At 38.2% G+C, this 144,179-nt stretch overlaps 2 protein-coding genes across 16 annotated transcripts in view; both read left to right on the top strand.

Moving 5' to 3' along the window:
- LOC130085077 (arginyl-tRNA--protein transferase 1) overlaps window positions 1–10,496 on the top strand; it is an 81,513-nt gene extending 71,017 nt beyond the window's left edge. For all 7 annotated transcript variants that reach the window (XM_056250651.1, XM_056250647.1, XM_056250650.1 and 4 more), the window contains one exon: window positions 10,022–10,496. In XM_056250651.1, coding sequence (XP_056106626.1) covers window positions 10,022–10,200 — 179 coding nt within the window. In that variant the 3' untranslated portion in view covers window positions 10,201–10,496. The remainder of the gene's footprint in view (window positions 1–10,021) is intronic.
- Window positions 10,497–60,428: 49,932 nt separating this feature from the next.
- On the top strand, window positions 60,429–110,483 carry fgfr2 (fibroblast growth factor receptor 2). 9 transcript variants are annotated; one of them, XM_056250637.1, is made up of 19 exons: window positions 60,429–61,007; window positions 63,979–64,238; window positions 73,249–73,515; window positions 74,289–74,363; window positions 77,490–77,659; window positions 79,238–79,361; window positions 84,736–84,926; window positions 85,208–85,346; window positions 88,690–88,893; window positions 90,031–90,169; window positions 93,699–93,820; window positions 94,277–94,357; window positions 98,503–98,613; window positions 99,340–99,530; window positions 100,005–100,127; window positions 102,253–102,323; window positions 105,999–106,136; window positions 108,338–108,443; window positions 110,063–110,483. In XM_056250637.1, exons 2-19 carry the CDS (start codon window positions 64,055–64,057, stop codon window positions 110,225–110,227), a joined length of 2,601 nt encoding a protein of 866 aa, XP_056106612.1. In that variant the 5' UTR covers window positions 60,429–61,007; window positions 63,979–64,054; the 3' UTR covers window positions 110,228–110,483. The 9 variants fall into 9 exon arrangements, with proteins under 9 accessions (XP_056106612.1, XP_056106613.1, XP_056106611.1 ...); XM_056250638.1 differs by lacking the exon at window positions 85,208–85,346 and adding an exon at window positions 86,015–86,159 and having other exon boundaries at window positions 60,431–61,007; window positions 88,690–88,886; window positions 90,030–90,169; XM_056250636.1 differs by lacking the exon at window positions 85,208–85,346 and adding an exon at window positions 86,015–86,159 and having other exon boundaries at window positions 60,431–61,007.
- The last annotated feature ends 33,696 nt before the right edge of the window (window positions 110,484–144,179 follow it).

Here is a 144,179-nt window from a genome sequence, read left to right as displayed (position 1 = left end):
CATAAGTGTAGTTCTTGCAGCACAACTCATTCCGCAGAATTTCTTTTCCACTACCAGGAAATGTGGGGCGAAAATTCAATCTAATCCTGTTTTTGACAAACAGTGTTATTACATTTAAAAGTGTGTCCCACTTGTAGCTGAGAACACATTGCTGATGTGCTTCTATGCAGTACTTATGTAATTTGAGAGGCGCATAGAGTCTCCGTTGTTTATATTGCCCAGTTAAATCAGGATGTGCCACTCGAGCCCACAGCAGAGGTGTGCTGACCGTCACGCGCAAAGATAGTTCACTATTTAAAGAACATGGTTTATAGAGGCGTATCTGTTATTCTGTCAACATTGTGAATTCATATTTAATGCTGGGTGATATGGCAGATAAAAGAAGGATTGCTTTAGGATGCCAGAGACACGTCCACCCCGGACAGACAACAATGCATTTATTTTTCCTTCTCGTCGTGATCTTTATCCGACCATACCCTCATGTGTGTTTAATGCCAGACGTCCCTCTTCACCCAAAAATGATAATGCTGTCATTATTTACTTACCCTCATATCATTCCAAACCTGTATGCTGTTATTTCTACAAAACAAAACAAAAAATAATAAAAAAATTAACGTATACACTACCGTTCAAGTTTGGGGTCAGTAAGATTTTTTTTAATGTGAAAGAAATCTCTTATTTTTAGCCGCCAGGGCTGCATTTATTTGATCAAAAATACAGTAAAAACAGTAATATTGTGAAATATTATTACAATTTAAAGTTTTATAAAAAAAAAAAAAAAAATGTATACCTGTGGTGGCAAAGCTGAATTTTCAGCATCATTACTACAGTCTTCAAAGTTTCAAATTTGCTGCTCATGCAACTTTTCTTATTATTATTAATGTGGAAACGGTTGAGCTGCTTAAAATTTTTTTTACAAGTTGTGATGCAATTTTTTTAGGATTATTTGAAAGCAAGGGGAAAAAAACTGCTTTTATTTGAAATATACTTTTTTTTCTTTTCTTTTTTACAATTTAAAATGTCTGGAATTTTGGATCAATTTAATACTAAATATTCACCAAGGATGCAACAAATAAGTATTAATTTCTTTAAAAACAAAAACAAAAAAAAAACATTTGAACTCCAAACTTTTGAATTACTTTTGAATTTACTTATTGGAGCTCCGCTGTCACTAGTCATTATGAACTATATTATATGTCAAATGTGAAGATTCATAAAAAAAAAAAAAATTGGGGGTTTGGAACAACATGAGCAACATAATTTTTCATTTATGGGTGAATTTTTCCCTAAAAGGAACAATAGCAGTACTTTCAGAAATTGATCTCACCCATCTGATCATGGCAGTTAACACACTTTCCTTCATCAGGTTAATTTGTCTTCACATTCGACCCTGTCGGCCCTGTAAACACACTGGGGCAAGTGTAAGTGGGCCTGTACTTCTCTTGTGTGTAAATATTTAAGTTATAGCTGAGCGTTTGGATGTTTAAATGGAGTGAGGGTTGAGGTAAAGGTCAAGGAGAGATTACGTTCACGGTCAGCAGATCCTCAGCAATGTGTGGCGTTTGAACTCGCCTCTGAAGCCGCTGATGAAGAGGGTGTAAAAACTCTATGATCCTTATGGGATTGTCATGTAAGTGAGTGATACCGTTTCCGTATGGACATGATATTTAGTACGAAGTAGAGCTGCACGATTCTTGATAAATTTAATTTTTTAATTTTTTTTCATCATGATCATGATTCTGAATGGACAACTAAACAAAATAACATGTAATTTACCAGAGGTTCTGAAAAAATGTTAGTTGCTACAGTCTTTTAAAAAATATTTATCAATTAGATTTTTTTTAAGTCAGTTTGAATGAATGATTCAATGACTCTCCTATAAAGACTTCACCTGTTTCATGACTGGATGAATCAGCGTTTTTGAATGAATCTCTTGAGTGAATGATTGAAATTAAGTCACTTGTTTCCACCTACTGGTGTAATGTAATTGATATAATCTTTGTTTGAAGTGTCCAGTTACTTTCAAAACGTGATTACCGGTAGTCTATTTTGACCATTTGCCTGGTTAGGACACATGTTAGGATGACCGTTTTCTAAATCAAAAATGCAAAAATGATATTGTCAAGTCTATAAATTATATACAGTAGTTAAGAAAAATTATTTGAATATGTTTTTTTTTTTTTTTTTTTGAGTGAATGATGCCAATAAGAATGACCTCATTGCAGTCCTTATAGCTTCCCACACATTTGGTACTGGTTTTGATTGCAGAGCTTGGGAGGCCCTTGGTCTTGTTTGACCTACCTCCGTGCTGACTGGCAACCAGACACGGGCCTTCCTTTCCCCCAGTGTTTTTAAATCGTTCTTGTGGTGCCTCCAGTCCTACATGACCTGTTGTTCTTGGCCTGACAGACCAACTATTTCAGGCCTGTTTCTCAGCAGAGCTCAAGGCCAGCGGTCTGACGGTTGGTTACAAGGTCGATGTTTAGATTCTATGAAAGCCACATTAGGAAACTAATCTAGAAATGTCTGCGTTTATAAACTACATGCCCTCTTTCAAAAACTGAGAGAAATATGATGCTTTTAATAATAGTTTATTTGGAACTATGAAATTGTCCTAAGCTAAGGTTAAGCTCACCCTCTTAGAGAGAGAATTCGTCCATCATTTACTCACCCTCATGTTGTTCCAAACATATATATACATTCTTCTGTAGAAATGAAAAGAAGATATTTTAGTAAATGTCTTTTTTTTTTGGACATACAATGGAAGTCATTTGGTTCCAGTGTTGCTTGGTTCCTAACATCTTCACAAAATCTTTTTATGTTCCACAAAAAAAAGTCATCTTTCACAGTCAAGTCTATCTGTTGTGGAAACAGGTTTAGATGATGATGTGAGATTAAATAATATTTTATTTTTATTTAAATGTCATTTGTGCATGAGCATTTTCAAACTTTGCCACATCAAGATTTTGATGTCATTAGCACTAAACATTGTTTCTTGTGTCTCATAACAATTACAATGATTTTAAATTACTTTATTTAAAAAAGTCTTTAAAACTGATTTGTTTTAAATTCTTTCCCCTTTTTTTCCCCGAAAGATTTTAAATCAATTTACATTTTCCGGTCAACTGTTACTTGAATTTTTCATTGTCATCTACAAAGCAGTATGAGTCTGACCCAAAAAAACACATGGTTTGCGGTTCAGACTAGTTCTTCTCGTAGTTATATTTGATTCTAGTACTGGTGACCTATCTGACATAATGTATATTTGTACTGAACTAACAGACCTTGATTGATTGATTAAATTAGGTGTGTGAGTTCAAAGTTGAAGCAAAAACATTCTGCCAGACACTACAGAGTCATGGCAATGAGTGATCAATCCAGAGGAGGAAGCTCATTTTAATGAGGTGCTTGTGGAGCACGTTTACTCTCATACTGTTGAACTCTTCAATCCTGATGAGGTAAATCTGGCTGTGAGTCTGTACTGTGTTTGTCTGGCAACATCCAGTGACAGAGTACCAAGCTGTCATGAGCTTCTCCTGTAATTTTAGAATAATTATATTTACAGTACGAGTTGAGCGCCACAAAATTGTTGTGAAAATGTTTGGCTTTTTGGCTTGTTTACACTGCTACATTCAACAGATTTGTTTTTCAAATTCGATCTTTAGGACTGATAGTCTAGGCTAAATCTACGGCGCGTTTGCAAAATAAACTAAATCATGTGATCTGTGAGTTTGAGGTCTGAAGTAAATGTGATGAGAAAAAAAACAACTCTTTTTTTATTGTGTTGTATTCGCTGCCAACACACAAAGCTATCAGTTTGAATTAGTCCAATGAATTATTTGCTGAATCTGTCAGAGCGGTTACTGAATTAATGTTACTCACTGATTGAGTGGATATTTATATCATAATGTATAGTTAAAGATACCGTACATGCACACAGAAAAGTTTAAACATAAATAGTTTAAGTAGCCTATTTTCCAAAAACTTAGTTCTGTAGGAAACTTCTGCAGTTGCTCTTTCTCTTCGAGGAGCGTGCCGGGGTGTCAGCCCGACTCTCATTCCAGAGAAAGTCCGATCTATCACCTTTGACCTCTGACCCCGGGATAGATCTGGCCCTAAAGCAGCGTGTCAGTGAACCTCTGGTGCGGCTGATTGAGAAAGTCTGATGCCGCTTGACAGGAGTGTTAATCGAGTCAAAGGATGGATGAATGGAGTAAGAATGGGTCGGGGGAAGGAGTGTTTATATACACAGCGGATGTTTGGATTGTCTGACTGAATAGAGCCCAACTGTCGTGACGGCTCTGTACAGTGTTATTGATGTGCTTAATTAAGCAGCTAAAAGCGTTCATTCTGAACTGTTTATTGCTGTTTGATATCTCGACACCGTTTTCATTTTCTTTTACTTTCCTTTAAATGAGACTTTTGTCTTTGCTAAATGTCAAAAAATGTGCACCAGTGTACAGAACCACATTGTTTACATATAAATTCATTTAAAAAAAAGTTTATTGGTTATACTGTTTCAAATTGATAACGTTTCGTTAGTGATTCATTAAAACAATCGCACAGAGAGTCATTTGGGTAACACTTTACTTGAAGGGGTGTGCAAAAGACTGACATGACACCTTCATAACCATGACATGACATATGTCATGAATATGAAGTTGGGTTTATGCATGTTTATGACAACTGTCATTAAGTGTCTTTCGCTCAATTATGACATTTTGAATGCAAATATGACATTGTTTAAGATGTCTTTCAAATAAATGAAATAATATATAATATTTTGTTGTCTGATGCAATGAAATTCAGACCTTTTTAAATGTCAAAAATACATGTTGAGGTCTCTGTAGCTGAATAGGACTTACAAATCTATGAATATCTATGTGTTCTGTATCTTTGTCCAGATCCTGGTCTGTAATGGAGAAAGATGCTAGCTACTCCAGACTGTAAGACGATAGATGTGTGCAGACAGATAAAGCAGGATAAATCGAGTGCAAGGAAGACAGACAGCAAAAGAGTGAGCAAGAGAAAAAAAAATGGACATCTTTATGACATCTTGACATAAACCATAACATCATAACCTGTCAGTGTATTTGTCATGACAACTTGACATTAAATTAAATTAAACTGTCATGTGGTTGGTTTTGACATTGGCTGTCATGAGGCCATTATAACTGAGTCATGAATATTTTTCGTGACCTCAACTACAGTGGTACAAATTGAATTTGTCATTAAAAAGTTATAATGGCTTCATGACAGCCAATGTCAAAACCAACCACCTGACAGTTTAATGTAATGTTAACCAATAAAACTAAGTGGTTTCTTAAGTTTGATAATTAATCTGCTAGGTCATGTTTATGACAGGTTGTGTTGTCTTAGTAATGTCCAGTTGTCATGACAAAGACACTGACAGGTTATGATGTATTTGTTTATGTCAAGGTGTCATAACAAAGACATTTCAAACAATGTCATATTTGCATTAAAAATGTCATAACTGAGCGAATGACACTTAATGACAGTTGTCATAAACATGCATACAACTTCCCTCATATTCATAACATGTGTCATGTCATGATTATGAAGGTGTCATGTTAGTCTTATGCACACCCCTTCAAGTAAAGTGTTACCGTCATTTGTTCATGAATCAGACTACTCTTGTCGTGCTGTACAGTATGTTTGTTTTTGTATGCAGCCAGTGAAGACAACAATATAGAAATTTGTGTTCTCTGGATTATATTACATTACCTAATAGATTCATAGCTAGTGTAACGGAGCCCAGCTAGTGAGAGCTATGCAGGTAAACCTCACTCCCCTGATCTCAAGAGGCGCACTAGCGACTGCCATCTTTATTAGCGCGCCCGCCTCCTGTGCCAGCGACCCGGGGTCGAGTAGGACCTGAGGGGTTACACTAGGCCCCATTTAGTATAGATGACCTCACCCACTGGGTACCTCTGCATTTTTTTTCCTGTGTAAAATATGCCCACTTGAGTTGCATAATACCATGCTGAGCATACACTCTACCGCATTTTAGACACATTCACTTGGGTTGTCTCTTTAAAATGCTAATGTATTACGCAACCTGTTTACCCCGGAGGACCACAGCCCTTAGTTCTGTGTTCAAGGTATCACATTTGTGCTGATTTCGAATTTTGACTTGCACTTGAATTTTAAACTTAAATGCTTATTTTATTTTATTCAAGCAACTACAGTTTGCAAGCAAAAAAAGAAAAGTGCCAGTGTATGAATAAAAAAAGATATGCAGTATTAAAGTATAAAGTAAGCTTTCATTTTCCTCTAACAGGGTAGTTGCAGTACCTTACTGGGACAGAAACCGAGTATTGAGCGCCTGAAGGGGTTTTCCAGGGAATGTTTTTTCTTCTTTTTGAGTGGAAATAATAAAGCTCTCAGTGTTTGGTTTGGGGGTGTAGGCAGGGACTTCATACGGTTATGAGAGAACGTCCAGAACTTGCTGTTCACGGGTCTCGTCTACTCTTCATTTATCATAATTTATTGGATGTAGTATGATAGACTGCCAGCTAACTCTCTTTTTCCTCTCTCCATTTTTTTTTCTCTTGCTCACTCTTTTGCTGTCTGTCTTCCTTGCACTCGATTTATCCTGCTTTATCTGTCTGCACACATCTATCGTCTTACAGTCTGGAGTAGCTAGCATCTTTCTCCATTACAGACCAGGATCTGGACAAAGATACAGAACACATAGATATTCATAGATTTGTAAGTCCTATTCAGCTACAGAGACCTCAACATGTATTTTTGACATTTAAAAAGGTCTGAATTTCATTGCATCAGACAACAAAATATTATATATTATTTCATTTATTTGAAAGAAAGATGCACAACGGTTTTTCAATGAAACAATAGATGTACTGTTCAAATATTCTGACTCTTTGTGATTGAGACATGTTTTGTTTGCAGATTACATATATATAAAGGAATTTCGATTTTTTTTTTAGGTGTTTTTTAAGTGTTCAAATACTTTCTGGGACCATTGTACACCAAAAGTACAGAGTGCTTCTAATCCATCTCGTTTTATTTGATTTCTTTCTCCAACTTCACTGCTTAAAAAAAGATCTTTGCCAAGGGTGGAATTGACTATTTTCAGGCTGGTTTGTGTTGGTTAGTGGTGCTCTGGTGCTGGACAAATGATCTGGAAGAACACCAGCATCAATAACACAACATATGCAGGTCTTTCATCAGCGTTCTCTCTCTCTTTTTTTATCAGCATGAGAGAACAGTGTGGGCACTGTAGTTTTATATTTCATTTCTCTTTCACTTCTCTTTTCTCATACCCCTCAATCTCCCACAAAACTCGAGCCAAGTTTGAACAGTGCCTGTGTGGCGGATGGGTTCTACTGGATATATTACAGGGAAACGGTGTAAATTAAACCCCCTATGTGTGTGAAATGATGAGGACTAATTTACATTACCCAGCATCCCCCATGAAATCTCTGTCAGCTGGCTTCCAGATGAGGCGCTTCAGCGAGAGCCATGAGCTGGTGTCAGATCTGTTAATAACAATCATAACTTTCACTAAAAGAATCGCTGGAGCAATATATTGTTACTCATCTGTCACTGTTGGCCTGGAGTTTTGCATATCCCTGTGTTTATTTTCTCTTCTGTTTCTCCAGCTCTGTTTAAGGCTAGTGGCCTATAGTTTGTATATTTATGTCACTTTTTGTTATGGCAAAGCACATTTGCAATATTCTGTTATTTTCTCAGCACTTTCTGCCTTTATATAAATATATGGCACTACCAGAGATATACACATGGGGGAAACACAAAATTCTCCAAAGCTGTTCACCAAACCTATTATTAAATTTCATATTGAATTCACCAATGAAGTCTGACAATAACTGTGTCATGAATTTTGTTTCTTATGCTCACGTGGCATTAAAAAAAGCGTATTTTTCAGGCTAGACCAGCTAATGCGCACCAGCGGAGCTTCTAACACCAGCTGTGCAGTGACGCGATGACTTTATCAATCGCCGATTGGCTCTTTAATTTAGAAGGCGGGGCTTACTCCACCATATTGTGCGTTGCACTTTCTCTCATTCATAATTAAAGGAGCTGTATGTAAGAAATTTATTTCAATTAATCATAAAATGGCCCTGATATGTCACTAGACATTAAGAAATCATGTTCATTTCAAATACTTATATCACTGACAACAGTAGTCCGGCCAGGATATTGTCATTTAAAACTGATGTTGATGTTGTCATGTTGTGTTTTGGTCTGATGCTCCACCCTCCACCTATCTACCAATCACGAAGTCAGTAGTGTTGCGAGATCCGGGTTGCCAGCTCTGCTCTAGTTACCACTTCTTGGAGCAGACTACGTTCCTGCTGGATCCTGCAGCCTATCTGGCAACCTTGAGTCAGGGAGGAGGGGGAGGGGATACACCGCTCTACAGTAATTTGAAAGTGATTGCAGTACCAGTTTTGGCCACAATCTTACATACAGCTCCTTTAATATGAGTATTGTATATATTTGTATATCTAAATTCTTTGTATCTATGATTGCCACATTCAAAACTTTGCTTTTTCAGTTAAAAATGACGTTGAGTTGACGTTGTAATTCTTCAATTGGGTTAGCCAGCCTGGCCTAGAAAGTTTATTCTCCCCTTTTTAACCTCCCGCTGCCTTGGAGGGCCATTTTCAGGCTTCTACAAATGACTGCATTCTTTTTTTGCAGCAATTCTTGTTTTAACAGCTCATGGGGGAAGGTGTTGGCTTCTTGACTGAATACGCAATGTGTGTCTGAATTTTGGCTTGCCGGAGTGGATTGAAGTCCTATAAACAAATGAGAACCGACCAAGCTGTTCCTTCACTGAAGGAGTCATTGTTAGACGTCTCTGGCTGCTCTTCTGTGCTGAGCCGCTGGTTCTGGAACGATTCTGCTTCTATGTTTGTGACGATTGAGGTCAAGCTGTAGTAACCCTGGCTGACCTGGTGTTGTTGCCTAAGGGTGGAGAGATCCTTTTTCATCATCATACCTGGGTAATTGTTAGTTGGAATCTGCACCTGACCCTCATTTGAACCTTTGAGGGTGAGTTAAGACCTTGTGCACTGATGTGCATCCTCCACCCAGTGACTTAACTTCACGTTGTTTCAGTCATGAATGTAAAATTGAAGTAGCTTTGTGTCTTGGTGAGCTGCTTACCTAGCCAATATTTTTAGGCAAAAGTGAAAATGTGCATGGTGTTTGCCTGTTCAAAAGTTGAAGGGGTGGTTGAATATGATTTCACTTTTCTAACTTTAGTTAGTGTGTAATGTTGCTGTTTGAGCATAAACTACATCTGCAAAGTTACGACGCTCAAAGTTCAAAGCAAAGGGAGATATTTGCTTTTAAAGAAATCGCTTTTTAAGGACTACAACAAACTGCTGGTAGGGACTACACGAGCTTCTTCCTGGGTTAGTGACATCACCAACCCTAAAATTTACATAAACCCCGCCCCCGGAACACGATTTATGGATTATCAAGACAGAATATGCTAATCAATGACTAGAAGATAACTACACAAAAGCTACATAAATTCACCAACTAACCATTCAGAAATGTTGTCTACATGTTGTCACTTCTTCTTGAGTCTCTCCATCTTTCTGACTTCGGTTTGAACATTTTTCAGTGCGTGTGTGTGTGAGGTAAAAGGACACGAGCTCTTGAAGCTCCGGCCCCTGTGCCGGGAGCAGCAGCTCATTTGCATTTAAAGGGGCAGACAAAAACGGTCCGTTTTTTTGCTCACCCTCAAAAAGTGACAACTTTAACATGCTATATAAAAATATCTGTGGGGTATTTTGAGCTAAAACTTCACACACACAAAGACTTATTTTACATCTTGTGAAAAGTGCATTTTACCACCCCTTTAAGGTGATGCGGTTGCTTACCTGTGTGATGCTACATGGTTGTAAGGGTGTTTCGGGTAGTTGCCAATTTGTAATGATCCTGCAGCACTTTAATTTCTCAGGATTTGGCTAACTTCTCCTCTTTCTGTGTCCTTCTTTAGGTGATGCTCTTGCGCTGAAGGATCTGGGCCGGGCGTTAGTGCTCCACAGGAGGACAGTGATGCCCTATGCGGCCTACGCCCGTAAGCGGAAGGGTTCGAACGACGAGAAAGAAGTGGAGCAATACGCTAGTCTGGTGGGCCAGTCGTGTGCAGAGAGAATTCTGCTTTACAGAGCTTAGAGCCCCTTTATACCTTACAAACATCTGTCTGTCTTTCAAAACATGTAAGTGTTTGTAGGCTTGTCTGTTTATTGTCTCCTTGATTGTATATTTGTCTGCTTTTCTTTGTTTTTGTCATTTTCCTCCTCCAGAAGTATTTTCCCCATCTGTGTGTACTGTTTGCTTTCTTTTTTTGTACTGCAGTGGATTGCTTCACTCACCCTGTCTTTCGTAATCGCTTTGAACTCTACTTTTATATTATCTCGCCAGCAGCGCTTTGCAATAATCCCACTTGCACCACGCAACGACCAGGCACACATGTTGTCTCACGGTGTATCCCAGAGTATTACTCATTTACAACTCACCAATCACATCTTAACTAGCTATATATTACAAGAAATGATGTGCGACCCTAGTTCTGAATATATGTCATGTCTGGATGGTATTTCTAGACTGCGGATGCCCTGAAACGTTTGGCCTTTTGTGACATAATCACTGCTTTCCCAAAGTGTTTAATGTTCCAGATATTTATATTCTTCTAAAGAAACTAATACCATTCAAAGCAGGTGCTATGACACACTGTAAGTTATACAGCACACGACTTGTTATTGGCTTTGCTGGATAGTTGAATCCATTCATTTTCCTGTGGAACAGATCTTTCTTTTCTCACTTTGTCTTTCAGTTGAAGTAATAACTTTTAATATTATTGTTTTGTTTCAAGTAAAATAAAAAAAATGATATAACAACTGGTTTGGTCTCGATTTGTTGAAATTTGTGGGACTCAAAACACCATTTTTTTGTATTTAAGGCGCTAAAACGTCGTCTCTGCAGCTGTAGGTGACATTCTCTGGGCCAAACTCCAGTCCTCGTTCCTGTGCTTCAGTCAGATCTAAAGACTAACGTGTGAATGCTGATGCAGAGCTGACTCACGCGCGTCTGGCCGGGGACGGTGTGTTTTGTCGGCAGAACTGGCCTTGGTGTTGAACCAGAAGCGAGAGCCAGCTGTAGATCGAGGAAACATGCTAAATGAACCACGAGACTTCAGCAGGAGTCACCTGACATCTAATGCAATTCATTCTGTCTTTGGATAGACACGTGAATAACTCTTAGTCGATAGTCAAACGTTTTTTGTCCAAGAACGGCCCACTTACTCAGGAATAGATCGTTTGACTGACATGTAAAGTGACCAATCACACGTTGTTATTTATTTTACATGCGTTTTTTAAAGCCGGGTTTATCAGTTTACGCTGCCATAATAGGTTGGTGTGCGAAAAAATAACTAAATGCCCAGCGGTGTATTTACATGAGTGTTGTGAATTTCTGTTAATCCAAAAAAAAAAGAAAATGTGAAAGTATTGTTAATTTTTACCGATTGTTATGGTCTCTTGCTCGCCAAGGCTCCATTTATTTAATCAAAAAAGTAAACCGTTAAAAATTGTAAAAATAATTTTCTATTTAAAAATATTTTACAATGTCATTTATTCCTGTGATCAAAGCTGAATGTTCAGCATTATTACTCCAGTCTTCAGTGTCACATGATCCTTCAGAAATCACTCTAATATAATGATTTGCTGCTCAAGAAACATTTCTGATTATTATCAATGTTGAAAACAGTATTCTTTGATGAATGGACAGTTCAAAAGAAAAGGATTTATTTGAAATGGAAATCTTTTGTAACATTTTAAAATGACTTTACTGCCAATGAAATGAAATGATTTAAATGACTTTTTGATCAATTTAATGTGTCCCTGCTGAATAAAAGTATTAATTTCCTCACCCCATACGTTTGAACAGTAGTTTAGTTCTACAGGTCAATATTTAGTTCATTTTCACCAACAAAGTGTCATTAAAAGATTTGTTGCCATTAACCTGGAGAACGTTGTGGAATCTAGTGCTAAGTCTTCAGCCGTAAACATGAGGTAGACTATCCTGTACACCCGTGTACGTGGGATGTTTTGGGACCGTGCCGTCTGTGGGTGTGTGTCGTCTACATGCCTTTGTAACTGTGTTTTATCTTTCTCTTCTAGTCTCCCGGTTCTCTGTTGGCGCTGCCACACTGTGTTAGTGTCTCTGTGCTGTGTATGTGGACTCTGGAGCCAGGACTGGAAAAAACACCAGGCATCACTTTACCATTATAGAAGATTTGGCTATGATACAGTATGTTTAAGAGGGCTGTGAGCCACAAGCTATTTGAGATGACAGACAAAACTATTTAGTTAGTCCTAAATCATCGAGTCCTGCTTTAGCATCCTCATTAAATCCGATCAGCCTCACATTATCTCATTTACTGGTTACCATTTAATGTTTCAATTTCAATTCGTTAAGATTTTTACTACCAGCTAAAATGGACTTATTGCATTTGCTCCTTTAGAAGCCTTTGTTTCTGCAGGATTGTGGGATATTGAAGATGGTGAAGGATATATCTATGCTGCCATCTAACCACATGAAGTCATACGAGTAGAAAGGATCTTATGCAGACATTGGATTCAGACGTGCCTTCATTCCTCTGTATACTACTTGCAAAGGTATCATTTTTCAGGTTTTGGGACACATCCGAGATCGTTTCCATCCACTGTAATCCACTCTGATGCTGCATTCCGCTTAATCTAGCTTATTTCAGTGGAAGTAAACTCTGATATTGTTTAAAGCATGTTCAAACACACGAACTTTGGTAAATCCCCTCTACTGAGCTCATAGCGCACAGTTTAATTTGAAGAAATGCACTTGAGTTTAGTACCATCGAGTGGCGACCACAGGACAGAAACACTGGTTGCTTTGTGGCGCTGGTGAAGATTTTTCTCTGCTCTTAGACTCTCTTCAAGTTTCATGGAATTAACCGCCGGGTTTCCGCACGGATAGGCCACATGAACCAAAGGGAAGCGGAGAAAAGGAAAACGGTAAACATGGAATGAGATGAGAGGATGTAATGTAACCTCTGGTAATGATTCTGCCGTCATCCCACTCAATCCACTGCCATTGGGTTCAGCGAATCAGATTATTTAGATGAGTTGAGCATGGTGAGGTTAGCTTTCTGTTATTTGAACGGTCTTGATTAAAGTTTTATACCGTATTAAACATAAAAACTATATTATGATGCTAATACCATGATATTCTTTGCATTTCTATTAAAATACTAGTCTAGGGGACATAAATGTAGCACTCAAACAGCACTAGTGAACTACTGTTTAAAAGGTCTTATTATTTATTTATTTTATTAATTGTATGTAACGAAGGTGCATTAAATTGATAAAAAGTGACTGTAAATACATTTATAATGTTACAAACGATTTATTTTTCAAAGATATGCTGTTCTTTTAATCAAAGAATCCCAGAATCTTTTTTAATCAAAATTGACACAAAAATATAAAGCAGCAAAACTGTTAATCAGAAATGTTTCTTGAGCAGCAAATCAGCATATTATAATGATTTCTGAAGGCTCATGTGACACTGAAGACTGGAGTAATGATGCTGAAAATACGGCTTTGATCACAGGAATAAATGACATTTTACAATATATTCACTTAGAAAAAAAGATATTTTGAATTGTAATAATATTCCACAATTTTTACTGTATTTTTGATCGAATAAATGCAGACTTGGCGAGTACCATAGTATTACCTTCTGTCACTGTGGTACCATTTATTTTGTTCTTCCCATCTAATCAAATCTCAGATCTGGGTTGAATCATGGATTTGAAATATTTGGGCTTTTGGTGCATCAGAATAAACGTGGCACACAGGCACGTCCCCTGTACACATTATCTCTCCTCTGGGCTCCTTTATCTGTCCATTCAGAGAAGCTTGTTTTCCTCTCGCCACGGGGGCTCCATCTAAACACTCACAATGCCCACCAGTGTGTGTGTTTGTGATACGTACGTGCGCTTTATACATGTTTGTGCTGGCACGGACACAAGAAAGAGTATGAGTGTTTCTTCTCTGGACTCGTATGAGGGCTGTATCCTGGCAGGAGGGGTCCACTTTCTAATTTTGTGGTTTTATTTTTGATTTTTGTGCTTTTGACTTGTTCTTTTGGAAGCATCTAGTTTAGTTTGGCAGCCGGATATTCTCAGATATTCTTTATATCGCTCAATCAACAGTGATGATCGCATGGAAGCTTTACGTGAATCACTGCTCAAGTTTGATTCGTTGAAACCATCCATATGTCGCAGTTTCCTAACCTCTCTTTCTCTTTGTGTTTTTCATGGCACCCGGACGGGCCCTGAGCGGAAGCGCAGTGGCCAGAGGAAGATCTGGAGTGTATTGTGAACAGGGGCCCGGGATTAAGTGTACCAGGGCCTAAATGCAGGGCTTTTCTCTGAGGGATTAGGCCTGGGGCCTGTGGGACGCCGCCTTCCCTTTGGCTCTGTCAGGAAAATTCATCTGCTTTCAACCGTGATGCTTTTGCACGTCCGCTGGCAGCCGTATTATATAATAGTGCCCAACTGCCCATATTATGATCATTTACAAGTTTATAGTTTTATTTTAGGATCTGCTAATATAGGGTTTTTCAATCTTTTAGATGCCACAGACCCCCCATCCCAAAATTTAAAAGGCCCCTGTCTTTAATAAACACCAGATTTATACACTGAAAAAAAATATTATAAATCTAAAATTAGTTTCTGTTTGTCTAAAGTTACATTATTTGCTTTTCTACTCAGTAATGTGTTGTTACATTTATTATTTATTTATTTATATTAATAAATATATAAACCATTTTATATTTTAATCACATTTTTTATTATCATCCTAATTATTTAATTTTCTTGACTTTTCCACGGACTCCCTGTCACTCCTTTTTTACCTTCCGCCTGAAACCGCTGTTTTAGTTCCCGTCTCTTTAACCCTCAGACGGTCTTCGGTCATTTATGACCGGAAAATTTTCTGTTTTGAATTTCTAAAAATCACAGCTTCATCGGAATGTTATGAAACTTGGTGACTTTTATGGCATTAGGTATGTGATTAAAAAAAAAATTGAGGTCATGATCCGAGCATGCTAAGTGGTCGTAAAAAAAAAAAGTCACACTTGTGGTCTTCGGTCAAAAATGACCGACCCATAGGAAATGAATGGGAAATTTACAAAAACACAAAAATTCTCTGAATTTTTGTCTGTACAATCTACAAATCGGCCACGATTCAAAAAAAAAGTACACTGCAGTAAAGGGGTGATACTCTATAACATCAAGAGTGCAAAAATTCACACCCACCCACACACACACACACATACAAACACACTTTTATACACATACACACCAATAAATTCAGATTACAAAAAATCTGTTTGAATTTTTAAAAATCACAGCTTCATCGGAATGTTACGAAACTTGGAGACTTTTCTGGCATTAGATATGTGAACACACAAAAAAATGTAGTTCATGATCCGAGCATGCTAAGTGGTCGTAAAAAAAATAGTGACGATTTTGGTCTTCGGTCAAAAATGACCCCCATAGGAAATGAATGGGAAATTGACAAAAACACAAAAATTATCAACAAATCGGCCACAATGAAGAAAAAAGTGCTCAGCAATGAAGGGGTGAAACTCTAAAACATCAAGAGTGAAAAACATAACATAATTAATAATCATAATTAATATATATATATAATTAATATAATAATTATTAAAATTATTAAAATAATAATTAATAAAATGTTATAAACCTTGGCAAAAAGTATTATTTGAGAATTTCTAAAAAAAATACATTCAATCCACATCTTAAAAGTAAGTAATTTGGTCCAAAAACAACTAGAATTCACAAGCATCTCCATTTAGAGCTATACAGGCATCTAGTGGTAAACCCATGCAATAACATGATTTATTTAATTTTATGTTTAATATATATATATATATATATATATATATATTTTTTTTTTCTGAAAGCCTAGTCTCTATTTTAACCGAAAATACTGCATAGAAGAAAAATAAATGAAAAATAAAATAAAAAATTCATTATTTTCAATGGCAAAAAATGTACCATAAATATTGCATACATATTAATAAGTTCAATCAAATTGTCTCAAAATACTAAATTAAAAGGAAAAAATATTATAGAACAAAAATAAATTGCATTGGTTTTACTGGGATGGAGGAAGTTTCATTTTTAGGTGTCCGGTCACTTCTGACCGGGAAGGCCCAGGATGTGACTCCGAAACGAAGACCGTCTGAGGGTTAAAGCCCGCCTTTCCAAAAAGCCCAGTCTGCTCTGATTGGTCAGCTGGCCCAGTCTTTTGTGATTGGTCAACCGCTTAGAGCATGTATCAGAAATGTAACAGCTGTAAACAGTATTGTATCTATGATAACTATGGTGTCGGTATTGGAAGTCCATTGTTTTTTAGACTCGCAGCAAATAAAAAGTGTCTCCTCAACATCTACAATTTAATTCATTAACACGTTATTTGTCCCCAAGTGGCAATTTACGAGGTCATGTAGAGTAACATAAACAAGATACTGTACATATGGAGCCCCACACATGATATTCAGGAGAAAATATTTATATTGTGGCCTCGAATTAACAAATCGTTAATACGTCAACACATTTTACTCATTCATTCTCTTGTTTTAAAGGGATAGTTCACCCAAAAATGACAATTCTGTCATCATTTACTCACCCTTACATATACCTTTACATTTTTGGGTTAACTATCCCTTTAAGTAAATTGTGAGCATGATATAATAATTCGATACCTTGTTTAAAGGAGAACTCAATTTTAACATTGAGCTCATTTTTTTGTACATTTGGAGTGCTGTCAGTACAGACAAAAACGACAAAAATCGTTGTTGCCTACACCGTGTTATCCTCTTTTTAAAATTCGCACCCTGTCAATGGGGCAAGTTCTAAACCTGCTTTTAGCCTCTTAACATCCTTGATTTGTCATTACACGTGCACAGCCATGTGAGTGGTGTTATTAAGAGTGACCACGGTCAATCTTACTGCAGTAGATGTGAAAGATATGAATAAAAATTATGTTTATTCAGCCAGCTCACATACCTGTATTTACTTCCTGTTTTCGTTCGAAGTCCACAGTAGTCGATTGTCGAGTTCGCGCGCGCGATCATTGGTAACTAATATCAGAGAATGTCTAATATGGGGAGAACTCATAGACAGTAAAAGAGGGAGAACTCCCACTCACATTAAACTTCCGGGTTCTGAACTGGTTGCAGTTCCACTCTAGGTCCATATGAGGGCGCTCAAGGCGGAGTGCAGAATGAATGGAGGTCTATGGAGCAATACCCCTAAAAATCCACTTTTCTCAGGATATAATTTTTTGTCTAATAATTTGAATGTTGTATTCGAAAGAAGATGCAACAAAATTACACATTACTGGGTGTTAGATTTTTTAGAGTCACTTATTTGCTTTAAAAAGTCTTTTAAAATGTCAATGACGTCATACACATCGTACGACCAGAAACCTGCTTTACGGCAATCCTTCATTCACTGGTGCTTTCGCGCATAGACAGACGAGAGAAGCCGCGAAATTTAAAAATACTACTGTTATTGTGTCACGAAATGTAGTTTTAATAGTTTTTCAGTCGACAATGTAGTTGTTTAAAGCTCAAATCTGTGGTTTATTTATAAAGATAGCGCCTATTTAAAAGTTTGATCTGACGTTTTCGGAGTTGTGAGGACCAGTCTTTCACCAGGTCTCAGCGCTCTGCACCCCGCCTGGAACAGCCTTTCCTCGGCTAGTGCTTGTGACGTTCACCGCCGGCTCTGATGTCTCTCGTAGTGGTTAAACATGAGATATAATTCGTCTTGTGTATATCTAATGGGCGATCTTTGGTATCATTAATCGTATAATTTGTTCCCTGGCAAATCGTTTTGGCTGAGGGCAAAGTGAAGTTTCATAACTTTATATTTTGGCTAACGTTGTATCCTGCTGTGTCTGAAGGGTTTACTTTATTTATTGTCTTGTATAACTTATTATACCTTTTAGGCTACTTATACTGTTATAATGTCTCTTACTGATCAATAAAACTGAAATTTAACAAAAATAGACAGGGTTGTGTCATTTTATTTTATATAGCCTATATTTTTATATAGCCTTTTCATTACTATTTTATTTGCTGTATACTGTTTGTTTATTTTAGTGACTAAACTATTTACTATTACTCACTGTATCTTATATTTACTATAACTGCATTGTAGTTGTACCATATCGTATATGCCACGATGCCATCAAGCGGTATCTCTGGTCGTAATCAGTCCTTCACTGACCAATCAGCGTCCATTAGCAAAATGCTAGCGTGTTATGGGCAACAACAACTCAACCTGTAAGAAATCGAAAGGACATAAGCACTCGTTCATTCAACTTTCGACCTATAACCCATGTTGGACTTGCAAAACCTACATTCAAATCTGAGATTTCTCAACGACAATCGGGTAAAAGAGACAAATTTAGCCGTCTAGCCCCATTGACTCCCATTCATTTTGCACTCGGACGATCGCCCCCAGTGGAACTCTGGTGGAACTACAACCAAAATTCGGTACAATAGGACTTAATAGGGAGTGGCCAGGCTTTCCGTAGACGGGCTTTGCTAATATACGGTAACTAATGATCGCGCGCGCGAACTCGACAATCGACTACTGTGGACTTCGAACGAAAACAGGAAGTAAATACAGGTATGTGAGCTGGCTAAATTAACATCGTTTTTATTCATATCTTTCATATTTACTGCAGTCAGATTGACCGTTGTCACAAAACTCTTAATAACACCACTCACATGGCTGTGCACTTGTAATGACACATTAAGGATGTTAAGAGGCTAAAAGCAGGTTTAGAACTTGCCCCATTGAAGTCAACAGGGTGCGAATTTTAAAAAGAGGATAACACGGTGTAGGCAACAACGATTTTTGTCGTTTTTGTCTGTACTGACAGCACTCCAAATGTACAAAAAAATGAGCTCAATGTTAAAATTGACCGGAGTTCTCCTTTAAATTAAATCAAAACAAGGGAATTAATTATTACAACGTGCCCACGATTTACTAAATTGAGGGACTCAAGTAGGCTCCGTACAAATCACTTGCGCAACTGTTCTTACTGAAAGGAGCTAGCAGATGGACATTATGCACATGATAACATGGTGACGTAGATAAGTCACGGAACTAGTGGCAGGACTACATTCGAGGACACATTTCACTGTCAGGAGTGTGTCAGGGATGTGTAGGTAGCGGCTCACTACGTTTTAAAACAGAACGGTGTAAAATAAACGTTCTCTCTCGCTGTCCTCAGAACCTCAGGTGATGTTAATGGGGTTTATATTTGAAGCACTCTTGCACCTTTATGAATGTGGTTGTTGTTCTCCCAGTCTTGGCATTGGCAGTGAAACCCTGCTGTGTCTCAGGGAGAGTTGGCCTGACAGCAGAAAAAATGCTTGAAGATTTATGATTATAAAATCTCAGATGTTTATGGTTGTACGTTGTTTTTCTTCTGGATTTATTCAGACTAGGTTGAGTCGATATACGTTTGTCTTTGCTTTGGTAGTGTCGTAACAGAGACTCGTTCCAGTGTGGTTCTCCTCACCTGGCGTCTGTCATGGATAAATGCGTCCATGCAATTAAAAGCAACAAGCGTGCTACTGTTCGCACTCATAAAGCTAAAGATGTGACTCCTTCCCTCTCCTCGTCTGATTCTCAGCTCTTCACACCTCATTTGATGCTGTAAATGCCTTTGGCTCGGCTCTTCGTCTAGTAAATAGTACTTCTGCTCATTAATACTCTATAATCGCCCATTATTCCAAGAACTGCTATTGTTTTGTGGGTTCATTTTCCAACTCTGTCTTTATTTTATTTTATTTATTTATTTTATTCCCAGTAGATGTTGTTATGAGACTCATATTGGTTCATTTGGTTCCAGTTGCATTTTTTATTCTGAGAAACTAAAGTATAATGATTCATGGTAAGGTACTGTAATGAGGTTGATGTAAATGTGATAGACTGCCAGAAAAGCGTCCAGCTTTGGGTTCGGGAAATATTGATCCAGTGTTGTAAAGAGTTTGAACACAATATTTTGTTTTCATTAATGGTTCAATAAAAAAGAAGTCGTCATTTACTCACCCTCGTGTTGTTTCAAACAGGCATTATTTTCTTTCTTTCTTTCTTTCTTTCTTTCTCTTTTCTTTCTTTCTTTCTTTCTTCTCTTCCTTCCTTCCTTCCTTCCTTCCTTCCTTCCTTCTTTCTTTCTTTCTTTCTTTCTTTCTTTCTTTCTTTCTTTCTTCTTTCTTCTTTCTTTCTTCTTCTTTCTTTCTTTCTTTCTTTCTTTCTTCTTCTCTTCCTTCCTTCCTTCCTTCCTTCCTTCCTTCCTTCCTTCTTCCTTCTTTCTTTCTTTCTTTCTTTCTTTCTTTCTTTCTTTCTTTCTTTTTCTTTCTTTCTTTCTTTCTTTCTTTCTTTCTTTCTTTCTTTCTTTCTTTCTTTCTTTCTTCATTCCTTCCTTTCTTTTTTCTTCCTTCCTTCCTTCCTTCTTTCTTTCTTTCTTTCTTTCTTTCTTTCTTTCTTCTCTTTTCTTTCTTTCTTCATTCCTTCCTTTCTTTTTTCTTCCTTCCTTCCTTCCTTTCTTTCTTTCTTTCTTCTTCTTTCTTTCTTTCTTTCTTTCTTTCTTTCTTTCTTTCTTTCTTTCTTCTTTCTTTCTTCCTTCCTTCCTTCCTTCCTTCCTTCCTTCCTTCCTTCCTTCCTTCCTTCCTTCCTTCTGTGGAACACAAAAGAAGAATGTCTTTTTTTGTCCATACTGTGAGATCACATGTTGTTTTGGACCCCATTGACTTAAATTATATGGACAAAAACAATCTTATTTTGTGTTCCACAGAAGAAATAAAGTCACACAAGTTTGGAACATGTTTTTGAACATGAGAGTGAATAATAAATAATCAAATAATAAATCTTTTTTTTTTTTGAACTGTCCCTTTAAGAGTCATCTGTCAATCAACAACAGCAGAGCATGTTTGCAGTTTAATATGAACACGATGGCAGGACGTGAACGGTGACATAACGTCTCACTGCTGGTTAGTAGATGTGCTCTACATCTACAGTGTCTTTGTTCCTGAACGTTTGTGGTCGAGCCTAAAGCATGTTTGCTGCGTCCTCGTTGTGTGTAAATCACAGATACGGAGACATTTACTGCCCTTCCTGATTTAACACACATTTCAGCAATGTCAGAAATGTTTCAAGCATTACATCCTCCTAAATCCCGCATTTATTTTACTTCTAAAAACAAACAGATGTGCTGCTCTACTGAACACTACATACTGAGCTGTCATGATGAAACGCTGATTGGTTGTGATGAGGCACATGCCAAAATATGAGTTTCAGGTCTGTTTTGAAGTGGATCTGTTCTAGACTGTGTAACCCTGTTGGTTTGCACCTTCCAGAAGATGGGTGGAGTAACTATTTGCCTTTTTCCATGTAGTTCTCCAAAACTCTGTAACCGGACTGCTTGACCACAGACTCATCAGTGCCCTTGGATGGATGAACTGCTGATTTGGAGAAACATTCAGAAGTATAACTGGTTTTTCCTCCAAAACAATCAAATCATACTGACGTAAGCAATCTATGGTTTGACACTGTTAAGATTGGATTCATATATACGTCCATGACCACCACCTGTACATATTCTGCAGTCAGCGTTATGGGCTGATCTGATTAGTGCTGTAAAGTGCGTACACACACACAGACACACTTTCATTTATTAGACAGCATTGCACATATTTAACTGTGCAAATACATATATACATATATATATACCGTAAAACTTCAAATAGTAGCCCGGGCTTTTATTTACCCAAATCGTCGAACTGCACCGGCTTGTATTTGAGACAGGCGTCTATATGAGACAGCCCAGCAAACATTGGTCCGACGGCAACGTCGTGTCCCTGGCCAAAAATAGTTGCGGCCAGGACGTCATAAATCGGTAAAAAATGTAACACAGAACATTTCCTAAAAATGCATTCAGATACATTTGTACATGTCTACAGTTGCATGTATAATTGTTATTTTAACTTTTAGCTCGTGTAGTTATGTTTAGTTTATCGGGTGAGAGGACGTCACCTGGCGACGTCTTTTACACGTGCATTTATAGTCCATCATGACCCTCTATGAAATCCTTGTTAAATATGCAAAAGCTGCGCTTAATCCTCGCATGGTTAATACTGCAATAATTAATGTAGTTGCCCATGAAGTTTTTAAGAGCTTGTGAAGAAGACGTCCACTGGCGTCCTTTACACGTCTAGTCAGGCTGTGAATACTATACGTCCACTGGCGTCTTTTGCACGTCTAGTCTAGCAAGACAGAAAAAAATGATCAGGATTTATAATTCTTTATAAAATACACGATTTATATACAAATGAATATATATTTACTTTATCTTGTTTTTATAAATTATAATCACAAAATGCACAGTAAAGTGATTGCAAAGCCACTGCATTTTAGTCATTATTTTAACCTGTTGTACCTGATGTATTCGTTGTTATTTTTTTATGGAATGTATATACATGTAAAACAGAAATATACCCGGTCACCATTTATGTCTGAGTTGGATGTAATTACCCAAACCCTCTGCCCAAACCATAAACTGTGCTGCCAAGATGTAACAAAAGATCTCGCGATATTACAAAATCCTGCGATGGGATTATCTCGCGAGATGTTAACGCGTTCTCCCCATAGATTCTGGAACTTGAACAAACACGAGGAGAGGAGGGAGTTGTGTCGATATTCTTAAAAATCTACTGTTGGGTAAGTACATTTTGTATTAGATTAACGTGCTTGAGTTTTACTTGTGTGACATGAATGAACCGAAAGAAATTATGCCCACATTGTCAACTGAAATTGACTGAGTTTGGCTAAAATTAGCCAGTAGGCAAAAAGTAACTTTGAACGTATACAACAACGGTAACGTTATACCAAGTATATTGTTTAATGATACAGTCATTACTGTAACTTATTAATGTAGCCTTTTGAGAGTTTCTTTCAGAAAGTAAATTATCTGAAATGGAATGAAATGTTTAGCTGGATTTTAACATGTATGTTTTCAGTAACTGCTTTAAAAATAAAAGCAGAACATATTTTATACAATAAAATAAAATGTAATGCATGTTGATTACCTTTTTCTAATGTGTCATTCATGATTCATTCATCTTGTTCCATGTTTTTTATTTTATTTAGCTGTAGACCATAAAAATATTTAGAAAATAAGTGCATATCATTTACCTCAAATTTTAATTTAATAATTTTATTTATTTAAATATATATATATATATATTCTCTTCCCTTAGATGCTGTGAAGAGGTGGAGCCCAAATGCTACAGACTCTGAAATTGATGCAGCAATGGCAGAACACCTGAAACATGCTCCAGGAACAGCTGGTGGATACAAAAACTGAGCCAAACAATGTGTTTTTAAACGGATAGTTTCCCCAAAAATGAAAATTGTCATCATTTACTCAACCTCATGTTTCAAACCTGTATACCTTTCTTCATTGAATTTTCATTTTTGGGTGAACTATCCCTTTATATAATAATTCAGTATTTTGTAATTGGTATTTTAGTTTGGTTAACAAATGTTAAACATTGAAAAAATATTAAGATACATTTTGGCTTTTCAAGATCAATAAAATGTGCTAAATCAGAACATGCTTCTTTTCTTATGTCCACAAATAATGTGTTCTTGTTTGTGATGTACACGTGATTAAAACGTTTTATTGACGGTCAGGTCTGACTAGACCAATTTTGGACCTTTTTAGAACCTTTGTCAAGATGTGTAAACTTCAAGACTTGATTGCCTTTCACGATGTTACACAATATGTGTGTGATTATTTTAAATGCAGGCTTATATACTCTTAAATTATGCAGCAACACATTTAAACACACAAATGACGACGCATTTAGACGTCCAGGGACGCGCTGAAGAGACGTGGAATTCACGGCCAGAAGAGACGTGGAATTCACGGCCAGATGACGTCAAAGACGTCGGTTCAACTTTCATTTTGGAACTATTTTTCAACCATGACGGGACGTGTCGGACGGACGTCTTTTCAACGGTCATTACACGTCCAAATGTTTGCTGGGAGGCCTTTATAATTTAGTGTTGAGATGTCGTTCATTGAGTGTATAGGCCTGTCTCTAATCTCTAAAAAATCTCCAAATGCTCCACGTGAAACTGCGGTCTTCCGACCTTTTACTATCGCGTCAATTGATTTTGATTAATATGCGCGAGGGAGAGAGAGCAAGACAGCGCTCGTGTTGTTTGAAGACGGGAGAGTGCGCGCGCGCGGTCGGGTCTCTCTCTCTCTCTCTCTCTCTCTCTCTCTCTCTCTCTCTCTCTCTCTCTCTCTCTCTCTCTCTCTCTCTCTCTCTCTCTCTCTCTCTCTCTCTCTCTCTCTCTCTGCTCGTAACGCGCCCTGTCAAGCGCAGCAGTCATTCTATTCTACATCACTCATCGATCAAAAAAAGGCTTTGGAGGGACAAAAATGTGCTTTGGCGGCCGCCAAAAAGCGGGCGATCTGGCGGTTTTAGAGGATTAAATACAACCCGAAACTAAAAAAAAGACCCGGCCTCTATTTGAGACCGGCCTTTATTTACCCAAACCTGCAGCCACACCAGGCGTGTAAAAGAGACAGGCGTCTATTTGGGACTCGGCTATTATTTGAAGTTTTACGGTATATATATAATATGTATGTATGTATAACTGATATAACATTATATATTACATTAAGAATGAAAAATAAATTCTTACCACTATGTATGTAGGCTTTAAGAAATTTTCAGTATATTTTCTTTGCCACAGTCCAGATAATGTTTGTAGTAATAATAGAAAATTTTAAAAATAACAATCATAAAATCTGTAAACTGGCTCAGGTCTAATGTTTTGATTTTAATTATCTTCAAAAAAAAAAAGTTTTGTGTGCAAACTATGTTTTCTTTATAATATCATGCTTACTATTTTTTACAATATATATATATATATATATATTTACTGTAGATATACTTAGACTACTTTAGATTATCCTGCGTTTAAATGACTCTCAGGTTGATTTACATGTCAGTCTAATGCTCTCTTCCTGTTAAAGTGGGCAGTTTTTGGTGACAGCTCAAAAGTCTGTATAATCTGGCTCGGGTCGAATGTTTTCAGACACTGGTTTCTCACTTACTATCTTGGCGGTGGTTTAACTGAGTGGGAATAGAGATTATAGTGGTTTTAATTAATGGTCATTAGAGAGCAGAGAGGAGACATGCTTCATTAAAGCCCAGCAGGATCGTACCATTCCACAAAACTACCCCAGCTGCTCGAGCCTGAGGGAGACTAGCGGATCGTACCATTCCACAAAACTACCTCAGCAGCTCGAGCCTGAGGGAGACCAGCGGATCGTACCATTCCACAAAACTACCTCAGCAGCTCGAGCCTGAGGGAGACTAGCGGATCGTACCATTCCACAAAACTACCTCAGCAGCTCGAGCCTGAGGGAGACTAGCGGATCGTACCATTCCACAAAACTACCTCAACAGCTCGAGCCTGAGGGACACTAGCGGATCGTACCATTCCACAAAACTACCTCAGCAGCTCGAGCCTGAGGGAGACCAGCGGATCGTACCATTCCACAAAACTACCTCAGCAGCTCGAGCCTGAGGGAGACTAGCGGATCGTACCATTCCACAAAACTACCCCAGCAGCTCGAGCCTGAGGGAGACTAGCGAATCGTACCATTCCACAAAACTACCGCAGCAGCTCGAGCCTGAGGGAGACTAGCGGATCGTACCATTCCACAAAACTACCTCAGCAGCTCGAGCCTGAGGGAAACTAGCGGATCGTACCATTCCACAAAACTACCCCAGCAGCTCGAGCCTGAGGGAGACTAGCGGATCGTACCATTCCACAAAACTACCTCAGCAGCTCGAGCCTGAGGGAGACTAGCGGATCGTACCATTCCACAAAACTACCCCAGCAGCTCGAGCCTGAGGGACACTAGCGGATCGTACCATTCCACAAAACTACCGCAGCAGCTCGAGCCTGAGGGAGACTAGCGGATCGTACCATTCCACAAAACTACCTCAGCAGCTCGAGCCTGAGGGAGACTAGCGGATCGTACCATTCCACAAAACTACCCCAGCAGCTCGAGCCTGAGGGAGACTAGCGAATCGTACCATTCCACAAAACTACCCCAGCAGCTCGAGCCTGAGGGAGACTAGCGGATCGTACCATTCCACAAAACTACCTCAGCAGCTCGAGCCTGAGGGAGACTAGCGGATCGTACCATTCCACAAAACTACCGCAGCAGCTCGAGCCTGAGGGAGACTAGCGGATCGTACCATTCCACAAAACTACCTCAGCAGCTCGAGCCTGAGGGAAACTAGCGGATCGTACCATTCCACAAAACTACCTCAGCAGCTCGAGCCTGAGGGAGACTAGCGGATCGTACCATTCCACAAAACTACCCCAGCAGCTCGAGCCTGAGGGAGACTAGCGGATCGTACCATTCCACAAAACTACCTCAGCAGCTCGAGCCTGAGGGAGACTAGCGGATCGTACCATTCCACAAAACTACCGCAGCAGCTCGAGCCTGAGGGAGACTAGCGGATCGTACCATTCCACAAAACTACCTCAGCAGCTCGAGCCTGAGGGAGACTAGCGGATCGTACCATTCCACAAAACTACCGCAGCAGCTCGAGCCTGAGGGAGACTAGCGGATCGTACCATTCCACAAAACTACCGCAGCAGCTCGAGCCTGAGGGAGACTAGCGGATCGTACCATTCCACAAAACCACATTAGCAGCTCGAGCCTGAGGGAGACTAGCGGATCGTACCATTCCACAAAACTACCCCAGCAGCTCGAGCCTGAGGGAGACTAGCGAATCGTACCATTCCACAAAACTACCCCAGCTGCTCGAGCCTGAGGGAGACTAGCGGATCGTACCATTCCACAAAACTACCCCAGCAGCTCGAGCCTGAGGGAGACTAGCGGATCGTACCATTCCACAAAACTACCCCAGCTGCTCGAGCCTAAGGGAGACTAGCGGATCGTACCATTCCACAAAACTACCCCAGCCACTCGAGCCTGAGGGAGACTAGCGGATCGTACCATTCCACAAAACTACCTCAGCAGCTCGAGCCTGAGGGAGACTAGCGGATCGTACCATTCCACAAAACTACCCCAGCAGCTCGAGCCTGAGGGAGACTAGCGGATCGTACCATTCCACAAAACTACCCCAGCCACTCGAGCCTGAGGGAGACTAGCGGATCGTACCATTCCACAAAACTACCTCAGCAGCTCGAGCCTGAGGGAGACTAGCGGATCGTACCATTCCACAAAACTACCCCAGCCACTCGAGCCTGAGGGAGACTAGCGGATCGTACCATTCCACAAAACTACCCCAGCAGCTCGAGCCTGAGGGAGACTAGCGGATCGTACCATTCCACAAAACTACCCCAGCAGCTCGAGCCTGAGGGAGACTAGCGGATCGTACCATTCCACAAAACTACCCCAGCTGCTCGAGCCTAAGGGAGACTAGCGGATCGTACCATTCCACAAAACTACCCCAGCCACTCGAGCCTGAGGGAGACTAGCGGATCGTACCATTCCACAAAACTACCCCAGCAGCTCGAGCCTGAGGGAGACTAGCGGATCGTATCATTCCACAAAACTACCCCAGCTGCTCGAGCCTGAGGGAGACTAGCGGATCGTACCATTCCACAAAACTACCGCAGCCACTCGAGCCTGAGGGAGACTAGCGGATCGTATCATTCCACAAAACTACCTCAGCAGCTCGAGCCTGAGGGAGACTAGCGGATCGTACCATTCCACAAAACTACCGCAGCCACTCGAGCCTGAGGGAGACTAGCGGATCGTACCATTCCACAAAACTACCGCAGCAGCTCGAGCCTGAGGGAGACTAGCGGATCGTACCATTCCACAAAACTACCCCAGCTGCTCGAGCCTGAGGGAGACTAGCGGATCGTACCATTCCACAAAACTACCTCAGCTGCTCGAGCCTGAGGGAAACTAGCGGATCGTACCATTCCACAAAACTACCTCAGCAGCTCGAGCCTGAGGGAGACTAGCGGATCGTACCATTCCACAAAACTACCTCAGCAGCTCGAGCCTGAGGGAGACTAGCGGATCGTACCATTCCACAAAACTACCTCAGCAGCTCGAGCCTGAGGGAAACTAGCGGATCGTACCATTCCACAAAACTACCTCAGCAGCTCGAGCCTGAGGGAAACTAGCGGATCGTACCATTCCACAAAACTACCGCAGCAGCTCGAGCCTGAGGGAGACTAGCGGATCGTACCATTCCACAAAACTACCTCAGCAGCTCGAGCCTGAGGGAAACTAGCGGATCGTACCATTCCACAAAACTACCTCAGCAGCTCGAGCCTGAGGGAAACTAGCGGATCGTACCATTCCACAAAACTACCGCAGCAGCTCGAGCCTGAGGGAGACTAGCGGATCGTACCATTCCACAAAACTACCGCAGCAGCTCGAGCCTGAGGGAGAGTAGTGGATCGTACCATTCCACAAAACTACCTCAGCAGCTCGAGCCTGAGGGAGACTAGCGGATCGTACCATTCCACAAAACTACCTCAGCAGCTCGAGCCTGAGGGAGAGTAGCGGATCGTACCATTCCACAAAACTACCCCAGCAGCTCGAGCCTGAGGGAGACTAGCGGATCGTACCATTCCACAAAACTACCTCAGCAGCTCGAGCCTGAGGGAGACTAGCGGATCGTACCATTCCACAAAACTACCTCAGCAGCTCGAGCCTGAGGGAGAGTAGCGGATCGTACCATTCCACAAAACTACCTCAGCAGCTCGAGCCTGAGGGAAACTAGCGGATCGTACCATTCCACAAAACTACCCCAGCAGCTCGAGCCTGAGGGAGACTAGCGGATCGTACCATTCCACAAAACTACCCCAGCAGCTCGAGCCTGAGGGAGACCAGCGGATCGTACCATTCCACAAAACTACCCCAGCAGCTCGAGCCTGAGGGAGACTAGCGGATCGTACCATTCCACAAAACTACCCCAGCCACTCGAGCCTGAGGGAGACTAGCGGATCGTACCATTCCACAAAACTACATCAGCAGCTTGACATATAACCAGTACCGTATCTACTGTACAGTAGTCAACATTTGAAGTGGATCAAAAGCTTTCATCAAAGTTATACATGATTTTGAAAAAATGCCCGTTATTGTCTTAGGATAGGATAACTACTGTATATCATTTCTACAGGTGTGTCAGCATTAAGATAAGGTTGTCTTTTTAGTCTTTTTAGTAAGTGTCGACTTGTAAGTGAAGCGTTCAGGACATTTTAATTTCTTATCATATGCCAAAGAACACTTGCCAGGCACAAACTATAGTTCTCATCCAGTTTTCTGAAGAATTGTTCTCATTATTTTATGCTTGTTAAACACAACATTGTTGTGCAACAGAACATTATTATTCTGAGGTGCGTTGGATGATGGACTCTGACTGGACAGAACAGCAGGTATGTTGTAGTCATTTCTTCATGTTTATAAAAATATTAAGAGGTGAAATAACATTTAATAATAAAAATAATAATAATACATTTTGTTAGCCGAACATTGACCGATTACATGCAAATACTGACATTTGAAAGCTTTTCATCTTTCAAAGCAGAATGTCCAAACTGCTTATTTCAATGCATTTTAAAAATTAATTTTAAGGTTATTATTTGCCCTTTTTTGCAGCTTGACAGTGTTAATATTCATCCACTTTCATTGTATGGACAATAAGAGAAAATTATTTCTTTTTGAGAAAGAAAGTCATGTTTGGAACAACACAAGGGTGAGTAAATGATGACTGAATTTTTCCCTTTAATGCTGATTTTTGCAACTTCAGGTTATTGTTTTCTAACTTTGTTCAAATCAATGCTCTGTTCTTCCATGTAAAGGTAAAGGAAAACAGTGCTGAGTGATGGAGTCTCAGCGTGCCGGACCTCTCCAAGCTTCTGTGATGCAGAACCCAATCCATAAACCATAAATCCAACCATTTATGGAGTCCTTCACCAGGATGAGTTTCTTCAGATAATGCAGCGTATGGTCTTCAGGGCACACGTACTCTTAACCCGTGGCTTTGAGAGGCAGATTACACAGAGAGGTTTCTCTCTCCCGTCTGGCCACAGAGCCTCTGTGTGCGTGAGTGAACCGTCTTAAGGAGTCTTGCAGCAGCTCAGTTGCTCTTACACACACACACACACACACGCACGCACTGTGTGTTCCAGAGCAAAGCCTCACACCTGCCTTGCCAAACGCAACAGAGCCACGTCTGGACACTCGCCCTCCCTCCATTGTGTCTGTCTCTCAATGTTATACATCAACTTTGGCTGCTGTCCATTTGTTCTGTTGCAATATTCAGGTCCAATTTAATCCAGAAATATATATTTATATAAGGCTATTAAGGTTTGTTTTCTTTTTCTGACAACATTTTCAAGACAATTAAGCACCAATATTCTCTCAAATACTCTAAAATTATTGTAATGCATCTACATGGATGTTTTACTGTTAAATTTGTTTCTGATGCTCAATGTTGATTCTTAATAGATTATCTAATCTCCAATACAATTAATTTAATCATCTTAAATTAAAGCCAATTTCACAACCATCTACCACAAATGTTTGATTACTTTTCAGTAATGAGAATTGAGGGGGAATCTGTGTTTATTAATGGGTTTCATGCCCAGGTTTCATATCTAACGTCCATGTCTTAAATCCTCCCAAAATTTAAATAAATAATAATTTTGTATATATTAAATGAGGCCTCTTTAGGACCATACATTTTTTTTGCATTACAACTTTTTTCGTTACAGTTAAGTTTTCTCAATGCTTCTCATTACTTTGGCCATTTATTTGTAATTGGATTATTTTCATAGTGATTGTCATTAGATTTTCATTACTGACATTTTTAACAGCGTACATATGAAAATATGCTTAATTATCAATAAATCTCAATGCCTTGTCTTCCATCGGTCCAAATTATTATTATTATTTTTTTCATTTTCATGACAAATTTTGTGAGATGAACTCTTGTTTTTGTCCTACACTACAACCTTCATCTTTAAAAATCTTGAATATTGAACATAAAAAAAATATAAACGCAGCACTTTTGTTTTTGCCCCCATTTTTCATGAGCTGAACTCAAAGATCTAAGACTTTTTCTATGTACACAAAAGGCCTATTTCTCTCAAATATTGTTCACAAATCTGTCTAAATCGGTGTCAGTGAGCACTTCTCCTTTGCTCAGATAATCCATCCACCTCACAGGTGCGGCATATCAAGATGCTGATTAGACAGCATGATTATTGCACAGGTGTGCCTTAGGCTGGCCACAATAAAAGGCCATTTTAAAATGTGCCATATATATGCTGATCAGTTGTATACATCTTCCAAAGACTCAGCTGTGTGAGCAATCAAAAAAGCAGTGTGTAAAATCAGTCATGTTCCTCCTCTGATAGTGTTTTTCGAGTTTAGTGATCTGTATCGACTGTATGTCAAAAAAACACACAACAGAGGTTTTATTTTTCCAAAGCCTTCTTATTGTCTGTACACTAAAAACTATTTACGAAGGTCAGCGTTTAAGACCACAGCACAGAAACTTTGTTGGCCGATGCATTTTCTCAGAAAATATTCCCCACTCCGACTGGAGGACGACCAGCCACAAATCCCAGTCTTGGCCCGAGTGTTTGCTGAATGTGCAAAAAAGTAAAAAAAAAGAGGGAACGGTGGGCTGCCATGCAAATTAAGTGCAGATTCTTTCTATATATGATTTTTTTGGAGGACTGTATGTGTGTAATAAGACAAAAAAGAGAAGGGTGAAAAATGGAGAGAAATAAATAGAGAGAAGCTGGCAGAAGTGATTGTTTGACTTGGCTGAGAGCGGCGCTGTACGGTTTCAGCCCAGTCATTATCCTGGAATCCTGAGCAGAGGAGGATAAAAACCTTGACGCCTCTCTCTCTCTCTCTCTTTCTCCTTTCCCTCCTTCATATCTAGGGCTAGAAGTAATTTAAAGAGAATCTGAATTCACTTACAAAACCCCAAAGAATTGTGACATGCGGCCAAGAGGAACCATTTCAGGGGTTTGTGGCACTAGCGGTGTTCAGACCCCAAAAATACAGGAGCAAATTTTGGGTAAAAAAAAAAAGGAAGATTTATTAATGTCAATAATTTGACGCTCTGGGCAGGAGGAGAGGAAGTGTTTAGTTGTGGTTGTGTAACTATGAAGATTGTGTTTGTACAGTGTATATTCCAGGCTGGTTAATGGGAATGCTGGGAGCTGAAGGGTGACGAAGGCCTGACTTTCTCTCTGTGGTTCTCACTGGTAAACAAGATCAGTTGAGCTGCTGAAGAGGAAAAACCAGTAATGAAATCAAAATGGATGGCATGGTACGTATGAATGTCTTCAGGACTGCAGTGCCAGAGAGGTTAGAGGCTAGAAAATAAAGCAGCTTTCTTAGCATTCATACTACTTTTTTGTTAATGTCAATGCAGATGGAGTTCTTGGTCATGCCTCATTTAAGTTAACTTCCTCTCAGGTGCTTGTCTGAAACTTCAGTAGGACAATAAATGATTCAATAGTTTACATTTGATACTTTTGGAGAAAAAGTTATATTTTAAAAGTTTTGCGTGCCCTCCAGAAACGTTGTGTTCTCTCACAAAAGCACTGAAATGTCGTTTTTCCTCCCACATCATATTATTTTCATTTTCCTGGGTGAACACAAAACTTTTGCGAGCAAACGCAAAGTTTCTAGAGGAAAAAAAAGTTTTGCAAGCTAATGCAAAGTTTCTTGGCTGAACGCAAAACTTTTGTGAGTGAGATATGTGTGATTATTGGGTGCCTTTTTTTCCAGGAGGAGAAGCAGAGATTTGTGAACTGCTGACATGTGGTCATGACAGTTCACTTGTTAGAGGGACTTTCAGTGATATTTAGGAATCTATTTTACATATTCAGTATTTTCTTTCCTATGGAAACTTGGTTCCGCCATGGAATAAAACAATTTAAAAGATCATTTCAATTTTTTATCTCACAATTCTGACTTTTTTCTGCCATTGCGTGTTTATATCCTACAATTCAAACTTTTTTCTCACAGTTCTGACTTTATTTCTTGCAATTGTGAGTTTATATCCTGAAATTCTGAATTTCAGAATTGTGCGAAATAAAGTCAGAAGTGCGAGATACAAAATTGCAATTTTGACTTTTTCTTGCAATTGCAAGTTATAAAGTCCAATTCTGAGGAAATTTTTTCTCAGAATTGCAAGTTTATATCTCGCAATTCTGACTTTATATCAGGCAATTGAGAGAAAAAAAAGTCAGAATTGTGAGATAAAAAGTCTAAATGACCTTCTTTTCTTTTTTTTAGCGGCGGAAACAAACTTCCATACTTTCCCAAGCACCTCAAGCAAATAACTTCTGAAATACTGTCGCACTTTGGAGAATAATAATCAATGGACATGTATCTCATCTGTTGATGTCATTCTTTTCAGAATGAAAGCTTGAAGTTTTGTTAGTATTAGTTCAGAACTGATGGTTTATTTGTAGTAAATGGATCCAGAAGGAGACGTTCGCTCTCGTCTGACGCCCTCCGTGGAAACTCATGCTCAGTCATAAGCTCTGAACTTGTCTTCAAACCGATATCCAGAATGACACTGCGAGGAGTAAAGCTAACCCCTCTTGTAAGTTAGACGAGATTAGCTCATCTTCTCTTAGGCTCTCGTAAGCCAGGCGATCACTTAGCGGGATCTTAATGGATGTGCAGTGTGACAGTGCAATTTCATTTGGAAAGAACGTGAGTCCTGGACTCTTCCCAGACGAGACTGTGAAGAGCATCTGGACAACACCCACGTCTCCCTCCTTTGTCTGACCACATTAAATCTTCAGCTCATGATGCTCTCACCTAAAAAATAGAACTTGCATAGTCTACAGTCACTGAATCGTTTTCAAAGAGTAGAGGTCTAATGTGCGATTCACCTCATCGACTCTGCCGGCGGGACCGGATGTTGTAATCCATTGGTACTTTGTTTTTAAATTGACCTTGAAGAGCTTGGTTCAATTTCAAATTATGAAATTTGAGTTATTTCTAACTTGACTCTTAAAATGCACTGCCCAACCAATGAGACTGAAAAAGCAGTGAAACATACTAAATAGATCAATATTTAAAAATTAAATTAAAGATGCAATTGGAATGAAAGAATGTGTTTTGATTGAACAGCCCCTTAAACTTTTTTAGTTTATACTTTTTTAGCCCCTTCATTTTAGAGGCAAAGCATTTTTTAAATCTTATTTAAATTATCTTTTTGTTTCTATCTGTATGTGTAAATGCAGTTAAACAGCAGGGTAGTGCTCCATTCAGAATTAAAATCAGAATGCCTTTTAAATTTCTGATTTTGAATTTGAATTTAGATGAAATACAGGATGCAGAATTGCAATTTAAAAGTAAGGAAGTTAAATTAAAATTAATTGCACTTCAAAGAAATTCATATTATTAACTAAGAATTCATAGAAAGACAGAAAGAGACAGACAGACATGGATGGATGGATGGGTGGATAGATAGATAGATAGATAGATAGATAGATAGATGGATGTATATACAGAACAATGGATAGATAGATAGATAGATAGATAGATAGATAGATAGATAGATAGATAGATAGATAGATAGATAGATAGATAGATAGATAGATAGATGGATAGATGTATATACAGAACAATGGATAGATAGATAGATAGATAGATAGATAGATAGATAGATAGATAGATAGATAGATAGATAGATAGATAGATAGATAGATAGATAGATAGATAGATACAGAAACTAGTTTTTTTTTTAGTTTCAATTATGGGTGGTTGCCAGAACTTTCCTATAGATAGATAGATGGATGGATGCATATACAGAACAATGGACGGACGGACAGATACAGATAGGCTGCTTTTGTGAAGTCAAAAATTAAGCAAACATAAATCAACTAAATTGACATTTCACGGAGAGAAAAGAACTTGGAATAAGTAACTGCATAAGTGTGCACACCCTTTTATACTTGTGTATGTGACTATGTTCAGAAATAACCAATCATATAGCCTATATGTCCTGAAGCTCACAGGTGATTGGTCCGTTCTGCTCTTTCTGAGGTGACATGAAGCTTCGACTGTCCGCTTGCAGTGCAGACACCGTATTAATCATAGCAGGATAGATTGTGCTCTGAGTTTTGTTTGAGATTAAAGTTCAGTTGTTGGTTGGCACTCATGCCAACTCTTCCCCCATCCAATGCCTTTCTGCATCAGAATGAGAGGACAGGAACTGTTGTTCACCCACCCAGGATGAATCTCTTTATAACACTGGACTGCAGCATGTGCCAAGAGTCTGTAGCACCAGCTCGACTCCATTCATCTGCCCGTCTGCTGGAGAAAGCTCATTCTCATGCCACATTCTTCCCTTTCAGTGGCTCTTTCAGACGGACAGTGTGATGGGCCTCTGGTTTTGTTGGGCGTCTGACACACAGGAGGTTATAGAGCAGAAAACTGGCTTTGTGTCCGCTGACTGTGATGAGTTACAGTAGAGCAGGAGTTTAAATGAGTATGTCTATTTAACACTGAACTTTCACATCTGTTGCTTTAGAACACAAATGCTTTCGTCATTCTTAATTGACTGTTGAGTTGCATGAGGTGGACGTGGGGTTATATACAGAAACTAGATTTTTTTTTTTAGTTTCAATTATGGGTGGTTGCCAGAACTTTCCTATGCCGTTGCAAATCTCTTCTGAGGACATATGGGGTCACTAGGGTGTGCTGTGTTTTGTTGCAATGTGGTTGCAAGACATATTGGGCCCTATCATACACCGGTGCAATGCAGCGCCAGGCGATAGTTTCAGCCCGACGCAGTTATTATTTTCATGTCCTGCGCCATGTTGTTTAAATAGCAAATGCATTTGTTTGCCCATGGGCTGCTGGTCTAAAAACAGTGTGTTCAGGCGCATTGTTGGACTGTTGCTATTTTGAGGCAACTAAAATAGACTACGCCATTGATCAACTGAAACCTGGTCTAAATGACGCAGTATTTTTTTGTTATTTAAAGAGCGGGTTAGTAATGTGCGCCTATAGCGGGTCCACAATGCGTGTACACTCGCTTCTTACAGACACAGGGACGTGCAGCAGCACACAAACTAGCCAAATATTAAAAATAGGGCTGTCAAACGATTAATCACGATTAATCGCATCCAAAATAAAAGTTTGTGTTTACATAATATATGTGTGTGTACTGTGTTATTTTGTATATAAATGCACACATGTATATATTTAAGAAAAATATGTTATTTATATATAAAATGTTTATATTTATATAAAATATACATTATATATAGGCTACATTCAGTCTATATACAGTATATACATGCAAATATTTCTTAAATACACATGCATGTGTGGGTATTTATGTATTAAAAATAATTATACACAGTACACACACATATATTATGTAAACACAAACTTTTATTTTGGATACGATTAATCGCGATTAATCGTTTGACAGCCCTAATTTAAAATAAAAGGATTACAATTAAAAGATTAATATTGTGTACATAAAGATATGGTGAAATCCGACTTGTCCCGTAGATGGTCTGCTTGCTCTTTAACCTCGCGCACGAGCAGATGCGTTTCTTCTCTGGAGACACGTTCATTTTTTCCGCTTGCAAATTCCACCAGCGAATCCGCCGCGGCGCGAGCGCAACTGGGTTTTAAAGGGAATGTGAGATGAGACTCTGATTGGTTTATTGCATGTTACACCCAAAACACACCCATTTCTCATTAAGAGAATAGAGACAACCCTTTTAGGCTATGTGCCGGGAGCACCGACCATTTTTCCCGTCGTTAAACTAGCAAAAGTGGATTCGGACACAGCCTAAGTGCACTTGCTAAAATAAGGCCCATTATTTGAGAATTAATTCACGTGTGTAGCACAAAATTGCAGGACAAGAACTAACACGGTGTCTACACCAGACGCGAGCGGTGCGACAAAACCGGATATAGCCCATTATAATCAGTGATGCTGTCTACACCGGATGGGCGCAGCTGTCGGGAATTTTTCGTGTTGCGTCGCGCTGCGCTTCAACCACTCGCGTCTAGTGTAGACATTATGTTACTGTGAGCAATAGTGACAGTGATGCTTGACTTAGCAAGAGTTCAGCTAGTTTTTTTTCTTTTTATATCTTTATAAATATTATGAATACATATGCATATGAGCCCGGATGCCATAGTTTCGGTTGATTATTTGTTAGCCTTCAGACCCATTAGTGCTTGAGCTTTAGTGGTGTATGACTGACAGACAGCTCATCATCTCATGACGGGACTGTGGCGGATTATAATAGGGCTGTCACTCAGCGTGACTGGCGGACACACATTCTGTGGGAACCAGAGGGCAGGGGGCCGTTTGGTTGGACAGTGCTGGGATGGGATGGGGCACATGGGGAAACGGGGTGGATTTATATGTTTGTCACTCTGCTGACCCTGTGGCGTCCCAGACAGGAAGCACATTGACGGATGAATGGAGAGATCATGCCAATAAAAAGCTAAGAGGAGAAAGAGGAGGGGTTGGTTGGTTAGTGTGATGGGATCTAATCATCTATGTTACTCCTTCTCCGTCTTCATGACAGATGTGTCTATGTTTCATCTATAGGACAGAAAAATCACAAACAGATCTTTTTAATATCTCAATTCAATTGTTTCTCCTGTCTTATGCTTTTCTGACCTCAGTAATCACGTCTTACTCTAAAGATCTCAACTGTTTCTCACATTGTTGTGCTCTATCATTGTGCTTTCTATAAATTAACTGTGAATATATCTCTAACCTGGATGCAGCTGGTTGACCAAGGAAGTCATGAAGCTCCCAGAAACCATCTATAACTGAGGTTTGTGGGAGAGAAGCAGGCATTGATGGAGAAGGGAACCTCAGATCTGGCCAAGTGTTTGATGAGTCGTCATTCTTTCTCTCGCCTGGTTTCAAGACGTGATGGAAATTAGAACCTGCTTTATGAAGAAATAAGAAATCACCAAATGGCTTTAGAGCGATTAGAAGTGGCAGTGATCTATTAAAGGCGTTGTGTTTGTATTGGCAGTAGTTTTTGCAGTCATTTGCAGCATTATTTGAAGTTCTGTGGGGAAATTCCTCCATGGAAACCCTTTGTCTTGCTATAATGCAAGACAAAGGGTTTCCATGGAGGAATTTCCCCACAGAACTTGGGGCATGGATGGATGCTTGAATAGCATCCATCCATCCATTCATTCTTCCATTCATTCTTTCATTCTTCCATCCATCCATCCATCCATTCATTCTTCCATCCATCCATCCATCCATCCATCCATCCATTCATTCATTCTTCCATCCATCCATCCATCCATCCATCCATCCATCCATCCATCCATCCATCCATCCATCCATCCATCCATTCTTCCATTCTTCCATCCATCCATTCTTCCATTCTTCCATCCATTCTTCCAATCTTCCATCCATACATCCATACATACATACAAGGAATTCAAACCAGTACATATGACCCTTTATTAATCTATTGAAATTCAGATTTTGGTAAATTAACTGTTCATTTCTAACTAATAGTTAACTGGTTCAACATGTAAGGTCCTGTCAATAATCATTAGAATGGGTATTTTCTGTTAACTCATGAATTGCACTTTTGAGTGAGTTTAAGGACAAATTCCTAAAGTTAGACTACTTTAAAGTGCACTTCAAACTCCCAGACTCTCAAATCAAGCTCATTTTAATCAGTCTGAGAAGGTTTTCATCCTCTATGTGTATTAATATTATTCAGCGAGAAGCGTTATGTCAGCGGGGGCTGTCACTGGCCTCCTCCTCCCCTGTTCACTTTTCATTGGTTAAATTCCGCGGAAAATTGGACGGCGCTGCCAAACTGGATGTTTTCCCCCCGGCCGTGGAGAGGAGTGCGGATCAGGCACATTCCAGGGGAAAGCTGTGTAAATCCCTGCCATTGATTTGGTGGAGGACCTCCTGACCTCAGGAATACATTAGCAGATTAGGCGTTCAGACAGCACACACACAGAGAGCCGCTGTCATTCACAACACAGTTAGCACTGGACCCCCGCCTCACCTCCGCGGTGTCATCTGGCCCGTCTCTACACGACATTCCCTGGCCTCCGGGTCAAATATGTGTGGAAGGGTTGGAAAGGGGAGCAGTGTGTAGTTGGCGGCCAGCTGGAAATTTGGCATGTTTGAATTGAGGCGTGGTGTGTGCGTTTGTGCTGTTTTTGTGCATGTGTGTATGTTGTAATTTAAGTGCACTTATTAAAACTGTTAAATGTGTGTTTTTAAAAAAAAGTATTTATTTTTTTAAAGTTTATTTTTTATTTATTCTAGCACAGATTAAAAATGAGAAATGGTGTTCACGGGAGTGTTTTTTTATCATTGATGTACACAAAGTTTTGTTAATATTTTGAATTTAATTTAATTTTTATTATATTTTTTTGTTTTAGTTTGTTTTTTTATATTTTTTTTAACATGTCTGTATAATTTTTGTTTTTAGTTTATTCTGTTATTTTAGTACTTCAAATATCGTTTATTTTATTTCAAGTAATTCATTTTTTTTTTATAATGATTTTAGTTTTAGTTTTAGGGTATGGTTACATGACAATGATGTACTCAAAAGTATTTCCTTCGCGTTTTTCACACGACAACACGGATAGTCACACGGATCCGCTAAAACGACTAAAACTGCTGTATTATTCATGTCAGGCCAGTAGTTAGCGATGTCACTTTATAAAGAAACTAGTACCTATAGACTGAACAAGTAATATGCATGAGCATGACATCACTGTTTTCACAAATTTGCATTGTACTTTACACGGGGACAATAATGGTATCGTTTTCAAAAACTGGCACTTCAGGCCCCCAAAACGCTGTAGGTCATGTAAATGAATGGCCAAAAAAAAAAAACATTTAAAAAAAAAAAATCTATACCATTTACTTATGAAACTCTTTTGAGAACATTTTATAATTTGTATTGTATATTTTGAATGTACTTCTCTTTTATGAATGCTTTTCTTTTATATTGTTGTATTTCTCTTTTATTTTTTCTTATTTTTGTGAAGTGCTTTGAGATTTAACTTTTAAAGGCACTATAGAAAATAAAGTTTATTATTATTATTATTATAACCCTGGTTCACAATTCATTTTACTTATGTAATGTGACATGTTAATAAAAAACTGTCAAGTGTCAATCACAAAAAAAAATATGGCAGAACTTGATTTTATCCATTGGGAATTGTTTGGACTATGAAAAGTGACATTAATTTAGAGAGGAAGGGTTGAAAAGATATAATTTGAATAGAAGGTCATTTTAAAGGAGAAGCAAATTAGTTTGATGAAAGCTTATACAGATATATATTGTATTGTAATATTTGTTAAACTGTTCACAATAAGACCAGGTATATGTGTTTTAAAAGTAAAAAGATTCTATTTTGATTTGCATAGCCCATCCTAGGACTTGACTTGATTTTTTTTTTTTAAATATTCTAGATTTCCAGCCTCCCCTCCCTCTGTCTGATTATGAGGCCTAGTCTTTGAAGCTTTGAATCAGAAAGCTGGTTAGTGTCTTTACTCACTGACTCCCGGATCTTTGCCTCATTGTTGCCCCCTCCACCTCTAATCCGCCCCGGATTATCCACCCTCGAACGGCAGCCGTAGAGAGCCGGATTTAATTTCCCCCACGCCTGATGCGACGACAGTTTAGGATGAGAAGAAGAGAATACTTTCTTATTGAGATCCACCTTATGATCTTTTGAAGCAGGATGTGAGATGCTACATGTGTCCTGGTTTGAGTTTGTTATATATGTAACGGAGGCCAGCTAGTGAGAGCTGTGCGTGTAAACCTCACTCCCCTGATCTCAAGAGGCGCTCTAGAGACTGCGGTCTTTAGCCTCCCACACCGGAGACCCAGATTCGAGACCCGCACAGAGCGGGGCGAATAGGACCTGAGGGGTTACATTGGTGCCGTGACCCGAATTTGGCACAATGCTCACAAAACTCCCATGGTAAAAAAAAAAAAAAAAAAACACCTCAAAGAAGACCTCTAGCATCTCAATTGTTTCCGACATGAGATTAAATGTAGAGCAGAAGGGGATTTTTAGTAAAGTTTCTTGCTTGTCAAATGTTTCTTCTGAGATAAAGACTCTATTAATCTCACATGTGTCGTGTCTAGTATATTTCAACAATGGCTAATTTTATCTATCAGTGTGTGTGTGTGTGTGATGCACGCTGATGAGCCAAAACATTATGACCAGTCACCGGTGGAGTGAATCTCCTAACAAGGCCACATATAAGGTATGGGTAGATTAAATGTAAAGCAAACAGTTACTTCTTGAATCAACGTGTTGGATGCAGGAGAAATGGGCAGGAATATAAATATCTGAGCGACTTTGACAAGAGCCAAATTGTTATGGCAAGGTGACTGGGTCAGAGATTATCTGAAACAGCAAGGCTTGTGGGTTTCTCCTGGTCAGCAGTGGTGAGAATTTAGCAAGTGTGTCCGAGGAGGGACAAAACACAAACCGGCAACAGGGTGTTGGACGCCCAAGGCTTATCAATGCACGAGGGCAACGAGGGCTATCCTGTCTGGTCCGAGCCAACAGAAGGTCTACTGCGGCACAGGTCACACAACATTTTAATGATGTGATTTAATGTTATGGGAGGAATGTGTCACAACACACAGTGAATCGCACTCTGCTGCATTATGATGACCCCTGTCCAATGTCGAAAGTGCCTACAATGGACATGAGAACGTAGGAGCAGAGGATGAAGGTCGCCTGGTCCGGTGAGTCCCATTTTCTTGTACATCACGTGGGCGGGCGTGTACATGTGTACTGTTTACTCTTATGTACAGTAAATGTAATATATAAATGTAAATATTCCAGGATGACAATGTCAAGATTCATCAGGCTCAGATTGTGAAACAATGGTTGTGAGGAGCATGAAGATTGATGCACCTCTGAGTCCAGACCTTAAATTCATTGCAAGTGTTTGGGATGTGCTGGAGGAGACTTTACAGAGTGCTGGACTCTTGCATTGACAATACAAGATCTTGACCAAACATATATGCACCTCTTGGTAGAAATAGCATCACAACACTTGCTTTTATGAATCTTGACGTTGTCATCCTGGAATATGGCCGTGATGTGTCTTCCTACATGGTTGTTTAAGGAATGAAAAGCTACACACTCCATCAATGAGGGTTAGAAGAACTGATGCCAAACATATAACATGATAGAAACATAATAATCACTGCAATAACGATCCAATCACTGACTCTTAAGCATTTGCCTATTTAAATCCAAACTGACTTTTTGGTCAGGCGGTGTATATATATGATGTATCTCTTCTTTAAATAGTCTGTATTGTTCTGTGTATGAATGTCCACCAGATAGACTGTGACAGTCCTGATGTTCACGGATTGATGGTCTCACCAAGACCCCAGCCTCCTCTTTTGAGACCGAGCCACATGGTCCAACACTCCCAGCAGACACCGGCGCTGCGGGACACATCTCCCACTGACCAGGCAAGCTGGCACACAGATGGACACCCAAATACACACGGTAAACACAACCGCACATTATCTTGATGGGGTCATGCCCAGTGCTATTGAGAAATCGACTTGTGCGAAAGCAGAAACAACAAAGATAAGATCACAAAGTCATTTATAAAAATGCTAGGAAAGTGCAATTCCCTGAAGTATGAGCGCATTGTTCCATTACACGTTCATGGAATAATTCTTCGTATCAAAAAGTACTTGAACAACTGCATTATCTGTCCCTGTCAACATAAAGCATTTTTCAGTTTTTTTTTTTTTTTTTTTCATAGAGACACACTTGCTAAGACATTCCCACAACTCTTTGGGTATCCAGGTGCAGAGTTGGGAAATTCTGCTGAACTTTTGGGGGTCAAATGTTTTAGAAACTCTCAAAGGGACACAGAGCTCATAAGTCTTGTGTTTTAGCAACAGAAACAAGTTAAAGGCAAAGAGAGATTGACTGCAGACTGATGGAGTTCATCGTAATCTTTTATATCAATTACAATGATGGTTAAGTTGATTGTGAGGATATTGTAATTAGTATTTTTATTTCTTTAGAAAGGAATTCCAGATCTGATTGGATGGTGGAAGTATGTTTAGGAAAGACAGAGTTAGGGGAGACATTTTTTAGAGCCAATGGTGTTAAAAAAAAAAGTTTAAAAAAAAAAAGTACATGGAGTGTAGTTGTGAGGGAAAAACGTATTGATTTCTAGTTATTTATTTTTTTATACAGATTTATACATTTAAAATGGTCAAATTAGGTGATTCTCCTGGAAACATATTCAGGTCATAGTTCAATAGTTCACTCAAAAAAAGAATGTATGCATTATTTCTTTTTTAAATTAAAGTAAATTCTCATTGCTATGATACCCAAATGTTTTACTCATGTGCTTTTAACTAATTCTCGTTTTTATTGATTATTCATGTGTTTCTAAAAATGTTGTAGTGATTTTATTTTATTTGAGAATAAATACTGTTTAAATACTTTTTATATATACTATTTAAATACACTCCAAAATATTTTGAATTGAAAATTGGGTAACACTTTGGGTCCAATTCTCACTATTTGCTAACTATTAACTATGCAATTTGCCTCAATACACTCCTAATTACTGCTTATTAATAGTTTGTAAGGTTGTTAAGTTTAGGTATTGGGTAGGATTAGGAAATATCTGCAGAATAAGGCATTAATATGTGCTTTATAAGTACTAATAAACAGCCAATATCCTAGTAATATGCATGTTAATAAGCAAAGTTAATAGTGAGAATTGGACCCTAAAGTAAAGTGTTACCGAAATTGAAATTTATATATATTACTTGAAATTAGGTTTCATGATATTCACCCAACTGGAATGTAGTTGTCAGAATAATTTGAGTTTTTTCATGTGAGGCAGTGGGGGTGATGGAGAGAATAACAGGTCACGTTTCCCAAGCATCCATGTGTGAAGTTTCAACCCTCCTCCGGCTCACAAGGGGAGAAAACCTCGACACTTTAATGGCTTTAAATCTGAAGACTAATGTAAAACAAACACCTGATCACTCGCTTCTGCTAAATCAGATGCTCCAGTTTGTCATCTCCATTTGTGGAAGGAGAGGCTTCACGGTGTTTGATTTATAACTCTTTACAGTCACATGTCCATTTCATTCTCTAGATCCTATACAAATGTACTGTAGTGATAACATGGAACAGTGATATCAGAACCATGCTACCTTTATATAGACCCTAAACTGAATGATTACCGTATTCATGAACTCTCCTCCAATCTTCTCTTCATGGGAACTACTAGCTTGTGTTGTTGGTTGTTTATAGGCACAAACATTAAGTCAAATATGGTATTAACTGCTGCTCCACGTCTCTCTCACCAACTTTGCCAGAGAATTTATGAGACTTCTCTCAACCAAGCGGGACAGTACGAGCAGAAATAGTAAAGCTGAAGGAATATCAAAAAGGATTTACATTTATAAACACAGGTCATTTTTGTAACAGTGGCAGAATAAAAATATTTTATACATTACCTATATTCTGGAGGAAATTGTGGATCACTGAAACTGTGTGTTTTAATATATCATGGTGTTTATCAAAGTCCCTTCTGATGGCAGAAAATAATTTAAAGTAAAACATTAAACAAGAATAAAAAATCTCTCTCTCTCTCTCTCTCTCTCTCTCTCTCTCTCTCTCTCTCTCTCTCTCTCTCTCTCTCTCTCTCTCTCTCTCTCTCTCTCTCTCTTTCTCTCTTTCTCTCTTTCTTTCTGTGTCGGTGTGTTTTCACACTCTCACCGTCTCTGAATTTGTGCTCATGGTGGCCCACTGGTGTGTGTTGTCACAGTAAATTACTCTGACACACTGGAGGAGTGATGGCTCTCGCTGGGTGGGATGAATGAGGAGGGTGTGTGTGTGTGTGTGGCTAAGGTAAACCCTACATTATACGGACAAAATGTCTCCACAAAGATGGCAATATTGAAAATCCTTTTCCTTGTGAGGAAGTGTTTTGGTCCCCGTGAGGAAAACAGCTTATAATTCATACTATATAATGTTTTTTGAAAATGTAAAAATGCAGAAAGTTTTCTGTGATTGGTAGGTTTAGGGATGGGTTGGGGGAGAATATACAGTTTGTACAGTATAAATATCAGTATTACAGTATTATGTCTAAAGGTCCCAAGAAAACATGGAAACCAATGTGCGCGCGCGCGCGCGTGTGTGTGTGTGTGTGTGTGTGTGTGTGTGTGTGTGTGTGTGTGTGTGTGTGTGTCTCTCTCTCTCAGGACAACAATTTCGACCAATCCATCTGGACTCCGCAGGAGTTTGTATAAAGCACAGTTTTATCTTGAATTGCCCATCATAAATTGACACTGATGATTCCCAAAAAAATGAAGCTAGTCTGAATTGAGTAAGAATCATTTACAATGATTTTTTTAAACTCTGGTGGTCAAAAGTTTTTTAATGTTTTTGAAAGAAGCCTCTTCTGCTCCCCATGGCTGCATTTATTTGATCAAAAATACAGTAAAATCAGTAATATTGTGAAATATTTTTGCAATTTAATAAAACTGTTTTCTATTTAAATATATTTTAAACTGTAATTTATTCATTTGATTAAAGCTGAATTTTCATTACTCCAGTCTTCAGTGTCACATGATCCTTCCGAAATCATTCTAATATGATGATTTGATGCTCAAGAAACATTGACAGGCAATCAGAGTTCATGTGATTTTAAAAAGCTTGAGCATTTAGAACAGCATTTATCTGAAATAGAAATAGGCTATTTTGTAACACTATAAATGTCTTTACTGTTTTTTTAAAATCCATTTAATGCGTCCTAGCTAAACAAATTATTAGTTTATGCTGAATGTATTCCTCAAACGTTTGAATGGTAGCCTAATGTAGATATTTCTTTTTTAAAAGGTCTGGAATCCATATTTTACAGTGTAAAGGCCCGTTCACACCAAGGACGAGAATAATAACATTAAAGATAAAGAAAATCGTTCTCAATTTAAATAATAGCAGAGTCCACAACTAACAATGGCGGTTCAATATCATTGGAAACACTTTCAAAACGAATGATAACACTGACAGGCAATCAGAATCCATGTGACTTTAAAAAGCTCGATCATTTAAAGTGGCAGATGACAAAACTGCAGCGTTCTTATAAATGATAATAAACAGAACGATATTGTGCGCTGGTGTGGATGATGCTAATGGGGTTATTGTCATAGTTGTCGTTCTCGGTGTAAACGGGCCTTAATCGTGCCTCCATTCTCATCAGACACAGACAGACTTTAATGAATGTAATGTTCGTGTTAATACTTGCTGGAGTCTGAGTTTGGAAGCTGATGCTGTTTAGGTTGGCTTGGTTTTGTGCAGTGTTTGTGTTTGCAACGTTCCTCCTCATCTGCTCTTTCATGTCTATTTATAGCCTCACGCCAGTTGAGGAACTTCAAGTAGGCCAATTTAACATGCAAATCCTCCATTCGTTCTTTCTACTTGCTGATAAAGTCATTAAATCTAACTTTGCCCGCAGTGTTTTCAAACAAGTTGCAGTTTGGCATTAATTCAGTGAAAACCTGAGGGCAACGTCGCAGGAACATTGTGTGGCAACAACACACACTGCAGAAGTTCGAACACGCTTCAACTCGCCGTAGGGGAAGCCGGCGGGAGATTCGACGCTGCCGTGTTGTGTAATACACTCATTAGGCGGGCAGAAAGTGGAGCAGAGGGAAAGACCACAATGTAAATCTGTCATTTGTTCACCTGCAGACTTACATGCCGTGGCGTGACCTGACGCCCGGCTCAAACTCAACCCGCTCACAGACGCTCTTTATTAAAGGCGGATAGAGACGAGCTTTCACTGAACTTCCTCGGCCTTAAACTGTAGCCTATATATGTGAGGGTGTATGAAATGGGCCGGGACTGATGCGTACGAGCATGTGTGTGAAAACAACCCCGTGAGCGTCTCTCCACACCTCCCTCCTCTGAGCCTGGAGAGCATGATGAGCAAACACTGCCAATAAATCTTTCTGTTTTTCCACCTCCTCCGACGAGAACGAAAAATCTCGTTTTAATCCAGATTAAGTGATCGCCGCTTCTGAAGTTTGTCTGAGCGCCGCCGCCGGATTAGTTGACATGGGGGTGTTTTGTTTGACTCAAATTTAAGCACAAATGGAAGTGGAAAGTTTGAGGAACGTCTGTATAAAAGTGCACCCTGTTAACTGTTCCTGATAGAAAACCCGTCTCGTGTAAACAAGATTGGTTATATGATGCTTTCAGAGTACATAAACGTTTGGACACATGTTCTCTTTTTTATTATGACTATTTTACTTTCCACATTTTACATCAAATCATCAAAACTATTGAATAACACATTTAAGTATGGAAATTTGTAGTCACCACCAAAGATGTGAGATTAATGAAAACTCTTGTTTTGTCTATATTCCAGCTCTGGTCACTCTGGATGTTCATCAACCAACTTCATGGTTTCTATGCGGTTCATGTCTGCTGCAAACTTGATAATGCTCTTCCTTTAAAAAAAAAAAAAAAAAAAATCAAGCATTTAAGCACAATATTAGTAGGCCTAAATGTTGAAATTAACATTAAAATAATAAATGCTGTAGAAGAATTGTTCATTCTTAGTGCATGTTAACTAAAGTGACTGTTAACTAATGAAACCTTATTGTAAAATATAAAGATAAAAAAAGATTAATATATGTTATTTGTTTACCGGCATGTTATAGTATACATTTTTACCGTTCCTAAAACACGTCTTAAAACAAGAGGTGATCGTGCTTTCTGTGTGGTGGCTCCAAGGCTCTGGAACTCTCTTCCATTAGCCTTGAGAGCCCTGGACTCTGTAGAAAATTTTAGTAAGCACCTTAAGACACATCTTTTTAGACAAGCGTTTAACTAGCCATATGGTTTTGTTGTTATGTGTGTTGTGGTTATGGTTATTATATGTTTTATTATTTTTGTTTTTACAGTGAAGCACTTTGTGACCCTTCTTGTCTGTGAAAAGTGCTATATAAATAAAGTTGTTTTTTTACTTTATAGTACGTGACCATTAACCGACATCAGAGACCTGTGAAGTGTGAACATGTGAAAGTGTTGTTAATTTACTGAAATATTAACTTAAAATCTCGGGAGGTAATTCAAGTAAATATTTTAGGTCAAAGCGGGGTTTAGCTGTGAATTAAGTTTGAGAAATTGAAAACAGCAGCTTGGACATTCTACTAAACAACTGGATAAATTCATTGCTCAAGTGTTTGGGATGTGCTGGAGGAGACTTTACAGAGTGCTGGACTCATTGGCAAGATCTTGACCAAAAATGAATGCAGCTCTTAAATTTCAGAAATGTTCAGAGGTGGACATCCATTTTTTGTCAAGATCTTGTCAAACATTTGACATGCTAGAAACATAATAATCACTCTAATCATGATCCAATCATAGATTTTTAAGCATTTTAAATCCAAACAGCGACTTTCTTTTGGGCCAGAAAGTGCATGAAGCAGAGAGAATCTGCTGTCTGCTTAATGAAGAAACAGCAGCAGTGTCTTCAGTCTAGCCTTTTCTCCCTCCTCCAGGTGCTGTCACAATACAATCCACGTCTGTGTCAACACACAGCATAAACCCGTTTCTCTAGTCTTCCCCTCCTTCTCTTCTTTTCAACTATACTTCACATTCTCTAGTGTCTCGCCGAGACGTCTCAAAGCCTTTATGTATCTCGAGATGAAAGACAACTGAAGTGGAGCCGCATTTACACAGAAGAGAGATGAGTGTGAACATCTTAACAGACTAGCGGAATAATGCATGGGAATAATGTGCTGTTCAGATTTTCTGAGTTGTGTTTTCCCATGCTAAACTCACTGTCATGTGGTGGTCGGTTTCCAGGGTGTTGCTATGCAGTTCCTAAGGTGTTCTGAGTTGGTTTTAGTGCGTTGTAGTGCTAAGGTGTTAAGTTGGAGTGTTATGAGTTTGTTCATAGCTGTTAAGATTAAACCACACCACTTATAAAAACAAATAAAAAGTATACTTTAAAATGTTTTGGATCAGTACCATTTTTTAAAAGGAAGGTTCTTTTATTCAGCAAGGACTTGATCAAAAGTAAAGACATTTTACAGTGTTACAAACAAATTTCAATTTATGAAAGAATACTGAAAAAACCACAGCATCAGAGTTTCCACAAAAATATGAAGCAGCACAACAGTTTTCAACATTGATAATAATCAGAAATGTTTCTTGAGCATCAAATCAGCATATTAGAATGATTTCTGAAGGATCATGTGATCAGTAATGATGCTGAAAATACAGCTTTGATCACAGGAATATATTACAGTTTAAAATATACTGAAATAGAAAATGGTTATTTTGAATTGTAATATTTTTTCACAATATTTCTGTTTTTTTTATTTTTTTATTTATTAAATAAATGCAACCTTGGGCAGAAGAGGCTTCTTTCCCATGTCCAAAACTTTTAAATATGAGTCTTATATTTGCCAAAGTTTTCATCTAGCTTAACTAAACCTTTTGACATAGTCAGGATTGATTTGTCAGGCAAAGTTTGGTCATTTTTGTCACTGAGGAACAGTAAATGTTGTGTTTGTGTTGGATCGCCACAAGGCAGATAGATGAATGCTAAACAGTTTGCAGTGACCGGCGTCTCCGTTGACTAATTATCCTGCTAATGACACACGGGAGTGTTTGGGGTTTGTGTCGGGCCTGTTTGTGACAGTTTTAGTGCTAAAGTTTAACCACGTTTCCTGCTTGTCCAGACAGAATGAGTTCATGGATTCGCTCAGTCAGCACAAATACGTAACCTGCAGTCCTCACACATTACAGACATTATCAGGAGAGCTGCGTGTTTGGACCTTAACAAGATTTCTAGATAGTTGCGGCCAGAGTAATCAGAAACTGATTAGTCATTCATATTAATAGCTTCATTTTGAAGCTCAGGTTTGTTTGTTCATCAAGAAACAATCCATGTACCATCAATCTGAGATGAATGAAAGCAGATGCACTTTCTTCAGTGTTGAGAAGTATTAAACTCGTCTTGGCTTCTGCTTCTCCCTCATGTGAAGATTACAGCGTGACTAGATTGTTAAACACACTCCAACACCTTGATAGCTCAACTTTAGTCTTTGAGTTTAATTGTCATCTTTTCGGCACTTTCTAGGCCCCAGACTTCCTAAACGTCCGGAGGGATTTTCTTCGTTTTTTTTTTTTTTGCAATGTATTTTTGTCATGTTATAATTAAAAGATCAGAGGTAGATGACTCATATCCTGAGTGCAATATGAAACAAATGTGGAAAGATATGTGTGTGTGCATGCACAATCGCCCCGGGCCTTAATATGAACCATATAAGTTGACTGTGGAAACATGTTGGTTTGTATGAAGAGAAGATGCAGTGATAGACTGAAGGAACTGATTCATTCTCAATCTGAATCTTTTAGAGGAATCAGGGTTCATTAGAGATGCACAGAAGCTTTCATAAGTTCATTATAGGTTCTTTAGATCAGCATAATGGTTTTTGTGTTCATATCACAGTGATGCCATAGAAGAACCACTTTTGGTTCCCAAAGGACCTTTCAGTGAACAGTTCTTAAAAGTACTATTGCCTAAAAGCACTATAAAGAGCCTTGGGTTGAATGGACAAATTTCATGGATGTTAAAGTTTCTACATGCATTGTGCTTTAATGCATTTGAACCTTTATTTTTAAAAGTGTAAGTTTTCTGTGTGCGTTTTTCAGCAAGGATGCATTAAATTGATAAAAGTTTCAATAAAGACACTTATATTGTTACAAGATATTTCTATTTCAAATAAATGCTGTTCTATTGGACTTTGAACTATTCATCAAAGACATTTTCACCAAAAATATGAAGCAGCACAACTTTCACATTGATAATAATCATAAATGTTTCTTGAGCAGCAAATCTTCATATTTGAATGATTTCTGAAGGATCATGTGACACTGAAGACTGGAGTAATGATGCTGAAAAAGCAGTTCTTTTAAATTATAATAATATTTCAGAATATTAGTGTTTCTTCTGTCTTTTTGATCCAATAAATTCAGCCTTGGCAAGCATAAGAGACTTCTTTCCTACCAAGCCCAAATGCAGATGCAAATTACATTTCAGAGCATTGGTGGGCTGATTTTAAAAGAGTTTCGACCCAAATCCCAATCTGTTTCTCACACAAAGCTAATAAGACTTGAAATATATTTGTATGGACTATTTTTATGAGGTGTTTTGTTCTTTTTTTGGAGCTTGACAAATGTGGTCACTATGAACTGTCTCATGGAAAATAACTGTGTAAATGTTCTTCAGAATTTTCCTTTTGTGGTCCAAAAATAAAAACAACAGCATATGTGTTTGAAATGACATAACAGAGAGTAAACAATGATGTCATTTACATGTTTAACTATCCATGTTGCGGGTCAATTTGACCCGTTTCGATTTTCAAGTTGTTGGAAATACTGGTTAACCTTTGTTTTTTTTCTTGATATTTTGTGACTTTTTCTCATTTATCATGATGAACATGCATGCAAAGTTTCAACATGCTGATGTGTTTTGACATATACAAACAAAATTACTGTTACGTTCGTGATGTTCGCGGGTCAATTTGACCCTCATAGACAGCCATTCAAAAGCATATACAGACACAAAATAAAAACATTTATTTTCTGTATGTCAGGGCACTTCAACTCCAGTTCTAACGTGCAAGTGCATCTAAAAGTGCTCTAACCCTAACCAAACACACTTGAAAAAGCTAAAATTACAGTGTTCAGAATTATTTGCAAATTACAGATGAAAATCTTTGTCCGACACAGATAGTAAAATAAGCTCTCATTTCAATATTCAAAAAATCTAAAATACCTAGCTTTTAACCAAAACTTTTATGTAGGATTTTCAAAGGCAGCTTCACAGAGCCAAAAAATAAATAAAAAACATTTATTTGATGTATGTTTTTGTTATGTTTGGTTTCTCACTTCCCAGTGAGTGAATAATGAAACTAGGGAAATAGGTCTTAGGAAACTAGGGAAAGTTAACTTAGGAAAATGAAAAATTTTCATTATGCAGCAATTTTTTTTTTTCAGTTACGATGTTCAAAGCATAAAATGTAAAAAAAAAAAAAAAAAAAAAGGAAAAAAAAATATATGCAAAAAAAATCAGTATACTGTTTATTTTCCAATTTTGTCAAAACAAAACTGTTTTAAAAAATGTTTTAAAAACATTTTCATAAATCATATTTTCAGATATAATGTTTTTGTAATGTTTGACAAATGCTGATATTAAAAGTTTACAGTTTGTATCTAAATCTTTGTTGTTTTTCATAGTGTGGTTTTTGAGGAATTGTATTGAATCCAATTAGGGTCAATTTGACCCGCTCCATAAGGGGAGTACACAGAATTCGAACAGAACACAAGGGTTAAGAACTAGAGCACAAAAAAAGTATGTTTTGGTTCTAACGTAAACCTTTGTTTTTAACAGTGTATGTAATGTATAATACTTCACCCTTGGATGTATATTTTATGAAACATGGTTAAGGTTTTCCACACCCAGATTAAATAAATCTTTTTCAGGTAACTTTCATAAAACCATGGTACAGTGCACATCAAATATGCGGTGTCTTCAGAGACATGTTGAGTGTAGCATGATAATGAGTCTCCTTAATTAAGTCTTTGTCTTAAATGGCTCATAAACGTCAGTCTTTGGTGATTTGTAGAGATGACGGTTCTTGACCTCTGCCCTTTCCTGTCACCTTCTGCATTAACTGTCCCTCATCCTTACGCCCAGTGCCGTCTCTTTCCAGCCCTAGAACTGTGTTTGTGTGTGAGAGAGAGATAGAGAGAATGTGTGTGTGAGTGTGTGTGTGTGTGTGTGTGTGTGTGTGTGTGAGAGAGAGAGAGAGAGAGAGAGAGAGAGAGAGAATGTGTGTGTGTGTTTGAGAGAGAGAGAGAGAGAGAGAGAGAGAGAGAGAGAGAGAGAGAGAGAGAGAGAGAGAGAGAGTGTGCGCGCACGCGTGTGTGTGTGTGTGTGTGTGTGTGAGAGAGAATAAGTGTGTGTGTGTGAGAGTGTGCGTGTGCGTGTGTGTGTGTGTGCGTGTGTGTGTGTGTGAGAGAGAGAGAGAGAGAGAGAGAGAATAATTGTGTGTGTGTGAGAGTGTGCGTGTGCGTGTGTGTGTGCGTGTGTGTGTGTGTGAGAGAGAGAGAATAAGTGTGCGCGTGTGTGTGTGTGTGTGTGTGTTGGGGAAGTGTCCAGATTCTTCAGATGTCTGGGCTGCTGCTCTCTGGAGTGCTTGAAATAACTTGCATGCCTGTCACTAGACCTATACAGTCGTGGAGAGCAGCGCGAGCGAGTGTTTGATTTCTCACTTGGGTCTGATGACTAAAATCTGCATATATTATTAGGAACTATATTGGTGTACTTTAAGCACTTTTTTATAGACAAGCTTATGCAAACGCAAGAATTGGTTACACTTTATTTGGTACTTTCCTGTTATCCGGACCCCACGATGGCCTACCCCTAACCCCGCCCCTAAACCTACCCGTCACTGGGGTAGACCAATCAGGGACGATGGCCTACCCCTAACCCCGCCCCTAGCAGATATTAATCAGACAGTCTACTAATACTCTAATGACTGCTAGTTGACATGTAGTTGCAAAGTTACTTGTATGTCTAAAGTGGACCATTGAAAAGTGTTACTGAAGAATTTTATATATTGTGCATTGAGATCAAATTCACATTTTCTTCAGAAAATCTACAAGTCTAATATAGTACCTTTTTAAATTGTTTCATATTGTTACAGGAATACCACTATGTATCCATATTCCAAATATATCATTATGTACAAAACAAACTGATAATTCTAGAAGCTTGTTTCTGCCACTGAGTAAAATAAAGTAATTGTGACTTTATATCTCATAAATTTTTTCCTCACAATTATGAGTTTAAATCGTGCAATTGGGACTTTTTTTTTCTTGCAATATCTTGCAATTCTGAGACAAAAGTCAAAATTTTGAGATAAAAGTTTATTTTTATTCAGTGGCAGAAACAAGCTTCCATACACTCTTAAAAATAAAGGTTCCAAAAGTTGTTTTTTTTTTAGAGTGATTCCACCATTTTGGAACCATTTTTTGTTCCTCAGAAAATCTTTCAGTGACCAGTTCTTAAAAGAACCATGTTTTTCTTAGTGTGTGAAGAACATTTTAATCTAAAGAACTTTTTTCCAATATAGAGAACCTTTTGTGAAATGGAAAGATTCAATGGATGTTAAAGGCTCTTAACAGAACCACCAGTGTCAATACAGAACATTTATTTTTAAGAGTGTAGATAATTGATACTTGAGTGACAAAAATAAATTGAAAAGCACAGGTCATGTGAGTCCAATTCAGTTCTTATATTTATAGACAAATCAATCACAGATCTTTCCTGGAATGAACAGGGTTAGTTTCTAAACTCGGTATCAGTCTCGACTAGACAACATCTATTCAGATCAGTGGTTTTGGTTCGAAAACTCATGATGAGATCTCTACTTTCTTTAAATGTCGTCTAAACGGAAAATAAATGTTCTGGGAATGTTTGAAGCTATACTGTATATATACTGTATATATAAAATCGTTTTTTATTTAAATTTCCATCTTTGTGCTCAAGTTTATTGCACTTCTTAAATGACTGCATGTGTTATCTGTCCTAACCGATGGTAACCCCCTAAAAGAGGTTTTGTTCTGCCTAATGTAGCCATGAGGAAGCACCATATAACGCTTGATGGACTGCAGTTTGAGACCATCACCACAACCACTAATGGCATCACTAAAGCTGCACCACAGGGCCATTAACTGGTAACGCTTGCTGTCCAAAAGTGCCAATCTCACAGTCAGGAACACCACAAGTTCCTTAACTGGGATTGTCATTCATATGCATATAAAAGAATGCTATTAGAGAGACCAAAAATCACATTCACACAGTTCTCCACCTCTTAAATTAAGTGTGGCTGGTGAACCAAGACCATTTTAAATGCATAGTTTTTCCTTAGGTTTGATCCCAAGTCATTTGGCTAATGGTGCTATCAAGACCTTGAAGGCATTAAGGCTTGGATGAAGGACCAGTAACCGCATAGCATTATGGCAGTGAGTTGTGCATTGGTAAGAATCACTCACATTTCCTTAGTTTGAAAAGCCTTTCTGAACTTATTCAATTTATTATCCACTTTTAAAAATAAGAGGGGGTTTTCACAGTGATGCCATAGAACAGGGGTGTCCAGTCCTGCTCCTGGAGGGCCAATGTCCGTAAGAGTTTAGCTTCAGTCCTAATCAAACACACTGAACCAGCTCATCAAGGTCTTCAGGATCACTGGAACTGCCTGGAAGTTGAAGCTCTACTTTGACGGACGTTGCAGGATTGGACCATGAGCCAAAGAAGAACAAGTTTTGATTCCCCAAAAAACCTTTCAGTGAACAGTTCTGAAAATAACCACTTTATTCTTAGTGTGAAGAACTTTTTAAATTCTAAAGAATCTTTTGTGGAATGGAAAGATTCCATTGATGTTGAAGATTCTTCATGGAACCATCGATGCCAATAAAACTCTTAATTTTTAAGAGTTTATTTATTTTTAAGATCCTTTTAAGCAAGGATCAGGACTAACTCTACTTGTGCTTGGTTGACTTTCGTATGTGCCATTACAAGCGGATTATTGCACAAAACATGGCAAAGAACACCTACACAGACATTATCCTACAATTGCTTCGTTCTCTATAATTTAAGTGTTCAAGTATTTGGCACACCTAAAGTCAAATTGCACTAAACACTGCTTAAAGTGTTTTCTTATAATGAGTGTTTATTCTCGGGAACGTTGCCAGGGAGATGATACATGACATAATGTTTTTCTAAGAATTCTTGCCCTCATAGTGACGTGGGGAGTGAATGTTTATTCTCCGTGTGAATAGTTTTTCTTTTCGTCTCCTCTCAGAGTAAAACAAACTCTGCATTTTGGTAGGATTGTTTTGAAATCAAAAGCTGACCAAACAAATGTCTAGCATAAATCATAACTTGCTGTCAATAGACAGAAGGGCAGCCCACAGCAGGCTGGTCACGTGACTCTCTCTGGAGGTAGAATAACACCGTCGTGTCGATGGCCTCGCTGAAATAACTCAACATTAGCATAACAGGCGGACTGAGCTGTAATGAGCGCTTGGCATCCATTAGGTGGCTGTTCTCATGCTCAAGTTCTGATTACTGACCTAAGGAAATGGCTAATCTTTCTCAAGACGTGTTTGTGATTGTGTGTTTTTCTTAATTGTACTGCTATGTCATGAGGAGCTTTCCAAATCGCATACTTCACTGCCAATGGGAAAGTACATACCTTTAAAAATGTTGGACAGTACTGTGCATGATTCATCATTAATGAAAAGAAAATATCTGTGTAAAATTGGTCATTAAACCATTCTTATGTAAATAGTCACAATCAATGAGATAATTTACATTGTTACGTCTGGAGACGAGCTGTCAGTGATTTATAGTGTATTCCACTGTCGGTTATATCCAACGCTATCTCATGACCAATTCGTACGAGTGATTAAAATGTGGCTAATTCGCACGAATTCGTACGACCTCACTCGTACGAATTCGTATGATTTGTCTAAACCCACGTGATGGGTAGGTTTAGGGGCGGGGTCAGGGGTAGGTCATTCGTACGAATTCATACGAATTTGGTAACTCGTAAAATATGTACGAATTAGCAAAAATCGTACAAATTTGTACGATTGAGGTTGTATGAATTCGTACGAATTAGCCACCTCGTAAAATTCAAAAACAGTACGAATTGCCGTAAGATCGGGTTATTATATCTTAACATCTTCAGTCTTCAGCGAGTTTCAACCATGTTCAAGCCTGACTAGTGAAGGGTTATGGACATTAGGCTATTAGCTAAAAGAAGCCTGCACAGTACACAAAAAAAGTAGTATGCTACAGAGCACCCCAATACTGTTTCTCACAATGTCAACTTTAAAATATTCTGACTCGTTAATTAAATTACAAAGGACCTATTATGCTTTTTTCCACCTTTTCATCTTCTTTTAGTGTGTAATGTTGCTGTTTGAGCATGAAAAAGCTCTGCAAAGTTACAAAGTCCCTCCAGCGGGAGTTCTTCTCTATATCAGTGTCTGTGTTTCTGAACTCCCTGAAACGACTTCATTATAGTCTTGAGTTTTCTTCCGGGAACAAACAAGTCACAATATTCCTCATTTAAATATTTCCCACCCAAGGCATACGCAGAATAAAGGGGCGGGGCCTGGTTGAGTTAGTTAGCAGTGTATTGAAACTCTTTGTTATGGTAAGGAGTTGACCAATCACAACACACTGGTTTAGCTGACCAATCAGAGCACATTGTGCTTTTCAGAAGGAGGGGCTTCATAGAGACAGAAACTAAACAGGACTGCGTTTCCCAAAAGCATCTTAAGCCTAAGTTGATCGTAGAGACCATTGGTGGCAATTGTTCTAGGATCAACTTAAGCTTATACGATGCTTTTGGGAAACCCAACCCAGAGCGTTACTGACAGACTGGGAAGAGAGGAGCCGCAACAATGTAAAATATGTGAAAAATAATGTGTTTTTAACATTCAAGAATGAAGCCCTTGTCTAGTAGAGCCCAAAAACTAAATCAGGACTTTGTAAAAGGGCATAATATGTTCCAAATTAAGTAAACAATGCAAAATAATCAAATTTATTTCCATTTGATAGGATGCCACAAGCATGCAACATGAGGTGGTGATTTCTGACAACGACGTGTTGCATTAATGTGCAGTAAACTTCCATTCTGAACAAGGTAAAGTGTTCATGGCATGCAAACACGGTATGCATGTTTTCTCTGTTGATTCAATCCTAACATCCTCAGCTGGATGTGTGTTTCTTGGAGGAAAATGAAGAACAGCAAGACGTGACCAACCTTTTTCAATTCTGTCTCTTTCTCTGACTCTCACTAGCTGTCCTATTGTGTTTGCTGAATGTGGCAGGCCTGTAAGACAGCCATAAAAACAATGTAAATCTGGCTCGGACAGGCGATGGGGAAGCGTGTGAAAGACTGTATAGTCCATCTTTTATTTCACACCCCTAAACCTGCGGCCTGTCCCCTCCTTTCCCCGCTTCCCTCTCATTGCGATCCAAACTGTCACCTTTTATGGGAGTGTGTGATGGCTTCACTGTGTATGAGTGAGAAAGAGAGAGAGAGAGAATCGGGGCTAAAAGGGAAAGAAAAGCCGTGATCGAAGGCCCCATTCACAGAGGAACCTCTCTCTTTCTTTTAACAGCCTTATTAGCTGGCTCGTTCGCAGTGAATGGGAACGCTTCTTTTATGAGGAAGGGGGAAAAACAGGAGGCTCGGGCAGCCTGGTGTAGAGCGGAGAAGGAAAGGCATATTGGCCACAGTTCCCTCCTCCTCCTCTCCTAATCCCGCTCTCCTCCACAACTCTTTAGTTTTCTCCTTCGGATCAGTGAAAAGAGCCTGTCCAATGGAGAAGACAGTTTGGAAGGGGAGTGTGGAGTGCGGCAGGGGCCCCTCAGTCTGTGACATTTAGGGGTCATTGATTAGGGAGCCTCCCCGTGTGAGCGCTGGGAGACTGAGGGCTCCATGGGGGAGCTGCACGAGGGAGTCTATCAGGCAGAGCTATAATGCTGGGAAAGTAACAGGCTCCGTATGCAACAGTATGAATGATGTGTAGTGCATCTTACAGAGATTAAAGGACATTTTTTACTCAATCCTTTTTACAAATCATTACACTAGGAGCCCCTGAAGGGACACGGTGAAGGAAAAAAAATATGAGATGGAGGAAAAATGGTTTGTCAATGCTTTTGCGTCCTCTCGCAAATGTTTTCCGAGATACTTTGCATTCGCTCGCAATGAGCTCAAAAAGCATTGACTTTTTATTTTTTCCACCCATCTCCTTTTTTCCCCACCACCATGTCCCTTTAGGGGCTCTGTATTACACCGAAATCAAATACTACTACTAATAAAATGATAAAAAAGCTGATTGATTGGTAGTTTTGTGTGAGATTAGTACATGGCTTTTATTGACAGTTTTCTGATAGTCTGAAGCTCTGAAATCTGCAATTTACGAAAAACACAAAGGCGAGTAAATAATGAAAGAATTTGCCATTTTAATTGCATCTCACTGTCTTTTTTTAATAGTTTTTATAGCAGAAACCATCAGAAGCATATACAGTTTCTGTAGATTAATACCATGATGTTGCTTAAAACAAAAAGAAGAAAATTACTGCCTAGTTATTATAATTATTATTTAAAGTTCAAGCTGAGGTGTTTTAGATCATTTATGTTTAGGCTTTTAGACTTTCTTCAGAAAATGCAAGAATGTTTACTATAGTGGCCAAAAGTTTGGAATAATTTAGTTTTTTTAAATGTTTTTTTAAACATCACCAAGAATGCATTTTTTTTATCAGAATACAGTAAAAACAGTACTATCGTAAAATATTATTACAATTTCAAATAACGGTTTTCTATCTGAATATATTTTAAAATGTAATTTATTCCTGTGATGCAAAGCTGAATTTTCAGCATCATTACTCCAGTCTTCAGTGTCACATGATCCTTCAGAAATCATTCTAATATGCTGTATATAATATATTTCAAATAATCCTAATATTTGAATATTTTGATCATGTAAATACAGCCTTGGTGAGCATAAAATACTCCTTTAATAAACATTACATTTAGTTATTCCAAACCTTTTGAGCAGTAGTGTAGTTTTTAGTTTGGATCACATAGTTTGCCATACACTCAAATCCCATTATCTCTGTTTTATTCGATTTTTCACAAGTGGAAAATCTTCAAATATCAACTCAACACATTACCTTGTTGTTTTTAAAAGGCAAAGCATATATTGTAAATTGAATCTTGATATGTCACAATGCAATTTATAAACATTTACTGACATTCTTTGTATGATAGAATGTTTTAAAATCTTAAATTCATGAAATGGAAAGTGTCATGGCACAAGTACTGCATATGTATGCAATTTAAATTGCCCTGGGGTCTCCGACACCCCAAAAGGGTTAATAATCCGACAGATCAGCCACTAGGTGGCGCAGTTGCAGTGAATGAATGGCATTCTGCAGCACTGGAGTGAGGGAGGGAGACTGGGAGACCCCCAGTTCCGGACAAACTTTAGAGGATTGCGCAGAACTGGTCGAGCTGCTCGAAGGGAGCACGAGCTCTGAGGTCTGAGCTCTGTCTGTGATTGGAGGAGAAAGACCGAGTCCAAAAACTATCAGCCAGGAAACGAGGAAACGTCTCGAGTTTCAGGGGGGAGTGACATTTCTTCAGGGGGTTGGAAAGAGAGAGAGAGAGAGAGAGAAAAAAATCTCTGTAAACCTGACAAAGCGTCTGAGAACAGCCAGTATCCTCAGAGACTGCGCTCATGTCACTGGATGTGTATTTTGGGATGGATGTTTTATTCTGTGTTTGTTGCGGTGTTGCATCTCTTGTAGCTGAAGCACGAGCCCTTTGGTGAAGCAACAACAACTTGGTTTACGGACGAAAAAAAGTTCTGCTGGGACGCGTAATTTTTTTCTCTCCTCTGGAAGGATTTACACAAACACGCACGGATACTATCGCTGGCTCGCTGTTGGCATGCGATCCTGTTTTTGGTGCGCTGCTGGATTTTGGGAATAGGGAATAGTTTTGGTCGCATTCCTGTCTGGATTCGGCCCATGAGCTCCCTGTTTATATGCGGATCCTGAATTTCACTATCTGCTCCTTCTCTGTAAGTTACTTTTGTATTTTAAGCGGAGGTTCCGTTGCGTTTCATTTTATTGCGGCTTTACCCTTGTTTAGTTATTGTGGCATTCCCCATTAAAATACGCAAATATGAACTATTAAATATCCTAATTATATATTCAATTAAATGTGCACATATGTGCATGTTATATGGGATATGTTGACTCCACTGAAAACGTCATAACTTTCATGTCAACTATTTTTTTTTTATGATCAGCAGTGGCCTTGTCAGACTCTTTTGTCAGAAGGTTTTCAAAATGTTTCACTTAGTGCAACAAAGTGCACTATTTTTTTTTTAGCTTTTTAAAGATAAAAGAAACTTGCAATATGTAAAATTATGAATCTGTGCTTATTATTAGCCTATTATGAAACATCAGATATTACCTTTGATGTAGGCTATGAGAAAATTGCCATTTAAAAATGTAGGTGTAAATTAAAGATGCAAGCCAACGCTATGTGATATGAAATCCTAAAAAGTAAATGTTCATACCAATCGGTTGTCTATTGTTTTGGATGTTATGAACGTTTTTGTATATTGCATAAATTTAAAAATCCACCCAAAAATCACCACTTAGATTTGCAGTTCCTCCTCCTAATTAAGTGTCATGATCAAAAGGAGGATTTTAATGCATTCATAACATACTGCAATCATTTGTAATTAGGACGTGCACATACATTTTGAATACTTCAATCCATTAGAATTCAAATAGATTCGAATTCGATTTTTTAGGAAAACACAAGTCTGTCTTGCTTTCTTTCAACGTGCAGTTTAATCACTGCAATGGCAATTAAACTATCATCAGGTGTCATGCCTTGAATATGTGGATATAATCTTGTAAACAAACAACAAAAAAGCAACATATTTACATACTATTTTGCCATGATAACTGGGTTTTGGATTTCCTTACAATAGCCTATTGATAAAACTAAACAAATAATCTCTGTGTTGAAATAAACTAGAATGTTATTTAATCTAGCAATAATGAACTCTAATCATAATGTGAATACTAATTATGTGTTGATCTATTGATACAATCTGTCCATTCACAAAGTGAACTAGTTAGTCTTCCGTGATAAAATCATGATAAACTCATTAGGGTTGAGCTTTGTAATGGGCCTCAATAAAGAACGAATAGGTTCAAGTAACAATTTACATGTAATCAAACGACAGTACAGCTAGTTCCAGTGGAACATCAGTGTTTGTCTTATCATTGGCAGCAAGTGCTTTCTGTGTCTATACTGATTTGAATGTGAATAGGATTCTGATGGACTCCTTCAGATTGCGTGAGCACTCGTTATATGCGCACAGCAATGCATTTGCGAGAAAAGTTCTCTGAAGGTGACGTCATGTATTGCATTGGGAAATTATTTTCCAAAATCATGCCCATGCAGCAAACCCGGGAAGCGCTGACGGTGATATGCTCATATCCAGCATAAGCAAAAATGCGCCTCAGGCTCTCTTTCATTTTCAAACCTATTATATTGATTACATCGCGTATGATTAGAAATGAGGAACAACTCAGTGCTTTAAATCCGACCTCTTGTCACAGCATCAAACCCTGCATTGCTCACCTCTCACGGTAAAAACTCGAGCATAATACTGCAGAGGAAGACCATATCCGTCAATCATCTCACAAGCATTAAAGCTTTCTAGAAATGCGCGCGCACGGTCACAGAGCAGATCAATAGCGCATTTACGCGCCAGATCTGCAGAGAGTGACGTGTGCGTGTTCACTGCGATTCCCGCGGGTTTAATTCACTTGTCTTGTTTTGAATGTTTGAAATCTGATTTTTGTTTGTGCAAATCAGTAGTTCTAAACTGCCAATAAATTAGTTTCCTTCCGAATAAGACTGAAATGCAAGTCTTGTGCAGATATAGATAGATAGATAGATAGATAGATAGATAGATAGATAGATAGATAGATGCGTTGGATAAAAGTGTCTACCAAATGCTTAAATGGTTACAAATTAAATGATCAAAATATATGCATAGTTTGTTTGCTGGAATATACTCCTGATAAAATAAATAACTGTTTACCTTATTATGCTGTCTATTCTTTATCAGAATCAGAAAGAGCTTTAATGCCAAGTATGCTTACACATACAAGGAATTTGTCTTTGCTTCCAGTGCACAGACAGAGTGACAGCGACAAGACAGATAATACAAATAAAATAAGTGATTAAAAATAAATATAGGCTATAAAAATGCACAATATACAAATTAGACAAAAGGCAATGTATGTTACAGGTATGTGCAATGCAAGAGATAGATGTAATGTAACAGATATGGTATGCTAAATAAATCTGAGTATAAATAGCACATGTTTATTGCCCATTGGGGGCATTTAATTGTCCATGAGGTAGATGGCCTGAGGAAAGAAACCAATTGTGTCTGGCTGTATAGTGCTCAGTGCTCTGTAGTTTCGACCAGACGGCAACAGTTCACAGAGGAAGTGTCTCGGATGTGAGGGGTCCGAAATGATTTGCCAGCCCTTTTACTTACTCTTGGTGGGTACAGTTCTTTCAGAGTGTGAAGGTTATAAAGTCGACAAAAGTTGCAGGTAGCTCTTGAGGCAGTGGCTGATGAAAGTGTTAGTCGGGTGTGTAGTGTGTAGGTGTCAGACTAACGCATCAGAGCTTTGCTATGTCTCTGGCAAGGCTCGTTTAACAGCATTTGGACACACGGGCCTTTAGTTTCTATACCTGTCTTCTCCATAAACATAGACCTACGCGCTGTCTGTAAGTTATAGTAGTGCTTCAGAATCAACTGATCTGAAATACTCAGATAAGATATTTAGGGTCTATGCTGTGGATTTAGGGGAGGGTTGACCTGCTGGAGGTTTTATTGGATGTGGGATATCAAACAATGTTTTTCTAACAGTTTCCCCCCCCCGTCTTCTCTTTTTCTCTTTGGGAACCACCTAAACCATTACTGTCGTCTCTACTGCCCTCCTCAGCTCAGGTGATTGGTGAGAATTCCAGTGACTGACCGACCGGACAGCCTGCAGTTCATGATTGGGTGGAGCACCTCAGATGGGATCTGTGTCCAGGGGGAGGCCGAGGAGGGGGGGATGGGGAGACACACTCTCTGTTGACGGGATGTCCTCCCGGGGGTGGCTTCTGGGTGCGCTCCTACTTTTGACCCTGGCAACGGCGTCTGTGGCAAGGCCATCGTTGAGAAATGCTGAAGAGGTTGAGACAACGATTGAACCTGAAGGTAAGGAGGAATATGAGTGACGGAAGACGTGTACCATACAATGATCATTCCGAGCAGGGGAAATCTCAATACTTGATTGTTGACAAGAAAACAGATGCTGCTTAATCGCTATAAAAACAATCACCTTCTCCTACACAGCTGCACCTATGTGTGAAAATATTTTGTTTTTATTGGGGAAGTCTTGGGAAAATTAGGCATTTGGGTGAAACAAAACATTACAGAGAGGAATTTCTTGTGGTAATAGGTAGGATTCCTTATTGCTTTATAGATCATTAGTTAGTGCAGATTTATGAGATTTAGCTTTTCATAAGCCGTTGTGTTCAGCCCTTAAAGACAGCCAGGAAAGTTCTGAGGAGGTGCTGGTTTGCAGTGAAGTGTGGTTTGGAGGTTTTATGAGTTGCTGTATGCAAACCCTAGGAAGTACTTCTTTTGCATGGAGCACATCTTTGAAACGCTGATAATTATGTGGAGAAAGTGGTTTAAGCATATATCTGGCATCTTTGAACTGCGAACCCTGAGGTTTTATAATGCATGGAATTATTTTTCGTATGGTATATATATTCACAACAGCTCGTTCCAAAGAGTCGCTTTTAGGATTTTTGTGGTTCCAATCGCAACATCTTTTTTCCTTTTTCCCCCCATATTTTCTCTTTCTCCATCTGTCTGAGTTTAATGTTGTTCAGAGTTGAGGACCACACACATACCTGCTAGCTAGCTTGGCATGCAGACGCAAACCAACCCGTATTAGTTTGTTTGGGAAGAAAATAAACCGTACTTGTTTTCAGATTTGAACTAAAATGAAACAAGAGATTCACTCTTTTTGGAGGTTTCCTGACTTCCTTTTAACGGGATGTGGTTTGTAATCATCTTCATTCCTAAATCAGAGTACAAACAGTGATTTTATTTGGGTATTTGGCACTTTCTGACACAGTGGCGTATCTTGGACCAATTTTGCCACATTGCCATTAGTAGTTGTGATTATTGATGTGATTGTCCTGTTTTTGCTGCTATGGCCCAAGTGGCCTGTTAAGTTTAAGGCAGCAGGTAATGGGAACTGTTGTGTTGGATAAGTCTGCTTTTGTTCTTCTAGCTTTAATCACTATGTTAATTAAAAAGTTGTCAAACACAATCACTCGAAGCAACCACCCCACCCCCCAACTAACACTGTCCAGATACCCTTTGACCTCAGGCTTAAAAGAGGTTCATACATGCCCACAATAGGATTAAAGGGAAAGTTCATCCTAAAATAAGATCCTGTCTTTATTTACTCACCCTCATCTCATTCCAAACACGTATGCCTTTCTGTCTGCTTGGAATACAAAGCAAGATATTTTTTTTTTTTAATCTCAGCTTTTTCCCACTCAATGGAAGCATATTGTTATCAATGGCTTTTGAGACCATTATTGGACCTAAAAGAGCAAAAACGCTCCAAAAGTAGTCCACACAACTATATTTTAAGTCTTTTTATGTGGATTTGTGTGAGAAACTAGAAACAGTGTTTAAATTGTTATTCAATGGGATATTGTAAAGGAGTTGTATGGACTACTTTTATGTCCTTGAAACCCTTTTTATTCTTCCGTTGTGTGGAAAAGAGCAGCTTGGAAATGCTTGAAAATATCTTGCTTTCAAGTCAAGTCAAATTTTTGGATGGACTGTTCCTTTAAGAGTTCCTCGCTTAACGTCTTAAATGCAAAATAATTCTGTTGCACAATATTGCATTGCATTGTTCTGTCAGTTATCTTTTGTCCAAAGTCAGATGCTTAACATTTCATCTAGCACTAAGTGCTCTATGTTGTGGAACTTTGTAAGACGATTTGCACTTTTCTCTCCTATCATATGATGGAAGATTATGGGAGGTCATGTGACGGAGGATTAAGTGGCTCAAGTGGAGTCATGTGATGAGGATAGGCTCGGAGGTTTTGGTGAAAGGTGGAGAGCGCTAGCCACACCAGTTTCATGTTGTACAGATGCAACTCAAGTAGTTGAGCGCTTACGGGGGGTTGTGCTAAACATGTTTACTCTTTTTTTTTTTTTTTTTTTTTTTACCAAAGAACAGTATATCTATCAATTCGACAAAAAAAGCCTGCCATTAAACGCCCACTCCCGGAGGGAAACTACAACAGCCCCCACTTGATGCATGCAAAGCCCACCAAGGGCTTGGTTGTGTTTCTGGGAGGGGTTATTGTTTAAGATAGCATATCAGTTTAGAATTCCTAAAGAGTTTCACATGAGCTAGTTTTTCTGTTAAGGGAGAGAGTTATATGATAGAAATATTATATTACCTTCCTGAATCAGCAGTGTTGCTTACTTAGTTTTATTTGGAACAGGCATTGCTTCTCTTTAGACGTGATAAAGGCTGGGAGAGTGGTTGAAATCTTCTGAGTGGTTGGAAAACAACACGTTGTGAAAGTGTGGGAAAGCAAACTTGGATCAAATGTAATCTGACAGGGCTTAGAGCACAATAGAGTTGAAGATCTTCGCCCTTTTTTCTCTCATTCCCTGCCGCCCCATAAGGTTTGTGGTTGGAACCAGAGGTATGGCCAAGCTGGCCCAATGGTGGAAAATGTGGAATCGCACACACTTGGTTCGGATCATTGTTATTTGGATTGTGTGATTTATTTATTGTCATTGGAGTGGTTCTGCTGGTGTTTAGTGTGCGTGTGTGCCCTGTTGGTTTGGACAGAATTAGACACAGTCAAACGGGGCTTTGATGATGTTTCAAACATTGGCTGGAGATCCAAGCGAATCTTTTCCGGCCATCACTCTTTTTTTCTGGAATCGAAATCGTCCCCTTTCCTTGCTCTCTGAGTTTTTAGCCCGAGGGTTCTTCTCTCGCAACCCAGACGTTCCTGTTCACAACGAGAATACCCAAACCCGTAACGCCAGAACTGTGAGAGATGCTCAGCCTGTCGCTCAATCTGGGTAAGCGTGACTTAAAGTGTCCACCTGCATTCAGTAGGGGGTTTCCTAGGCGAATCCTTCTCTGTTTATACTAAACGTTCCTAAATCATGATTGCAAGTCCCTGTAATAAAAGTGTCAGCTCACACCCTTTGTTTATTGTGTTTTCGTGGGCGACTAAAGCCTCACTCTCCCACTAAACAAACTAAAAGTATTTTTTTGTGTGTGGCAATTGGCTGTCGCAGTGTTTTTTGTTGTATATATGTAATTTAGATATACGTTTATATGTTTTTTTTGTTACTTTTTCCTATTTATTTCCCTTGCAAAACTTTCCCCCTCTTTAGTCATTACTATGTGGTTGCTAAAAGTGTTCAAACTGGTTATTAGCACATTATTAGGTGGTTGCTTGAGTGTTTTGGGTGCAATGAAAAAAACAAAACGTTGGATTAAACTTAAAAAATAATAATAAAGCAACTGGGTGCAAAGCATTTTTGAGTTTTCTCTTCAGTAGTTGTATTTGTGCCAACCAATTTTTGAAAGTTCATCCAAATTAAAATTTTAGCAAGTACCCTAAGTACTTTAAGTGGATTTATTTAATTGGAATCTACTAAAAAACAATGTCTTAATATAAAACTGGCCCTATATATAATGTAAGTCTTTTTTTTGTTGTTGCCCATTTTATTTACTTACATCCCTTACTAGCACTAACTAGCACACCTCTCCTCGAGAAGCTGCATGATTTGATGCATAATTCATAGCACATAGCAGAAATAGTAAAAAAAAACAAGTTTAAAGTAATCCACCACCGAACTCCAGTGTTTATGTGTGACTCCAGAGGTTTTGGAGGGAAAGTTGGCTAATGAGATTTGCCCGGATGCTTGTGTGTCGATCTGTTGCCGTGGGCACCCCTGAGAGGCCTGTGCTTTTGGCTGGGCATGCCATTGTCATGACAATAAAGCTTGCAGAAATTACAATTTGAAAGGCGATTGTGATTAGTAAAGAAAAGGAGCGGCTACGGAAGAGTGTTGGGATTTAACTGGAGTAGAAAACGGGAAGGGATGAGAAAATAAGGAAGGAGGGGAACGTGAAAGGAGAACAGGACGAATGCACAGCTTGTGTAGATTGAACTTGTGTGGGGCGGGTGGGTTGTCTTCTGAACCCCTGTGATCTAATCTAATAAACAGTGTTTGCTAAGGAAAACTTCACGATTACTGTTTAAACAGTTCCCATAATAACTACTAAACTCGTCCCACACCTTTTGTCCTATAGAGAATGTGAAATGTGTGCTTATTGGGGACAGGTGCGATTACTCTTTGAAGGAGGGTACTGAGGCATAACTAGGGACCAGAATGTCATCAAGACTTGAGCGTGACTTTGGCCAGTAAGCAACCACTTAGCAACACCATTGATTTTAAGTAATGCTTGTTAATTCAAAATAATGAATAAATCACTAGATTAAGATTTTGGCCATAAGATTAATGGAAATAATTTTGATATGTGATGTTTTGATTCAAGTTTAAGAATTAGGCATTATTATGGAATTACATTTGGCATCAACATTTCTACTAGTTCCATCATGAACACATAGATGTTTGAAATAGGGTGTATGCTTCTGTTATCAGAGAGCCATTTCATCATTGTCTCGTCTCAGGCGCATCTCATCCAACTGACCCCGAGCTAGATAAAAAAATCGCCATCTCGATTCAAACACCCATACGGTCTCATTCCTAAATCACAACGATTCGGCCATGTCCATTAAACCTTGGACAAAATTATACAGGAAAATTCAAATATGTGTTTGCGCTGCCGCTGATCCAGAGAGAGCAGTTAGGTTTACTAGGTATGAAACAGCTTCACAAACAGTCTTTTCATCATACAGTATTGTTATTTCCGTGTTACAAATATTTAAATTATCACAGAAGTACTGGGATTAAAATTTATAGTTGGGATATAAACACTGATGTCTAAGGAAGCGCTCAAGAGCAAATCACCTTTTGAAAGTAACTTGGCGCTTCAAATAAAGATTGTATCGATTATATCATTACACCAGTAGGTGGCGACAAGTTACTGTTAAAAATGTATTTGTCATTGAATTTCAAAAGATTCGTTCAAAAACACCGATTCATCCAGTATGAAACAAGTTGAGTCTTTATGAGTGAGTCATTGAATCATTCATTCAACCGATTTAAAAAAAAAAAATTCATTCAAAGTAATTAAAGCTGCTGTCCGTAGCTTTTTTTGGGTTAAAAATTATCCAAAATACATATTTGATAAAATACATAACCAGACAGTGTTCAAAACTATCTGCTTGCCTTAGCTCGATGCAAAACGGTAAGCTTGTAATAATGTTTTTAATTTTAGTGGTACTGGTGGATTTCCGCGGGAGATTCGAGCATGTCTTTGCGTCATTACGTCACATCTGTACACATAAAGAAGGAGTCTCGGCTAGTATAAGCTATATTGCGTGTGAGGATGTTGGAGGTAGAGATTTATAGCCTTTTCTCACAGCACTTGATATAATTAAACTTATCAATTTGATGGCGGATCCAGAAAGGTTCAAACGACGATCATCATCAGTGACAACAGACTCACCCGCTGTAAAATGCAAAAGACTTCGTTCGGACTTCGGAGTGGCTACAGAAAAAAAGAGACTGCAACCGGACCCATGCGAAAACAAGGATAATATCGGAAGGACATTACATGATGTAGTCACGCAATGCTTGCTGACGTTGTTAACATTAACAATTAGAGAACATAGTATAGCTACTTTGCACGGTTTTGCGTGAAATGATAACTTATAAGCAATTGTTAGATTTAATCAGCGCGATTTACTGCAATGTCAGAACCAGAACAAAAGTGAATGTTTCTTACTAGTTCAGATGACATTTCCCGGTGAAAATTCTTATGTTGGTCATACTTCCAAAAAGAATAATCTGTGATTCTGAATGCCAGTATCCACATCGGCGCGGTGACTGACAGCCGCACAGTCTCCTCAAACACTGGGTTCATCCGCGCTGTGCCGTGTCGAGGGTGTTGAACTACAACCCACGTAAAGTTGATAATTCCGCGAATGACTGCAATTGCAGATTTCGAACAGAGATGGCGACAAAGAGGAAAAATGCCGGACTGCAGCTTTAAGCATTTTGAACAGACTGCAGCATTTAACATGTTGTCAGAACCTCTAATAAATTACATGTTAGCCTATTTTGTTTAGTTGTCTGTTCAGAATAGTGGGAGAATCGTGATCTCTATTTAAAAAAAAAAAAAAAAAAAATTCATGATTTTCAATTTATCCAGAATCGTGCAGCTCTACCCGAGCTCTCAGCGAGGCGCACGGTGGTCTCGATTCCATGTCGCCAAGCAGGCAGAGACAGAAGGATGATAGTGTGAGAATTGGACAGACTGGATCCTGTCACAGTTTGTTCGAGAGCCTAATTATCTGTTCTAGCAGAGGCGAAAATAAGACTTGGTGGAGCGTACGGGAAGTGCGAGACGGTCCGTGTCCGTCACTCCTGACGGGACTTTTGATAATAACCACCACTCACGACACTCTCTTCAGAAGTAAACACAGGAGAACAGATAGTCACACCTCGAGAAATTGAGTTTGCAAGTGTGTTTTACCTCAGTCACGTATTATTTCTGTTTAGGCACACAAGTAAAAGACTACGTTTACTGTGGCAGAGTCGGATGTTTCTCTGACCTTTCCCAAGAAGAAAAATCTGGAATTTGCAGGATGTCAACAGGTTGTGGATTTGTGGAGGGTCTGTGTCTTGTGGACAGCAGGGGGTCGGTTGGCAGGGTGAGAGGTGAAAGGTCAAAGAGCAAATAAGAGGAGCAGGAGGTACTGTTGATGGTAAAGAACAGATGTACTGGACCTGAAGAATAAAGAGAATGAAAGCATGTCAAATGTTTAAAGACGTCGAGGTTGCATCTTACTAAGTTCCTGACTTGCCAGAACGGACAAAATTTATTGTAGTGCCGTGAGAAAAGTTTTCTTAACCTTTGAGTTATAAAGCTATTTTTTTTTTCTCTCCGTGTTGTAAGTGTCCATGAAGCTGATCATTTGATCAACTAAAACAGGTTCAAATTGGCTGGTATGTTGCCGGTAAAGCATGGCGTTGTACTTTGAGTACAATGGATGCCGCAATGAAAGTGTATGATAAGTAATAATTTGGATGTGTTGGAGAGCTCTTTTGTCTCCTGTTTTGCTTATTTCTGCATGGCTTTTTTCCACTTTCAGCATGCACAGCTTAATCTTTTGCACTCCTTTATCGGTAGTATCTGTTCAAAACCCATTAGCATCTTATCTGCTCTCTATTTATAATCTAAAAGTTTAGTGAGACTTGAATGTCCACCCACCGGTCATTCTACAGTTTCCTAAGAGTGTATGTAAAAAATGTAATAAAGATCCACATGTGTTGGCTATATAACAGGACTTGAGCGGGAGCAGGCCTAGTTTTTTCAGGTTGCCTTTAATCGTACAATAGAGGGAAATACGCAACCAATTACAGTTAAATAACAGTTGGACAAACAGAGGCCTCCGGAAGAGCAAGGCAATGAATACCGGTCCCATCAATCAACAGCAGAGTTCGTTCTAAGGCTGCACAGTCGCGAAAGGCATAAAGGAAAAGGTAATTGTTTCCGGAGTAGCGAAAAAAAGGAACAATACAGGAACTATACGTGTGTAGGGCAATGTGCCTGCGAGAGTTTAGACCTTCAAGCACACTCCAACCCCCTTGAGGACTGAGCGCAAGTCATATGACTTTCCCTTCCTGTGGTGTGTAGTTCAATCCGTGGTACACACAGTCACAATAAGACAAGAATGTGCTGGAAGATAGGTGTGTTACTACGGCAAAGGTTGGGAGTGTCTCTGCCCTTCTAATTATGTCTGATTCTTGACAAGTCTGACCATGTTTTTCCATACCTCTCACTTTCAATGTTTATGTCTTTTTGTACATGTATAAAGCTGTTTAGTCTGTCTTAATTCATAGTTTCCGCTCAGATGCAATAGGTTATTGTTAGTGCTGTAGAAACATGAGATCTCCTTCATACAGGGTCAGAAGCTTCCAGAATCAGAGACAATGCATTTGCATTCACGTTTTGCTATCACAGAAGTGGATCATGGTGTACTGGCCAAATTATTGGACAATTAGTCTGGGGATTCGCTGAACGTGTTCGCCAGTGCGAGATTGTGATTGAGCTGCATTTCTGTGGTCTGGGTTTAATCATCCAGCTATGTTAATTGCACAGAAATGTAATATCTGTGTTGCTCGGACTGTTTCACACAGATTGTATAGTTCGCTTCTATACTAGAACGTGTTGATGGCTTTAGTTTGAAGAAGAAAGTTTGAGTGTGCAACAACATCAAGGCATCTTTAATGATTACTATGTAGTGTGCAGTGTTAATCGTTGTTTATCATTCCACCCAAAAGATCAAGTGAATTGCACGGATAAAATATCTTTCCTGAATTCCTCTCTCTCTACTGCTCATTCTGACTTTCTGATTGAGTGTTTGATTTCTGTTCGTCTTGGCTTTGCTCTCAATGGAATCTCAGGTGAATTGAAATGGATATAGATGGTATGTTTTGCTGGAACTAACTAGTGGTCAACCAATATGGGTTTTATAATTTACCACACACACACATATAGAGAGAGAATAATGTAATAAACCGGCAATAATGGCTTAATTCTAATGTGTGAGGTCGGGGTTGAAATGACAGGGAAAGAAAAACCCAAGTCTCTGTTTATGAAATGAACAAATATTGAGTCCTATTTCTCAACTGGCACCTCTTTCATGTCAACGCACTGCTAATGCCACACTCTTTCCCACTGGTACAGCTGCATGCTTCCAGAAACGCTCTATGTACACAGTTCACAGCTAATGGGACACTCTGGGGTGTCTTTATTTGGGATAGACTTATACTTTTGGGTGAGCTATTATATAATTGATGATCTGAAGCCTGCTTTTCACACTCTCTCTAGTCACTCTAGGGATGTTATTTTGGTGACGTGTTTTTCGTCTCACACTCTTGCTCTTTGTCTTTGTCTTTCTCTGTGCACCCTATCACCCCTTTCCTCCTGCCCTCCTCTCTTTTCCTCTTCGCTCTGCAGAGCCTCCAACCAAAAACCAAAACTCTAAGCCCACCCTGTGCTCGGTGCACCCGGGTGAACTGCTCAAGCTCAACTGCCCGCTGACCGAGGCGGCCGCCATCATCTGGACCAAAGACGGCTCCTCGCTGGGCCCTGACAACCGCACGCTCATAGATCAGGAGTGGCTACAGATCCGCGACGCCACCCCTAAGGACTCGGGCCTGTATGCGTGCAGTGTCGCGGGCTCAAAGGCCAGCGACGCGCTTTGCTTCATCGTAAACGTTACAGGTGAGGCGCTTGTCTACCACAGGGGGCGCCATCTGCAGAATAAGACTTTTTATATTCGCAGATGAGTTTTCGTACGCTGTCTCTGCCTCAAATTGAATGGCGCTATAAAAGACTTTGCACGTCCTTTGCACGTTTCGGATTTGTATGTATTGTTTTTACGACATTCATTGGCTCTGTAAAATTGAGTATTAAGAACTTATTGGTTGAAATGCCTGTTGTTTGCTTTTGTGTTACTCCTTTTGTTGTTGTGTTATACAAACATTTTGTCTGTTTTAACACGTCACATTACATGTTTGAATGTTACGTCTTTTTGACAGTTTGCCAGCTAGCATTCATATCAGCTCTGATCACAATCGTATCTCACAGTAACATTTTAAAATCCTTCTGAAATTTCAACAAAATATTTTTTTTATTTAACGGAAACTCAATTTCATATATATACTGTATATAAGATATTGCGTATCAGTTGACTGCAAACTGCCGTGTTCAACGCTGTAGTTACTATTGGTGTGTCTCATTTCGATTTATATTACAAAGAAATAAAAGTAGAGTAATTTACACCTCACAAGTCAATTTTATAGTGGTTACTTATCTGAAATGAGACATCATTAACTTATCTGGCCAACAAATGTGAACTTTGGAGGCCACAGACTTTGAAATGAGACAGATTATATTAATGTGTCAAAAATAGCTAATAATTAGCATTGATGTGAGGGTGTTGTGACGACAGGGGAAACAAAGCTAGGTTACAGTATTCCCGGTACTCTCTGCAGATGCCATCTCATCCGGTGACGATGAGGACGACACGGAGCGATCGGACGATGTTGGGGCGGACGGCGAACAAATGCGTGAGTATCGGGACTGAGGGCCAATCACCAGTTGCCAAAAAGTACTATGTGAAATGCACTTTTATTTCCAATGATTTGATTAGAGAAAATAAAAAAGTGCTAGCTGTAGATGCAACACGTTTGGCGTATTGTTTTTTTCTAATTAATGAAGGTATTCGTTTTTTGCTACATTCACTGAGGCAGACTGCAGCGGAGTCTGATGTTAACTATGTCATCAAGCAATTTCAGCACAGACACATTCCCAGAATTCCAGGCCCTCTTTCCTTCTTCCTTTGTGTCTTTGTGCCCTCCCCTTCTCAGGTAGCTAGTCCATCAGGGGCCTGTCTGTAATTTAACTGCTAAGAGATGTGTTTTGGACTGGGCTCCACTTGGGAGAATGGGAAAATGGAAAGACCTGAGGTAGTTTAGACAAAGGAGAAATTTCAAAGATGTTAAAAGCCTTGTTAACCAATAGAGTGCTACAAGGAATATTGTTTTTTTTGGAGCCTAAATACAATCTCCAGAAGTAAAGTTAGGCACCTAATCACACAAACTACTATAATCACAAGGCTGACTATTGAGTAGATGAGTTTACTTGTTACTTGATGACGTTTAATGTCCCCAACGACTTATGTAGTCCCATCACAACAACCTTTTTTAACGACACGTCGTAAAAGCTTAAAAAAAAGAGTGGGATATTGCTGAGACCTTATTTCAGGCCCAAACCCATTGAAATAACCCATTGACCTTGAAGTTAAAAAATGCTAATTAATTTCTCGTTTTTTGTCATGGTTATCTTCATATATTTTGAGAACCTTATGCAAAGGAGAAGTTGTGACAGGTGAGGAAAGGAAATTGACTACATTTCCACTGTTGAAACGAGTGGCATACCCAACAAAATCTGTTTTGAGTTGTGCAAACCTAAATATTAAAGAGGGTTGTTGGAAAGAGGGGTGGAGCGAGGTCTTTCAGCTAATGGGCTCTGGTTTGGATCTGCACCAACACTTTTCTGTGTAAGCTTTGGAGGTCTGGCCTTTGGCCGCGTACGAGTGGAGTTGAGGTGGGTGTGTTGGGGGATTGGGGTTGGGATAGAGGGGTGTTTAGCATTGTGCTTGGGGCGGTTTCGGGCTCAGTGGGTTGGATTTATGCCCAGCTGAACCACTCAGAACTCTTTGATATTTCTTTGCAACGGGGCCTCAACAACAGCAGTCTCAAAAACACCAATTTTTTCCCCCTCTCACAAGAAAGTTTCCTTTATTTGTGAGATGTGTGGCTCTCAGACAATGTGTGCTGGAGTAGACAACACTGGGATTGTTTAAAAACGAAATGTTTTTTCTTTCTCTGCTTAGTTTGATGGAATTAGCTGCTGGGATGTCTCAAAGTTTCAGTTTACTGACTGATCTTTGCAGATAACGGTGGTATTTGTTGATAGTCCCTTCCAGATTCCAAGAGTTTTTGAAGAAAAATGTCAATAAAGGTTCAGTGGTCAGTCCATCTGTCACTGGAGGTCACCTGTCTTGGGGCTTCCGAGGACATCCGACCCTTCCACCCCAATGTCTGAGGGTCATTCTCATCTTCAAACCTGAACCGTTAACAAAGTTAAAAGGAGTCAGGCTTACAGATATGTAGTCTGCTGTCCGTCAGGGCGCCGAGGTCAAAGATAATGACCGTTACGAAAGAATTCCCACGAGATGAGATGAAAAAGTTGGGTGGCGAGGAAAGAAAACAGACGGAGGGATAGACGTTGAGTGGCTAAAAACCAATTAGCGTGCCTTCGTGCTGAAGGGAAAGATGTCTGTTTACACGTCTCATATCAAGTCGTTTGCAACCTTCCGGTTGGCATGTCTGTCGAACAAAAGAAATTGGATGTGATGGTCCAGTTCCTTCTTGGCAAGCCGCTGTGTTTTTGGACCGACTTGTTTTATCCTCCTTTTCTCCTGTGTATTTCCAGAGCGAACGGGAATATGTTTTTATTTAAGCCGCTCACTGAGAGTTGCAGGGTTCCCTTAAGCAGATGGGCGGTGCAGTCATGCAGTGCTGCGAGTGTGAATAACTGTTACGATTTACATCCGTGGTCATGGCTTCCTGTTTCCCCTTGCTGAGTTTCAGGCGCCTCCTGCTTTCTCTCTCTCTTGGCAATGATGTAGTTCTGTTGGGTTATTTAGGTTGGATCAAAATGAATTTTGATTGTTTTACTTTATTGATTTGCCATGTCAGTGTTATTTGGTATTATTTATAGCATTTATTAATATTTCGAATACATTTTTGTTTATTTTATGTTTTAGTAATTTTGGTTAGCTCTTTTTTAAATTTTTATTAGTTTTTTTCAAATCATTTTTAGTTAGCTTTAATTGATTAATTAATTAATTTGTTGTTTTAGTACTTTCGATTTCAATTTATTTTATTTCAGTTTCAAATTGTTTTATTTAAAAGTTTTTCATTTATTTATAACATTTAATACCATATTTTTTTTATTTATTGATTTTTTTTTACATTTAATATTTTTTATTTTATTTCAACGTTATTTCGATTAACGTAATTTTTTAATAGTTTTAGACTTTTAGTTAATAATAACAAAACTGCATTAAATGCACAGGCACATAAACAGCAAAAAATAATTTACATGTGACACAAATGCTTTGTCAGCGCATTACAAGTGCGATTTGAACAACAATCACAGTAAAATAATTGTAATATTTTTAAAATAAATAAATCGCTGCCTTTTTTGGTTTAACAGTCCCACACGGTCATATTGCAATTTTGATTTGATATTGATTCATTGTAAGGCCCTAATGCTGATCTTCAGAACTCCAGAATGCTAAAAACAAACTAATGTCTTCTTCAGTCAACCATATAAGCCAAAAGCTACTGTTTTTGGCTTTGATCTTGAGTTTTTCCATAAACATAGATATAGAAAACACTGTAGATGTCAGGGGCTGATGTATGAACTGCTGAACGCAGATAAGAGAGGGGGTGTAGATAATAAAAACCTCCAGTTTGCACGGAGGTTTTATGTGATGCATAATCAAAGCTGCATGTAATCTTAAAGGCTTAGACACTGACATCAAAGAAAATATAGAGTGCACTACAAGCGTGATATTTGAATGAGATTAATGGTTGGTTGTAATTGCTCCTTCTTGCCTGCAGGGGCACCATTTTGGACCTTTCCGGAGAAGATGGAGAAGAAGCTGCACGCCGTCCCGGCTGCCAACACTGTGAAGTTTCGGTGCGCGGCAGCAGGAAACCCCAAGCCCAAAATGCGCTGGCTGAAAAACGCAAAACCCTTCAGACAGGAGGATCGCATGGGCGGCTACAAGGTGAGAGATCTTCACTAGTGCTATATGAGAATTGGAACTCATTGCATGGTCTTCGACATATGCATTTATTAAGGCTTAAATACTAGTGCTTTTAGAAATAGGTACCCTTTTTGTACAGGCAGATTTGCATGAGTCAGAATTGTTAGTGTAAAACAGTTGGTGAAGCACTGACTCTTGGTTAAAGTGTAATAGATGTGTGGGGCGATTGGCCGATGTACCCCGATCAGTGTCTGTTTGCACTTTCGTCTCTGAAAACACAGCTGTTCCACACAGAAGGTCACTAATGATTGAGCTGCTCACGCTCGATTGATCTGAAGACTCAGATATGAGCTCAGTGTCTGACTATAGGACCATGAGCTGGTTCATTCGATAATCCAGACTTGTATTACCTTTTAAAAATGAATATCTTAAATATGAATTATTTTTAATAACAATAATAACTTTCAAAATATATGCTTTGTAAACATTGGAAAAATTCATTATACAAAAAAAATCTTCATGAAAAAAAGTCACCACCCTTCACCTAGACTACAGTTTTACTGTAAAAAAAAAAAAATGTTCACACTTGGCTTCTTTGGTTCGATTAAACCGTACTCTAGTGTGATTGCTCTCTTAGTGTTCTCTTAGGGTTCATTTGATTTTGTGTGAACGCTGCCAATCCGAAGCCTAGTGCGCACCAAACAAGCAGACGAGACCGCTGAAAAGATTGATCTCTGTCCGCTTCCAAACAAACTCTGGTGCAGCTACGCACATACAACGAGCACATTTAGCCCTGAACACAGCATTGTTTTGGATGTTTGGTAAGTTATCGAAATATAAGTCATAAATGCCAACCAATCAGGTTGTGAACGTATCCTATGCCTTTAGGTTACCGAACCTTATTACGAATTTTTAGGTTCGGTGTTAAAAATGCCAATTTGAACGCTAAGCGGACCAGGACTAAATGTTTTTGTTTTGTTTTGACCAAGCCAACCAAACTACAAGTGTGAACTCACCCTAAGATATCAAATGTTTCATAAAATAAATGAATCATTGGATAATGTACATAAACTAGTCCCTGAGATAAATGAACCCTTATTTTGCCATCATTTGTTGGGTCTCAAAAGGCCTAGGGTTCGGGCAGAGTTGTGGAGTGAAAGTCTCCATGGAAGAGACGCTGGATTTTGTGGCCTGCAGTCACGAGAGCTGAATTCCTGAGGGGGGGGCGGGAGCTCGCTCGTCTGTCGGCACGGCGATATTACTTTTCCCATGGTGCTCTCGCTCGAAGAACCCTCGTCTTCTGGGCCAATTTCTCTCTCTCCTGTTTGTTCCGTCAGTGCTGCTGTCAGATTTGCCCTCCATTTTGTAAGTCGTCACACACAGGTGTGAAATTGAGGATAATAGGTGCTGAATCAAGCTTGGAGTTTCGTTTGAGATGAATTCGATTCGAGAATATATAAAAAAAAAACACACAACTGTGTGTCTGGCAGATAATGCACCCAAATACGATCTACTTAAACAAGTCACTTAACTGTTCTGAAGGTGTCCTGTTGTACTATGCAGGAAGTTTGTTTTTGATTATTCCTTTTCCCTGTTCAGGTCCGGCTCCAGCACTGGACTCTAATCATGGAGAGTGTCGTTCCCTCTGATAAAGGAAACTACACCTGCCTGGTGGAGAACGCCTATGGGTCCATCAATCACACCTACACGCTGGATGTAGTAGGTGAGTCTTGTTTACAGACATGTGTGTTGACCATTTTTTTCTCAGCAGGCCTCTTTGGATACTGGTAAACAGGGCATGTAAGGAATCTTCGGCTCGGTTTACACCTGGTATTAAGATGCGTTTTGGTCGATCGGATCACAAGTGGACGAGGGAGACACATTCCCGTTTCCACCTGGTGTTTTAATCTGTCTCATTTGTCCACTTTCAATCATTTCTTCGAGGGGAGGGTCTATGGGCGGGTAAATGCATGAACTTTTTCAGATCTTTCGATCTAATGGGCGAAATAAGCTCACGTAATTTACATATGAACGCGCACAATGACGGAAAAACACACGGAGAGCATCAGCTTTCGTTTCTGCTCTGAGAGCCGCAAGTCCAGCCGAACGCTGTGAGTGTGTGTTAGAAATCAGGAATGGTGAGAGAACATTGTGTTTGGTACGTTTTTCGTCTTCAAACCAAACTTGGGTCTCCAGCCGACAAAGTTTAAATCCCTTCTGGCTAGTGCGCTTCCCATAATGTTTACGCTTTAGGTCAGTAGGCGTAGAGTCGGCATCATTTGTGTCTGTTTGAACACATGAGAGTTTAAACTATGAAATCAATCCGGTCGAATGCGTTTTCGACAACCTCTGGAAGCGGTCGAAAGTAGATAAGCTCAAAACATTTTAGACTCTGTTTACTCCTGTATTTAGCGTCATCCACTTGTGATCCGATCGACCAAAACGCATTTTAATACCAGGTGTAAACGGGGCCTCTAATTGGACAACACAGCAAGTAAAGTTAAAAAAGGAGAGGAAAGAGAAGCAATAGTCAAAAAAGAAAATTCTGTCTTGTATGTTTACGATGGCTGCATTTATTTGATCAAAAATGCAGTCAAAAAAACATTGTGAAAAATCTTTTACACAAAGCTGTATTGTGGCTTTAAGAGACTTTCAAATTTACATTTTTGGGGAGAATTGTTCCTATAATTCTTAGCTGTCTGCACTAGTTGTTTGAGTAGACCTGCCATCTCCGACCTCAGAACCAAGCTATATTTTTGCATGCACACACCCATGAGCAGAACGCAGACACGCAAGGACAAAGGCTCACACACACATATATATGCTCCCTATTTAGGGCCCCTGTTCTGGGTTAAGTAAAAGCAGTCTTTCAGAAGGTCTCTGTTTTTCTTTTCTGTTTTATTACAGGGTTGTAAAGCCCTTTTGTGTCTGGCTCAGTCTAATACTCTCATCACAGAGAAAGCAGGAGAGAAAAGAGGCAGAGGAAAGGGATTATGCTGTTTTTCTGTTGTTTTTCACTTTAATGTCAGACTAACCAACCTGGGAAGTAAATGAAAATGACAAGATGAGAAAACGAAGGTTGGGAGAGCGAAAACATTTTCCCTGTGCCGGAATTGGAGTCTCGCTGACCCTTCGAACAGGTCAATGAACGCTGCGCCAGTCTGAACTGGCCTGCATTTCAAAGCTGGACAAAGTACAAAGCGCTGACACTTGAAAGAGCCAAAAAGACACTAATTATTGCCGTTTACGGTGGATGTCAGCCAGATTCCAGCGCAGAAACTTCAACTGTAGATAACTTCCAACAATAGCCCCTCATACTAATTTGTACACATTATGTACTTATTTAAGTTTAGGACTCCCAGTCATCATCCACTGCCACTCATAGCATGTTGGTACTAAAGTTTGGCGGGATATCACAGTCGTATTAACAGTACATGACATGCAGGGGGAAAAATAAATAACTTTCGATTTAGGATTAGTTCCAAGGGGGTAATCCATCGACCGGAAGTTGAAGCCGGCCGGGTGCCGCCATCTTGTAGCAGAACTTCACTTGCGTTAGCATTTCCATTGACTCCCATTCATTTTGGCGTCACTTTGACAGCGAATAACTTTACATCTGAGGCGTTTAAAGACTCCATTTGTCCATTATTTATTTCTAAAGAAACACGACAATGTATAAAGGGCTCCATTACCTTCTATGTTACATTATGGCCCCGTAGAAACAGATTTAGGCAAAATAGGCTAACGATTGCGTCATAACCACTCGACTCTCTGTCGCGCTGTACTGAAATTACCGTACAGACAGGAGGAGAAGCTCGCAGGCAATCGGGGGGACGTCCCGTCAAGGGAGAAGCCCATAGATAATGAGTCCATAAAAGCAACGGAATACTTACTCCTGCTCACTCACACCAAAGAACTCTTTGCTCAAGTTCCTTGTCTCTGCAAGATTAATGTTGGCAATTTTCACGCACAGCTACTAGAAGATTAACGTCTGTCAGACAGGTTGCTCACGTCATCAAGCTTAGTTTGAGTCGGTTTGAGTCTGCGCGTCAGGAACGGAAGTGCTCAAAAATCGCTAAAAATGGGCTTCAACTGAGTTCCAATGAGATGGCTCTGTCCACTTCTTATACTGTCTATGATTAGTTCTCATGGCTAACTAATTAGTTCACTCATTTTAGTTGACAGCGTGTCAAGTGCAAAGAGCCCGCCTTGTTGACAGAGGCTATTTACACTAACTATTATTATTAACTTCATTACTTTGTGCTTTTTGTCTGTCTCGTTAATGTGTAGATCATATAAAGTGGTTCTTTGCACTGATGGCCACGTAAATACATCTGCATTATAAACCATACAGCAAAATCTCTACTGATTGGCATGTTTCAAACCATCCAGACCTAGTAACTCGGTGCATCTCCACCCTGATTTCTCTCTCAGCCAATCACATGCCGCAACCCCTCCCCGCGTATGCTAAGTCAGCAGGTTACCCAGAGTTCAACAGACTCGCTTCGGGATGCCAGATCAGCCTGTAAATGCCTGGCTAATGATGTAATCGATCGATTGTGATTTGGTGGAGAATGCGGGCAAGCGGTTGGCACTTGGCTCAACTTTTGGGCTGACTCAATGGGTTTTTGGAGGAGGATCTGACAACCTGGTTTCTGTTGGGTTTCTGAAAAGCTCCTTGGTTAGGGTGGTGCACAAGTGGCTACTAGCAAGTTTTTTGCTATAACTTAACAACACACAATCAATCTAAAACACTTGCTAGCGACTCCAAATGAAGACTTTCTGTCTGACTTGGATATGTGGTATAGATCTCTGTGTGTGTGAGCAAAGTTTGCCTCTCTAACTTTTTGTTTCTCATCTGTTCTTCTTCATCTGTCTGTCTTTTCTTTTCACTGCCCATCTGTTGGGCATCTTTTATACTCTGCATCCCTTTAACCCCAGCCCTCTCTGTTTTTCTCTTTCTGCTTTGCACCATTGTTTTGAGCTTTTCTTGTGCCCCCTCTTGTGCCCCTCAGTCCTAAATCCTCTTACATCCCCCGTAAACCTTCGCTGCATGTCTGTGAAGGCTGACCTCTCCACATCTCCTGTGTGACATCATGCCTGTGTGTCTGTGTATGTCGGGGTAACCAGGAGACGCGTCAGAATTACAGGGCGAGAGTATTGTTGTGTTGTGAAGACAATGAGGAGTGTTAGTAATGTGGTTTAGTCTGTTTAGTTTCAGATTTTCTTTTTTTTTCTTTGGAAAAAGTGATTCAGTAGGTCCTTACTGTATCCAAAGCAGGATTATTATAGTTAACCAAAACTAAAACCATTTTTGTTACTTGAAATAAAATAAACTTTAACTGAAATAAAATATTAACATAACAATGAAATATAGTTTATTTCAGCTAGTTGCCAAGGAATGACAAAGACACACAACAAAATTACTAAAAGTTACTGAAATGTCTAAAAAAAATACAAATAAAAACTTCTAACAAAAAGTTTGTACATACATAATATAGTATATACACACACACACACACACACACACACACACACACACACACACACACACACACACACACACACACACACACTCTCTCTGTTGTGTTTCCATATTTCATGGGGACTTTCCATAGACATAATGATTGTTATACTGTACAAACTGTTTAGTCTATCCCCTTAAACTGACCCTACCCCTAAACCCACCCATCACAGGAAACTTTCTGCATTTTTACCTTTTCAAAAAACATCACTTTGTATGATTTATAAGCTGTTTTCCTCATGGGGACCAAAAAACATCTCCACAAGGACAAGGAAAAGTGAGTGTCCTATTAATAGAAAACCTCACTACCAAGTGTTTTAACTAATTTAATTTTAAGTTTAGTTTACTCATCATTGTAACCTTTTGGGAAACAAAAATCATATCTGATCATATCTCAGTGGAAAAAGGAATGAAATGACAAACGAGGATGTTCCTGATACACCCGGAACCGCAGCTGATATACGGTGGACACTGGACATCTGTCTTATTTTCCCCCCACTTTGCCTTTCTTCATCTGTGTTTGCTCAGTCCTTATCTGCTGAGATAATGCAACAGCCTCTGTTTTGTGAAGTCTTAACAGCAGCCTGATAGGACAGTAGGTGTGGTGATCTGAATGACAAACGTTCACGTATACCTTCAATGTCTTTTTTGCAACCACTGACTGATTTTTAATAAAAGTTTAGAACAAAAGATGAATATAAATATGTTCTGTTCCAAAAGCGTGCAAGGTTCCTAACTAGACATGGGAATTGAAAGCTGTTTCAAACTTTAGTGAGTAAATATTTTTGGGGGTATTGTGTTTGTTGTGCTGTTGCAAGTTGGCCTTTTTATTGGCCATTCAAAAGTTGGTATCAGTAAGATTTTTTTTTAAACATTTTTTTTTTTTAATTAATACTTTAATTCAGTAAGAATGCATTAAATTGATCAAAAGTGACAGTACTAAAGACATTTATAATAGTGCTGTCAAATCGATTAATTGCATGTAACATAAAAGTTTTTAAATGTATAGTGTGTGTGTGTATATACATATATATATATTCACACACACACACACACACACACACACACACACACACACACACACACACACACACACACACACACACACACATATATTTATACACATATTTACATACAAACTTTTATATTAGATGCGATTAATCGTGATAAATCGATTTAACATTACAAATAAATGCTGTTCTTTTGCACACAATTATTAAGCAGCGAAAATAATCAGTTTCTTCAGCAGCAAATCATCATATTAGAATGATTTCTGAAGGATCATGTGACACTGAAAACTGGAGTAATGATACTGAATATTCAGCTTCGCATCACAGGAATAAATTACAGTTTAAAATATACTGAGATAGAAAACATTTCTTTTAAATTGTAATAATATTTCACAATATTCCTGTTTTTACTGAATGTTTGATCACACAAACACCACCAAGGCTGAGCATAAGAGACTTCTTTTTTTTTTTAAAGAAAAATGTAACTGACCCTAAACTTTTAAACAGTAGCGTACATGGTAAATATTCATATAATAATTCTCATTCTTCTTCCTTTTAATCAGAACGCTCTCCTCACCGGCCCATTCTTCAGGCAGGCCTGCCGGCCAACATCACTGTTCACGTCGGAGGGGAAGCACGGTTCGTCTGTAAAGTTTACAGTGACGCTCAGCCTCACATCCAGTGGCTGAAGCACATTCTGAATAACGGCAGCCGTTACGGTCCCGATGGACTCCCCTATGTCCGGGTGTTAAAGGTAGGCTTGGTTTTCATGTTTAAAAGAATCTGATTTGGCTTTCACTTTTTTCGTTGGAAACAAGAACGCTTTTATTTTCAGATGTTTTGATGCGGCTAATTTCTTTTAAAAAGAATGAGAAGATGCAAAAACGAAAGGCAGATATCCTTGTTTTTTTTACTCATGCCATGTAATGGGTGGTGCTCCCTCCTTTTCCGCTCTCCTATCCTTCCTGAAGAGTACGAGAGATTGTAACAAGCTCCCATATGTGTGTTTTTGTCCCTGTGCGCGGCACCTTCTAGCGCTCGGGCATAAACAGCTCGGACGTGGAAGTGCTCTTGCTCAACAATGTTACAGAAGAGGACTCTGGTGAATATACGTGCCAGGTGTCCAATTATATTGGTCAGGTCAGCCAGTCGGGTTGGCTCACAGTCCTACCAGGTAAAACCAAGACCGAGACGTTGATTCCCCGGCGTCCCTTCCCCCTCTGCTGGTGTTTTGGGTTGTTTTTTTGTCGTCCTGGTGATCCTGGGATTTTCGCTGAGCCGTTGTGGTGTGGTCTGGTGTATTATTTTCCTTTTTTTTTCTTTCTTTTTTTTTTTGGTGGATCTTTCCTGGTGCCATCCAGCCAATCAGACATGGAAACAAGCCTTTGGTCTGTCCTTGCCTCTGCCTTCCTGTTCTGTGTCAATGACATGTCTGTTTTTCCCGTTCCTTTATCACTTTTCTTTAGTTTCTCGCTCTAATGTTTCTTTCCGAAAGGCAGTGGCTTGTTTTCCATGTTTCTTCACTTGAGTTTGCATGGACCCTTGAGGATCTGGTGGGTTCACCTGTGTTGGGTTCAGAGGTTTTCGACCTTCATTTCGATGGTGTTTTTTTCCCCTGCTGTTCATGTTTGATATTCTTCTCTAACAAAGTGGAACATCTACCATTTCTGTAATGCGTAGATGGGAAATACAACATTGAACATCTCCTTTTCTCTTCTTGGTATTTTGGGTCTGATTTGTTTCTTGTCTTCTTTCTTTCCTCCACTTCCATCCTTTCTTGTATCTCCCTTCCATCATCTCCATCTTCCTCTTCTCCTGCGTTTCCTCCTTTGTTTCTCTCAGACGGCAGGTGTGAACACTACGGACAAAGAGATCGAGGTGCTCTACCTGCCTAATGTAACTTTCGAGGATGCGGGCGAGTATACATGCTTGGCGGGTAACTCTATTGGGATCTCCTATCACACTGCTTGGTTGACGGTGCTTCCAGGTATACACTCGTCCTCTACTGCTTCTCACACACTTCTTTTATGTCGATGTTGGTTGATATCGCGCCAACGTTCTTTGAGAGGAAACATGAGGCACTTTGGACGGTGTTACTTTAGTATCGATGTACTATTGTGGTTATTGTTCATATTTTGAATTCTGTTTTCACTTACCCTCTGGAGCTAAAAAAAAAAAATTACATTTATTTTTTTTTAATAGAATTTTTTACTTCATCGGAATTGTACACTTGCTACATGAACACACACAAAAAAAATGTCATGGAAATGATTTAAAAAAGGTTTATTTCTTGCGGTCAAAAATGATTGGGAAACTTATTTCATCTAGTGGAAACTTTTGGTACTGCGCCCAAACAAAATCTTACTGAAAGCTCATTTTTTGAGATATCAAGCTCAAATTTGGAACACAACCAGTTTTTGAGTAAAACTTGTTTTGGAAAATATATATTTCATATAAACATTGAAAATAGTATTTTTGTGCAATTTTCATAACAATAAACGTAAAATTGTATAACTTTTTTTAAGTTCACATTTTGAAATATTTTTCACTTCAGCAATAATTTGCCAAGTGTCGTCTTTGTAAAGAGACCTAACTTAAGTCTGTTCTCCAAAGCTTTCAAGATTTATCGCATTATTGCACTAAAATAGTACATTCATTTCATTGAAATAAAAAAAAATCATAAATCGATCATTTTTTAACGCCACATGAAGATAATTTTATAATAATTTTAGTTACTTTTAGTAATTTTGTTGTGTTTTTGTCATTATTTTTAAAAAATTGTTTTAGTTATTTTATTACTTCAATTTAAACTAAAAGAAAATGAGAAATGTTGACTATATTTTATATATATATTGTATATATACATTGGTTTCAGTTAAGGTTTATTTTGTTATAAGAGATTATGACAGATTTTTTTATGATTTTAGTTTTAGTTAATGACAATTACCCATTCAGCCATTTTCTACAAATTTTACAATCTTTATTATTGAACGTTTAATTTGTTCAGCATCGTAATTTATTTGGTCATCAAATGTAAGAGATATGAAATAATCTTTTAAAAATATCTAAAACTGCGTCCAAGTGTCTCGAGATCCTTATTTATAAAAATTCTCTTCCCAACTAACATTTCACTGGTTGCATGTCTGGAAAGACTTGTTTTGAAGGAATAGTTCATCTAAAATTAAAATTCTGTCATTATTTACTCTCTTTCATGTTGTTTAATGTATGACTGACTTTCTTCAGTGGAACAAAATAATTTTCCAGATAATGAAAGAATTTGTGCAAGTGTGAATGATAAGAGGGGAATATGTTCTGTATTGAAGAAAGAGTCAAAAAACACATGAAACTGTTAATGATGATAAAATGTTGATTTTTAGGTGGTCTATTCTTATGTTTCGAAGTCTTTTTCTATTTCAGCTCTAATAACTGCTTTGCTCTCTAAAGAAAGTCTCAATATTTGCTTGCCTTCTCAAATGCTGGACTTTCTTAGTTATTAGAGCCACTTACAACCACAGTGTGTGTGTGTGTGTGTGTGTGTGTGTGTGTGTCTTTGAGTGTGTATCTAAATGTGACGGACTCTAGATAATTTACATGTCCACACATTTTGGGCAGGTTTAACTAAATATTAGTGAACTGTTTCTTAGTTTTAGAAACACAAGGGCTATCGGTCGTCATGTGCAAGGCAGCGTCAAGTGTGCACGCTAACATGCATAATGCAACAGCGTTGCATTTTATTAAGAGTCCATTTCCTGACAAGGAAACAGACAAAATCTTTGACCGCAAATGGCACCACTTACTGGTCTGCGGTCAGACAGATAGAAATCTGTGTGTGTGTGTGTGTGTGTGTGTGTGTGCGATTGTATCCATGAAGTGTGTATTTCTAAAGACCTCAAGTGTCAGGAAGTACTTCAATACTGTGGTCATATGCAAACCATTTTGTAAGCATGTGTATGTTCGCAGGGGCCATTGAGTGTCAGGAAATATGCTGTGATGGAAAGAAAGAATCTCTTTAATATCTCCGTTATTAAATGGAGATCTAATTAAGGCTTAGGTCTCAGATTTTTCTCCTAAGACAAGACCATGATCTGAACTGCTGTTCACATTCATTTTATAGCTTTATACTCTTACTGAAGTTGATATTTAAATTAAACGTTTCCTGGACTGAGGTTGAGGAACAGAGTTTCATTTATTAGTTATGTATTGCTACAACCTTGGAAGGAAAGATATTTGTAGACGTTTTTATAGTTAGAGAGTCAGAGAGTGAAAATTGATTGGTGTGTCAAGTGTGTGTGTGTGTGTTGGTTCATCCTGTAATTCCTTAGTCACCTACACCTTTTCCTCTTTTCCCTCTTGCCCTGGACCCTTAATGTCCTTCATAAGCATCTTAAATCTGGGCTGTGTCCAACATTAAGGTTTCTGGTGCAGTTTCCCTCACCTCAGGAGTGCCTTAAATCCTTTTTGGTTTGTTGCCTCACGTCTCAGTCCGATTCTCTCCGATCCTTCTCGCTACTCTACAGCCGAGCCAGACGCCATCGAGACGGACTACCCTCCTGACTATGTGGAGATCGCCATCTACTGCATAGGCGTCTTTCTCATCGCCTGTATGGTGGTGATCGTGGTGGTTTGCCGAATGAGGACGTCGGCTAAGAAGCCTGATTTCGGGAGTCAGCCGGCGGTGCACAAGCTGACCAAACAGATCCCTCTGCGCCGCCAGGTAACAGAAAGTAGATAAAGAGTTCTAGAAATCTTATACACACATACACTCACACTAATATAAGAATGATTTGTCTTTGGAATATGTAGTTAGTTGGTTTTGTAAGGGCAGGTTTATGTTTAGTGATTCGAACCAACCTCTTATTTGACTTACTTTACTTTACTTGTTTATTTTCACAGGGACAATAGACAATTAAGAGTAATTGCACACATTTTAAAGTACACTCTCAGAAAAAAATGGGGTTAAATGGGATTCTATATAGAACCAAAAAGGTTTCTCTATAAGAAGAAATATCTTAAATGATTGCAAAGTACTCTCATGTTTAATGGGTCCATTTTTTTCTTCTGATAAAGTATGTTTCCAAGCTGCTTAATTCATAAAATGTAATAAAAAAATTAATTAAAACAAAATTAATTTAAAAAAGTCGATAAAATGAAGTCCTCTAAAAGGTTCTATACTGACAGAACCCTTTAAGGTTCTATATAGAACATTTTCTTCTAAGAGTGTATATATATATAATTTACCATGTTAACTTATACATGATATATATCATATTGTATAATTAGATAATTGAAGATGATTATACAAATATTTTTTTTATAATAATAACTTTATATTTATTTTTATGTATATATTTATATTTTAGTTTCATATATATATATATATATATATATAGTGAATGGCAGCGTTATAGTATGCCAGATTAAAAGTTGTTGTTAGTTTAAGTTTAGTACAGTGGTAACTTTGTATGATAACTTAAATGTTGTAAGTTACTGAATAACATGTCAAATTCTTTTGTTGAGAAGTTGAAGGTATTCTATATGGTGGTAAGTTGGAAACATTATTTGAAAAATGAAATTTCTCACATATTTTTTTTACAAATGTATGACATGTTGAGAAACCTAACTGTACAAACTGCATGGCTTTTAGGTAAAGTTATTTGAATAGATATATCGTCAATATCAAATATAAAAATAATATCGTCATAGCCACAGCTTACTATTATGAGGATTTTACATACTATAACGATGATGTTAAGCGGCTAAATGTGTGCGCGCACACACACACACACACACACACACTCACATGTAGGGTTCTGTCTCCAAGACTCAGGTGATCAGCCATCCGTCTTTCCCCTTACAGGTGTCCTCTGACTCCAGCTCCTCCATGAGCTCTAGCACGCCATTGGTCAGAATCACCACTCGCCGTAGCTCCGCCCACGACGACCCCATCCCAGAGTATGACCTCCCTGAGGACCCACGCTGGGAGTTCTCAAGAGACAAGTGAGCATTTACACATTTATTACACTTTTTCACTTATAAATCATTGTGATGTGAAACTAATCTTCTTATACACTCACAATCCCATTATGTCTAATTATTAACCTGTGACTTATGCAGGCACAATGTACAATCGATCATTAATAACACAGCACAGGCCTCCGTCCATTACCCTTATTCCATTATTAGACCATTATTTTTGCAGAAATTTTATTTTGGTAAAATTTTTCTGGAAGATTTAAGCAGCTTTTGGTTTGGATGTTGATATGTCCTGTTATGTTCTGTTATGTTCTGACACTGTGACCCCGATAGCACACACTGACCGTACGACTACACACACAGAACCAGAAAAACTCAGACTCACAGATTAATGTTTAATTGCCATGCTTAATATTTACGAAATGCTTCCGGCATCACTACAATGGGTCCGCTATCATGTTGCCAAAACCTGACAGATTTCTAATGAATGACTAAGAAAGCCTGTTTAAGCAATCTGTCACAAACATGGTGGTTTAAAAGGAGTCTATTTGTACTTTGATTGTCTCAAGGATGATTTGTAAGCAGTTTGAGAGACAGGAAGAGTTTAACATGCTATTATTCAACTCCAAACTATAACCAAGTCTTTTATTTATTAAATTAATGGTGGAAACTCAACAAATACAGGTTGAGTCACTCATTTCTTCTGCAGGATTGTTATGTCCATCATACAGAAGATAAGAGTCCTTTCGTGTACACCGCTAATGCCCGATATTGGTATTCTATAGGTGAAGGGAGGCAACCATTTTATGGACTTTTTTCTTCCCACCCACTAAAGGAATTGTTGCTCCTGGGCAGACAAGCTAAGACATGTACTGAATTTTTGTGAGGAACTCAAGATCTACGAAAGAAAAGATTTGTTAGAAACAATTTTTTAATTTACTTGATATTAGCTGAACTTAGTGTAATCCTTCAATCCGCTCTTAGCACAAACTTTAAGCTATTGAGTTAGTTAACTCATTCAGTTTTTTTCTTCATCCCCGCATGACGTGCCCCGGGGCGCATGGCATGCAGAAAACTGAGGAATGTTAGCGTTAGCGGTCGGCATGGAGGATAAACATAACATTGATTATCTGTGGTGGGCTGGAGTAGACAGAGGCCGCCATTGACCGTTCGGCACAGAGGGGGATTGTGTTATCATAGCCACAGATCGGCCCCGGGCCCTGGTGCGGGTGTGAATGTTTACATAGCCCAGTGGTGGAGGGGGCCGGGGACAGACCCAGCACCTGCCAATCAGAGGTTGACTGAGGGCCAATGGCAGGGCAAGAGGTCGAATGTCACAGTGACCGTGAGGGATGAAGACGAAATGTGTGGGATTGGGGTTTTATGTGTCAGGGTGTGTTTATTTCCAAACGAGATCTAATCAGGGAACAAATTTGATGAAAAATGGCCTCCAAAGTTGGATAAATCAGATGAAACCTCTCTATATATATATATCAAATAATGTCCTTGCAAAAAATAACTATGGTCATGACATGATTATTTGTATTATGTTCCTTAAGGTTAACTTATAATGTTAATAAAGGTTTTTGCACACACACAAAAAACAAATATATATGTGGAAAAACGAATCTTTTCAACCTTCATTCTGACCCTCTGTCTGAAGTGATCAGTTTTTAAGGGCTCTTTAAAGGGATACTCCACCGTTTTTTCATATTAAACTATGTTATTCCCTTAACTAAGACGAGTTGATACATACCTCTCTCGTCTCAGTGCGTGCACTATATCGCTCTGGCGCGCGAGACACTTTAATAGCACAGTTCATTCAATACGGGCCAAGCAGAGAAGCGACCAAACACCTCCACGTTTTCCCTATTTAAATACAGTTACACGAGTAGTCTAACTCGACCAAGAATGGTGACACAAAATAAAACGTTGCGCTTTTCTAAGCGTGTAAAGTGGATAACTATAATGTATGGCGGAATAGCATAGCAAGTGCTTGGGAGCACTTCGACTCGTGAAAAATCCTCTTCCTCTCCGGAGTGATGATATTACTGCGCCGAGTCCATAGATATATATGCGCCGAGTCGAAGTGCTCCCAAGCACTTGCTATGGTATTCTGCCATACAATACAGTTATCCACTTTACACGCTTAGAAAAGCGCAACGTTTTATTTTGTGTCACCGTCTTAGGTCGAGTTACACTACTCGTGTAACTGTATTTAAATAGGGAAAACGTGGAGGTGTTTGCTCGCTTCTCTGCTTGGCCCGTATTGAATGAACTGTGCTATCAATATATGAACTGTATGTATCAACTCGTCTTAGTTAAGGGAATAACATAGTTTAATATGAAAAAACGGTGGAGTATCCCTTTAAGGCTTGTCAGTAAACGGCCACTGTTATGATTGGCTAACGTCATTGCATAGAAAACAGTATCAATGGCCACACATTATTGCCCGTGAGTAAGTGTTTTGAAAACATTATCCATATAAAACCGTCATTTACAGACAAAGCATTATGAAATTTACGGTTTGTGTTGCAGCTGCTGTCAGATCCAGTACAGTTGGCTAATTCATCTTTCAAACAAAAGTTCTCGGCATTACTTTGGGCCTCGTTTACAAAACAATCTGCAGACAAATGCTCTCAACAAACATACAATCCTCAGATGAGATCCATGACGGCTGTAAAATAAATAATGCTGTAATGAGCCTTTTAATGCTCTAAAACCATGAATAAAATAATATGGACTGATTGCAAATAAAACATGTTATTTACTACATGGAAATAATGGTAATTTTATTGTTGAATTTTCAATGCTAAGTCAAAATTTTGATGGCTAGGTGAATGTGCGTAGATGTTTGACTTGACAAAACTTAAAGGAGACTTGTGTCATTTCTGTAGCTAGTCGGCACCAAACAGAATTGCAGTGGTTTTGATCACCCGACCACGACTTTATCATTGGCATTTTTTTAGGACTACCGGTTTGGTTGAACAAGTGTAATAATACACTTTACCCCTTTAAAAAAAAGGTGGGAGTCTCCTAATTGATGGATAAGTTACAACACTCTCTTATATAATACATGCTCTAATCTTTTTTGCACTTGACCAGAGCACGCTAGTCAAGTGTTAACCCTGGTATCCATCCCTCTCTTACACACTCTAAGAAAGTCTCTAAATCCCCAAAGGCATTTTGTTACTCACCCCAGAGGAGCGTAACTCTAGATCTCCCAGCCAGACATTCAGCTGTCACACTCGCTAATGTCTAATGTAAGCTTTGCAATGGAAGGCAAAGGGCATCCACTTAACACCTACGAGTTAAGTAAACACAACAGCGCGCCAACACATGCACGCGCAACTCTGATATACGGTTAAATGTCGCGAATGCTTGCATTTGATAAATAGAGACAGAACTTGGCGATGTCTCCAAACCTAGTGACCTACCTGCTTATAAGCGGATCTGCATGGTGACTGAAAACGTCTGTCTGGATGGGTTGAAGTGAGATGAGCATAAATAACTTCTATCAAGAGCACTGAGTTTCTCTGTAATGTTTGTGCAGGTTAACTCTGGGTAAACCGCTTGGCGAGGGCTGCTTTGGGCAGGTTGTGATGGCTGAAGCTCTCGGCATCGACAAGGACAAACCTAAAGAGGCCGTGACGGTGGCTGTCAAGATGCTGAAAAGTAAGTGTTTATGGATTAGTTTGTACATGAGTAAAACTGCACCCCGTTGAGCATCCCTAGTCAACATTTACCCTTAGTTTGCTTGCATGTGAACAGTATCTGAACGTTGTTATTCATCTAGGCCTTTGCAGAATTTGAGTTTGTGTGCAACTGGACCATTTTAGCATTTATTTTAATTTATTTGAAAACATTTCTCCACTAATGGTTTCATCAGATGTGGGATGGTGGGAATTACTTGACATTTAACCTCATCAGCTCATAAATTGATGTGGGCGTCACCTTTCAAATGGTTCGAATTGCTTTTTACAAGGGAGCTAGCTCTCTGATGTTGTGAATCACAAAACTACTAGTTGAGATATGGATGGTACATAAGTGAAAGATCAAAGCTCAGCAGATACAGGCTACAAATCACACCAGCTCAGCAGACAGATAAAATTCACATGTGATCTTCTGCAGAACAACTCGGCTCTTTTAGACTGTTTAATGCAGAAGACAGAGTGGGGTGTTCAAAGAAAAGCAAAGTGTTCGAAGATGAAGGTAAGCAAACATGTCAAGAAAGCTCTAATAATGTGTGCCTGTCCAGACAAGGCTTTTGCTAAAACAGCTAAAAAGTCTTACAAAAACACCAGACTGACAGGCAGAGCACAACACAGACAGAATAATATTGTCATATGGACCATATGAGGCTAAAATATCAGTAAAATAACTGGAGATTTTTCAACAAAAACAGCAGTGTGTTATGATCCCAGCAACACGCAAAGACAACTCCCTGAAGCATCATCATAACACTCGTTTACCAGCATTTATGATTCAGAACTTCAGTTATCCATATATAAATTCATATTCTGACTATCTGACATTTTGAGCTCTAGATATCAGTATCTGATTAATTTAATTAATTCAATAATGAATTGATATATATTTCATTTAATTATATATACAATTAAATAATATATATTTCATTAGTATATTTATTTAATATAATCTTTATATTATGTATATAATTTTTATAATTTTTTATATAATTGTTTTTATATAAGTTTTTCGAAATAATTTTTACTCCTATTTACCATTTATAATATTTAAAATAAATAGAATATATATATATATATATTCCATTATATATGTATATGTATATATTATATGTAATTTGAATATTATAAATAGTAAAAATGAGTAAAATAAATGATACATACAGTGGTGGTCAGAATTATTTGCCCCCTTGGTAAATATGATCAAAGATGGCTGTAAAAATCACATTATGAAATAAATTTTTTTCTCCAAAACACGTTGGGAACAATTATTTGCCCCCTTTTATTAAATACTTTTTGCAACCTCCTTTTTCCAAGAGAACAGCTCTGAGTCTTCTCCTATAATGCCGGATGAGTTTGGAGAACACCTGACCAGAGATCAGAGACCATTCCTCCATACAGAAGCTCTCCAGATCCTGCAGATTCCCAGATCCATGTTGGCGCTTCTTGTCTTCAGTTCAGCCACTCATCTTCTACAGGGTTCAGGTCAGGGACTGGGATGGCCAATGCAGATGCTTGGTTTTGTGCTCAGGGACACATTTTTGTTTTGATGTTGATGTTTGTTTTCAGATCACTTTCCTGTTGGAAGATCCAAACATGGCCCGTTATAAGAGTTCGAGCAGAGGTTGTCAGGTTCTGATTTTTTATCTGTTGGTATTTGATGGCATCCATGATGCCATGTCTCTGAACAAGATGTCCAGGACTTCTGGCAGAAAATTAGGCCCACAGCTTTAAAGATCCAGCAGAGTATTTCATTACAACAAACATCAAAATAAAAAAAATAAAAAATGTGTCCCTGAGCACAAAACCAAGCATCTGCAATGGCCATCCCAGTCCCTGACCTGAACCCTGTAGAAGATGAGTGGCTGAACTGAAGAGAAGAAGCGCCAACATGGATCTGGGAATCTGAAGGATCTGGAGAGCTTCTGTATGGAGGAATGGTCTCTGATCTCTGGTCAGGTGCTCTCCAAACTCATCCGGCATTATAGGAGAAGACTCAGAGCTGTTCTCTTGGAAAAAGGAGGTTGCAATAAGTATTTAATAAAAGGGGGCAAATAATTGTTCCCAACGTGTTTTGGAGAAAAACATTTATTTCATAATGTGATTTCCCCCCCACTTTCAATTGTTTTACTTCAATAAAAGGTTAGATTTTGCATTTAAAAAATATATATATATATATCAAAAGGATAAACAATGCAGATTTATTTTTTACAGCCATCTTTGATCATATTTACCAAGGGGGCAAATAATTCTGACCAGCACTGCACATATCATTTACACACATAATATGCTAATTATATTGTCAATTTAATTAACATTTAATTGTACCTTAACAATAACTTTTTTGTATTTTTTTAGACATAATAAATGAGTTTGTATATTGATGTTTATTTGGAGTGATTTTGGAGCAGACACTTCTAGGCACATTTATCACAATTTGGCCAAATATCAAAAATCCAGATGGATATAAAAACGACTTGACATAAGCTAAGAGTGTTTTGATTGGGTGCACATTTGAAAAACTAGCAAATGAGCCAGACTAGTTCATGTATTGTTATGATCTGAGAATGTGCATATGTTGAGACGGGGAGAAAGTGTGAGGCGAGGTCTTTACTGTAGAGGCCTGCGCAGGGTTATTTGTTGGTGCTGAGTGATGTTGGTAGAGCTCGGGTCAAGAGGCCGCATAGCTGACCCGGCGCTCTCCAGCTGCACAGCTCTCGCTCTTCACCTGCACAAAGAAAGAAAGAAAGAAAGAAAGAAAGAAAGAAAGAAAGAAAAGAGACTGGGGGAGGGAGCAAGCGTCTCAAAAGAAGTTTTAAAGGATGGAGAAAGAGCTGAGGGGGCAGGGCTGCAGTGCAGAAAACACTTGAAACAAGAGCCTGTTCACCGCTTACACCTGGCTTAATTATGGCCCCAGAAAACATTTAGAAACTTAAAGGGATAGTTCACTCAAAAATGTACATTCTGACATTATTCACTGATGTTGTAACAAATCCCTATAAAATTCTTTCTTTTGTGGAACACAAAAGAAGATGTTTTTAAGAATGTCTATGTGTTTTTTGTTTTGTTTTGGCCATACAGTGAATGTCAGTGGTGTTGTTTTGGACCCCATTGACTTTCATTGTATGGGCAAAAAGAGTTGGTGCATACTTCAAAATATCTTCCGCTTTCCACAGAAGAAAGGAGGTGTAGAACATGAGAGTGAGTAAATGATGAAAAATCGATGACAAATTGTTTTCGTTAAATGAAATAAAGATAAAGTAAAATGTAAATACTAGATGAAAACCTTAAAACTTAAAAAATGAATGGAAACTAACAGATAAAATAAGTTACAGTAATACATTTATTAAACTAAAACTGAAATGTGAAAACTTAAAAATAAATAAATGCTACATAGAAATATTTACAAAGACGAATATCTCCAATACTCACTATTAACTTACTATTAACTATAACTTTGTTTAAAAAAACTCCTAATTACTGCTTATTAATAGTTAGTAAGGTAGTTTAGGTATTGGGTGGATTAAGGGATGTAGAATATAGTCATGCAGAATAAAGCATTAATATGTGCTTAATAAATACTATTTACTACTTACTTACTAATTACTACTAATAAACAGCCAATATCTTAGTGTAATGCATGCTTATTAGCAATTAGTTAATAGTGAGAATTGAACCCTAAACTAAAGTGTTACCAAAAGCACATAACAAAACTACTAAAACTTCAACTAAAATGAAAACTGAACATATAAATATAAAAGGTATTAATAAATATATATGAATTTATAAATAATACTAAAATAAAACATGCAAATATTTTTTTGAGCCACTGTAAAATATCGAACAGAATCTCAGTTCATGAAAACACCATTTTTAGAGAAGGCTTTGAAAAGTTCGGGGAAGGAAGAGTGTGTACAGCGTTCTTAGGAGAAGAAACTGGAGTAAGATAAGACAGGAATGGCGGTCAGTGGATTGTGTCAGGTTCGCTCCAGTGATCAGCAGGCAGATAATGAAAAGGCCACTGTCTCTAAGGTAATTACTCTAAATGGAAGAAACGCTTTTTAATTGTGAGGCAATGAAAGGAGAGCTGTGTGGCGGCTCTTCAGTGTAACACTAAACCACACAGACAGACAGTTACACTGGGACACAGACAGACAGTCCAGCCAAACTACTCACACAGGGAGAGCTGGCATGTATGACATACCATAATATTCTACAGTATACACTCCGAACACTGAGCAATTGCATTGACCTTTCATTTCAAGTGACTTTTTTTCATGTTCATTATTATGAATTTAAATGCCAAATATTAAAATTATTACAAAAAAAATAAAAACTGATTAAAAATACAAAATTTCCCCATTTAAGACACCATTGCATTTTTAAACATTTATCATTGTTCTGTTTCGCATACTATTTTTTATGTATAGTTTACAGAATACAGTATCTGCTGTCAAGTATGTAGTATGCTAGTGTTAAAATCAGAACACAGCCGTACAGTCTCACTTGTGGGCTTTAGTGCGCAGAAAACAGGGAAAAACGAACAGGATTTATTAAGGATTTTTCCAAATCAAGCGGATTATTAGATTTGTTAAGTGGACACAAAATGTATTTTACATGTAAATTGTCTTTCTTTTTGAACCTTTCTAGATGATGCAACAGAGAAAGATCTTTCTGACCTGGTGTCAGAGATGGAGATGATGAAGATGATTGGCCGGCACAAGAACATCATCAATCTGTTGGGAGCGTGTACACAGGACGGTGAGGGATTCGTTTTAACCCTAGCCTACTGTATCATATTTGATACTTTCATTTCTAAGGTCTCTAAATTATCAACATGATCAAAACTTTGCTGAAAAGCCGGATCTTCTACACGCCTTCTTCTGTCTTCTGAAGAATAGTTCATACTTTTTTTTAGCAAGTAAAAGGCCTTTTAATATTATTCAGCTCTTGGTTCACGTGTTTTTGCTGTGAAATCTATTTTTATAAAGTAAACATTAGAGTAACTTTTATATTGTTCGTACTATTTCAAGATGAACACCTAACTGGACTGAAGCAACTTAGGTTTACTTGATCATTCATACACAATTTTTTAGAAATATAATGAGTCTTAAATATGATCCATCAGGCTTTTGAGGAACGTTTATTTCCTCTTTCTTTTTGGCCATATAAATATCAGCAACTGCACCAAATTGCATATTTTTGCTCAGTTTTGGCCTCTGAATAAAATTATGTGAGCTTCATATTCTCACTTTATAATACTATATGAGCAATAAAAGCCTGATGCATCAAATATGATACTCTACAAAAAAACACATATGCAAACTTTTTATTACTTTTTTATATTGCGTCAAAAGGTTCAATAAACCTGTCAAAAATACGATTTTTCTGCTTATGATTTCATTTGTCAGGCTTTACAGGGTTCTCACCTGTATGAATGACAGTGGGATCTCTGACAACACCTCTCTCTCTCTCTCTCTCTCTCAGGTCCATTATATGTCATAGTAGAGTATGCATCTAAGGGTAACCTTCGGGAGTATTTGAGGGCCCGGCGGCCCCCAGGAATGGAGTACTCGTATGATATTGCCCGAGTATCAGATGAGCCTCTCACCTTCAAAGATCTGATCTCCTGCACTTATCAAGTAGCCCGTGGCATGGAGTATTTAGCCTCACAGAAGGTATAAGCACATGCACACCATATACAAATATCATTTATATATGTATATATATGTATCAGATTCTTGCTAAACTATTTATAGACTTGAAATCCAACAGATGAATATATAAGAATCCTTTTTAATGCAGTTAATTCTTACATGCACGACGTTTAAAGAGTGTTCAGCCGTCCAATCAGATTCATGCGTCGTCCAAACATTTTTCATACGGTCAATGAACGAATCACAGCAGATGTGCACGACTTTGTAAGCCGGTCCCACCGCTCTCACTGCGAGCATGCTAACTAAACTGTCATCACGCTCGCCTTCCCGTCTGGAATGCACGCTGGGCCTTATCGCACTCTCACACAGGATTTGCCCTGCGGTTCATCCCTAAAGTACTTAAACGTTCCTGTGTTGTTTGTGTCTGCCTGTGTGTTTCCAAGATGAAGTTGTGATGATTTAAGTTATTTCTGTCTTTCTCCATCTCTATGGCAGTGTATACACAGGGATCTGGCTGCCAGGAATGTGTTGGTCACAGAAAGCAACTTTATGAAGATTGCAGACTTTGGCCTGGCCAGAGACGTCCACAATATAGATTACTATAAAAAGACCACAAATGTGAGTTTCATTTCGTCAGGAGACACTCCTCTTTACCTTTAAACACATTTCCTGTTGCTTTTCTGCTCGGTATGCATTCTTCTGTCTGTTTTTAAAGAGCACTCCATTACTATCTGTTGTGTTGATGTTGAAAAAGAATGAGGCAACACACACACTACCGTTCAAACGTATTTTTTTAAGAAGTCTCTTATGATCACAAATGCTGCATATATTTGATCATAAATACAGTAAAAACAGTAATATTGTGAAGTGTTATTACCATTTAAAATAACGGTTTGCTATTTGAATACATTTTAAGAAGTAATTTATTCCTGATTATGAAAAACTGACGCAAAGAAATCATTTCTTATTATTATCAATGTTGAAAACAGTTGTGCTGCTTAATATTTTCGTGATGCATTTTTTTCAGGATTTTTCAGAAAGAACAACATTATAAATGTCTTTGCAGTCACTTTCGATCAATTGTACTCTTTTGAAAAGTAGTGTATAGTATCTTATTTTTTTTTATGCAATGGTCAATAGCGTTTAAATCACATGAACTATAATTTGCTGCTTGCTACATTTTTATTCTTAAGCAATTTATTTAGATAAACTTCTGAGTAAAGATGAGTTCTCAATGCTTTTGGTCCATTTTTCCCTGATAAGAAATACTGTAAATTTGAAATGCATCTACTAAATGTTAATGTTATCAATGTTTAAGTGTACACAACCATAGAAATGGCCTTAAATCCAATATACATGCACTAAAAGCTACAAAACTCCAATTCAGATCTCAATGGGTCTTGAATCATTCTTTATACAGTTATATTCAGGCTCGACTCCTTTCAGCCTCCCGCCATCTCTTTCTTTGTTCTCTCACCTTTTCTCTCTTCCATTTCTCCCTTTTCCCCTCTGTTTATCTGTCACATCCCCCCCTCCTCTCACCAGTCTTGGCATGATTTGCAGATTCCCAGGCAGTCGGCGTGTAAAGTGATTTCAGCTCTTTGCTTATTTGGCCCTGCCCTCTTCTCTTATTCCAAAGCTTGTTGTTCAAGCTCATGAGAAAGAAATGTTAGTGACAAACCTAAACACATTAGCATAGCTTTAACTCTAATTCCCACCATTATACCAGTCTCTAGCCCATCGTAGATGCTTGTTTAGGCTGTAAATCACTCATCCAAGAGTTTAGGTTATCAGACATGTCAGCGAAAGAGTGTGTGAATATTAATAGCATTATAATCATTGTCAAATTTGGGTCAATGTTCACATAAGATCAACATGAAATTAAAATGGACCCTATTTACTTAATAAATAAACATTCCTTATTGTGCATGATTCTAGTTTACATGTGTCAAACTCCACTCCTCAAGGGCCAATGTCTCCAACCAGCTCCAAAACACCTGCCTGGAAGTTTTCTAGTTAGTTATTTACAGTTGTTAGATGGTATAGATGGTTGATCAATTGGGTTTCCAGCTTGTGGATCTGGTTGAAAAATCAGGTTCAACAGCTGGAAATTCAACTGAATCCTGATGGCCTATTTTAGAGCTGGTTGGACCAGTAGAAAACCAGCTACCATCTCCAAAAAACTTTTACCTTTAACTGGTAGGACTTGGATTTTACAACATGGAAATAAATGTAAGCAGCAACTTTTCCAAACTTAACTCACCAGTTCTGCTTTAGTCCTGATTTATTTCTTAGTTCTTATCAAGGTCACCAAGATCTGGCCATGAATATTTTAAACATAGTTTGGCGTTATTAAAACAACGAGCAAAGCCCAGATTGAGCGATACTGATGACTGATTAATGGCTGGGGTTAGATTCAATTACACTAGTTCAACCCTGTCTAAATAAAACACTGCGAGCCAGGAGATTGTGAACTCGGAGCCCTTCCTATTGGATCTAGCACTGTAAATGCCATTGACTCTTGTATCTTCTCCACTAGCCTCAATTTATAACCCCCCACAATGGCTCCTTCGGGAAATTAGAGTTCGGCGATATGTCCCACCAGGATTTAATTCCCATATTGGCTGCTTGAGGCTTAATGAAATTTCAGGCTAACGAGGGTCTCGTACAGATAAAGATGTGAGTTTCGCAGTGTGTGGATGTTGATGTGTGTTGACCGTCTTTGACCTTTTCTCCTCTGTAGGGTCGTCTGCCAGTGAAATGGATGGCTCCAGAGGCGCTGTTCGACCGGGTGTACACGCACCAGAGTGATGTGTAAGTCAACCATTTGTGTGCTTCATTTTTTTTTAAGAGGATATATCATTGAAAACATGATTATTATTGAGCTTTTGCTTAGGTTTATAACCCAAACTCACTCCCTAGTCCATGCATATTATTTACTGAACCTAAGCAATTGCAAAAAAAAACCCTCTATCACAACCAAGAACATTTGAACGGATGAAAGTGCAACTGTTACTGGTTCTGTAAGCCAATTATAACAGGAAATTTGCGTATAGAACACAAATAGCTGATTATTATTCTTGCACAGTGGTTTTGAAGGAAATGCGGAAGTTGTAATGGATCGAAGTCTAAATGGCTTTTGAAAATGACACTGTTAGAGATGTTTGTCTTTCTGCAAATTGAAAAAGGTACTGTTTTCAATATATTTGGAGAGCAGGAAAACACTTCTACTGTGATTGGAGTCGCTGTGTGTTTGTGTAAAGCGAGTAGTTTGGGAAGGAATAGGAACTGCTGGCTGGTGAGTTGAGGGTACGAGAATTGATTCCCTTCTGAACAGTGATGGAAAGTTAAGGAAGAGTTTTTGTAAGGCAGAGAAAGAAGAAGGGCTGTTCGCGGCCAGCGCTACACCGAAAAGCGAGAGATTTCACGCTCGACTTGCGACCAGTGCCGTGTTACTAATCTGCGCAGCTTCAAAGCCCTTCAGAAAGGCCAGACTCTCACCTCCCAGAGCCTGGACGGAAATGCCCTCGATCTTCCCTTCACTCCGTCCCGTCACACTCCTCTCTCCAGCGCTTCTCTACCCCATTGTTTTCTCTTTTTCTGAACACTTAAATGTCTCTTCCCCTCTTTTTTTTTTTCCATAGAGTGAAATAATCCTGTGTTTTTTTTGTCATTTGAGCTTGCATTTATCCGCTAGTACATGCTTGTTTCATCTCATTTTAAGCGTACTTTTTTTTTCTTTGTCTCATAAAGAGATGAAACGAACCGGAAGTTATGCTTTGGTGCATGTTGGATTTTTCACGCAGCCTCTGCGGGGCGTTTTTAAGGTTTGGTTTCATGCTTGGGCTGCAGTCATTTCTACATTCTTTTGTTATTAATAATCTGATCTTTTGGTTTTCGCCCATCAAGTTTCAAATTCAATATTTAATTTGTCCAGTATTTAATGCATTGGAATGTACAAAAACAGACATTATCATTTACGATTTTGGCCATACTGTCCACCCCTAATGAAATGTGTTGTAAGTGTGTGTGTTGTTTTGTAATCTCTTGCAGGTCATTATCTTTTGTCATCTGTGTCTGCTCTTTGTGTGGTCCGTGCAGTAAAATCAAATCAATAGCAAAGAGACCCTTATTGATGGCAAACTCTTGAATCTTTTATCTCAGCTAGGGTCCCGAGTTCTCTGATTGGCTCAGAGGCAGACACAATCTATATATGACATCATATTAAATTAATACATAAATTATAATAAAAATTGGCATGTTTTGACAAACAAGACCCCCAGGGAATGGGATGATGTAAGTTGCAGAGCTTGCAAAAAGGAAAATATGGATGCATGTGTGTGGATTTGCTTAGGATGTTAAATTGATGGCTTTTATGGTTAAGGTTCATCCGGCCCCATGCAAGGTCAGCTATATTAGATTAACAAGGTGTCACCCTTATATATATATAATTACATAGTTTTATTTATTTTTGCTTTTAGAAAATGAAGATTATATGCATTGAGGCATTATTTCCATGAAAGTTAAGCAGGTTTTCTTCATGCAAAATGTCATTTCTTATTTCTTTGTTAATTTTGAGGTAAATTTTTTGTGATATTCACCCATTCATTGCTAATTAGCAAGCAAAGTCTATTAGCTAGAGAATAGTAGACACAAGCTGATTGCATGGCTTATTGCATTGAAGCGTAAGGGTTCAAGAGGGCATTGCAGTGACCCTTTCTGTGCTCTCAGTGTGAGTGATTGATCATGGGGAGGTTAGCAGCGGTTACATGGGGTGACTGAATAGAGATGATGAATTTAGCAAACATGTCAGAGAAGATGCAGCGCTAGATAAAGACGAGAAGACAAACGGGGTTACTGATTATGTAAACAAACACGTGGACGAGTGACTGCAGGAGTAAACGAAAGCAGAGAGTCTTAGTGCTTTGCTTTGTGTTTTGTGACTGCAACGGGTCATCAGAAAGGAGTACAAACAGAAAAGAAAAAAAACGTGTTGCTCAGAGATTGCTCTTTTGTAGCTCAGGAGACTAAATGATGAGTTCATGCTTCATTTACATATCTACTTAGTTTAGGATGTTTCTTGAAAAATTCCATAGGAGCAACAAAAATAGACATAAATGAGTCAATATTTGACGTATAGTACAGTATATAGTATGTACTGTAGAGAGCAGCTCCAAAAATATTGGAGGTCATATTGAGATCTTTGATTTATTATTAAACTTTGGTATCTGAGAACATTTTGAGACACTTTTTTCAGAGGAAGCAGATTGCAATAAAAGTCTAAATTTGCTCTCTTTTAAATCTCACTGCAAGAAGCAATTGAGAAGTTACAGAGATCTCACTTAAGCTCTTTCTTTTCTATGTGTGTGTGTGTGTGTGTGTGTGTGTGTACCTACTTAACTATATTTTGGAGACAAATTTGTACCCAGAAGTGACCAAAACCTGACAAAATCTCCAAAATTCTCCCTTTACGTACGTCCTCATTTGTAAATCTGGTATAAAAATATAGAAATTAAAGGTTTTTTTAAAATGTAAAAATGCAGAAAGTTTTGTGTGATGGGTAGGTTTAGGGGTCGGGTTAGTGTAAGGGGACAGAATACACAGTTTGTACAGTATAAAAACCATTACGTCTATGGAATGTCCCCATTTAGATAGCTAAGTAAACGTGTGTATGTGTGTGTGTGTGTGTGTGTGTGGAGATCTGTTTCTTAAGCACATTGTGTAATGCATTGATAATTTCAAACCGTTATATCTTGTGATTGTGAAATGCTTTTGTCAACTCAGCAGGATAAATAAAAGCTTATGAAGATGATAAGGATTTCTGGCTCTGCATGTCCTCCGGCCTATTTTGGGACTCTCATATGATGAGTCAACACGTGTGGAACCCTCTGTGGAAACTCTTATCGTCATTTGAGTATTTTATCCATCCCCCCCCCACCCCGTCTTAGATGAAGCAACATGGAATTGGCATGTGATGAAAAATCATTCCCCGCTACAATCTTCCGCCCTCTGGACGTTTGTTTCCTGTGGGTCTCGCTAATGTTTGTTTTGGCTGGACAATATGTGTCATTGTGGCGTTCCATGGAGGACAAAAGCCAGCTTTGAGTCCAGAGTCATTTGAGTCGTGTAAGAGTGGTCCCACAGTCTGAGAAAAGACCGCATTTAGACCCCAACAGCTACTGCGTTGTTAGCGCCAACAAATATCACTACTGTAAATGGATCAAATTTGGAGTTTTGGCTTAATTTCACAGTCCAAATTTTGGGGATAGTGAAGTGATGGTACCACAGAAGAGGCTGGAATGTTTTGCTCCCTTTGACAGGGGTTGTTGAGAATAACTGAACAAAATGCTGATTGTTCAACATTTCAATTGCATGTCAATACACTCGCATTGTATTTTGTCAAAACACTGATTGAAAGTGTGATCCACAAAGAGGAACGTGTTGTACTGTGAAAGTGATCTGATGAATGTGTGTTTTGGTCTCTTCCAGCTGGTCGTTTGGGGTTTTAATGTGGGAGATCTTCACGCTCGGCGGTTCTCCGTATCCTGGAATACCTGTCGAGGAGCTTTTTAAGCTACTAAAAGAGGGTCATCGCATGGACAAACCTGCTAACTGCACCAATGAGTTGTGAGTGCTCTTTTCTCAAAGGTTTCATGTTACATGGTTTGTAATAGCATTCTCTCTATTTGGAATAATTTAGCATGTCTGCTAGTTTGTTAAGCTGTCGCCCCACTAACCTTTTTTGTCATTTTTATTTGCATTCAATGTGACTAGTTAAACTAGTGTCCTGGTTACCATTTTAATCATTTTCTATTTCAGTTGCAGTTTATTTTACAGTACGTGCACTTACATGTACTTACAGTGTACTTGCCTAAGAAAGTACTGGGTAATATAAGGTAACAACATGGGTTAAGGTTAGGTTTAGGGCTAGGTTCAGGCTTAGTACCTAGTTATTACCCAGTTATTGTAATAACTATAAGTACATAGTATACATGGGGAACAGGACTGTAAAATAAAGTGCTACCTCTATTCCTACCACTTTTTGTCTTGCATTTGCATTATCAGTGAGCTGATGTCCTACTAATGGTTATTATCCTACCATCTTTTAACTTGCATTTAGCATGTCAGTGAGCTAGTTAAGCTGGCATACAGTGTCGTATGAATTTCCTACCATTTTTTCTGTATTGCATTTGCATTGTCAGTGAACTGGTTAAATTACCATTTAAATAACCATTTTTTCTACCATTTTTATTTGCATGCATTTACTTTGTCATTGAGATATTTAAGCTAAAGTCCTAGTAATTATTTTCATTTTCTACCATTTTTCTTATTTACTTCTCCATGTCAGTGAGCTAGTTAAGCTGGCGTCCAACTCACCTTTTTTTAAATCATATTTTTTGGCTTTCATTATATACTAGTTAAATGTGCAGTATAAGTGATTTCTGCTAAACACTATTGATATTTGAAATCACCAAAACAAACACACCTCGGCCTAAAAGGATCACACACACACATTCACGCACACACAATGCTAAACAGCCAACGACTATGGCGGAATCTGCTGTGCCTGCTGCTCGAGTGTATGATGCAATCAGCAATAAGTAGACTTGTAGTCAAGACCGCCTAAACCGAGACCAAGACAAGACCAAGTCGAGACCGGAGGGGAAAAAAACAGACTAGTGTTGAAGCTAAGCAATAACTTGTAAGATTTTGTTTTGCATTGCCTGCCTATCTCTGCCAATTTCAAAGTCTCCAAATGAATCCATTCTGCAACTTTTAAATACATAATTATATTTTTAAAAACGAAATTATAGGCTTAAGTGCAGGATCCGAAAGATGGTCGTTTTGTCGCTATGGTTACACACACACACACACACCGTTGGCGGTGCGCTCAAAGTCATCTGTCAGTTGTGCAGTTACCCAAAATCTCCTGAATTAAGTTAAAACCCATCATGTCACTGATATGTGTTTTACTAAATATTATTAATACATCAAAAACTGTACATGATATGTGTTTTTTAAATCAAGTGATCAAAGTGCTCGTTGCCGCTGCGATCAGTGGCGCGGATACGGTGTTTTCTCGTGTGGCTCTCGCACACCGCACTGTCTTCTCTCGGACGCGCGCTTCAATCCGTTGCGGATATCGTCGTGGATATTGTAGTATTATATTGCTAAATCCCCCGACCACTATGTCAGTCTGAGACAGCGAGACCTAGACAAGACCGAGAGGTCCGAGACCAAGACCAAAGACCGTCAAGGCCGTGACAAGACCAAGACCACTTTTACGTGACATACATCACTAGCAATAAGTGAAAGCAATTTATGTTACTATGGTTATTCAGACCGAATGTCTAATTGTTATTTAGCTTTTTTGATGGCAAAGTCACCCCTTCTAGTGTCCCACTAACCACTTTTTGTGAATGAGCTAGTGTCGATTTGAAGCTAATTTTCCAGCTAGTGTGAATTGGCTCTTCCAAGACACTTTGCAGCTTCTGAGAACAAGCAACAGATTGTAGTTTCACAGTGGTAGTCTTTGGTCTGGCTCTCATAGCATTCGCTGTGACAAATGAGCTCCTCCTCACCCTAACCCCCAAAAAGTATCTAGCAGCCATAATGTCAATGACCTAACAAACTTTCACATTGGTTTGCTGCCAAAATGAGACGTTGCAGTAGCTTTGAGATGTTGCCCTTTCATCGAACCAGATAGTTAGCGCACACATACTCGCCTGAGCATGTCTGATTACTCAAATGGTTGCACCGCACTTGATCTCCAAAACAAAGCGTAGAAATAAATAAATGATGTCACATTGTCTTTTCCTCTTTCTCAGGTACATGATGATGAAGGACTGCTGGCATGCGATCTCTTCCCACAGGCCCACATTCAAACAGTTGGTTGAGGACTTGGACCGCATTCTCACTTTGGCAACCAACGAGGTGAGATGTGCACACATTGACACACGCATGCATAAACAGACCCGAAACCAGTCACACTTTCTCTATAGTTCTGGGATCCATCAAACCCATGCCAACGCTGGCTCCAGCTCGCAACATTTCGCAAGATCCGTAAAGGGAAGGAAACAGTTTTTACGGTCAGCGTACAGGTCGAGAGTTGCACGTGCTTGGGTTTGCGAGTGCGGTTAGCGTTGCTCAATTGTCAGATGGATCCCTACGACGGAACGCTAGACGATTCTTTCCGTTCCCTAGCTGTCATCCACGATATCCATGTGGCGGGCTGAGGGATGGAAATCTGTCAGAACTTGTCGAAGGGGGGATTGAGCCGTGGAAGAGAGATGATGCCAAAAGCCCCGCTCTCGCTCGCCGTTTTGAACTTTCGAAATGTAATAAAGTGCCTCTGCTTTCTTCCCCCCGTCTTAAACTGCTCACAGATGTGAAGGTCTTTAGTAATGTGAGCTGCCTTGTGTTGAGCAGCGAGAGTTCAATCCAACACTCATTTTCAGCAACCTAAAACCCCCCTCTTCCTCTAGTCAAATAGCTCAGTACAAGCCACAAAGAGAAAATGGCTCCAATTTTGTTTGAGGAATGAACCAGGGAAAAACATTCTTCTGTACATTTTTCTTATACTGTATATTCATGTGCATTGGATGTTTATATGATGTATTTCGAAAATATATATGTCTTCAGGTGTGGTCCCTTCTGATTCACTGAATTTCGATAACCAGATTTTGGTTAGACTTGAAGGAGACTGTGCAGACGTGGAATCTGCCACAGTGGTTTCCAGCTTGGTTAAACTCTTATTGAGTATTCTAACATTTGAGCGTGCTGTATTTTGAAGGAAGCGGCTAGTAGTTGAGTGTTATTGCTGGTGAACCACAGCGGAAAGTATTATTTGAGTTTTAAATAATTATTTGATTATATACACTAGTGTTCAAAAGTTTGGGGTCAGTCAAAAAATGCTTTTTGAAAAACAAAAGTATCGGTTGCCACAAAAATTGGAACTGTTTTCAACATTGATATTAATCAGAAATGTTTCTCGAGCAGCAAATCAGCATGTTAGAAGAATGATTTCTGAAGGATCATGTGACACTGAAGACTGGAGTAATGATGCAGAACATTCAGCTTTGATCACAGGAATACATTATAAATATATTCAAATAGAAAGCAGTTGTTTTAAATTGTAATAATATTTCACAATATTATAGTTTTTACTGTATTTTTAGAATGCAGCCTTGTGAGCGACTTTTAAAAAATCTTACAGACCTCAAACCTTTGAACAAGATCATAAGTAGGTGTAAACAAAAACGACATTTACAAATATATATATATAAACTATGTGTACATATTTAAAAAATAAAAATAATAATGACACAACCAAACAAATGTGCACTTCAACTAAAATAATATCTATAATAGTAATGATATCAAAATAACACTGCTTTCAAATGCTTTTCCCCCCATAGAAATATGTTTTATTTTCCAACTGGAAAAGGTTCTCCATTCCTCATTGACTAATTCAAATATAATTTGGCTCTATGTTTTTTCCTACTAAATGCATAAGAACGTATATGCTGATGGCTTGATCTGTGTGTCTGTAGGAGTATCTGGACCTGTGTGCCCCAGTGGAGCAGTATTCTCCCAGTTTCCCCGACACACGCAGCTCCTGCTCTTCCGGAGACGATTCCGTCTTCTCCCACGACCCATTAGCAGACGAGCCCTGCCTTCCCAAGTACCAGCACATCAACGGAGGCATAAAAACATGAGCCCGTTCAACGTCCTCCAGACCCACCACATCCAAGCTACACCTCCAGTTCTCAAAAAGAGTGAAAGACTTTTACCCACAGTTCACTTTTACCCACCCAGAACCGTACGCTGCCTCAAGACCCCTGGTGAAGCTCCCGCTGGACTTTGGGAGCGTGCTGAGGGAGGCTGAGACGCCCGAGTGCTGCTTTTCCGGAAAGAAACTGAAGTGTGTGAAGAGCAGGTGCTTTTTTTTTTTGTGTGGAAACACACACTTGCGCACACAAAAACACGTGACCAAGCTCTTAAGAAGAGGATGAGGACCAGAGAAAAGTGACTGTTCTCAAGGGCCCACCTCTTTTTTTTCTTTTTTGTTTGTTTATTTTGCCGTTTTTTTCCGTTTATGTTGGGATTTTCTTCCATTCTTGCCATCATTCCATTGCTTGGCATTCCAGGAGTCTGTGTTCCCAAGTGAAATGAAATGGAGCACGTGTACAGAACTCTTAAGAGACTAAAACCAAGACAAAAAAAGGAGAAAATAGGAAACGAGTACTATATGGAAACACACAACTAACAGAAGAAGAAGTAGAAGAAGACATATCACTGCCTCCGGTTGGTTTTTAAAATTGTTTTATTTTGAAATGTTCCGTTTTTACCGTGATAACTCAGTTATCGTACAAAAAGCCCAAGCAGTTATCCTTATTGGTAAAAAATAATAATATTAAAACATGGTATATAGTGCTGGGTATATTTGTAAATATATTCAAATATGTAAAAATATATATTATATATTTACAGTGAATTATTTTTTGTATGGACTTTCGAACAATTCCTCCCCTTTCCCTCTTTTTCTTCAGAGTCAAAAATGGATGTAGACAAGTCTAGATGTTTCTATTACATTCCCAGACAAACATTCGCACATGTACAGCAGGACTCGACATTAAAGAAAGTGTTTTTCTGAGTGTGTTTTGAGGTATTTCCTGTTAAAACAGGACGTTTCTTTTCTTTGTCTTCTATTAGGAGTTCACTAGCATTTAGATGACCTCAAAATGAACAAATATGCACTAAAAGCCACAAAACTTTTATTTTGGTGCATGCATATGTTCCAGACACATTGAGCTGTGGTGCTGGTTTGAATCCGGGAAACGTTTAATGTCGGGTCCTGCACAACTCTCACTTGCTGACACAGTCACGTATTGGCTTTCAGGGAAAGAGATAGCATGTTAATTTATTGACTTATGTTAAAAAGAATCAAAAGGATTCAAAAAAGATCAAAATAATAAAGAGATAATAATATTAATGATGACAGTAGAAACGATAATGATTCATAATGTTTATTTTGTAATTTAAAATGACATTTCAGTGAGGTAATGGTACAAATAATTATTTGTAGCTGGTATCGAAAGATTTGCATTTCTTACGTTTTTTTTTTATATATATACAAATGTGAATGGTAAGTTAAAATGCAAAAATAACGTACATTTTTATAGTCAGCTAATCCCTTTTCTATTGTAGAGGATGTTGTTTTTATCCGGCTATTTTACTCACACTGAAGTTTGCATTTGAATTTGACAAAATACTGGAAAAAAAAAGGTTGCAGTATATATTTTTTTGCCGTTTTACCCACATCAACAATACAGTTTTCAAAACACAGAAGTATTAATTGTTCAAGTGTTTCATTTTCTTCCAGACAAATGAGATGAGGGTGTTCTCAACAAATGTTCCTGACAGATTTGTAAAATTAAAGATGGAAAAAATGAATTGTGTGTGATTTGTTTTTTTTTATACTATTGTATGTGATGATCAGTCTCTTGACTCTCTTTCTGGTGTCCTTGCACATATTGTGAAAGTTTCAAGTGCACAGACACACATCCTTGTCTTGATGTAGAAAGAATTTGATAAGAAATGTTCATATTGAGATATCTAACAGTAATTTAAAGTTTTGCTATTTTGGCATATGTGAGCAGTTTGAGACCTTGTTGAGATCTTTTGATGAGACGCGTATGATATTACTGGGGTCTTTTTCTTAGAAGAATCATCTGAAAAGCAGATGTTAACCTAAGCAAATCAATCATTTGATCTCATTTATGTCTTATGTCTAAAAATTGAGATGACTTTTCATTCCTGTAGAAACCAGCATTCCCAGAAAAGTGCCATTACAGGTCATTTTGTTCTTCATAAGGCTGTGTTTAAGACAGCTGCTCATCCCAATGGCGTCACACTTACATTTGAAAAATAAAAGTTTGGGGGTTTTCACAGCAAAAGCCATAGAAGAACCATTTTTGCTTCCCCGAAAGAACCTTCCAGTGAACAGCTTTTTTCTTAGTATTAAGGACATTTTTTAAAAAAAATCTAAAGAACTTTTTCCTTTATAAACAACCTTTTGTGCAATGGAAAGGTTCTCTTCATAGAGCCATCATTGCAAATTAAGAACATTTACTTTTAAGATTGATCCTCAGAATGGAGAAGAGAGTAAAACAAAAAGATGAGACAAAAAACTATGATGACTGAACCCTGTCATGACCATCAGTGGCACAAGTGTACTGAGATATCTGACGTTAATTTTAAGCTTTGTTATTTTGGCATGCCGTATGTTAGCAGTTTTAGACGGACTAAAACTAACTTTTTGCCATATCTGCCAATGAACGGTGACTTGAGGAAATGTTCCGGCCATAAAATTCACAATTTTCAGGTACAGTTCATAAAGTAGGCTAATCAAATGTAAAATAACACTACATAGTCTTCACTGTATACATTAAGCATAGATTAATCCTTATTAAAGTTACAAAAGTTAACACAGACAGCATCAGGTATATTAGGCTGCTGTCACTTTAAGACCGAATGCACAGATCGGTTCTTCAAATCCGGCCCTAATCAAACTCACCTATCTGCAATTTTCTAGTAACTTTGAAGACCTTGATTAGCTTGTTCAGGTGTGTTTGATTAGGGTTAGAACTAAACTCGCCAAGACGGGCATTTTGCGGCATAATTTTGTGTGAATTTGTCCATTCAAGCGCAAGAAGACGTAAAAGAGATTGACACCGCTTCATATACCGATTTTTACTCGCATTTGGCGCTTGGCGAGTGTTAATTTTAGGCCCTTGTTCTTAGACCTTGTTGTGATCTTTAGATGAGACACTTATGAGATTACTGGGGTCATGGGACAATAACTATGGTGACTGAAACCTGTCATGACCATCAGTGGCACAAGCATTCAGACCCCATTACTGGTCTCCACCAGCCTGTATGATCCGCTTAATGAGAGACTGCGATGAGCATCTGCCACATAGAGTTCTTCAGCTCAGAGCTGTTGAAATACGTGAGGAGGCCCATCAGAGCGCCGACTACCACCTCGATCTACTCGTTCTCGTACCGTCCATCTGTCAGGAGGCTGTTTGCACAAGGTCCAGTCCTCTGGAATGTCAACATACAGACCCACACTCACGGATAACACACCGGTGACGGTTAATCAGTAACACAAACCATGGTTTAGATGCTTACATAGCAAACTCAGTGTGTGAATTATACTTTCAGAGTCGGCTTCTGTAGAGACATTTCTGAAGATCATTTTAAAGCATTATCTGTTGAGGATCATCTCACACAACTCAGTTTGACTTTTAATGCATCAGGGTAATCTTAAAGGATGTGTGTATTTTCTGTTTATTAAGGTAAACTCTATAGGCAAAACCATTGTTTTCAATTTTGGGCTGTTTCTCTTCCATAACTTTCCTTCTTTCATACTAGTGGAAAGATAAATACACATGACCTAGCTACGTATACGACTTATATACCAACGTTTACAGTTTTATTCCTATCTGTATTCTAAAGGTTTTCACTGAGGGGTTTGCTGATCTGATTTATATTTACATATATTACTAAAAATATGTTCCTGATTCCTGGCTATTAAAAAAAAACTCTAATAAAATATGTAACACAAAATTAAACAAGAATTTTTATCCAGTTCAGATTTCTATTCTATAAATGTATGCAAATCAGTGCATATTTAATTAGATAATGATGTATTTGCATGATTGAACAAAACATTTTAGAAAACGTTCCTATCACATAATGTACAGAAAGGTATTTGTAGGTATAGATTTTCAAACCACATTTACTATTTATGCAATATCAGAAATAGTACAAGTAGTATGCTAGTATGCAGTTCCACTATCCATTGTGTCTCTACGGCCCTATGAAAACATACCCATTGACTGAGCAAACACACACATTGGTCCCGCCCCCAAACTCACACTATAGCTGGGTTTCAGTCACGTGATTATGATGACGCGCGAAATTCAGATGGAGGGCAGGGGAGTGAAGAGCGCAATGGACGAGATGGAGGAAAGTCCGTACTGTACTACTTTACACGCTATTACAAGAGAAAGATATAAACAAAAAATCAAACATATGTTGGACGTGATCCTTACGTTATGAAGAGGAGCGATTTTCAACTGAATTGAAAGATTTTCCTGCCATCGAGGTGGTAGATATCAGCAACTACCTCGTCTTACAGACATACTTTGACTTTACAAAGTTCGTAAATGTTACACGTTACACAAACATAGCCACTTAAGTTGTATTAACTCACCATTGACGAAGTGATCACTGCACAAACGGGCATTTTCCCATTCGGCTCCTCCCGACCGCAGACGTAGGTTTGCAAGCCGTTTTTCCGGAGTTTTTCGGTCAATTTCTTGCATTTTCCCCCTTTATGAACAACAACTTTTGGTACACGATAAAAACTCCTCGTGGTTTGATCGATTTAAGTAACCATAAACGACGCAAAACATAGGCATTTTGAGTTTGTTATAGTGCTTTCTAAATACACCAAATCACTTCCTGCCCTCCATTTGCATTTCGCGCCATGGCAACGCAGTGGCGTGACGTCATATGAAAACAAGCTGATGGTTCCAGTGACTGAGTTGTTCGAACAATGACTGAATTATAACAGCATACTGCTCCTATTTTTCTACATGATCTTTTTTGTCAAAAAATAAAGAGCAGAATTTTTAGCAGTGTGCTGTTATGAATTCAGTCATTGTTCGCCCAACATGTCAGACAAAGGAACCATCAGCCAATAGTGTGAGTTTGGGGGCGGGACCAATGTCTGCTTGCTCGGCCAATGGGGGAAGTGCTCGGTAAGCCTGTTTGGAAACAATCATTATTTTGAGTTAGTTTGGTGACAGAAATCACATTCTTCAGAAGTCAAGACTTAAGCAAATCCCTAGTTTCTTGTCCCAGATTTGCACTGGTTTATAGTATTTTTTAGTGCAGTGATTGTCTACACAAGAGAAATGTGAACGTTTTACATGAAGGCATCAATGATCAAGTTAGATACTAAAGCTTGTCTCTACAGGGCTTAAGTTGTCAATAGAGTCTCTAAAGTTTAAGAGGAATAGCAGATGTGCAGCTAAACTCCAATCTTCATGATGGCCAATAAAAACAGCCATAAAGAAACACAGTCTTATAAATGAGCTTTAATTGAAAATGAGCAGATGAGCAGTTCATCAGAGCTCTGATGATCTTGCCCTAGTGGAACGTGAAGCTTTGAACGTCTATAATCCAGAAGTTGTGCATCAACAGCTAAAGAATTTAATCTCTTTTAACAATTGTTTTATACTAAACTATTTTCTTTGATATTAGACAGAGTCTAGAAATATCTAATGTCATAGACAACTCAAAATGAATCAGTTCTGGAAATGATTTAGTTTTAGACCATTTTGGGCATTGTACGTTGTGACTTAAAGGGGTCCTATTATGCTTTTTCACTTTTTCAACTAGTGTGTAATGTTTCTGTTTGAGCATAAAAAAAGATCTACAAGGTTACAAAGCTCAAAGTCCACTCCAAAGGGAGATATTTTATTTAACAGAATCCCCTTTCCAAGAACTACAACGATTGGCTCGTTTGGACTACAACGCGATTTTTCCGGGCTTTGTGACGTCATAACGTTCCTCATTTAAATAATCCCCGCCCACAGAATACACAGAAAAGCGGACAAGGCCTGGATGAGCTGCTATGTCAAAAAGACGCTGTTTTTTCCACAACTCATTTGTTTGACCTCCTAAGGCTGACAAACTTAGAATGGGTCAAATTTATTTTAATCTCTATGTTTATCTGTGTGCTGCACATTTGATGAAGAACAGCAGGCTACACAACACATAAAAGCTTCTCCTGAAATGGAGCAGTTTCCACTTTTTCGGGACAATCTGTTGTTTGTGGATGACATCTTGTATGTATGTCTTCATTATTATTTGTAGTTCATTTTCTATTAAAAGTTCTAATTATAAGTTTTATGTTGTTGGTATGCTCGCCGGCTAGCCAACATTAGTGTTGATATAGTGTTGTTTACTGTAGCTTTTGTAAACTCTTGCTTTCGTAAGGCTTTTCACCCCCTTTTTGTGTTTGTATAATCATAGTTTTCCGACAAATATCACGATTAAATGGTGGATAACATCGTACCTATAATGTTAAAAAAAAACATACCACTCTGAAATGTCCTGTGAAATCAGTGCTTGCAACGTCCGTGCATGAAATCCGTTCTGGATGCTGCTCTTGTTTGTTAACATTGTCAGGGTCTGAATCAGGTTTGAAATTGCCACCATCCTTTATATTTAAACAAGAGCAGAACTTGCGATTATGGAGGGGTGGGATATTTCCCGAACACGCGCTCAGCGCTGCCAATTCACAACACACTGGGCCAGCTAACCAATCACAGCACATTTTGTATTTCGGAGGGAGGGGTTTCATCGAAACCGGAATAATAATAAGAATGTAAAATATATGAGAAATAATGTGTTTTTTGAACAATCAAGCATGAAAGCATATTCTAGTACAGCTCAAAAACAAAATCAAGACTTCGTAAAAGGGCATAATAGGACCCCTTTAAGCGAGCAATTCGAAATCTGCTACGACTAAGTTCACGACTAATTTGTGAGTCTTTTTGACTGATTCCTTAAAAATAACTCACACAAAAGAGTCATTTGCTTGTGAATGCAGAGTCATTAGCATAGCAAGGACAACACGGTAGAAAGATGTATTGTTTAGCCTATTTCTTGTAGGACATTCCAAAACCATTAATGAAACCAAAATTCATGACATTCGTTTTGTAGATAAGAACTAACTGGTTCTCAAACCTTAACCTTGTTTCTTAAATGCTGCTTTTTGTACGATTTTGAGTGATATTTGCCGGCAGCTTCAGTTTTAGCATGACTTAATTAGTCTGTAGCACGCGGATCAGAGACAGCTGCTCGTTTGAGCGGGAAAACAGATGAGCCAAAGAATCCTAAGGTTCATTCAACACCATATAAAAGAAGGATGACCTCCTTCCCGCTCCTGTTGCCTGCAATTTTTCCCTCAGCTAATGCGCAATATCTAAAGTCATTTACCTGGACACAGTGTCTATTGTGTGGATAATTAGCTTGCCGGCTGCAGGTTGAAGGAGGCTGCCCTTCCAAACACTCAGGAATGTCTGTGCTTGTCTTGGGGTTAGAATGTAATTAAATCAAGTTTTCTTCCTGGCTGTGACTCAATGCCGACAACCTGTGAGGACAAGAACTTCTCCCATCTTGTCCTGGCAAGGAGCGTTAATTCCAGTTTCCAACTCGCATCGCCCCCTAACTGTCTTTGCCTCTTTCTACTGCTTGTTTTTGTTCAAGTGCCCTTGGCGAAAACAGATTAGCCAAAAAAGTTCACAGTAACTTGTTTTACCGTAAAACATTTTTTTTTCCTTGAATACATTTAAAGGGTTAGTTCACCCAAAAATGAAAATTCTGTCATATACTCACCCTCATGTCGTTCCAAAACCCATATGACATTCGTCCATCTTCAGAAGATCTTTTTGATGAAATCTGACTGACAGTTTTCTGTCCCTTTATCATCAACTCAAACATCAGTTGTGGTAAACAGAAGCTCAAGCATGTTTGCGTGCAAGAACCAATGAAGTTCATTCTCGTGTTACGCAGGTTCAGTTGAGCTTCTGTTCTCTGATCAATGTTTAAATGTGAATAAAATCCTAAATTCAATCTGTTCATCATATATAGCGATCAAGTCTCTTCAGAAAAATTGGACTAAACCGCTCAATTCATTTGGATTAGTTTTACAATCTCTTTATGAACTTTTTGAAGTGTCAAAGTGTCAGTAGCGTAGCTGTCAATGGAGGGACAAAAAAACTCTCAGATCTCATCAAAAACATCTTCATTTGTGTTCTGAAGATGAACGAAAGTTCGGAACGACATGAGGGCGAGTAATTAATGACAGAATTTTTTTAATTTTTTGGTGTACTATTCCTTTAATGTATAATGACAAATATTGTATTAAATAAAAGTAAAAATAATAAAATAAATAAATACATTTCTGTCATCTGTTCAACCGCATGCTGTTATCATTTTATTTTAAGGAATCACAATAAACATGCACCAAATGTTACATTTTTGACAGAAAATTGTTTAAAACAATTCAAAATCATTTTCTTCAATTGAAATAAATCTGAAATATGAATATTAGATACAAAATTTTAACTTAAAACACTAATAACTATCCTCCATCTATTCTTCAAACTGCTTGTCCTCTGTAGGGTCGCAGGATGAAAGTTGTAATGGAAATTATAATTACAAATTAAAATTTATTTCCAAGCTCTTGGAGGTGACTGGACCAAAGCAGAGGGGAAAAAAGAGTGAGTTTGAAGGAGAGCGAGTGCTGAAAAGGTGCTTTGTCCTGCTCCAGGTTGACAGAGGTGCGGTCCCGTCAGCGGTTGTGGTTCTAGGCGGACGTCCAGGCCCTCGCTGGCACTGTCTCATGAGCACAGCTGGGCCCAACACATCCCAGCCCAACTCCAACTGGAACCAACCACCCCTGGATGGAAAATCAAACTGTACCCCTGCGCTCCATTCCCATGAGGGACGCAATCTTAGTGCTCCTAGTGAAAAAAAGGGTTACACTTTATTTCAATAGTCCACTTTAGACACTAACTGTTAGTAACTTTGCAACTACATGTCAACTATCAGTCATTAGAGTATTAGTATAGACTGTTAGGTTAGGGTTAGGTGTTAGTAGAATAAGTTGACAAGTACTTGCAAAGTTACTTAATGTCTGTTGGAGAGCATCAGAATAAAGTCTACTAATACTCTAATGAGAGTTAGTTGACCTGTAGTTGCATGCAAAGTTACTTGTAGTTAGTAGAATGTCTAAAGTGGACCATCGAAATAAAGTGTTACGAAAAGCAGTACACTTTATAGAATACTTTTAAAAAGAGTACTTATTACTGAAATAATTTACTTTAATATACTTAGGTGTGAACTGAATGTATTTAGACACTTTTATTGCATGTTATTTGCAATTAAATGAAAATGTATTCTAGTTTACATTTATTTTAAACGCAATTATAATGATTAAGTAGGTCTTAAGTACATCTTTATACAGTAGGTAATTTCATAATTAATTCTATTGTCTTTTGAAATGTGTTTAAAATGCATTTTATGGTACTAACTAAACTAAAATATAATGTAGTTATTATTCTATAATGAGTAAATTGAGTAAATACATTAACTTTAAATGTAATATTCAATAACACACTACCGTTAAATTATAATCACTTTACATGCTTCAGTATGTTAGTCAACACATCAAAATAAGTGTACTTCAAACCACAACAAAAAATTATTAAAACAATGATTTACAATGTTTGACATTATTACAAAGTGCACTTTTCAAAAGTATACTTAAGTGTGAAACTTAAACATGAAAGTGTACTTTATTTAAGTGGCTTTTTAAAATTAATATTGTATTATCTGCAAGTACAGTTTAAAAAAAATAGAATTTAAGATTTAAAATGAAAGTGTAGGCTACTCTATTTAAGTGGCTTTTTAAAATTAATATTGTATTATCTGCAAGTACAGTTTAAGATTTAAAATACACTACAAGTACATTCAATATAATTAAGTGCACTTATTTTTCACAAGGGCCCCTTTGAATTTAACAAATGTTTAAATTGAAGGTTAAAGTCACCATGAAATCAAAATGAGCAATTCTTTATTATTTATTACAATTATTAATGATTTATCTGTGCACGTTGTTTTTTTAAAATTCATCATTATTCTTGCCTCTCATGACGCATTTACTGGCGCGAGGGCGGGACAACCTGTCACTCACCTGAGATCCACCAATAGCAAACCATCCAATCAATTCCCCGCCCTATACGGGTTTTCTTGTTCGAGGAGAATATTTACATCACAATTAGGGAAGAAAAGACTATTGCATCTTCCGTTTCATGCCGTGCCACAGCACTTGGACTGGAAGGTTTTGGCCCGTGAATTGAGGAGTTTGTGTTGGCCGAATGAACATCATCAAAAGTGATTTATGATGTTAATGACACATTTGCTGTGTCTGTCAACAACATCAGCGTTCCTTGTTTCACTTGGAATTCTGCATGCATGATTGCGACTGTTAAAGTCAACAAGACATCAAAACTCACCGTATTTATTTTCTTTATACATGCTCTTTTTGTGCAAAATTCATTGTTCCACTTGAAATCACATCGAATATCCCGTTTCATTCAGAAATGCATCGGATTGTGGAAGTAAACCGGCTTGTTGGAAGTGTTGACAGAATCATAAGACACTTTTCCCTGCCGTTTCCTCTGATGAGCCTGAAACGCAGCAGCTCGAAACCCACTCGATCTCAACGACTGTGTGGTTTGAACCTCAGTGGATGACAGGCAGACGCTGGTTTGGAAGATGATCTCAATCTGGCTTATTTAATGGTTTGCAAATGGAATTGTGCCGCGAAGAGAAATGAGAGTTTTCCGCAGAGCGATTTCAATTGTCTACGGTTTCAGTGTTCATTTTGTCAGTGGTCTGAGTTAGTGAATGTGATAGAAATCAAGCCCCTGAGGATGCAAGTGTGTTTATATAGATCAATAGCCTGTGTTCTGTGATTATGACGACAGATGATTCATGGTGCATTTCGTATGAGATGAGAAATGTGAACCATATTGAAAGGGGATTGTGAGTGAGGGTTCAGTCCGTCACACCAAAAGCACCAAATAAAAACCCCTTGCTGATGGACACCATCCAAACCAAGCAAATTATGAGACAAACTCTTTTTATAAGAACCTCAGTCACGCAAAAACACTACAAGCGCCTCTTGGTGCGGCCTAGAATGGACTGTTTGCATTTACAAATACGCTTTTTTTTAAAGGAAATTAATACTTTTATTCAGCAAGGATGCATTTAATTGATCAAAAGTACAGTAAAGACATTTATAATGTTACAAAAAATTTCTATTTCAAACAAGTGCTGTTCTTGTGCACTTTCTATGGGTCAACGAATCCTGAAAGAAATGCATCACAGTTTCCACACGAATATGAAGCAGCACAACTGTTTTCAACATTGATAATAATAATGAGAAATCATCAAATCATCATATTAGAGTGATTTCTGAAGGATCATGTGACACTGAAGACTGGAGTAATGATGCTGAAAATTCAGCTTTGATCACAGGAATAAATTACAGTTTAAAATGTATTGAAATACAAAACAGTTATTTTAAATTGTAATAATATTTCACAATATTACAGTTTTTTACTGTATTTTTGATCAAATAAATGCAGCCTTGATGAGCAGAAGAGTCTCTTTCAAAAACATTCACATTTTTTAGAAGAAGTCTCAAAAGTCTACAAACTTTGAATGGTTGTCTGTCTCTGCAAATTATATTATTTTATATTTTAACATCAAAACAAGTAAGATCTGTAAGATATAGATGCATGTTCTACTTATTCAAAATAAAATATGTATACAGTAGTACCATCTGGCCCTTTTTTAAATTCCACAATATAAAGTTCTAACACTAACAACACTAACTTTATAACTTTAGGAGTCATGTTGTTTCCATATGGGAATGGTCCAGTCGTGCGGCCGAGGGTCAGGATAGTGGACGTCCTCTCATTGGTTGCTGTTTACCCCAGTGTGAAGTGCTTCCCCATCTCGAGCTGGTTAGTGACATAATCTCCACTTAAGAGCAACACAGTGCAGACCATAAACACCAGCACTTAGCTAATAGCAGACATGTGGCAGCTGGCTCTCTCTCTCTCTCTCTCTCTCTCTCTCTCTCTCTCGGAGTGCATGCTGGGAGTTTGTGAGTGTGAGTGTGAGCGTGAGTGGTGACTCGTGCTTGTTTTTTTTTCTATCTTTTTTTTCCTCTTTTTCTTTTTTGTGTATGGTTTAGAAGTTTTAGTGTTGTAGGTGGGGTGTTTTTTTTGGTGTGTGAGGAACATGGCGGTTCCAGGTGCACAGGGGTTGAGTTCACTCACGCGTCGTCACGGGGTAAAAGTGGCGTCTACAGTGAGTGTGGAGAACTGTTGTTTGGCTGTGGGGGAAATTGTGGGGTATGAAAACATAATGTCTGCCTCGAGAATGAATAGTGCTATTGTTATTTTTTTTAATACAGTAGAAAAGGCAAATGAGGTAGTTCAGAGGGGAATTATTCTCGACGGTGTTCTTACTCCCGTCTTGCCCCTTTCATTGCCGTCTAAAAGAGTCACCCTATCGAATGTCCCGCCGTTTGTTAGTGATGTTGTTTTGACACAGGCTCTATCTCGCTACGGAAAATTAGTCTCCTCGATTAAGAAGATTCCGATTGGCCGCGTTTCTCCTTTACTGAAGCATGTTGTGTCTTTCAGACGCTCAGTTTACATGGTTGTAAACAACGACGCTGATTTAGATCTTGCGTTGAATTTTCGAGTGGATGAGTTTGATTATGTGGTTTACATCACCACTGATAAAATCAAATGTTTCGGCTGTGGTAAAGTCGGTCACTTGGTTCGAACTTGTCCTAGCAAACAAGAAGAGGACAATCGTTTGGCTGACACTGAAGGTGTAGCTAACGTCACCGTGCAGCCGGTCGGTGAGACCGGTGAGGCCGGTGAAGCCTCAGCCGAGGCGGAATTAGCGGTGGCGCCACTGGCGCGGGCGAGTGAGCCTGATGGAGATCAACGCGCTGGGACTTCGAAGGATGATGTTTCAGTGGAGGAGGAAACCGAAATTGAAAAAGTTGTTGTAAACGAGGAAGACAGAGGTGAGTCAAGCGATAAAACAGAAACAGACATTGTTATGCGGGATGTTCGGGAGGTTGACAGTAGGCCCAATGAATTTGTTTCAGAACAAACAGTATTTAAAGTGCCATTAAAAAGGAAGAAGTCAGATACAGCTCATAGACAACAAAAGAAATTAGATCTTGAAGATGTTGCTGATCAGGTTGATTCAGAGAGTGACAGTGAATTATCTGACTCAAGTGTTACTTTGTCACAAAGTGAGTTTTCCTGCCGAAATTATGATGTAGATGACATTAAACTGTTCCTTAAATCTACGAAGAATAAGAGGGGGGTGTTCGTCAATGAGTATTTTCCAGATGTAGCACAGTTTGTAGAAAAAACAAAGAATTTTATGACTGAAAGCTGTTTTTCAAACAGAGAGGTGTACCGTTTAAAGAAAATACTGAGAAACCTCAACATGAATTTAAATGATGGCAGTGAAAAAGCGTGAATCTATGATTATGAATCATAGTTTGATCTTATTTTTATTTTTAAGCATGATTGAAGTGTGTATTGCATCGTTGAATGTAAATGGTGCAAGAAATTGCATAAAAAGAGCGGAATTGTTTGAAGTTATCAAACAGAAAAAAATAGATGTTATTTTTATTCAAGAGACACACAGTGATGTTAAAAATGTTGCTGATTGGATGCAGGAGTGGGATGGCATTTCTGTTCTCAGTCACAATACCACACTTAGTGGTGGTGTGGGTATTTTATTTACTAAGAGTTTTAGTCCTGTCTCTTATCAAGTTGATGAGATTGTGAAAGGAAGACTTTTAAAAATAAGAGCTATTTTTGAAAAATATGTCTTTGTTTTTGTTTGTGTTTATGCGCCAACGTCAGCAATAGAAAGATTGGTGTTTTTAGATGCACTTAGTTCCACGTTACAAAGATGCAGTACTGAAGAATATTTATTTTTAGGAGGAGATTTTAATTGTACTGAGAACAATATTGACAGAAATCACATTGAGCCCCATATGCCTTCACGTGAACGTCTCACAAAGATGGTAAATGTGAATGATCTCTGTGACATTTGGAGGCATTTTCATGACGGTCAGAAACAGTACACATGGGCTCATGCTCGTGACAATGTTTTATCTCTTGCAAGATTAGATCGTTTTTATGGTTTCAAACATCAGTTGGGTATTTTTAAAAGTTGTGTCATTACTCCGGTCAGTTTTTCTGATCATCATATGGTATTGGGGCTTTTCTTTTTAAATCAAATTAAACCCCACAGTGCATACTGGCACTTAAATACTAATTTATTGTGTAGTAAGGATTTTAAGGATGTATTTAAAGTATTTTGGGAAGAGTTTAAAAAGACGAAATTTTCTTTTCAAGACATTCAGCAATGGTGGGATTTTGGAAAGGTCCAAATAAAACAATTTTGCCAACAGTACACTCGTAATGTCACCAAAGAGTTAAATAGCTCTATGGAGGTCTTGGAGACCGAAATAATTAAATTACAGAGTTTAGCTGATGCAACAAATAATCAAAGTTATACAGAGATGATATCAAATAAAAAAACTCAGTTAGCTGACCTTCTGGGGGTGAAAACACAAGGAGCTCTGGTTCGGTCTCGTTTTTTAAGTATTGAACAGATGGATGTACCATCGAAATACTTTTTTAGCCTTGAAAAGAAAAATGGGCAAAAACGTTTTTTGCATGCTTTGCGCTCTGAGGCAGGAGTGATTTTAGCTAGTCATGCAGAAATACGAGCAAGAGCTTGTGGGTTTTATGAAAATTTGTATAAGAATGAGCTGGGAATAGGATGGGATTCTGAAAGTGTTTTCTTTAAAGGATTGACCCAAGTGTCAGAAGGTGCCAATGCAGAGCTCTCAGGAGCTTTAAGCCTGGGGGAGTTGCATAAGGCCCTTGAAGGCATGAATTCTGGGAAAGTGCCAGGAATTGACGGCCTTCCTGTTGAATTTTATAAACACTTTTGGACAGAGGTAGGGGAAGACCTTTTGTTTGTGCTTAATGATAGTTTGAGCTCAGGTAGGTTGCCGTTGAGTAGCCGTAGAGCGGTCATCACTCTCCTCCCCAAAAAAGGAGATCTTTTAGAAATTAAGAACTGGCGTCCTGTTTCGCTCCTTTGCTCAGATTATAAAATACTCTCGAAGGCTTTAGCTAATAGGTTATCTAAAGTTATAGATCAGGTGGTACATCCAGATCAGACCTATTGTGTCCCTGGTCGGTCAATTTTTGACAATATTTCCCTCATTAGGGATATATTCGATGTCTCCAAGTTGCTCGGCCTTAATATTGGAATTATTTCTTTAGATCAAGAAAAGGCGTTTGATAGGGTTGAACACCTTTACTTGTGGAGAACTTTAAACGCTTTTGGATTCTGTCAGGATTTTATTGACAAAGTGAAAGTGCTCTATGGTGACGTTGAGAGTGTGCTTAAGATAAACGGTGGCTTATGCACTCCTTTCAGGTTCAATAGGGGTATTAGACAGGGCTGCTCTTTGTCTGGAATGTTATATGCACTTGCTATAGAACCTTTGTTGCAACAATTAAGAGAACATGTTTGCGGTTTGAATCTACCTATTTGTAAGAGTAGCATTTCTTTGTCTGCTTATGCTGATGATGTGGTAGTTTTAATTAATGGACAAAATGATGTGCAGGTTTTAATGAAAGTTTTAGAAGATTTTAGAGTTTTGTCTTCAGCAAAAGTTAATTGGAACAAGAGTGAAGCACGTTTAATTGGAAATTGGTCAAAAGGGAGACCAAGTCTACCTGATGGTTTAACTTGGGGAACGGGAGGGTTTAAGTATTTAGGAGTGTATTTGGGAGATGAAATGTCCGTTCAGAAAAATTGGGAAGGGGTTGTTGATAAGATGAAAGGCAGGCTTGACAAATGGAAATGGTTAATACCAAAGTTGTCATATAAAGGGAGGACTTTAATTGTGAACAATTTAGTAGCTTCCTGCCTTTGGCATAGGCTAGCATGTTTGGATCCACCCGCACTACTTTTAGCAAAAATTCAAGGGATTTTGGTGGATTTTTTTTGGGATAATTTACACTGGGTCCCTCAGAGTGTGTTGCATTTACCTAAAGAGGAGGGTGGTCATGGTTTGATACATTTGAAAAGTAGAATAAGCAGCTTTTCGTTTGCAATTTTTACAACGTTTTTTGTATAAATCATCAGTGAATGGGTGGCGGGCTGTTACATGCACCATTTTGCACAGAACTGAAGGACTGGGGTTGGACAAGTCTCTGTTTTTAATGGACCCCTTTAAAGTGAATGTGAATGGACTGCCAGTGTTTTATCGAAATCTTTTTAAGGTTTGGAGTCTCTTTGACTCACAGAGAGATGAGACAACACTTTCTCTTCATTGGCTGCTGGAGGAGCCGCTAATAAACGGAGCTCGATTTGATTTATCAAATGAGAGTTGCTCCTTTCATGGACTTAAAGTAATTTTGCAGGACTCACGGATCTTCACATTTGGACATTTGATTCATGTAGCTGGACTGGACTTTGAAAAGACAGAAGAAGTGGCCTCTTGTCTAAAGGTCAGGTCTTCACGGACAATTGAACAGATGCTAAAGAACTGGAAATCTTTGGTCAGTAATGAAGAAAAAGATTTACTGATGGACAGTCGTGGAGGAGTAAATACCTCCAGTACAGAAGACTCTTTTCCTGTTTTTTTCATGTTGCCTAAATTGGATGATTGTAGTGGACCTTTTTTAGATGCTGAAAGACCTTTGTGTTTGGATTTGTGTACAGCACCTGGTAAAGCTTTTTATCAAATATCTGTTAAAGTTTTTAATAAAAAGGTATTAAATGATAAAGTTGACACGCAGTGGCGCCGAGTATTGGGTGTTGAAGAGAATGTAAAGCCTGAGTGGAGGTCACTGTATAAGCCACCGTTATCTAAAAGGGCAGGGGATATACAGTGGAGGCTTCTTCATTGTGCCATCGCTGTTAATGCTTTTATTTCAGTTCTTAATCCTGAAGTTATTGCTGATTGCCCTTTCTGTTCAAAAAGAGAAACGGTTTTTCATGCTTTTATGGAATGTGACAGACTGAAACCTTTATTTTTAATATTGGAAAGTGTGTTTGTTTCTTTTAGCGAATTGTTTTCCATGAGGATTTTTATTTTTGGTTTTAAATATGTTCGAAGTAAAAGGTTTATTTGTCAGCTTCTGAATTTTGTTCTAGGGCAGGCAAAACTGGCCATTTACATGAGCAGGAAAAATATGGTGGGTAGATTGTCGGGTGGAGATGTGGTTATACTGTTTTCAAATTTAATCAAATCACGAATACTGATAGATTTTTGTTTTTATAAGTCTACAAAGGATCTACTAACATTTGAAATGAAGTGGTGTTGTAATGGAGCGCTGTGCTCTGTTGTTGAGGATAATTTATTTTTTTATTTTTTGGTGTAATTTGTGTACTTATCTGATATAATATAATTGTGTAATTTGTTTGGAACAAGTGTTTAATTAAGAGTGATTTATAGGAATAAAAAGCATTTTAAAATTCAAATTCTCTCTCTCTCTCTCTCTCTCTCTCTCTCTCTCTCTCTCTCTCTCTCTCTCTCTCTCTCTCTCTCTCTCTCTCTCTCTCTCTCTCTCTCTCTCTCTCTCTCTCTCTCTCTCTCTCTCTCTCTCTCTCTCTCTCTCTCTCTTCATTGGTACCTCTACTCTCCTAAGTTCTAGGTCAAGAGTCTGAAGGTGTTCACAAACCCCCAGAGGTTCTTAATGGAACTGCAGGGGTTCGTGAGATTAGAACGAAATATTGTGATAAATTAAAATCGATCTTCTGAGTCAAGTCAGTTTACTCTGCTACCATATTGTCAAGCCACACACACACCTATATTTTCATATTCATAATATATATTCAGTATATCTGACTTGGGGGAAAACCTCTCCAAAACTCTCCGTATTTCAGCAATAAAATCAATCAGTTTGCATGACGAATTGTGCTTCTTTAGCCCAAATCAAAATCATTATTAAATCAATAAAAGTCTGATTTTAAATTAAATTGAATGGGACATTTATATTATGCAGTAAATTTTTTATGTCCCCATCATCCTGGATAAGATATTTAATCTCACAATATTGAGATCATATGATTTACTTTTTTATTACTGTTTCTAAACCACGAATAATTGGAAAAATATTTTTTTTACATAGCCTACAATTTTAAGGGGTTCTCTTTTGATTGGAGAAATTAAAAACTGGAAAAAAAAACCTTAGAAATATTCTAGGTGTTTCTTCATGTTTTACTTTATTTTTTAAAAAAAGTTTATAACAAAACAGCTTTTCTAGAGAATTTTGTCTTAATTGATCACTTTCAACTGTGTACGTTTTTTGTAAAACCCTTTGAATAACAAAAGCCACTTCCTTGACATAATCACACAGGAAGTGACATCATATTGGAGGGCATTGAACAGCAAACATATCAGTAAGTATAAGCGCAATAAATAATATGAATTCATGTTATATATTGTGGTGTTAGTGGGTTTGTGTTGCACTCAAAAACATTAGGCTACATCATGTCTGATAAAATGAGCAAGGAATAACTTGAGCTCCATCTTGTTTCATTTCGTGCCATTGTGTAAATAATCAAGTTTCAATACAGTTTGGCGGCAGAAATATATATATATATATATATATATATATATATATATATAGAGAGAGAGAGAGAGAGAGAGAGAGAGAGAGAGAGAGAGAGAGAGAGAGAGAGAGAGAGAGAGAGAGAGAGAGAGAGAGAGAGAGAGAGAGAGAGAGAGAGAGAGAGAGAGAGAAGATTAATACTTACACTGACAACGCAAACTTTCTTTCACGAATTTTCTGGTACGATGTTCTTTTTTATAATACAGCATACAGTTTATATAGTGTATAGATGCATGTTCTGTTTAAGCAGGGGCGATCTTGATGCACAAAGCAGTTTGAATCCCTTTTTACTAGACATTTTTATTTTATTTTTTATTAAACATTGAACAACATTACAAAAAAACTGGCATCAAAGACAAGGCTCCAAATATAAATGAAAAAAAAAATTATAAATAAAAATAAAAGACATTCACAAGACACCAAATACAGATTCATAATGTGTGACAATAGAATTCCCTTTTACATTTTTCACAACTTTAAGAGACTTCATTAAAAGAGTGAGTTCGTTACAGAACATCTTGTATAAAGGAGGAGATTTAGATAATTGACATTAATGAATAAAGAATTTGCCGTTCAGAATAATACATTTTACAAAATTGTCAATACTTTTATCTTCATGAACAACATAATAATTGCTTTCACATTCAGTTATTACTCTAATTTTGGCAAAAAAGTGAAAAAACAATCTTTCCAAAATCTCTGTACACTTTCACATTAAAAAAACAAATGGCATAAAGACTCCTCAGTACTGTTACAAAAAGAGCATTCTTCCCCAACATCCATACATTTAGATAGTAAAATATTATTTTATGTAAGACATTTGTTTATTACTCGGCTAACCTCATTTGGAATGACGTCAGTGACGTCAGTGATGTCAGATTAGTCGAATGGGAACTTACACTGTTGACCTTCCCCGTCGTAAGGGTTTTAAATGCCATTGACGCCACTGTGAATGTAATAGAAATAGAAAGCGGGCTGGAAACACTGAGGTCACAAATGTTTTGGCAGAGTGACAGGACAGAAAGTAGATCATAATTATTGTACAACTGCACTCTCAGAAATATCTTGTAAAAAACTGTAGGCATGTTTTTACAATTGTTCTGTACACAATTTTGGTTTTACTGTGAGTTTTATAGTATTGGGATTGGAAAACACAAATTATTGTAAACAAACAATATCATTCTGTATTTCTACAGTACAGTATGTAGTACTATGAAGTCAGCATGCAAAGCAACGTAAATGAAGAGTTTTTTACTTGTTGGTTTTGTCTGTGCTGCTTAACTTATTTTTGGTTCAGCAGTTTATGGTTTATTTTGTAATGTTGATTTAATGTTGTAAGTGTTTTTATGTCGAGTGTCACCATTGTTGTGTTTTGCATGTCTGTGCATCATTAGGTGACGCTTTCAAAAGATGAATCTCTCAAAGATGAACATCTTTCAAAGATAAATCTCAGCAGTTGCTTCACTATTGTGAAAGTGATAAATCTGAAATATTTAAATCATTTTAAATGAACATTAAATCTTCATACTAATGCTAAGAATAGTTTCCCTAACTTAAAACAGCCAATTAGCTTATTTAATATTCTAGCTTGTCATTGTTTTGACATGTTTTCATTTGTGTCACTTCTGACTTGACTAGATTAGAAATTTGGATATGATTATATAAGATCTAAAATCCCAAGCCAATGAAACACTAATCACCATTATGGTGACTTCAAATAAATAAAAGCTGTAAAGAATTACATTTCCTATACAGTGGCATGATTAAAGACAACTTGATGTGAATTCCCAGTAAAACAAGAGCAACATGAGGTCCGCATCATTCTGCTGTTGATTCACAGTCATGTGTAAGAAAATGACCCAGCATGCATTGATTTCACAGTAAATTTCTACACTAATACTCTTTAATCCCGTAAATTCCAGGCAAAGTTATACTTTTGCCTTGTTAATTTTTGTACTTCCTATTCTTGTACATTATCTGTACTAGGGGTGACCCCGAATAGTCGAAGATTCGATGCTTCGATAGGAGGAGCCTGATTTGACTACCAATCTCACGGTCGAATCTTCGCAGATGTGTTATTAAACGAGGATTATGTCATTTTGGCTATATGAGTGTGCTCAATGTCTGATTTCACATAGAACTACTGGTTTTCTGTCAATACGTTAATATACAGCTTATTATAATAATGCTGTCAATAAAAAATGTGCAAAGAAAGAAGCTTTTAATAAATATTTTTTAACGTGCGTGCAGCGTGAATAAATCCAAACAAACCCGTGACAGATTTAAGTTTCACTTTCGATCCGTGACCGTGACCGACGGAGCTGCGTCTTGTCGGCAGGGATTTAAATCTTTAAAAATGTCTGGGATAAGAAAATCTAAAGATGCACACCATCAGAAAGGATAATCTCCAAGGCTGGATTTAGCATCAGGAAAACCATGATCGCACTTCTGCCGGCCAACGTTAACAGGTTGGTTTTCCTCGGGACGTTCTATAACGCTGAAAAAAGCTTTTAAAACGCTTAAATGGCACTTTTACGTGCTTAATGTATGTACACAGTAGGCTACACACCTTAAGAAACCATTCTTTGTGCAGATAAGCAGATGAACCCAGAATATGAACGCAACGCGTTTCTCCTATAGAAAGTCACGTAGGCTAGAGCTTTTTCTTTAACGGTTTTCTATGGGAGGAAAATGCTTAACGTAGCCTATAATAAAACGCGTTGCGTTCATATTCTGGGCTCATCTGCTTTTCTGTAGGCTATATAGTATGCTTTATTAATAAGGTGTGTACAGAATTTGATCTTTTAATATAACAGTTTTAGGACAAAGCCGTTAAGCGTTTTTCACGTTAAAGGGCATATTGCAGGTTAGAGGACCCAACGAGTCAATGTATAGAAAAATAATGTAGGAACCAGATTTTCTTTAAAATATTCTTATAAATACGCTACAGAAGCTTCTGGAGTCGTTTTTGTGAGAAAATTTTACTTCCGCGTCTGAAAATGGGTGTGGTGGGCGTGACGTAACGGGCGGGAGAGCGGTCGATTCAAACAACAGGAAAACAATGGATCACAATGACATTTCGGACGCTGAGGAAATACTTACTCGTATGACGGACTACAGCCATACAATTATGAGCCTGCTATGCTGCCAAGAGAGTAGGGACAGGCCAGGATTAATGTTAGACAGAACGGTCAGAGACACATTGAGTTGTGGTGTGAGGAGAACCAGTGGAGAACAGGACAGGTGTCTTGGTGAGAGACGTGCTTATAGATACACGTTCGCTAACGATACATGTGCTCACAATATTGTACAGATTATTACCATTGTATATCAAGCCAGCAGACATTAGTATGTTTAGGGTAGATGTATACTATTAAATGTATAAAAACTATACTTGAGTATATTTCTATTGTAAGTTACTAAAAACATACTCAAGTACATTTTTAAAACATATTTTTCATCTGGGTTATAACATAAACAGAAAATTAAAGATTTGAATATTTAATCAACCTAGTAATTTTGTTTTTCAATTACAAGTTGCCTCTATTTAGGGCATGACTACCTATATCACACTATTTGATGCCATTGGTACTAGACGATCAATATTCTTGCTTCGGCATCCCATGTCCCATATCGCCGGGATGATAATCCTCCGATCTGAAGTGAACGCTACACACGATCTGAAGTGAACGCTACATACGATCTGAAGTGAAAGCTACACACGACCGCTTTTCTCGAAGCCGATGCGGAAGAGAAATCCCGTCTCTTCACCTGCACAAACCGCACCAGGCACGAAAGATATACAGCACCGTCCTTTTTCTTGTTATGGAAACCTGTGGACTCGATGTCCTGACAGGCCGGAGTTTTTGCAACCTCCACAAACACAATAATTTACCATGACGATGATAGATTGAAATACAAAAACTACCGAAAACACACTGACTCACGGCCGCTCTCACTGAATGCCAGCCTACTCTGCACTGAGCTGAGGCTCCCTAGCGTGACGTAAAATGACGCGATGTTGAAAAAAAAAGCCGTTTTTACGAGCAGTCCAAGAAACGCTCACTTTATCTACTAAATTAGTGCCCTTATGTCGTTTTAAAACATTTTAAATCCTGCATTACCTTTTCATATGGTATTTTATGCTCTTTAAGCGTTTTAGATTGTATTTTATCCGCGCACACAATTTGAAAAGACTCAAACGGACATAGGCCGATCAAAGACTGGATTTAGTTTTTTCGATCAGGTATGGGTACAAGTGATTTCAAAACATTTCAGCCGGTTCTAATTTGATTTTTGGATAGTGTGAACACGTTTTTGCTAAAAAAGACCGCTCCAGTTTAGCGTTTATTGTTTCTGCAGTTAAAAAGACAAAGTTGACAATCCTGGCCATACTTTCGTTATTTTAATAATTTCTTTATTTTTATTTTATTAATTGATCACTCAGGGTGATCTAATTTAACTATTTGTGACTTGTGTTTTGAATATTTGTTCACCTGCACTTTAGGCATTTTGCACACATTTGTTCTGCTGCTTGTGACTTGATTCTGACTTATTTATTTTTTTATTTTTATTTATTATAAATGTATATTGTGTTCTTAATTGTTGATTATTTTTCAGTGCATCGATGTTGCGCTGTAGGCCTATAGAGCATGCTCGTACAGGCAATTCAGCCGATTTAATTTGATTTGCATGTGAAATGCAAATCCTATCTGCAGTGAGGCCTTTCTGCAGTTATTTATGTTATTTCTTAGTTTTATTGATCCAAAATGTTTTTATACATTTTCTTCTATGTCTTTGTGTGATGTTCTGTACATCGCGGCTTTAAAATGTTAAAGCCCCGCCCCCTCCCCAACACCACACACATGATTCGACTATTAGTCGACTATAGGCAGGACTTGACGAATCTGATTCGACTATGAAAATCCTTAGTCGGGGACACCCCTAATCTGTACATTTGAATACTCATTGGCTTGTTGCTAATTTGCTTATTATTATTAATACAATTTTTCTTTCTTAAAACATTATGTTCACCTTATTACCTTATATTTAAAGCACAAATTAAGTAGTTGACCAGGTTTGCATTTCACTGCAAGTTGTATCCTGTATTTAAAGTGTTAGTTCACCCAAAAATGTAAAATCTTATATTTACTCGCCCTCAAGTTTCAAACCTGTATGAGTTTCTTTCTTCTGCTGAACACAACCCCATTGGCTTCCATAATTTTTTCTATTGAGAGTGAGGAGTCACGTGCCGATTTGGGCGGGGTCTGAGCCGGTCGGCCATGATGGTAGGAGACGCTATCGGTTGCCAGGGGCAACACCTTCAGAACTTCACAGAGGCGCGACACTAAACATTACAGAAATAGCGAAAGAGAGACAGCGCAGCTTAGTATTTGTTTACATTTTACCGATACGCCGCAGTTTCTTTGGAAGATATGAAGAAGGAAGAGAAATGAAAGGGGTTCTATCGGGAGAGACTAAATAACAATGCTAGCCAGCTTAGAGAAACTGCTTGTCAATAAATTGACAGCAGCAACAGCGAGCAAAGCTTGCTTTCAAAAGCAAAACATTTCAGCACAGTTCGCCTTTTATTTAACACAAACGAACGAAATTAATACTCTGTTATTCAACTAGAGTTGTTTCATTTGTTATAGATATATCTGTACCGCGAAATGTTTTAAAAAGACACTTGTTTTAATGACGTACGATTCGCATTGACAGGGGAATGTCCGATCTGTTCGCTTAACGTTGCACGGTAGGTGCAAATGCACGTATCTGATTCATATCAGATTTATTTCCACATATGAATGAGGCCTGAATGAAACATCAAGTATGACTGAACTCTCGCAGTTTAACGTTACAGGTTTGGGGGTTTCTAAGTCTTGCACCCAGCCGCAACAGACTTGTTCAGCTTCTAATGACTTAAAGCTTCTGAACTCTTGCATTGTGTAGGCAGTAACGTTAGTCACGGATACCATAAACAAACCAGGGAATTAACTATGTCAGCGTATGTGAAAGGTGGTAGTGCTTTGGGTCTTTCGTCCATTCTGTAGCAGGTCGTACGGGTCCATGTTGATGTCAAGTAGTTTCTCTAAATAACGCTGCTTGGTGTTGTTATTTAGTCTCTCCCGATAGAGCCCCTTTCCTTTTGCTTCCCCCTTTTTCATTTATTCCCAAGAAACTGTGCCTTATCGCAAAAATGCAAACAAATTTCAAGCTGCTCTCTCTCTCTGTCGCTATTTCTCTCGGTCTCACGGTCGAAGTAACCATGACAACGGATAGCGTATCCTACCAAGATGGCGAATCCTTCCCACAATGCAACGCGGAGTGATACGCGTGACGTCACCTTCTCGAGAGCGTCAAAGTGGCCGGAAGTCATTCATTTTCAATGAGAGCCGGCGGCGAGCTCCGGCAAACGATATTTTTTTTCACAGGATGGTAGGGGAAGACTCATGAATATTCATTAGGGAACTCATCCCTGATTGGTCTGATGACCTACCCCCTAACCCCGCCCCTAAACCTACCCGTCACTGGGGGTCTGATGACCTAGCCCTAACCCCGCCCCTAAACCTACCAGTCACTGGGGTTAAGACCAATCAGGGATGAGTTCCCTAATGAATATTCATGAGTCTTCCCCTACCATCCTGTGAAAAAAAATATCGCCTCCGGCGAGGGCGGCGCGGCGCGTCTTGGACGGTGAGAGCGGCGAGGAGCGGCGAGGAGAAGTTGAAATCAGCTCAACTTTATAGTAATGAGCTATGACGCGGTTCGGCGGCAACCGGCGGCAACCAATCGGAATGCAGAAGTGCTCCGTTTGAGAGGATTCCAGAGAACGCAGTCAAGTTACTTTGGTTCCGACCACATTAGTTCCCAAGCAAAATAGAGGAGAGGTTTATCATTTGAATTTGATAAGAAGGCGCGCAACACTATTTATAGGCAAGATTTTCGCGCTAGAACGCTTGTTTTTCAGCGGGAATGCAAATTAGAATAGCACTTAACCATGAACACAAAAGCCACACCACACAAATGGCTTTTAATTGGTTTATTTCGTTAGCAAACATGTCACTATAATTGTTAAGTTCTTTCCATCGATCAATTTTCTGCAAAAATAACGATCGACATGCTTGTTTGCTTTACGGCCCCTTTAAATAAAGTTTTAAAAAAGACCAAACATTCGATCTACGTCAGAGCATCAGAGCGGCCACGAATCTTTCCACGGTGTCGCTGGCAGGGCGGCGAGAGCGAATTTTGCCGCTCTCGCCGGCGGCGGTGTGAACGTACAGGATGAGGTCCATCAACTGTCTGGTTACTGACATTCGTATCTTCTTTTGTGTTCAGCAGAAGAAAGAAACTCATACAGGTTTGAAACAACTTGTAAATGATGACTAAATGATAGAATTTTCACTTTTGGGTAAACTTCCCCTTTAACTCTTTCCGCTGGTTTTGTTAATAGTTTTTAAGTTGGCATTTGTCTAATTTGACTTTAGCTTTTACCAAGTGACAGATGATTTTGCATCAAAATGTGCACTGTAATAGAGTTTGATTCGACGTACAGCTTTTGACAGCCTGTTTATTTTGCTATCCTAATTATGATTATATTATCAGTTGCATGTTATTATTTGCATTAGGCATTATTTTCCCTCTTCTGCTGTCAAAAATATGACAGACCAGTTGAGAACCAGTTCAAACAGTGATCATTTTAGCTGGGGGAATAAGACCAGTTTTTAAAGTGATAAGTAACTAATATGTGTGGCTGACCTCAGTGGGTTAAATAGAAATCATGGATGTAATATCTTTTATTCTGCTGAGCATTTGATCAGATTTACAACTGTGCTCAGAATAATTCTCCATGATTTAATATCTGGAGTAAATCCTGTAAAGCTCAACCCTGCTGGGCCAGAGAGACTCCAGACAGGAGGTTTTAGTGATAATAGTGTGTGTGTGAGTGTGTGTGTGCTGGTGTTGGTGTTATGCACACTCCAGCCTGAGTGATGTCAGTCCTCTGACTACAGCGTTTCCTGTCTAAAGATAAGCAGCACAGCGCAGGCCAGCACTATAGAGAGCGTCATGTCTCTCGACTGGGCATTTGTCTGAGTTTGCTCCACATGACTCTTATTAGAGTTGATCTGCTGGTGATGAACAGATGAGAGCCACATAAAGAGAAATGTTACATGTTTTAATTTGAAATGATTTAATCTTCATTTGCTCACCCTCATGTTGTTTTAAACCTATAGTACCAGAATGTTCATGCTGTTTTTTTTTAGTTTTTTACCTTATTCATTAGCTGTTTCCATCCAAAGTTTCCGAATTTAACTTGGAATGTCCATCCCATGTGTTCAAGAGAACAAAAACATCCCTTCCGGGGAAATTAGCTCAAAATATCTGTAATAAAAATGGAAGTTGCTGCAATAATGAAGCCACCGTGGCTCTTTTTTCCTTCATCATGAATGACTTGCGTCTCAGAGCGTCAGATGAAACACAATAAACGCTGCGTTCGGATGCTGGTGTTTGTGAACGCAATCCTGAGACGCTTCTGGGAGAGAATTAAACCAAATCATTCTGATGACAGACTTTGACTCAGGCATTTCAAAACCATTAAACCAACATGCCGAGATGCTGTGATGTGATTGGTCCACTGGTTAGTTCAGTCATCCAATCACATCCTCTGTTAAGAGTTTTTTTGTAGTGGATTGAGGGATTTATTCGGTAAATGTGCTTCCATCTTAGTTTATGTACATGTCTTCTTATCGAATAAAAAATGTATTCGCCTCAATTGAGTGCATACATTTTTTTGCACATTTTTTAAAATGTATGCACATCTTGCCATTTCCATCTGGCGTTTTTCATAGCTATTGAAAGCTTACAGTGACTGTAACTACTATGCAAGTAGTCCATGTGATTTAATATTTGCTTGACATTTTTTAATTGTTTATCTCATCTTTTAGTATTCCATAATGTTTAGATCTGGATCTAAGATCTAAAAGGATGATCTGTTTTGGAAGCTTTAATTATATTAGCCAACAAACACACTTGCCATCTAATGCTGAGTATGTAAAGGGAAATGATGTGATGGATTTAGTGTAGAGGTTGTGTACCAGAGGGTTTTGTGTCAGGAACATTTTTATGAATGAACTCTCATTGATGCTGTCCACCCGCTGAGTGCTGAGATTGTGTTGGTCTCTCGGTTTGAAGGCTGTTGTAAATCTGAGCGGCTGAGCGGCGTGTTGGGAAGAGAGCGTGTCAGTGCACAGGTCAGAGGAAAGGCTCTTTATCACCGTGGCAGGGCAGTGGACGTCCTGTGGATGAACAGGCGCCAGAGACCCACCAGACTGGACATGTGTTTCACAATGACTCGCCACTCCATGTATCAGGACCTCCGGCCATCCCACTACACATGAGCATTGCTTAAGTTAAGTGCCAGGACAAGAAACAGCATCCCGTCCTGTAATGTGGCGCATTTCAGAGTGAAGCGGGATGTTAAATGAGAGACAAAATGTAGGATGAGACTTGATTCAATCCATTGTGGTTTGACTGGATGTTGAAAAGTGTCTGTATAAGACAGGTGGTTGGAAAATAAGTCTTTACAGGTTACATCAGCTGAAAAGGAAAGTCATATCACATGTGAAGCTATATTTACATTTTGACTAAAGTATGAATGCAAACATTTTTTGAATCATGCACAGTATGGTCATAGTTGTCAATTAGTTGATTAGTGAGGTCAACTAGATGCAATTTAACAAATATAAGCCTATATATATATATATATTTTTTTAGCTTTACAATTTTTATATTTAGATTTAAATACAATATTTTTGACATTTAGTGCTATTTAGTGCCATATTTATTTTATTAAAAAAATGTGGACATATATTATTGCCCAGTGATATATTAAAATTTGGATATCTGTATTCTCACGTAACTACTATATATATATATAGTTACATTTTGTGACAACATTTTTAAAAAATCAGCTGAGATTTGCGATCATTGCTTATATGTGTCTGTACTGTGTATGCAGAGAAAGTTGAATATAATATATATCCAACTTTATATACAACGTTCTAAATTACTTTCACATTTTTGTGTGATATAAACAGTGTGATGCAATTTAAATATATATATATATATATATATATATATATATATATATATTTAGCTTTACAATTTTTATATTTAGATTTAAATACAATATTTTTGACATTTAGTGCTATTAAGTGCCGTATATTTTATTTTATAAAAAAAATGTGGACATATATATTGCCCATTGATATTTTAAAAGTTGGATATCTGTATACTCACGTAAATAATATATATAGTTACATTTTGTGACAACATTTTTAAAAACAACAGCTGAGATTTGCAATCATTGCTTTACGTGAGTGTACTGTGTGTATGCAAGTTGAAAGTTGAAAATAATATATGTCTAACTTTATATACAACATTCTAAATTACATTCACATTTTTTGTGTGATATAAACAATCACAGATTCACTCATTTGCTATATATATATATATATATATATATATATATATATATATATATATATATATATAAATGTATACCCAGGAGTACCAGATACATCCCAAATTCAGTCTCATGGTATATTATCATGGAATTACTATTTTCTTTTCTTTTTTCTTTTGGTCATGGTTCCATAATAATACAATTTTATGGATTGTCTGTATATTATCTAAATAAATCCCAAATTCAGTGCGATGGTATATCACATAGTACTATGGTATTTTCATATGATACGATCACTTTACCATAGTATCATTCTATTGCTCTTTTGGCGTGGCAACATATTACACTAACACTAGTCTGAGAACTAAATGGTGAGGGATTCTCAGATAGAGGGCAGATGTCCATAAGGAGAAGTCGTCGTCTGAGGGCTGTGGTGTGGGTTAGTGCTGGCACTGTGGATCTGTGGTGTGGGTTGGCATAAAACGCTGGGCGTGAACCACACAGACCCTTGAGACCTGCCAGCTGAAACGCTCTCAAAGTGTGTCCTTCCCTCTTTGGGCCAATGAGGGCCAAACCACGACCTCAAAGACCACACAGACTGTCACTGATCACGGCTGAGTGCGCACATACAAATAAACACGCTCATAAATGAACGACAAACCAGCACTGCTGCACAATGGGCACACAGCGCAGTTCTTTACTGTTGGCCTCCGCTTTTTGTTGCAATTGAACCGTTTAGAGCAGGAGCGTGTGGACTGCTGTTCACAGAACTCATCCACACACACACACACACACACGCGCGCGCGCGCGCAGTCAGACAGTGAAACAGAAGGACCTTTGTGAAGTGTGGGACAGGCGTCATGTGAACACATGTAGTACATATTTAATCCTCATAATGACCACCATAAATCATAGACTGGGTAAATAGGAAATTGTAAGGGGTGAATCATGTTTGATAGATGTTATTATCTGGGTGGCTTTGCTAAGAGGGTTAGCACGGTGTGTATTGATAGATTTTCTGGGTAACACTTTAGAATACTGTATCTTACTTACTGCATAACTAATAAGGAATTATTGAAGAACTAGTAGGTAATTCTTCATTAACTACTTCTTCACTACTGTTAACTACTAAGGAAGATGTGTTAACTAATCAGTATGTAATAGAATTTTATGATTGTGTTAAGTTACAGTTAGTTAATCAATAACTAATATATTCTGTCATACCTCCTGAAGAACTACCATTAATTATCTATTAATTAAGGTTCAAGAAAAATAACTATGAAGTAACTACTAATGAACACAGTACACAGTAGCCTAGTCAATAATCCAGTTTTAATTTTTTAGCATTGTAGTGGTGGAAGTACACAACTCAAGTGCTTGAGTAAAAGTACAGATATACCACAATAAAATATTACTCCAGTAAAATTATAATTAGGCCATTTTCAAAATTACCTTAGTAAAAGTACAAAGGTAATTAATTTTTAAAGTACTTAAAAAGTAAAAAGTATATTATTCAACTTAGTTCTTATACATTTTAAACTTATTTTGCACCATTCAAGTTCCGGCAATATCACGGTAGCCTACATTTTACAGTGATTTGGTGATGCAAGAGCGCGGGCGTTTGCATCCTCTTCTGGAGAGTTCTCAGCTCCGCCGATTTGGTGCATTTCTTCTGCGAAATACAGGATTGTGTACGTTTTATTTAATCTATTAAATCAGTACTGTGCTGTAAATCATTTTATTTTATGCAAGGCAACATACAAGGACACGAGGTCAGTTAGCCTACCTTGCTGAGTCGGTCTTTTTTGCGTGATGGAAACGCATGATCCCTTGCATAAAATACGTTATTTTATTCATAAAGATAGTAAATATATTTACATCAGATGTTAAAATATGTTCTTAGAGCTGTTTGTTAAACGAGTTTAAATGTAGGCAGTATAGATTTTAAAACAAAATATCATCTGAAATAAAGGAAGATATCATGTAGCTTAAACGAGTCGTATGTATTTTACAAAGGTTATGGATGATAACGTTAATATTGTTTTTTTTTTACAGTAAGTTTTATTTGAGTAAGAAGTATGTGGTAATTCTTTACTTACTAATGGGTTCCCTATATTTTCACTTTAGAATACTGTTCCAGGTTCTAAGTAATTCCTGAAGAATTACCTAGTAATTCTTTATTAATTACTATTAAGTTCCCTATATTTTCACTTTAGAACACTGTTTCAGGTTATAAGTACCCTAATTCCTGGATAATTATTTGATAATTATTTATTAATTACTAATGGGTTCCCTGTATTTTCACTTTAGAATACTGTTCCAGGTTATAAATAATTCCTGAAGAATTATCTAATAATTCTTTATTGATTACTAATAAGTTCCCTATATTTTCAGTTCCCCTCAGTTGTTGCCTAAAATACATGAATTTACTCAATGGCATTCTATGCTGAGGAAAACAGACACACACAGTACTGTATATAAAATATAAAAACTAATCTGAGGTTAGTTTTGTATGACTGTTCATTAGTTACTTCTTAGTTATTTTTCTTGAACCTTAATTAATACATAATTAATGGTAGTTCTTCAGGAGGTATGACAGAATATATTAGTTATTGATTAACTAACTGTAACTTAACACAATCATAAAATTCTATTACATACTGATTAGTTAACACATCTTCCTTAGTATTAACAGTAGTGAAGAAGTAGTTAATGAAGAATTACCTACTAGTACTTCAAAAATTCATTATTAGTTATGCAGTAAGTAAGATACAGTATTCTAAAGTGTTACCATTTTCTGAAACCAAATCTGGACCTGGAAGTGGGGATTTTAAAGATTACTGTAATTACAGCCGGCTCTGATATACTATGCCACGTGTTGAGAGATTCGGAAGTGTACGTGCTTTAGTAAATGCATTTCATATTTTTTTTTACATAAAATATTAAATATATCGATCACGTATTTAGAGTCTTGATGCATACTAAAGTTTCTACTTTGAGGTCAGTGAGATTTTAATGTTTTTGAAAGAAGTCTCTTCTGCTCACAAATGATGCATTTATGTAAAAACTGTGATAATAAAAATTATTACAATTTTTAAAATATTCCTGTGATCAAAGCTAAATTTTCAGTATAATTACTCCAGTCTTCAGTGTCACATGATCCTTCAGAAATCATTCTAATATGATGCTTAACATTTCTGATTATTATCAATGTTGAAAACACTTCATAATTTTGTGGAAACTGCTATATTTTTTTCAGGATTCTTTGATAAACAGAAAGTTCAAAAGAACAGCATTTATTTGAAATGTTGTTTTGTGATATCATAAATGTACTGTCACTTTTGATCAATTTAATGCATCCTTACAGAAAAAAGTTTTTTTTTTTTTTAAACAGATTTTGCATGGGGTCATATCTACACAAAAGCCCTCTGTTTAGCAGTATAGCTGTAAAACCAACATGTTTCTTCGATTTGGTTTTGATTTCTCTTAAAGAGAAAAGTGTAGGTACAAACATCAGTAAAACAATCTATACTAAAAGTAAATTTGGAGAAAATATGTGTGTATGTAATTTATGGCAACGGATGCTTGGTCTCCCTGCCTCGCTGTGGTAGGAAGTGTCAAATATATGTGTTTGCTTTAAGAGAGCTGTTATTTTTGTCTGCCTCCAAATGGCCAATGCAAACAGAGGAATGAAACACACACGCTCATTCACACACTAATGAACACAAACCCAGACCCAATATAATCACATTACACACGCTTTCAATCACTATGTTAGCATTCATTTGTAATATAAACTATAAATAAGCACACATTTTTGTAGTGTGCTGCATTCACAATGTACATTTACTCGACGGGTTGTGTGATTTTTGCAGGTAATTATGCTATCTCCTCTCTTGTGTTTGTGTTTTCACACACAGTGGTGTTAATTTTGCCATTGCACTCGTTGTTCAAGAAGTTCAGAGTCGTTAACATCGCAGTTGGTTTGACCACAGACTGGCCTTGTTTCACTGTGGAGTCATTTAAAGCTCTTTCACCTGGACCTGTTAAATTACCACTCGAAAATGTAGACATTTCATGCAGTCAGCAGAATTATGTTTAATATCAACCTGCATTTAAAGGTTGATAGTATTTAAAGTATAGTAATAATATTGTGAATCACCACAAACACTCTAGAATCACAGTGGTGAGTTTTGCACCTGGGTTATTATCATGAACTAAAACTATTAAAACATGTTTGTTAATTGAAATAAATCTGAAAGAATCAATGATGCCACAACATTGCACAGCTTGGTTGTGAAAACCGCTGAGATTAAAGGCAAGGCAAGATCATCTGCTCGAATGGCTTTGACAGTTCCAATATGACAGTGCATTAATGTTTAATGAATATTTCCCTTTTTGTGTTTTTTCCCAATAATTTTTTCCATAGTTGTTTTAAAAAAAAAGTCTTCATTAAAGTAAAGTAAAATGTTTTACAGTGCTTTAACTCATCAAAACAAGTTTCAAGCAAATTTCAACTTTAAAAAAACAAACAAATTATACAAGATTCAACTCATTTTTAAAAAAAGTCATTCGAATGTCATTTAAGTTGAAACGACTTAAACTTCCAAGTTTATTGTACTTAAAAATTTAAGGCAGCATTTTTTTTTTTTTTTTACAGTGTAATGGAATTAAAAATGATGGAGAAACATATAACTACTCATTTACAAATAATAACAATATATTTTTATTGCAAAATATTCATATATGCAAACATTTAAATATTTTGAGAGCGTAGAGAGATCGACTTGATTACAT

The sequence above is a fragment of the Rhinichthys klamathensis genome, unplaced genomic scaffold (assembly GCF_029890125.1).
Source record: "Rhinichthys klamathensis goyatoka isolate OS25496 unplaced genomic scaffold, OSU_Roscu_1.1 h1tg000072l_1, whole genome shotgun sequence".
Classification (NCBI taxonomy): domain Eukaryota; kingdom Metazoa; phylum Chordata; class Actinopteri; order Cypriniformes; family Leuciscidae; genus Rhinichthys; species Rhinichthys klamathensis.
The sequence above is the reverse complement of the archived record's forward strand: the minus strand, read 5'-3'. Positions and strand labels throughout refer to the sequence as shown.

What these genes read in the sequence shown, in the direction of transcription:
- fgfr2 (XM_056250636.1), top strand. Translation starts at nt 64,055, where the DNA reads ATGGGATCTGTGTCCAGGGGGAGGCCGAGGAGGGGGGGATGGGGAGAC. An exon ending in CCTATGTCCGGGTGTTAAAG is followed by an intron (nt 84,927 to 86,014) that starts GTAGGCTTGGTT and finishes TGTTTCTCTCAG; the next exon opens with ACGGCAGGTGTGAACACTAC. An exon ending in TACACGCACCAGAGTGATGT is followed by an intron (nt 102,324 to 105,998) that starts GTAAGTCAACCA and finishes GGTCTCTTCCAG; the next exon opens with CTGGTCGTTTGGGGTTTTAA.